The sequence below is a fragment of the Molothrus aeneus genome, chromosome 3 (genome assembly GCF_037042795.1).
Source record: "Molothrus aeneus isolate 106 chromosome 3, BPBGC_Maene_1.0, whole genome shotgun sequence".
Lineage (NCBI taxonomy): Eukaryota > Metazoa > Chordata > Aves > Passeriformes > Icteridae > Molothrus > Molothrus aeneus.
This window is the reverse complement of record NC_089648.1, coordinates 15702898-15829934: the sequence shown is the minus strand read 5'-3', so window position 1 is coordinate 15829934 and position 127037 is coordinate 15702898. Positions and strand designations below refer to the sequence as shown.

Here is a 127037-nt window from a genome sequence, read left to right as displayed (position 1 = left end):
CCTTGAGAAGTGAATGAGACTGTCCAGGATGGACAGAGTTCTCTCCATCCTGCTGCAGGGATTGAGGCAGGAAGCTTACTTTCAGGAGAGTAGTCTGCTTAGTCAAAAGTAAGCACCTCAACTTTTAAGCTACAACTCAAAATGAAGGAGGATTCATTGACCCAGGTTATCCAGGAGGGCAGCAGGTGCTGGCCTTCCGAGAAGTATGGGTCACCTTTTATGTTTGCTTGTGCAGAATTTTAAAGATAAAATACCCAGAGCACTTGGTCCCTTGGTGTGGATATTGTGTTCTAGGGGCAGGCCTTGGTTTTATCCCATACTGAAGCATGCTTCTTCCGCCTAGGAAAAGTAGCTGCCTGCCAAAAAACGTGGTGGCATTTTCCTGTGATTCAAGACCCTGCAGCTTTTGCTCCAGCAGTAGTAAATCTCAGTAAAAACCCTTATCCTGCCAAATGCAGCAATGATTAGCACCTTAGGCCCTAATTTAACTTTTCCAAAAAGTACCAGACAGCCCCTACTTCATCTTGAGCCGCATGCCCTTCTTTGGAGCCCTCCTTCCTGCCTCTTGGCATTCATATGCTACTGCTGCCCTGGCAAAACACCACTGCTTAAACCAGGGTCCCCCAGAGAGAAGGGACATGCCAGCCTTTCCAGGGCCCACAGTGCTGGCCTGTTGTTCTTGAGGTGCTGGAGTGAGAAGAAGGCAGACAGCAGGCACGGCTCAGCAGGACCACACGCTTCAGCTTCTATGGCAGCAGTGCTCCAGCAAGCAACAGGTGCTGAGCTTCTGTGGGATTTGGAAATGCAGTGTTCCCCTGCCTGTCGTGCCTGTGTAACCCAATACTGCAGGCATTCTCAAAGCACAGTCTATAGGCTGTAAAACACACCTGCGTGGTTATGCTGCTCTCTGGTAGCTCACAGCTCACACCTGGGACACAGTGGCAGACACTGGTTTAGAGCTTTGCAGGGAGCTACAAAGCCCCACCAGAAAAGCTCCCTCTAGCGTAACCAGCAAACACAAGAAGCAGAACTTCTGCCCTTTCCAGAGCCTCGGACTAACGATTTTAATCAGAAACGCATAATGAAGGAATGAAGGTTCAGTGAGTGCAGTGACACCCAGGCAGTTTCTGGGGAGCAGCTGATGCACTCTTGTCCACATTCTTGCAGTTGCAGGGGTGGGTATAGGTTGCCATAGATTGTAGATCTGTTAGCTGGATGTCTTACATATTCCTACTGTCTTTTTGCCTGCTTTCCCAAAAAGCATAGTGCAAGGTTCTCCTGTTAAATGTGGGGGGTACTAACTTGGGAGGTAGGTTGGTCCCTTGTAAATCAGAATGCTTACTATTTCTGGAGGTTTTCTTAAGGAGTAGAGTAGGTCAGAAGGAAGTGACTCCTTATTTTTTTAATTACCCATCCCCCCAATATTGTAACGCAGTTGCTGCTTTCAAGAATATGCATGGTCTGTTTTCTTCAGACTATTGGCTCATCTGGTAAAATAATTAGCTGTTAGGCAGACAGAGGGAAAGGATCACATCTGCACAAGACAGGAAGACTGGGACAGTAGAAAGGGGGAAAAAATTCCCTGCTTGAATCACAGCTGCCCACCATGCATAGTAACAGAGCTTGCCAAGAATATTCAAATTGATTTAGGAAGAAAAGCTGAGGAAACCGTTTAACCCCAGCCTGCTTGGATCTGTGACAGTATCTCCATGGGCTGCTCTGCTCCCACTTTGGGCTGAAAGAAAGGTTTTCAAGCTGCCTGTTTCCCCAACAAGCCTTCCTGTGTCCCCCTTCCTCTTCTGCAACAGAAACACAAAACACAGACTTGTTGCTGGGCGTGAAGCTGTGAGCAGATTTCCACACTAAGAAAATAACCAAAGGTGGGAACATTTATTTCATATTGATAGGCTTAAGTTGTAATTGGATCATATGATTAAAACCTAGAGTAAGGCAAGTTGTTTGTGACTAATTTGGGGCAACGGGAGCCTTTTTGCTGCCTGTTGTATACTCTGAATTAGGCTTCTTCTCAACAGAAGTGGTCAGCATGTGCATCATCTGCAAACAACCTCTTCAAGTGTTCCAAGCCAAAATCACTTGCTCAAGAGTTTCCGAGCACAGGAATCCTTTGCAGCTCATTTGCAAGCAGTTGAGAGGATTTTACATCAAAAAATGAGTAGCAATACTTCAGACATGTGAGTCATACAGCAAATCCCTTTTCCTACTTAAATCAATCTACGTCTGTAAGGATATACTCATTTAATGATTAAGAAATGGGGCATTTGGAGTATTTCTTCTCAGAACTTGTTATCTCTGGGATCATCTTTTTCTGCAGGAATCCCAGGTTCACTCCCAGCACTATCTTTGGGATAAATCCACAAAAAAAACCCAGTAAGTGTAGAACTGCAACAGGATCATATCCAAATAAAATAAAAGGACTTAATGCAGGTGTTTCAATACTTGATTTCAGGTGCTGGTCCCACCTAAGCTGTGGGTGGGCTTTCCTTGCCAGCTGGAGCAGCCAACTCCAGCATTAAGCCCCTCCAAACCTCTGCTCAGCTGCAACCTCCCCTATAACAGGAGGCCTTTGGCACATAAGCTTTTTTCCAGTTAAAACACAAGTTCCCTTGGTACCTAAATGTCTGCTGTGAGGTGAATGCAGATCTGTAGAGACCCTGACAGCACTGAGCAGCTATGTGCTGCGTCCATGCCTAAACCACAACCAGAAAAGCATTCTCCATCAAGCTCGCCTGTGGAGGAGCCAGGCTTGAAGATGTGTGCACAGGATGTTTTTGCATCAGGTCTCTCACAAAAACAGCTGCGGGAGGAAATGGGCCCAGTAGTCAGACCACATTCACTATTAATATTCATTTATGCACAAATACTAACACAATCATAGATGACTTCTAAAGGAATGAGCCTAAATATTTCCAGGAAGAGACAGCTCTCTGTTCTGGACAAATGATTTAGAGGCCACTGAAAGGAAACCCAAACCCTCTTCCTCTATTTCGTGAGAAGGGCCTCTCTTGCAGAGTTCCTGCCTGTGCATCCTGAGGAGGAGGAGACATCTTGTAACAGAGGATGAAGCACCTGGCTGGTTTCAAGGGCCCAGAGCTCTGTCTTCACAGCTCTGATTTGCCAGGGCTTGGCAGCTCCTTGCCCACAGCTGACCAGCTCCTAGGGATCCATCACACACTCTCCCAAATGCACCAGCATGGAAGTGGTACCTGAGAGCCCCTAGAATGGGCAGCTCCCCCAGGCTGCAGGAGAGCCACATCCTTGCATAGATTCCCATCTCCAGATGCTCTGTAACTCCTGCAGGAGAGAGATGATCCTCCCCTCCTGCAGCACCAAAGCGCTAAGCAGGGGTTGGATATAAATATGTGTTGCAGGAAGGCTCAGATACAGAAGAGAATCGGGCTGCACCTGTAATTATGTGGGTATGTTTGAGGGACATCTTTAGCTATAAAAGGAGCAAAGAGGAGTAAAACAGAAGAGGGATAAGAGATGACCAGGAACAGAGGGAAGGAAGGTGATGAGATAAATACCACTACCTTAGTAACCCTACTAACACAGTCAAGACCACTGTGACAGAGACACTTGCTGCCCCTTGCTGGTGACCACGCAATCAAGCATAGCCCAAGGATGCACTACAGAGGATGTAGTTTGTCACCCCTTGTTTTGTGTGATGTGACAACAGACATAATGCAAATGCATGGCACTTCTCCCAAGGTTTAGAGTGCAGTAGATGCTCCTCACTGGTCAGACTCCTCCTGAAGTCGATGAAATAAACCCTGAATGGGATCAGAGGCATTGAACAGAGCTCAAGGAAAATTTTCACTTGTTCTTGATGCTTCAATTACTCCCTGTTGGAACCAGCTGTGTCCCAAGGAACACAGTGAATGCAGAAGTTTGGGGTTTCCTCAAGGATGCTGCTCCATTTTGAAGGACAAAACCTAGAAAACGCACAAGAGGGAGGAGACATAGAAATGTTCCTCTTCAAGATTTGCTTAAGTTCCCTGCACATACAGAGAAGTTATCAAAGAGTAGGAAGCGCAAGCACAGTAACACCAGAAATACAATTTCTTGCAAACCAAATTCCACTGTAAATCAATGTGAAGGAGAAAACACACAAGACCAAATCCAAACCCATGTCATTGCCTCATATAGACAGTTAAGCATCACCTTACATTGATGGTCCATCTGATTTTCAAGATTTGCAAGCACAGGACGATGCCTACCAACTTCAAGAGAGATGTTCATGTGCACAACAGGCAGGATGAAGCTTTAAAACCACTGGTAGTTACATTTTTACTGCCAGAAGCAACATTTTAATCTAAGTATTGGCTCCTGACAAAGGCTGTATTCTGAAGCACTCCAACATCTTTGCTCCATCTGAGTAATTGCAAATGCCTGTGTTTAATCTATTTTCAAGAATTGTTGGGTTTGTTTTTTTTTTTAAGTACAAAAGAAAATGTTTCTGTGTGTACATTCATGGCAACAGAGCTACACAGAGACATAAACTAGTGGAAGGTCCATATGTTTAGAGAATATCATATGTAATGAGAAATGCTGCAATTTGGAAAATGTAATGGGACAGATACGCAGCAGCTGTGGGTTACTCAAGAAGCAGCTAATTTAGCAAGCTGAATTCAAGGATATTTCCCAGATCTCTCAAACAATGAATAGCAGTGTTGTTTAAGATTACCATTAGGCCTTACATCCTCCTTTAAATGGAAGCAGGGGGAGGAAGCCCCTATCTGTGCTTCTGGGGCAGAAGTACATGATTAGTGCCCAGCTATCATACGAAGTCCCAGGGGAGCAAGGGGGTCTGGACTTGAAGGAAGGAAGGAAATTGTGTAGGATAAACAAAAAAGAGCCTCAGGAAAGCAGTTGAGATGGGCAAGACTTGGTGAAAAATAGAAAAGATAAATTAAAAGGGAAATATTGAAGGGATTGAGTTCTAACTAATATTGACCTTTAAACACACTGACTTCAGAAACAGCATTAGAAATCTAGCAGGTTTGTGTTTTTATATATTTAGGTTTGCTCTAAGGCAAGGTATTGCTTATTTCAAATATACAAATGGAAGTTTTAAGTCTTGATTGCCCTTAGATTTCACTTTCCCAGGGATTTTACCTACCCTTCCCCCTATAAAAAAGGAAGATACAGACAACCTGGATGGAGTCACAGCTCCATTTCTCTGTTCACTGGGGAGATGGGGCTGGTATGCTCTGTCCTTCTAAGGTGCCCAGTTTGCCAGCAGCCCAGGTACCCTGCAGCCACCCCAGAGAGTCACACAGAGGCTCACAGCACAGCCCACCAGACCCAGCTGCCCTCAATTCCCACCACAGCTGGAGCCAAGTGCCTCATACTGAAGAGGGGATGCACCAGTGGACCCACTCCAGGTTCTGCTTATTCATATTTTAAAACACGTTACACACACTGCTTAAAAAAAAAAAAAAAAAAAAAAAAAGTAAAAATTATAAATGGCTCCCTATGGAGCCAAATGGAAATTCTGGCTCCCTACAAGATCTTCATTTTTGTGAGGAAGGTCTCTGCAGTGACAGTGTCAATGGTAGTCTGCAGCCACCCTTCTTCAGCTGGGAGACAGAGAGGGAGGATAGGGATTTGTTAATCTGGAATAATTTGTGGGAGGATTTACACATATAAATAGAAGTGACCAGGTCTTCCCCAAAGTGAGAGATTACCTTAAGTGAATAGACTTTCTAAAGGATTTTCAGATATAGTAACTTGGTACTAGTAAACTGCAAAGGACATTGTTGCATTAAGATATATTGCATTTATCTCTTTCCTGGATCTGATATTAGAATTTCCTCTTGGTGTACTATTGAGATAACCAAAACCTCTGCCTCTCTATAAAAGAAAAATACTTGATTTCCAAACAAATGGGATGAGCTTACACAACAGAAGTACAAGGAAAATCCACTTCTCCTGGCCAAGCTCATCTCTCTGCTCCACTGGTGGAAAACAGGAGTAAATGCCTAAAGCTCCAAAACTTGATATGAACTCCTGGGGGTAGAGCAGAGGCAGAGGCTCATGCTTAACTAATGGAGTCACTCCCACAAGCCCAGCTCTAGAAATTCATTATAGCAACAGGCTCAAACCAAACCTTTTGCTTAGTTACACAGAGAAAGGATTGCTCCCGCTGAAATGAATGTTAAAACCACTGAGTGGCTTGTGTAATGTAGCATTGGGCCTCCAAAGTATTTTACAGTAGAGGAGCACATCTGGAGTCAGCAAATCTTGGTCCTTATCTTGGGCTAAGGACTTTGCTCTTTGCCATATAAGAGCTACATGTGCAAGCCTAGGTGTAATTCTACTTCTAGAACCACAGCTGAAGTGAGATAACACAGCTAAAAGTTTGGGAACTACCTGAAATAAATACATTATTAAGTAGACATCTTTTTCTTCTTAGAAGTTTTTGAGCAGACCCTTTATACTTGGTGATACACAAACACCACTGCTCCCATATCAGAATGCGATTCCCAGAGCAGTTCATTCCTTTGCACAATGACAAAAGCCCAGCCCATCAGCAAGAGGAGCTGGAGTTTATTCAGCAGTCCATAGGAAACAGCTGTTGCTTTCAACCCAGCCTCTCCTTTATCTCCTTTATTGTTTATTCATGTCTCAGCTCATACTAGCCACTGTGAGCAGGTCAGGACTCTGCACTCCAAAAAGCTCCTCAGAAGCTGATGCAACTCAGCCCAGTACCAGTAGGACAGAGGAGCTAGGTTTTATATTATTCAATTACCAGGTGGTAACAGAGGTAAATTCCTGACTTCATTAGTTAATAGTGCAGACAACAGCCAGTCCTTTGCCCTGGATTTTGCAGAGGGAGCAAACGTTCAGTGAGTAGCATGAAAGAAACCAAATGCAACAAGCCAAAAATGGACAGTGCCTTTGGATATTTCTCCCCTTCTCTCCGAGTTTGTTGACAATTCCTTTGTACTGCAAAGGATGTTTACTCCCCCTCTCTTCTGTAATGATGTAGTGAGTAGGACTGTGCTTACAAACCTGCAAATGTTTATCTGTAAAGACTCTGCTGTGGTGTAATGGCATGCAGAAATGGTCTAGAGCCCAAATAGACCACAGTTATTATCTATAGAGAAGCTGGGAGTGGTGACCCCAATTCATTTGCTGGAAATTTGCTACCAGGCAGGGGAAGAGATGGCAGTAATGAGCCCAGTGTGAAGAACAGGAAAATAGAAGGCAAGGCTCCCACGTCCTCCTTCTAACTGCCTTCATCTGTCTCTGTTTCCCAGTCAAAACGTGGGTGTAATTGTTCAGGCTTAGCATGAAGCTTTAAAGACTCACAGTGGATACGGCATAGCGGGAGGACAGCATGATGTCAGCAAGAAGTGAGTTATTCTCCTCAGCAGTGAAAGAATTAGTGAGTTAGAAATCCAGGGATGTCAGGACTTTAGTCCAAACTGGAAAGAACATTTCAGCTCACCAGACTGGCAGGAGACAGAGGGACGATCCTATGTTTCCCCTTGCAAAAAGCTTTCCTGAGTCACAAACCATCCAGAGCTGTATGTATCATTCACACCCTTGAAAGCTCTGCAAAACCCAAACAGTGTCCCCACGGCAAGAGAAATGAGAGTTTGCCATTTGGAAGAGGAGAAGAGAGGTGAATGCCTGTTCATGAGCAGACCTCTTTCCATTAAAACAGCAGATGACTGTGTCACTTATTTTCACAGCTATTTAACATAAGGAAGCATCATGAATAGAGAGCAGCAGATAAGGCATAAATTATACAGCTAACTCAAGAATATGGCCCCTACTCGACTTTAAAAGGCAGGCCAGATGTTTTCAGATACTGTCGGCTGTGAGTCGGTGTCGCAAAGCCCTTTCAAGCTCAGCTAACTCAAGGCACAATGTGCACTTGATTTGCTTGGCTGAACGGGGAACTTCCCGAGCTGTGAGCAGGATCTACGCGCAGCTGAAAATACGGTGGGAATGAGTCAGTTCCTTGGAGCTTGCGTGGGAGGCAAAGACAGAACTGTGGGTGGCTTCAAAGTGTTAAACAGCCTTTTAAATTCAGGCCCAGTTTCTCAGAGGAATAAGGAAACAGAGATATTCACCCAGTCTGGGTATAGTTCCATGTCTTGGGTCAGCCTTGAGAAAATTGCTCTCTGATAGTAACAGCCACTTCCCAGGCATGCAGATCCTCTCGCTCCCAAGCCGATTCAGCTTCAGATGTAATTCTGTGGAGCTTAAGAGCAACCCACTTCGTCCCTCACCCATAGCAAGGCAGCAGCAGCTGACCATTCTCTCTTAACATCTGCAAACTGCCTCCAAGGCAAGGCAGAGCCCCACCAGCTCCAGGTCAGGCATTTCTCTGTCCACATCTGCTCCCTGCACTTCACCCCCTTTGCTTGAGCTGCCTGGGATAACTCTTCCAACACAGGCATTTCAGGTACCCAGTCCCTGTAATAACAGAGAGCTACTTCAATCTTTCCAGTTCTGTACTGGCAGGGAGTTTCCCTGTCCTGCAGTCTTTATTCCATCTCTGGTGCCATGAACTTTGGGATATGGTCCTACCCACAGCTGGTTTGCACATATAAGGGAAAGGGGATGCTGTGGGTTAAATTATCTGGTGCATTGGAAATTCAGGCCCCATCCAGTTACCCCCTGCCAACTGTTTGCCATTCAGACTGGTTCTCCTATAGTGCAACTGGAGTCTGGTCAGCTCTAAAGAGGATTTATTGCTTTTACTGGATCAGGCTCACCCTTCCATTTAAGTGGATTAATGTGGGTTAGCTCCACACAGCATTAGCCAAGTCAACAGAAAGTTCCCTACTCCTGGCAATGTTGTTGTTTTTTCTCTGTCACGATGAATTTTTAATGGTCTTTTTGTGCAAGAGCAGCTTTGCAAAATCTTAGACTCCTGCTTTCCAATTTAGATGATTTGGCATGTGAAGAATGCAATGAATATTTAAACCTGTAGTTTGGCATAGCCTCCACAGAGCAGCTAGAAACCTAGTCCTGGTCTTTTGGGGACTAGCCAGCAACGATGTAAAACCCTAAGCCCGGGGAGCTTGTGAGGTTACATCAATCTTCGGCGCTCAACCAAAATCACTCTAACCCTACTATTCTTTAGATTCTTTTAATTAACCTTTAGGATTCACATGGAGGAGCTGTATGTGGGTGGAGCTGGGGATTATTTGATAGATTACTCAGACCACTCTGCTGGTCATATTTTATTCACGTGAGAGTAGCTGCTGAGGGCGGTTACATACCACTGGAACCAGGGTCCCCAGCACAGCAGACAATGTGCAACCACGCAGTAACAATCTCTGCCTGGAAGATCTTACAATCAAACCAGATTAGACAAAAGGGTCAAAAAGGAAGGCACTCCTATTTTGCCCTCCTTGTACACATGGGTGAACCAGGGGCTTGCACACACATTCAAGCAGCCAGCAATTAAGAGTTTACAGTAACCTCTTTGTACCCAACTTAGCCCATGGCAAAATCAAGGCAAATCAACTCAGCTTTATTGGCTGTAAAAGGGTCCCCGGTTCAGGAGCCACCACCAGAAATCCTCCATCATCCGCTCGAACACACAAGGATAGATGCTGGAATTCAGCCAAGACAATGTGGCTTTCATCTTCTACATGAAAGGGGGCTCCCTCTGACATTTTGAGGCCCACTTTCTTAAGAGCTGTTATGCAAACTTCTGCTCACATGAGCTCAAACAATACGGCAGCACATATGACTGAAACTTTCTAGGCAAGCAAAGTTTCTGTGTGCTCTGCAATGATGTACATGGGAACAACCCCATTGGCTGAACAACTCCAGCAGGTATCAGCTTGCAACCACCAGCCATAAAGGATGGCAGTGGAAATAAATTTCTGATCTCAGTGTCCCCTGAGCTGTGCTTTCAGTAGAGATATTAGCATGGAAAGATGCACATTTCTTCAGAAGTTGCTGTTGCTCTCTGTCTCTGTGTGGTCTTTTGGAAATCCCAGATCTAAATATTGGCAGTCCTGTACTATTTAACTTGTGAAGCCATCCTGTAGCCAGTGGCCTTCTCCACACACAATTATATTTAGAAGGCTCCATAGGCTGGTATGTCATTATCTCACTGTGTTAATTGATTAAGTCTGGCCTACATACAGTCAGCTAGACTATTCCCTTTTGGGTTGTTATAATTAGCAAGACCCAGACATTTTAGGCCTTTTGGAGCACAGGAATCTCTCTCATCATACAAGCAGAGGCCCAAAGAAATCTCTTGGAGTCACTGGCTTTGCAACTACAATAATTTAGCTTCATAGATGGAAAAATACTGATACTGATGCACAAGAAAATGGTAAAAAAAGGTGAAAGCAGACTTCAACCTGACAACAACAACAAAAAAATCAGCCACATACAGTCCTTCAAAGATGCAGCCAACACTCACAGCTGAATTAACAAATTGTGAAGCAGACCCTCTAGCTGCTAGAGTCAAACTGAAAAAACCCAGGGCATTACTTGACACATGTCTTTGCTCTCATGGTCACTTCCCTCCTAGATATCACTGGTATATGTTAAAACAAGTATTCCACAAGTGATGAAATAAACAGGGCTTGGTTTCTAAAGGATGTGTCTGAGCACGACTGGCTGTTTAAGTGAGAGGTATGGTGTGAAAGCAAAGCTGCTCTTGTGGGGTGGCTGTTTAGTGTCCAGCACGGCATGACTGCCAGCTGAGTTTATCCACAGGTAAGGCACTCGTAACAAGGGTTTTCCCACACTGTTTGCCCAGTGTCTAATCAGGGATGAGCTCAGCAAGGGTACTAAGAGCTCTCTGTTTTACCCAGATGCCTATTTTTATGACGCCTGTTGGAGATTAATGTCTTCAAGACCTTGGTTTGGTTTTTCCTGGACATGTGGCTCAAGAAGCATTACTGGAGCAATGGATAGGAAAAGCAGAAGATTAATGGTGCAAATACAAAACTGTAAGAAACCAAGCCAAAGACGAATTTGTGTGTGTCTTTTTACTCCAAGCTGTAATTAAATTCAATGAGGCGCAGAGCCTTAGGACCCACATCTTAGAGAGCCCTGTACCTACTATTTTCGGTGATCTGTGGCCTGGTTTCCAGAGATGCTGCTCATCCGTACTTTGTGTTGAAGCAATTAAAATTCACTAAACGACCAGATTAGAAGTCTCACATTAGGATCCAAACATCAACCAGTGAGTTTCTGCACCAGAAACACCAAGCTGTTACTATTTGGCTGAACTGCTCAAGTGGCCAGGCCTTGTATTATGCAAAGGAAATCTTTGTGTTGTTTGTGACTAAGACCAAATAAATGACCCTTAAATGGATTGTGATGGCAACTTAGGCTGCAGAATTTTTCTGTATTTCATTATAGGTTTTGGGAAAATGCATAGACCTTTGCAAAAAGAAATAAAACCCACAGAGGCATTCTTGTTTGTTCTGTGCATTAGCCAGGGTCTTAGAAAAATAGCTGCCAATAATTAGTGTCATAACCCTGTATTTTGGGGGTGATTATACTTTACTAAAGTCAGTGGGAAGTTTGCCATTGACCTCAGCAGGGTCAATGTTTTACACCTATCAAGCTCATGGGTTTCAGAAAAAATTAAGACATTCAACACCTCTCAGTGCAAAGGCCATTGAGCCTAAATACAGACTTTTCACCTTCCTGTCAGACACCCCGTTCATCCTAGTTTATATTCACAGCTACAGCAGAGCTGTACTTTGGAAAGTATCTGAGTTCTAGAAAACAAATCTTATAAATCCAGCTCAATGTCAGCAATCTGACAAACAAACAAACCAATAAATTGCTGTGTTTTCACTACCTGCCTCGTACCCTCAATCTGTTTTGGGTCTTTGACATACAGGAGGCTCCAGAGAAACTGTACAACAGTAAGAACATAGTATCATCCCAACAATCAGGAAATGATGGTTACAGGAACCATAAAAGAGGATTAAATCTCTTGCCAGGAGAAGGATTTGGAGGAAGAGACACTGTCATTTGCAAAATAGCTGCCATAGGGCTGCAGCTCCTGAACATCGTCACATTTCAAGGGCAAGCTGTATAAAAAGGTGGCTGGAAAAAACCCTCAAACTGTCATTTCAGCTCTAGGAAAACCACCAGAGAAAATGTAGAAGAGTTGTTATTTTAAAGAAATCAAATATATTTTAAATAAAAATTTGTTAGGGTTAATGAATAAACTCACATCACTGTTAACATTCAAATGGATTTTTTTAAGAGGCACATAAACTCTCCTGTTTGAGGGGATAAATCAATGACAAGTTATCTGATGTTGGGAAGAAATTTCCTCTGCTAGCAGATGATTCCAATACAGAGTTTCTTGTATTCTTTCCCTTTGAAGTATATGGTTCAGGCTGTGGTTAGAGACAGGATATCAGCCTGATGAACCCCAAAGACATTTTCTTGTAGCTCAAAGTTCAGATGGTCACAAACAGCAGTTGTTCTGGTTAGAAAAAATATCACACATTTGCTCTAAGTTCAAAAGCTCTCTGCTCAGCACCTGGATTTGCTGCTCTTGATGCCACATCTTTACAACCACTTCCTTCAGGAACTGGCCACAAAAAGTGCTCTGATGGTGACAGCTCTTAAAATGTTATGTATGTGAGTGGGTTTGAAAACACAGTCCTTTCAGAGGTGCTTCTTTGTTTCAGGACCTTTTGGTCATGAATGTTACTACACAGGTATCCTTTCAGCCTTTTAAAAAAATCTTTGATTGGAATTTCAACTTAATATCAGAAATCATTGCTGCCAGCTGGAAACCCTGCAAGCTGCCAAAAATGAGTGAAAGGTGGCTGAGGGAACCTCCCTGCCAATTTGTCACTTTTAAAGTCAAAACTGTTTACTCTTCCTACCTATATTTCTTTTGTGAAGGTCCAACTAAATTAAATATCCTGGTAATTTGGCACAGGAAAAAAAACGGGTGACAAGCTAAGTTTAAAATCAGTGATCCTAGGGTTCCACAAAACCCTCAGCTGTCACTAGGACACTTGTTCCTTTGCAGCAGCAGAAAGTGGCTCCCATTTCAAACAGCCCTTTTAAGACAGAACTGGGGAACTGGTGCACGATGTAGTAGAAGAAATCCCCTTTTATGGATGTAGACTGTCATTGTATCCAGTGTCTCTGAGGAGGATGGGGGAAGCAGAATGATGGAATATCCTCAGCTGGAAGGGATCCACAGAGATCACCGAAGTCCAACTCCTGGCCCAACTCCTGCAGAGGACACCCCAACAATCACACCATGTGCCTGAATGTGTCCAAATGCTTCTTGAACTGTCAGTCTTTGTACTGGGAACACTTTCCTGAGCAGCCTGTTCCAGTGCCAAACCACCCTCTGGATGAAGAAACTTTTCTTAATATCCAACCTAAACCTTCCCTGACTCAGATTCAGGCCATTCCCTTGGGTCCTGTCACTGGTCACCAGAGAGATCAGCGCCTGCCCTTCTTCCCATCCTGAGGAAGTTGTAACTGCAGTGAGGTCTCCCCTCAGTCTTCTCCAGGCTGATCAAGAAGATCATGGGAAGTTCACCTCAGAGAGCTATCAGTGGAGGAGTAGTTTTGAGTGCCAAATCTTAAGATACTGGCATCCAAACCCTTCAAATCCCAGGTGAGAAATCCTGGCTTCACTTTAGTATCTGGGTCTTTGGCCATTGAGTTAAGTGGAATTAGGATTTTACCTCAGGGAAATGGAGAAGAGTCTCCAGTTGTCAGGAGACGCCTACCTATTGCTGGAAGGAACCCATTTATTCAAAGTCTAGAGAAGCACAAATGCAGCAAATAGCATTGTATTGGGGATGGATGTTGGAGTTTTGAAATTAAATGTATGTGGTATTTTTGCTACCTCCCGGGCACATTGCAGCCCTTCAAATCTCTCTGCAGAGATCTCTCTGCAAAGACAGGGGTAAGTGTGAGGACCCTGCTCAACCTGCAGCCTTCTCTAGGCCTGTGGCATTTCTGGCCACATGTGGAAGTACAACTATGTCTCAGCCTTGTGGCAGAAACTGTATTTAAACTGTGGAACTGGCACTGTTGCAAAGGCTGCCTTGCTCTGGCCACATGGCTTACCACAAACTCCTCCATTTCAGACAGATGAATGAATGCACAGGCTTTCCTGCTTGCCAAAATGCCCATGGTTTCCCCAGAGCCCAGTCAATGTCCCCTGAGAAACAGCATCACTGACCATCCAGCACGTGACCCTCGAGCCACAGCAAAGCAGAAAACTCCTCTGAGCAGAATATATCTCTCTGCTTCATCCTATTGCTATTTTGCTTGCTATTTGGAAGCCTTCTCATTTCTGCGGCTGGCTCAACCACTTAATAAGGTTTTGGGGTTTTGCTCTAGATGAAGATGTTCACTGAGATCTATTCATTAAGTGAACAGAGAAATCCTACAGCCATCCCCAAGATTTGGGGTCACTGCACTGAAAACACCATTCATTGTTGCCAAGCTACCAGGGTCAGCCATACAGCTGGAGTTTTACCTGTTTATTTAGTTATTTAAAGGGTGGCTCTCACTTAGGACTTCAGATCATGTTGGTAATTTTGGATTTCTCTTCCAAAAGGATATGTATATACATATACATAGATACACTTCCAGTTTGACAGCCTGAGCCATGGTACTGCTCTGAACGCTCCTCTTGGAGCACAGACCATCTGCCCGTCCTCACAGGAATAGAAGGGAAACATGGAAACTTCTGGGGGCATTCCAGCTTAAACATCAGGCCCCATACCCATACATTACTGTGACAATGGGAGCTTCCTTTCAGGTGTCCCTCAAAAGAAAAGAAATAAAAAAAGAAGATTGTATTTCTTATGTTTCATATCTAGGATGAACCATATTCCCCGCATCTGCATTAAGTCCTAACTTCTATTTCCTTTTTTGTTTTAGCTGTTCAGAGTTTTCTGATACAAATTTATTGGGATTTGAATTTTGCAATGTTCAGACTCCTGAACAAAACCAGCAGAGTATTGTTTCTTTTGGTTGCCCACACCAAAATACTCTCTGCTGTAAGCTGTGGCCTGGACTTTTGAAAAATGTAGTTGAAAGTTATACTTTGTAACCTGGCTTTTATCATTGTTTTCAGGAAGTTGTAAAGAGTATGCACTTTTAAAGTGAAATCACTTGCGTTCAGTTGTTCTGGAATTGGGCTTTTAAAGTTGGAAATTACTCTCTGGGGCACAAGGATGATGATGCTTTAAACTTTAGAAGTGTCTGAGCTTTTAGTTTCTGAATGAGGTCAGAGCCAAATGTAATCTGCATACTGGAAATCTCTGATTTGAAGATAGGGTACATTTGGAAGCATATCAGACTTGATACTTCAAGGGTCTCACTGTATTGACAAGTTCCCTATCCCTGTTCTTCTTTTTTACCACTGAAATGTCACATCAAGAGCTCTATTAGCTAATAAGATAACACTGGCACAACACTGAAGTGGGGAAATTAAGAGTGTGAAAATCAGCAAAGTGCTTGCTCAAAGCAGTAAGCCTGATAGCAGTTCTGTCAGTTGCCTTAAAACAGATGTTGGCCAATTTAGTAACTCATTGTGAAATAAGCTCAGAAAATGCAATAAAGGGAATTCTAGTTCATGTGACATTTTCTATATAATTAATAATAATTAAGTAATCTAGATAAGAATTAAGTTTAAGGCTGTGTATGACTTGGCAATGTCTTATCCATCCCGAAGTATGCATTAATTCTCGCTCCCCGAGGCAATGATACTTACTCCTAATATCTGTGACTCCTTGGGCAATTACATGAATTACATTAAGTCTGAAAATCACTTCTTACTTTCCTTGCCACCTCGGAGTATGAAGTTGTGATGGCTCAGGCAGAGAGACTGGATGTGTTACAGTCCTCACAAACCATTCTCCTTACAACCACCCAGAGCACTGCTGTGAGACCCCGTCTCACATGATGTTAGGCAGCAGGCTTGGAATCTAACAGAAGCCAAACCAAAGTCTGTCAACTCTTCCTAAATGAATTTACAAGTAGGGAATGAGATGAATGGCATGGGATGGTTGTGCATTACTGCAGGAAAGCAACTAAAAATATTTGTGGGGATCTAAGTATAAGACCCCAAAAATACACACATACTTTCCACCATTTAAATATCTTGTCTCTGGGTGGAAGCCAAACATTTTTCTATTTATTTCCACAGATGTCATCAAGATTCTAAGGAATTCAATTGCTAAATACATCCTGGAAAAGGACAAGGTGTTAGGAGGATGTTAACTCACCTAACATTGTGTGCTAAAGAAAGAAAAGTATCTCTTTGTTGCTCTCACAGAAAAAGGCTGCATTTCTTTTATTACAAGAAGACAAGTTCTGTCAGTGATAAGTACTGAGAACACATGCAATGATACCTCTTGTTTCCAGGCATCCTGACAGCTACTTCAAATCTGCATTTTTAGGTGGAATTAGCAGAGAAAGAAGATTTACACACCCCTTGCTGGCAGCTTGGTTTATGCTCCATGCAGCAAGGCTCCTGACAAAGCCCAAACTTCCTCATTAATCTCCAGGATGATAGGAGAAACGACCTTTGGATGAAGATGGTGGTGAACTTGTGCTCAGGATACTCCAAGACAGACTGTGTCACAAACCCCGCATATGACTTTATGGAAGTCATTCAAACTCTTGGACTTGTTTTCACAACAGGGGTAAGTCTGTTTTGCACATTTAAATTACAAACTCTCCAAGCAGAGTGAGAGAAACCTCCAACCCAGTGATTAAAGGAGGCCAGGTGAATTCTCCTCATGCCCCTGAAAGCAATGCCAAGCAGCTGCACTGCTGAGAAATGCTCTTTATCTTTGTCCCTTAGAGAAGAACAGAGCTGGAGGGAACCACACTGGTTACCCCTTGCAGTTGCCCTCCACTCACTCTGCCATTCCTGACCTGATGCTGCTTCTATAAGGAGAGACTTCTTAGAAGCATTTGCAGGTTTCCTGAGGGGGCAGTCAAGAAAATCCTCTCCTTACCCTCTGACTCCTTCATTTCACAGGCTATGAGGAGAACAATTCACACAGGTGGAACTGTGTTGGTCTGAAACCAAGGATGCCATCCCATGGGAAAAGCCTGGGTGTGAGCTGGGTCAGCACAGCTGCTGCTTAAATAGGGAAAAGAGAGACCTGGAGAGCCACTCTGACCCAGGCAATGGTAGCTGCACACTTGGTGTCCAGTCCTTGCTAGAAAATGCCAAGCTGCAATTGTCAGACCTTAAAACTCAGCCTGGATGAAGACATTATTCTAAAATGTATTTTGTGTTACATTTACTAGTGAACTAGATTTTTTTTTTAAACATAAAATATTCAACATGTCGTTTCATATGGCTGCAAGCTTACAGTATCTGTGTTCTCTCCAATCTCAGTCTCTGATTGCATCCTACCATGAGGACAGAACCTGTCCCAGACAGACAACAGTAGTAAATTATGCTGCAGAAAGTTGGCTGATGCTCATGGTGCCTCGTATCTTGATGACACTTGTGTTTTCCACAGATTCAGTGCCCAAATGTAACGTTTTCTGGTTCAGTTTAGAAATCTCCAGGCATAAGCAACACCTTTGGATTTGTGGATGAAAGCAAGAGGACATTGCAGGCTGCAAGAAACATGGTTTTAGCCAGGCATTTTGTAGGATGAGCTAAATCCAAATGGCGAAGGAATAGGGTCGAAGTTCTTCTCCATTAGTTAAGAGTGATGGACTGTGAGCAATACTTTGCAGCTTTGCTGCTGATGGAGCCAAACACAAACACAAACTGAATAATCTTGTGTGCAGAGTCCTGAACACAGCACCTGACCCACACTGAGCATTTCTCATGAGGGCTGCACGTCTGTTTAAAAAACATACACACATCATCAGTTGTATAATAAATGTACACAGAAATCTTTGTTTATATGAACACATCATGTTTCTAGGAATATGTAAACAAATATAAATGAATAAAAAGTGTGCTTTTTGCCTCCTCTCCTACATACTGCTTGAGGCAGCTTTGTTCTTCAGCAGCAAAACAACCAGCAGCACATAAAAGAGGAGCAACAGCTTTATCATCACTTACCTATGGAAAGAGAAACCTGGGCTCGGCAGATGTGGTTGGTGTTGGCCTGACCAAGCCGTTGGAAATAATTATAAATGTTTAGATATACTCACTGGTTTCTCCCTGATTTCCCCCATTGATTGGTAGCAGCCTGGTATCCATTTAAAGTGGGTTATTCCCTTTCCATGCTAAGCCTCTCTGAGCAGGGATGGCCGTGCCAGGCACCTCAGGCATCTCTCCTTCCCAGTGGCTGCAAACCTGCCCCGTGTGTGCTCAGCAGCCGGGATGGCCCTCGCTTGCTCGGCAGCCACATCTGTGGCCTTGCCCTGCTCCCCCCTTCTCAGAGCCCTGCTGAGATTTTGAAACAAAGCCAAGTAACAACAGCCCTGCACCATCTTCAGCTCAGCCCAGAGCTGTGCGGGCGCTGAGGCCTCAGGGGAGAAAAGCAGGGAGAGCAAGAGGGAGCCTTGGCCGCTGCCATGGCTGCCAGGGCCTACTGGGGCCTGGTGCCGCCAGGCCACGTCCTCCCGCCAAATGCACCAAACATCCGGAAAACACCTAAAAACCACCAGGAAAAACCAACCCATCCTCGTCCTCCCTTGTTGTGTCTGGATGAGAATGGCCTGTGCCCAAGGCTTAGCAGCCTTTGCCACCCAAAATTGTAAAATTGAGCCATTTTTTTCCTTAGAAACCCTGAGCTCTGGAGATGCTCCCACATACTGTCTCCCCCTCAGTCCCCAGCCACCTCAACAACAATAAACAGCATAATTCTGACAATAAACGTCATCATTTTGATATGATGTATTTGTATTTACACGGTACATTTTAAAGCAATAGCTACACTGATCATACATATTAGAAACAATAAAAAAAGAAGTTAAGAACTAAAATGTACATCATACACTTGTATATATATTTTTTTTTACACAGAGGTAAAAAGGCTTATAAAAATCAATACAACAGGGTTTTAACTTTTAGTATATAGATACATAATGATGAGGCTTCAGGCACTTTAATTTGTTAACGTGAGCAATAGCTTGGAAAAAAAAAAAACAAACAAAAACCCAAAACCTTTCCACAACAGGAAAAAAAATTGGTTAATGTTTTTGTTACCACAGATACAAAAATAAAATCTGAATAATTTCTCTCAAATGATTGATGTCAGTATTGCAAAGCTGACTGGGAGAATGCTACACACTGTTCAGCAGCAGTGTGGAAATTAAGGAGAAATATTTACAAAAAACCACCCATTTCTATCCTTGTGCCCTTACACCACTGCCATCACAAACCAAATAACGTACGCAGCAAAATCTACAAGTATTACAAAAACCCAAGAGAAGAGGGAAGAAGGAGGGGGAAAGAAAAAAAATTAAAAAGAGGGACTTTTTTTTTAATAACTTTTATTTTCAGACATACAGAAAGGCTTGGAGTATGTCTACTTTACTTAAATAAATAGGGGCACTTCAAGACCGGACAAAAAACTGTAAGATCTTTTTGTAGTGTTGTGCTTTATAGAGAGAAGATCTTACAGATGTTTGTTTACATGAAACAACTTTTGAGAACAGAAATAAAAGGAAAAGGTTGTTTCAATAATTATTTTTTTACGAGGCTGGCTTGATGTTTACTAGACACCATTGAGAGATTTGTCAACTGCTATTAGGCACAAAATATTTATATTTCATTCAGCAAACCCAGACGTATCACCCAGAGTGTAACACTCCATCCCTTTTCCACTATCATTCAATTTTTTTTTCTCCAACTGAAAAAATCCCCTGTAACTGCTATGAATTAAACCTACCCAACTCTATAGTGTATAATAAGCACATTGCATACTTAATTCACGGTTGACTAAAAAGCTGTGATTAATTCTCAGAGGAACCGTTGGGACATTCCACCAAGAAAGAATGGCAAGCGTTCCTTTTACATTTATTTGGCAAATTAATTCTTAAAAAAAAAATCCTCTCTTTTAAGACTGATGTCAATGTGCAATAGAGGGAGGGAAAGGACATGCGCCCACTGGCAATTTACTGCAGAAAGAAATTATGGCAGGAACAGCAGTGCCAGCTTTGACAAGCCAATCCCTAGCTGCCTCAAAGTATTCGGATTGTACTATGCTAGTTAGAGCTCACTGCGCTAAATCTTTTTTTTTATTTTTTAATAAAAATTATTTGGCTATTCCTTGTAATATATTAGAAAAATACTCTTTTTCCAAGCTAATTACAAGCCTTGTACACAAGACAACATGACATTAAAAAAAATAATAATAAAAAAAATTAAAGTAATATTATCCTGCTGTATGCACCTTATGCATCCACTTGATAAACCTGGGTGGTGAACTGGGGAGGGGAAAAGCCAGGCAGATGCCTCAGTCTGGCTCCTGCAAGGACTCACATGCTCCATCCCACACACAGGCTCACAGCAACGTGCTGAGACGTGTGGAAGTATCTGGCAGATTGGGACCGCAGGTCACAGACTGGAAGTAGTAGTTAACATCCTGGCTTTGGATTTTTCAATACCTGCTTGGATTGCTAAATGTTGTTACTACAGTGGACGCGAATGTTCTCATGCTCATGGATACAGAAAACAAACACACACGATTTTCCATATAATCCACCACTTAATGCAGCATTTCCCCAGAATTGCCGTAATAGTGCTTTTGACATTGCATTGTTAGTAATTCTTTGCATATCAACAATTTTCCTCATCTGGAACCTTAGTGTTTTATTCACAGATCTCTACGAAGAAGTTCCCTTTCTTTTTGGGCAGAGCTCTGAAAACACATTTTTCCAATTTTTCCATTTTATTTAGGGAAAAGAGAAAAGCCTAAAATTTAAGTTTCCCCTTCAAGTAGTGGTCTGAAATGATTACAGGTAAGGAGGACTATCAGATTCTCAATGGCTATGTGACTATGGTAACTGAGCCTTACTTTCTGTTCACAGAGCTTTAGGAACAGAGAAATAATTTAAGATGTTTGCTGAAGGAAATGACGATGGACCCTAGAAGAGAAACTGCAGCTTAGATGGCTATTTTTGCTTTGGAAAACAGAACAAAAAACCCAAAGAAAACCAGTGACAGAAATACTGTGTTGTGGTACAAGTTTGTTACTAGCACACCTTCTATACATACACAATAGCTTGACGGTAAGTTAAAATATCTTCCAAGTGAGATCTCATTCACTACACCGTCCCATTTCTAGAAATGCCAAAGCTTGCTAACACGCTGTTGGTACCACACAAGCGGAGGCAAGACAGACATAACCTGGAGATGTTCTACAATCCACCACCATTTAAAGCAGTTCTTCTCTCAAACTCATTTTAAATGAAAAAAAAAAAAATTTAAACATGTACAAGACAGTCTGTTTTGATTACAGATTAATAATACAAAAGTCTATGCTGTAGGTTAGTTAGTTAGAACAGTTGATGAGCAAATCAATGCAGTGTGAGCCCCAGATGACCCAATGTAAAGTGATCCAAACTGGTGGTTTCCAGATGCTGTCGGGCACAGTGGCTGCATTAAAGTGAGTGACCGCAGTGCTCCAAAACCAACGTGTTCCTTGAACTACAGGAAAAACCTAACACTTTGAATGCATCTGTAGTCATCCAGCAGCTTTGTGTTTTCCACCACAGCACCTGCACATGACCCCACAGTGGTAACAAGCCCGAAGCGGCAAGTAACAGCACATACATGGAGCAATGAAAGACAAGGCGATAAGGGCCATCCACCGGAGGCAAAACATTTCATCACTGGTGTCACACGAGCAAGGATCTGTATAGTCTCCTTCTGGGTCGGACATACAGTGATAGAGCATAGTGTCTGCGCACCACATACAGCTCACTCGATGGATGCAAGTCTTGACGCGGTCTGGAGCATCCTGGCATTGACCCCGCTTGTTCTCCTCGTGGTTGAACATGTCCCTGCAGTACACGCACCGCGACCTCTCACCATCTTCCTTCCGCCTGGGCTTGAATTTGACAGGTTGAGTCTTTATCACAGCACCCTTGGTATCTTCACCCAGGTCAAAGTCCGAGTTGTCTACATAAGGATAAGTGTATTCGTGTTTCGAGGCCTCACTTTTGGCAAAACGTACGTAGGAGTCCATGTCATCAGGATCAAAGTTCTTTCCTCGTGCTGGGGCATGGCGATAATCCTCATACCCAGTCATCCAAATCTTCTCCCGAGGATTGATGCGCACTATCTCCTCATCATCATCTGGAAAGTTGACGTGCCGGTAGGATCGTGGTACTGACTGTGGAAGTAGGAAGGAGATGAGGAGAGAGAAAAGATAAATAAGCTCATTTTGCTACTGGTAATCACTGTCTCCTTGCTTCCTGAAGAGCCAATACTTAGAAACTTTGTCTTTCCTTCTTTATATGCCCTTCACCATGATCCATCACGGACTTTTCCAGCCTTTGGCTCATGAGGGAGTAAAACTGTCACAGTCCTACACTGGCCTGCATGCATGTGGTACAACAGAACATGCTAAACCAGTGTTACCTCCCCCTTCTCCTCTTTTTTTAATAACAGGAAGCCATTTAAAGCTAATTGAGAAGGAAATGGGGAGAACAGAAGGAGGGAGCTGTCTCAGGCATGTGGAGGAAAACCAAACACTGGCAGACTCTGGCAGACACAGAGGTAGCAACACTGGGAAGAAACCTTACTTGTTCTAGATGGTAGTGGTCAGAGCTGTAATGGTCGTGAAGGTGTCCACGAGTGCAAATTCTTCGATGTTCACAGGATGCAGGAGAAGCCAGAGTTCGCACAGGCTGTTCCCTTTTCTGAGAGGAGTTGGAGGAGCTATCTGTAGCATTCTGTTTTAAATGGAAAGGGGAAAAAAATTGTCATGCATTCAGCTGTTACAGCACAGGGCATTAAGGGATGTTTTGCCACTCACTGACTTTGCACACACCTGCAGTATTGGCAACACCTGACCGCTGGAGGCTTAATGAAATTTCACATAAAATACTTGAAAGAGGCAGATCTGTTGCCAGGCCATAAAAGCTGTCACCACACACATGGAAAAATAATATGCCATAGCCTGCCCGTGACATATTCACCAACACCACTTGTATTCGCTTGGCATGTTATTTGTTATCCTGGGCATGGTGGGATGATGAGTGCTCACCAGGAGCTACCTCCGAAGAGCAAAGTTAAACCCCGGCAAATGATGCAATCCTGTAGGTCCTGAGGGCTCAGGGAGAGCATCTGTGTGCCCAGGCCGTACCCCACCAGTCACCCAGGCTACAAAAATACTGGCAATTTTGTTAACCTTTACACATTCTCCAAACACTCACGGAATTCCAGTTCATCATCAGCTACTTGAATATCAGCTTTCCTTTAAAAACTTCAGGCTTTTTTTTCTTGTTTTGTCACTTTTTTGAAACTCACTATTACTGTGCAATGAATGTTACTTGTATTTTTATACATTCCTGCCTCCCTTTGAGCACTTTCTTTAGGTTAATTAGTTACATCATTATGCAACAATGATTGTGAAAGGGTGAAACATCACACAGTAACATGCTGTTGCCAATACCTACTGCATCTTAACAATCCTATTTCTCTTCCTGCAGAAACACACAAAGAAGTAATAATGTCAGCCACCATCTCTCCATAGCCCTTCCTTGGTTAAAACAGTTGCCATACAATATTCAGGATTTTGCCCATTAATTCTATTTATAAGTTTTGGGCTTTTTCATAGTACCATGAATATCTATGGACAAATGTTAAATGCACCAGCAAACCAAGAGCAGGGAAAAGAGAGCCTCCATGCACAACAAGCAGAACAGCTGTAGCACTGCATGTGCCTGAAACCTTGGTGCCTGAAATAAAAGAAATCTCCACCCCACCCTCCTCTCAACTAACAAGATGTGCTGCAGCTACAAGTCCATGGTCCTGATTGCCACTGCAGTCAGCTGAGACTGCACAACTAGAGCAGAGAAGAATTGTATCAGTAGTAGCAGAAGACTGGTTTTACCTGAAAAACCTTCTCTCCTTGTCAAGAATGCACTCTCTAAATACTATTTTCCAATGAATTGCACCAGATGCATTTCTTGCTCCAAGAATACAAGAACCCTCTTTGTGATTTGTTTATTCTGAAAACAACATTCTGAAAGACTCTGTCCAAAGGTGAGAACACCTTGAAGCATTACAACACAAAAACAGATGTTGGTTCTCTTTAACTCTTGCAGCACTTTAAAAGCACCGAACTCCCAACTTATTTTGTTGAAAGCAAATACACAGTTGTTTGCAGTGTGATGTAAAGCCAGGCTGGGTTATATGAGAGGTACAACAAGCAGAATGAGTTTTGAATGGCTGACTCCCATTAAGAACAGACTTTTAATACGTGTGTTTGTTTTAGGTTTTTTTTTTTTAAACAAGTACACAGAAGCAAATCAACTCTTAACATAGTTAACAACACCTCTAAAGTGGAACCAATATTCAGGCTGCACCAATATTCAGGCTCTTTTAAAAAAGAGGCTTCATCAGTCTTCATAACTTATTAGACAAAGGCAGTTCAAATCTGGGGTTTAAACCCTTCAAAGCTAATTCTTGTGGACTTAACTTCAGGCCCTGCAATATCTCACACATTTTGGGGACATTAAAAAAAAAAAAAAAAGTTTCTACAAATGTTTTGTAGTAACATAAAGCTTAAAACTTGTTTGAAAACTCTGAAAAGAGTCAGGAGTTAGTTACAACAGCCATATTGGTACTCACAAAAGTACCTTTCCTGCAGAGCTGTATATGGTGCAGACCAAGATGCTGAGCTGTGATTTAAGCTTCTCAGAAAGCCACACAACACACCCCATGGCCCAGGCAGCCCCAGCCTGCTCTCAAAGCGAAACTTCAACTGACATGAAGCAAAAAAGAGGCAGGGCCTTAAAATGGCACCATGGCAGGCAGCAGGATCCTTCAGCTTCAGTGGATCCACAGCTGAACCCTGCTGGGACAAGCCTTTTGTGGATACACTCCGAAAACATCATGGGTGTTCATGGTCCAAACAATGCAGCCTGGGGGAAACAACCCAGTAGGAGGTCATTGTACATACCGTCCTGCAACTGCCTCCCTGTCCTGGATGAAAATAAAAATCCCACCCAAACTAGATATAACTCCTTGATAATCTCAGCAGGGCAGCTGGGAGCTATAACCAGCCCTCCAAGCACTGCGCTATTTGCTGCCTCTCTGGGAAGACAGCATTTCTGCAATACGCAACTGGAAAAGAGCTTGTAGTGATTTTTATCTTGCCTGATTTGTATCTACCTTTGCTATCCTCCACACCTTCTTCTCCCTTTAGACCCGGTGGGGCAACTGAGCCTCTCCTCCACATGTGTTGACACGGCTACAAAACCTGTTTGCAGCATACCAGAGGCTGCGGCGCTGCTCTCCACTTTCACCTTATTAAAAATTGCTGCATTTCCACATTCAATGTCCTCAGATTAGATGGGCAGTTTGCCGACACAAATACTCACTCTAAGCACCCAGAAAGGGGAAATCAACCTATCTAAGACTGGGTCTCTGCTCACTTGTCCATAAAGAAGTTTATGCTGACTCCTGGTTGGTGACACTAAAGGCAGTAACTGGGTGACAAATGCAGTGTCTGCAGAGTTACCTTGCTGACCATCAGCTGGGATAAGCACTGGTACTTTCCAAAAACCAATATTCCACCAAGGTCCCTCGCTATTTCAAACTGACATAGGGGAAGAGTGCTCTTAACACACATGAATGCATGGTCTGAGGACTGAAGAAAACAAAAGAGGTAGAAAATTCCTACCTCCCAAGCAGAAGGTCACCAGTGAAACCCACAGGCCCCTCACCTGTGCTGGTGGGCACACTCATCAGTGACATGAGGAAAGAGATGAACAAGATGATGACACAGTTTCCAGATGAAACTTGTTATTCACAAGAGTCAAAATGAAAGTTGACCCTGAAAACTTTGCTTAAGAATATCATAATGCAGAGAGACTTTTAACATGCTGGATGCTAAAAAACCCCCAAACATAACTAAACCTAAAGAGCAGTGTGACATAAACACCTTGATCTGACACACAGAATGATGCCCTCTGAGCCAGTTATTGCTGGCCAGGAAAGAGGTGTTGGGATTAAAATAGGCAGCTCTGTGACAGTGTCCACTTGGTGGCTCAGCAACAGGGTAAAAAAAAGACAACCACCAAAGCACCGCATGTACCTCCTGTGCTGCTCCAAGCTGTCTGTGGTGCTGGCCCTCTCCACCCTGTCCCAGTAAGGGTATTTCCTATTTCCATCATTGCAACCTCACAGAGCCATGGCCAGCACCACAGAGGACATGGGATGGCTTCTCAACAACAGCTAACTAAATAGCCTGGGTCTCTCCAGCCCGGGAAAGAGATCATGGAAGGGACCAAGAAGATGAGAAGTCTACTGAATTGTGAATCCCATAGGAATGTGAGCAGGGAGGGTTTATTCTTCTAGTATCCTTCAGAAAGTAAGATCACAAAGCATTCACTGGAACAGGCTCAAATAAGGTTCAGGCAGAAGGAGGTACTTCTGATGGTGGCTATAGCTAAACTGAGGTTCAAGAAGCCAGAGGGAAACCCTCAGAAGAAATGAAGTGACCAAGGATTAGAGGCATGATGATGCTTCAGGCCTCTGTAAGTCTTCTGTCTTCTCAATGCCCCTCCCCTGTGACTGAACCTGGACTTGGTGACCAGTGAAAATCAGGCATATTCTCAAAGAAAAGGCACACTCATCCTCAACCAAGTGCCACTAAGAACAAATGACGGTAGGACTTTGTCCGTGAGGGAAGCAGGGAACAGCTTCTGTCCCCCACAAGAAGACTGGGACTTGGCTGGGATTATCTACCATCAGCATAGCAGGCAAAATTTTGGGGAGGGTGGTGAAAGGTGGAAACATGAGATGCTTGCTGTAAATCTTCCAAATACAAACACTCACCTACAGAAATACATCTAGAAAGGATGTGGCCTCCAGACACAGGCTATTTCACTGATGGAAAATCAGGTCCTAAACTACTGAGCCACTGGTCTCTCAGAGAAACACCATATTCTTCTCAAACCTGTTAAAACCAATCCAGCTCCAGCATTTTGTTTTGAGGGGAAACTATTGAAAACATGCCCAGTAGTCACAAAAGAGAAAAGAACCCAAGACTAAAAGTTGTTGGAACAGGGATTCTGATAACAAACTCTGTTTCAACATGCCCTCAAATGCTCAATTATGAGAGATTTGTGCTGCTCATACCAGAACCTTCTGAGTGCTATAGCAGTCACAAACTCTTGTGCTTTCACTGCCTGGATAACAAAATCATTAATCACGACTGTAAGAGTAATTTTATAAAACCTGTGCAACACATTTCCTGCTGCAAGTGAGCTGGACGTATCTGAGCAAGCACACGTACTGCATGTGTTGAAGAAACAACACCAGGCTTCTACAGGCAAATGATGGCACTGTGGTAATTTAAACAAAGAAAAGCATGTCCTTGTTTCCCCCTCAGACTTTCAGAAGTGACTCATTAAATTAAAAACCCCAGTCATTAGTAAAGAGGATTATGTTAATCATTTACTGCAGTTTATTTCTCATTGAAATGGATTTGTTACACAAGAAGGCTAATCAGATACCTAAGCAATAAGCACAGATGATCATCTTTGAAAAAAAAAACATGAGAAAAGGCAGACTTCTCTTGCTTCTGAACTGGACTGATCACCTTGCCTCTAATGGCTTCACAGAATAGGTTCACTCTGTGTGATGCAACATGCAAGGCTGACTACAAGAAAGATTCCTCTCAGAATTATGAAGCAATACAATCTGTGGCAGCTTGTCAGAAATTGGTTGCCAGAGGGAAATTATGGAGTTCTGTCACTTAAAACTTCCAGAAGTGCTCTCTGCCAGCTAAAGGATTTGCAAGTTTGCTGTAAAAAATAACTGTGGGTCAAGCAAGACAAGATTTTTTTTTTCCTCTCTAGAATGGTTAATGGTTGCATGAAGCAGGGGGGAACAGATGTATCATGATGTTGAACAATTAGCTTTGCAAATAATGGTCCTGAAGGAATCAAACCCCCATGCCAGCCTGGCCTTTACAAAGCACAAGCCAACCTGCTCTCTACTGCCCCTCTCCACTTTTCCCATCTCCCACTGCCATGCAAGCCCACACAGCACAACATCCAAGGGAGCCTCTTGACATGCAGCAGAGAAAAGCAAAACTTCACCTTTACCGAAGGCATCCTTCTGCAACAGCCAAAGCTCCCTGCAGCAGCTCCTGGGTCCACCTGCTGAAGCCTGACCATGCTGAAGAAGAGCCCAGTGCCACCTCATCTTTTGAGAAGGCATCCCCACCATTCCCAGGACAAGAAACCCAGCTCTGCTTGGGTTGAGGATGAGCCTGGAAAAGCAACAGCCAAAGAGCTGCATCCTCCCATGCCACAGCCCAACCAGCTCCGGCCAAGACCTCTGCAATGAATGGGCTCCCCACCAGCAGCCGGAGCCTTGGTGTGCTCTGCCCAGGTGCAATCCCTCAGGAGCCCTGGCACAATCTCACTTGACCCTTTGCTTTCACTGGGATATGGGGAGGCACAGCTGTGCTATCAGTCCGGAAAGGAAGAATGATAAAACCAGCAAAACAGCTCAGCAAGCAAGTGATACCGAGCTCTGTGCCGGCCTGGGCCTTATCTACGGAGCTGCTGTTTAGGAACGTCACAAAGAGGAAGTCTGAGAGTTATTTCGGATGCGTGGCAGAGAAACTTCCACCTCTCCAAAGAAATTAAGATAAAATATAGTCTCCCAGAACTCCCTCAGCCTAATCTTGCCAGACCAGAACAAGTCTTTCCGTTCTCCTCCAGCTTTTTAAAATTTTATTTTTAAAGCCTAAAAAGAAACAGCACTTCTGACTTTCACAGACAGTGGAAAGACAGCACAAATCCTAAATTTTTGTCTCGAAACACCTTTTTCTCTCTCTTCAAGACATTTAGAAAAGGGAACAGCTGACATTTTCCATCAACCTCTAACTGTGCCCTGTATACTTAAGACAGCCCATTTCAAAGAGACCTTAGATGATCCAAGTATTAAGAAAAAGATTCAGTGTGAAAAATCTTTTAAGATTTGAGACTCCTGTCTCCTAAGCACAAGCTTTTAATTTGTCACAGCAATACAAAACCATAGAAGAAAATGCTTTTGTCAAATTTCTATTTGTTTCCCATCACTGAAGACAAGACAGAAATTGTATTGCAGAAAATTGCTTCCACACATTTTTGAAACATTTTGCCACTCTCATCCACTGGGGATGGCTGGAGCTGAATGTAGTTCTACTCTGCTGAAAGTCTGAAGGAAAAGCTTCATGTTAGATCACATCTCAGTTCAGTTCAAAGACAAATTGGCTGTACACAACCATTACAATAAGCATGGATTCAGACTTGTCCAATACCAGAACAGGAGTAGAATTTCTCAAATGTTTTCTAGTCATCCCTGAAACAAATACCAATATAAAGTGCAGACAGCTAGCTATTTTTTACTGCTACCTTTTCTTATTTTAAGTTTTTGTGGTTATAGCTTTTAGTGCCATAAAGATACTGGTGGCTGTGCTGGCTGAAGTCAGCAAAACTTAAGGAACATTTATTAGAAATCAGCACACAAGATCATCTCCATTAAACTCCTGCTAAACCCAACTCTGGCATCATTGGGCAGCTCTGCATGGGCCACAGATGTGGCTTAACAGCTCACTTCAAGAAGCGAAAAGAATATATGAGACTCAGACACGATGAAATGACATGACAAACACTCAGATGTGGTAAGGGGGGGAAACCTCAGGGAGATTTTCCTGTTTCACTACTTGCCTCATGCAAGGCATCAGACATGTCTGCAAAAGCAGGCATTTGAAGAGATACAAAGAGAAACTTTGTTTGCAGAAGTCAGAGGAGGACTGAAGTAAGTCAGTATCCCATTTTGCTGGAACTGAGACCTGGACCAGAGGCCCTGAGCAGGTCTATTCAGCATTTCCTTCCCAGGATACCCTTCCCCCTTACTGCAACACTGGGCTAGAGCACTGCTTCAATGGAAAGTCTTTGCATCAGGTACTTACAAGGGAAAACCAGAATGTTTTAAGGGGGGGGGGAAAACCCAAACCATAAGCGCAGCTTCTAGGGACAATCCCCCAGGCAGCACAGCAATCCCACAGTACAGTGGTGAGAGCAGGGTGGCTCTGTCTACCCACAAGGTGCTTGTGTCCTCATCCATGTGGAAAGCCTCTCCTTACCAGAACTCCTACTCTTTCTTCATTCCTGCAACTCCTCTGTGCTGTGGCCTGACTGGATTTCTCCGTGCTGAGACATGCTACACTGCTTCAACAGGATCTTTTTACTTAAACCTGGGAATTGTTTTAACTAACCAATTGCTTAAAACCATCTAGGGATAGAGGCTGGCCTTTCCCTTTTGCAGAGGATCTGTTAATCTGTTTATACCTTGAAAATGACATCGTGGTATGGATTACAGCATTGTTGGATGCTCCAGCATCCAACATTTGTGCTTGTACAGCTCTGCAAAGATCAGCAGAGCCACTTTCTCTAACAATATTATCCACATTACCACAGCTGTCCTCTGCTAAGGCCAAGAGAATGGCCACCATGGTCTGAACTGCTGAGGGGAGGTGATGGCCACTGCTTCTCTCCCCCACCAGTGCCACCACCTGCTCTGTGGGCATGCGTGGGAGCAGGACCACAGGAATGCAGCCCAAAATCACTTTTGCATCAGCTCCCTGACCTCAGCTGACCATCCCTGTGGTGGCACAGAGAGCAGAGGTGGGGGAAGCTGGAAGGGGAGCTCCTAATTTTCAGGTGCTGACAGGGAACTTAGCACATCTAACACTGCCAAAAAACGTTCCTTTGGCAAGATGGGTAAAGAAATAAAGGAACAAAGTTCATAAGGGGGTGTTAAACACTGGACAGCTGAGCGCAGCTGGGAACAGATGGCTCCACAAAACTCACCATGAATCCCAGCTCTTCTATACAGAAACTTTCAAGGAGGGGGCAGGGAATAATATAAGGGGGGAAGAAAAACACTACAGAAAATTAAATTAGCCAAGCTAAAAGAATTGATGCACCTAAACCATCATTAATGTCTTTGATGCACTTAATCCATCATTAATGTCTTTGCTATGTACGCTGCAGCCTCTAAATCCAGCAGTGCTCCTCCTATATAATACAACAGGCTGCAAACAGAGGGAGAAAAAACGAAGTTAAATGCAAACTTCCCACAGAAGACTGATACGATATTTTAGGAAGTCAGTTAGGGGTCATTTATTCACACAGTTATGAACATCGATGATATTTTAGCTGGAATTTATCACCAAAATAGAATCCAACAGCTGATGCAAACTTTTAAAATATCCTCTTCATATGCACTGCAAATATGTCAGGCTCTGCTTAAAAATGTAATGGCACTTATTTACTTCTGTCTTTCCTTCTCCTCTTGCAGAAAGTGCCAGAGACATATGAACTGCTTCCTACAATCACTTCATAAAGTATTTACAAGATACAGGGCAAGAAGACCCTTAACAAAATACAGGTGAGGGAAGGAAACAGGCCTATTTAGATGCAGTTCATTATAATGCATTTCAATACTGGGCAGAGGTCCACTCTGAGCTCCCCAGACTCTGGTATTCTGTTTTTCATCTTCAGTTACTACCAAACACATCCTGGGGGGCAGAGGGGACACCACCTTACAATATTTTTTCAGTCAGAAAATTGTGAGGTTTCTTTATGGCTTTTCTTTCGTTCTTTCTTGCTTTCTTTTTTCTTTCTAGGGGTGAGAGGGGGAATCTGTCAACTTAAAGAAAAATATTGAAGCCTCATATAAAAAGCATGTCTCATTGCGAAGCTTTACCAAACTACTCATTTTCTTTCCCAAATTCTCCAAAAAAAGAAAGCCCAAGGAAACAAACAAACAAAAACCCTCCAACTCCAATCATCTGAGAGGATCCAAAAGTCAAGGACACACTCCAGGCAGCCTCAACTCTCTGTCTGTTTTGGGTTTTTCTTTTCTACCTGTTACACAAGACAACAGATTCAAATCAGATTTGCCAGTGTTTACACAGCAGGTGGGAATTACAGGCTCCTTCACGAAGAGGAGAGCAACTCCTTGGCCCCACAGTTCCCACTCAGCTCCCCTCCTATCACTGCCCAGACATGCTCCAGCTCAGCACCAGGAGCCAAATGCTTTTCCCTGTGCCAATGGTGCAGAGAGCTTTTCCTGCTCGCTGCCGACCTGCATCCCTGGCTCCCACCGGGGTATGTGCCAGGCAGCCATTCCCTAATCCCTCCTGCTGCAGTACAGGAAGCTGTCAGTCATCGCTCTGCCCTGGCCAAGGCGGCCTCCTTCCAACAGTGTTTACACCCCGTGCTGCATCTACTCTGTCTGTCACCTTCAAAGGCAGTGCCTGGGGCCAGCCAGGACACCCCACATCCAGCTGTCCCTGCTGCCTCCTCCTGCCCTGGGACAAGGCATTTTGTTCCAACACAGCAGCCAGTGAGACTGCAGCTTACAAATATAGCTGTCTGCTGAAAGCCACTTCCTCAGGTTGGATATGCAAGTAATGGAAAAGGCCATTTTCTGCCTCTGTCAAATCTTCAAGCACCCTGAAGCCGAAAGAAAGGCCTATACACTTCAAAGGCTGACTGCATAGCCCAGATTAAAGAGGGAACCTAATGGAAAGCTGCAGTCGTATCAACCATGTATTTTCAAGGTAAAAGCATACATCTGGCCATAACACATCCCCATCAACACAGCCTCAGCTATCCTGGCATCTCCTTCCAGTCTCAACTGAAGGACGAATTTCACAGTAGAAACATGAAGGAGAAAAATGCCACAAATCCTAAACCACACACAAGTGCAAGAACCACCTTACTTGTATCACCAGCACAACAGAGGTCTTGCAGAAGGCAATGGATGCAGGGCTAGGGGTATGCAATAAATTTCAGGTGGCACCATGAATGTTAGTGGGGTGGCAGAGGGTTTTTGCCTCCTGCTCAGCCCATCAGCTCCAGTTTCCCTTGAGCCAGCACTTCTGCTTTTCCAGCCCTACAGCAAGCTGGCTCCAGGAGCTAAACCACCGGAAAAGTATTCGCTTTCTTTTATAGGGCTAGTTTTTGGTTCACTTCCCTAGGTTGGCTCAGCACAGAGTCAGCTGTGTTAGGAAAAGGGGGATGGAGTAGCTGGTCTCTGATCTGCTGAGGCTAAAGATGCATCAGTCAAGTTGCATCCCTCAGCAGTGGTTTCATATAGGTGCTAAAAAAACTCCTGCAGCCCCAAAATCCTGCTCCCTCACATCAACTCCACTCTTGGCATGACTGTGCTGCAAAAGCAAGGTGGGGGAACTGGGCTGGCTGAAAAATAACTGGTTTTTCACAGGCATCTTGACTCAAATCAGGTTCCCCTTACATAATACCAAAGAAATGCCCTGGGAAACACAGCTGAACAAAAGCAAAAGTAAAAAAAAACCAACCCCCCCCAAAACAAACAAACAAACAAACAAACCCCTTTCCCACTCTGTTTTACTGTATGTTATGAAAGGGCAATTTACCCTTGGTTGTATTTGTTTCTGACACATTTGTGCCTTAAATACACAAATGCACTACAGCATGCAGTTTCAGATTAATTAAAAGGGAACATTCTCATAAACAGCTTGACACTTTAACTCATCATATAGTTTAAGTACATTACTAGACAGCCAAATTATTTTTTCAGAAGACAAACATGCAGCTAGCTGACTGCAAGAGTGAAACGGTGCTACAACACACTCTGATCACAAATTCACCAGCTTGAAACTACAGCTGGAGAGGCACCAGCCAAGTCACCTTTGTACAAGGAATCCTACAGGCAGGTCTCCTGATGACCCTTTTTATCTTAAAGGTCATCCTGCAAGAAAACAACACCTTCAGCAATCTGAAGATTACTTAAATTCATACAAGTTCAGGTTATACATAACAAAAATAATAGAGTACAAAATGTAAAGAGCTGGTACACTGAAATACACCATATCATCATCCAAGCACAGGGAAAGAACAAAATGGGTGTTGAGAAGGAGAAAAGGAGAGGAGGAAAGAATTAGGAGAGGAGGAGAGAAGGAAATCGCTTTTCAACTGCTGGGGCAAACTGAACAAAACTGAATACTTAACTGGTGCACAAATTACAACACAAGTTCTGGCAAGATGCAGCTATAAGGAAACTTCCACCACAGCAAAAGATCAAATTTCCGTTTCCTGCAGGATATATCCCAATCCTGCTGCACGACCAACTGTGTTTGTATGTGGGAATGGTACAGAGCCAAAAAATACACTACAAAAAATGGTCTTGAGAGGAAGAATTGTGACAAGAGAAATTGCTTACCCTCAGCAAAGTAGCTCAACACATCCCAGTCATTGCTATAATTAGCTACATAAAAACTACAGGGCAGTGAGCCTTAGAGTATCTGATAGCAATGCAGAAACTTTTTGTTTAATAACTTGTTCTTCTTATTTGTAATTCACTAAGAGTGAAACAACACCAAAGCAACGGAAATTCAGTCATTTGGGAATTGTGTTAAAATGCCAATTTCTGATCTGCAGTAAGAAAAGCATGTTTTACCTATCAGAGAGTGACACAAAAGCAAAAAACCCCTCATGATAAATACAATAAAGCAATACATAAATCGTGCAAGACCTTTACTCCCCCTCCTTTCTTTTAAAGAAAGCAAACAAACCTTCAAACTTTCTCCTATCTGCTCCCTTGAGCTCTTCACTTACATCTTATGAATCTGTTATATACAAAAGAATAAATAGATTTTATGTTCTGTGTACCTCCACACCACAGTAATTTTTATATATCCTTCTGTCCAAATGACAGGTTATGACTAAGAGTAAGCAAGGACAATCTATAGGCTGAAGTACACAGTAATTGCCTCTGCATTTCTGAAGGACTTAAGGAAAAGAACAGCTGCCTTTCCAGATGATACCACTGTTTCAGTGACAATAGTATTGAATTATCAGTGAGTACAGCCTGCTTGTATTAGCAGAAACAGCAAGAAAATAAATGGGTTAATTTCCAGCACCACTTGAAAGAAACAAGAGATCCTGAAAGAAAGGGAGAAATACAACACTAGAAAATAAACCTGACAGCCAGAGAAAAAACTTTCCACTTGACCTTCCCCACTGAAAAATCTCTTTCAGAATTGGTATCCATTCCCATTGAGTGATGTAAATTTGTGTGGGCAAAGTTAACCTGAAGGCAGGAAAAAACCCCAAACAGATAAAAAAGCAGCTAGCCTTAAAACTGGTGGATAGTCAGGATCTTTTCAGGTTTTTGAGGGAAGGATTTGAGCCTGTTGGTTTTTCTGTGTGTGAATTTCTCTCTTCTTGGCAAGTACTTTTTTTTTCCTTTAAAATCTGAATTAGAATAGCTGTGGTTTACAATGCAAGCCCAAAATCCAGACATCAGAGGATGTGGCTAGCAGCAATGAACCCTTTGGCTGTTCACACAGAGCACAGCTGGCTGCTGGGCAGGAAGAAGAACAGAAGGCAGGCCATCATGTCCTGTCACTGCAACAATCTCCTAGTCGGTCTGCTCAGCCTCACAGAGCAAACATGGTGGATTTGCTCGAGGTGACAACCCCATCATTCCCACAGAGAGCTCTGTGCCTCCAAAATGCATTTACCCCTTCGGCTATTCGAGGATGGCATTAAGAAAAAAAGGAAACTGCAAGCTCTTGTAGCTCCTCAATCTCTGAGCTCAACTTTTGACTGAAACACATCTCACAACTCAGGGCTGATCTACCCTCAACAACATCATTTTCCACAGAGGGCTGGGATGACAGATGCTCCAGCATCCCACAGAACTTATGAATATATTCCAAAGTATTTGGACTGGGTTTACTGTCCACTTTAAAGAAAAAAAGCCACAGTTGTTCTTTAAAAGAACCATCTGAATATGAAATGACTAAGCCAGCAAGAAAAATTAGATTTAGTGTTTATCTAGCTAATATAAATCTTCTAAATTTTAATAGTGAGGCTGTAACATGCTTGAGGCCCAGATGGGAAATGAAAGTAGACAAAAGGTTTCAAGGAAAGGAAGCAGGGATAAATCTGTTTTTTTAATTAGGAAAGCAGAAGAGATGGAAGGGGGACTGTAATGCAAACATCTGCCCCAATATGCACCCATCTGGTGGAGAAGAGGTAATTGTGTCTGTCTCTGAAATGACTGTCAGCAGTGTCCAAGCCACATAACAAACTTCCTAAGTCAAACATCCCCAAGGACAGGAATCCATGTTCTGACAAGAAAAAGGCACAAGGGGCAAAGGATTGTTCCAAACACACAACTTTGTAGTGAAAACATGAGCCTGAAGACTTCTGCTGGAAGTCCAGGAAGAAAAGCAGTGGCAGCAAGATCTGTCTGTATCACCTCAGTGAAGCATGAGAGTATTTCCCCCTTCTTGCAGTTGGGGAACCAAGATAACCTTGAAACACAATTCTGCTGCTCAACCATGCACCTCTAGATCATGCCTGCTCGATCTGCCATCCAGGTCTCATATTGAACAAAAAATAGGGTTTTTTAAAAAAATTTGTTGATTATATAAAATACATGGGATTTTAACATGAATATCACACTTGAGTTTTGCTGTGTTCTCCCTTATATTTCCCTTAAAGCTAAAGGAGACTGCAGTCATTTTTAGAGTCACAAACCAGAATAACCATGGGAGCTGCTGCTCCTCCTGCCAGTGGGTGTCTTTTCTTTAGCACCAAAGCAGGCACAAGGCTGCAGATTTATCTGGAAAACACATGAGTGGTGTTTCAGCTGAACTGGTCATAAGGTTTCAGAACAAACACCTCTGCTTTTTCAGATGGGATGCTAAAAGAGGCCATTTCAGGCACTCTGCAGACTCTGGAAGACATTGACCTTTTTTCCTTGGAATCAATTCACAATTTTAACTTTGTGGTCATGTGGGATTATTATCTGTAATTGAAAGTAAAAGTGTAGATTAGGAAAAAAAATTTACACAAGAACTCAATTATATGGCAAATTCTGTGGCTGAGGAATTACAGAATACATTCAGTCCGTATTAAACCCTATTTCTGAAATGAATGTTAATTAAAGAAGGCTGAAGATGCAGGCTGGATGGATGAAGACAAACAGAACAATCTCAGCCTGTTGCAAGGACAGTGTTTCCCCAATGGAGACAGAACGGATGGCCAGTCTTACTCAGATTCCATCTCTTGAGAGGACGATTTATAATGTACAAGACAGAAGAAATTTATTTGCTAACATATGGAAAACATTTATGGGCTCTTTGGAGGATCTGAAACTCAAGAAACACAACTATGTATTGTTAAAACTCTTAAATGGAGATTTCGTTTTAGAAATAAGCATTTTTCAACTCAAGGCTGTGACATTTAGCTCTATACACTGTTGTTTCCTGCCCTGTCAGGTATGAATTTCAGAACAGGTAGTTTGCTGTAGGTCTAAGCCACAGGAGAAGTATTAGCTGGCAAAGTCCTGTTTTTAAGGATATAACCCATGCTTCAGAAAGATGGATGGGGAGTGTTTGCCATAGGGATGGGGCAGGATATTGCTGCCCAAGTTATCATCTCGGCTCTGCAAGTTACAGTCATGGGAGGAGACAAGACTACTGACGTCCAGTGAATGCTCCCACAGCCACAGCTCCACATTATTCAAAACCCCAAAAAAAGTCCACCTTCTGATACAAGAAAATGATCCTCCACTAAGCCACGCAAGGTGACAGCCCACAGGAGAGCTCCACCTCTGAGGCAGGTGTTCTCTTTGCCATGGAAGAAGTAACCTGCTGGATGCCCAGAAGGGCTGCAGGCTGGCTGAGGAATAAACAGAATGGATGATGCACACATGGAACCACACACATCCATACTGGAGCTAACAGGAGCAGGGGCTTTATAGAAGCCCAGTGTCAATCAACAGCCAAGAGCCGTGTCGGGGTCAGGGCTTGTATGGAATGAGGGGGGTGTTCTACAGCTGGGAGCAGTATGTTGGTGCAAACATCTGCGCATGATGAAGTCGGGGTGGCCGGCCACAAAGCAGCCTCAGAAATGTGAAGTTTTAGACCCGCTGTGCTTAAACAGACTGAAACACCTTCAAGAAGAGCAGGACCTCGGGCCAAATATTTGAGGCAGCAGTGCAGCAGCAATGGCTGAGATTTTCAGAGATCGGTAAATGACTGATTAAATGACTCAATCATGCAGATACTTTTGAAAATTCTGCCGCACGCAGTTAAGTTTATTCATGCATGTGTGGGAGAGGGGGAGGATTGTGAAGATTTTAATAACTACCTTAGGAAATAAAAAAGAACAAATGTATTTTCTCTTTAAAACAGAGAAAAAAACCAAACACAAAAAATTCACTGCTGTGGCTGAAAAGAGTTTACAGAAAGCTGCAGAGAAGTTTTGTGTGAAAGGATGACCAAATGGACTACGATACACAAGTCAAAAATACATGCAAAGAAAGAATGGAACAGAAGGGTAAAAATAAAACATTTCACAGCCCTACCAATTTCTTACAGTTTTAAACTGCTCTGTGCTTCAGTATGTTATTTCTGGCTTATGCAGTCTTCATACTTCACCATAACCTACCAGATAAATAGGAAGTTGAGATCTTTGAAGAACTTAAGGACTGCAGGAAAAGGAAAGACTTCATCCCAGAAAAACAAAGACATATTGGGGAAGGAGATGTCCCCAGAGCCTTATTTTTGGAGTATGACAACACATCTACCCTGGTGTGCCATCTTGACAAATAGCACCATGCAAGGTCCCACCACCAGTGAGGTCAGGACCCTCTTGCACCCTGGAGATCACAAACCCCTGCAGAGAGCACTGCCAGGCAGGACACAACTCATTCCCCAGGTGCCAACAAGATGCCAACACTGCTGAAGTTTCCCTCCTTACTAATGCTATTGAGCAGCTTTTTCCTCCTTCTCCATCAGGCCTCCTACCCATAAATGTCTGCATGGCAGGGAGGCACCTGTCACTTCCCCATGGTCAAGTAGGTGGGAAAAATCTCCTCCAGTTCTGGCTCTTCATTCTGAATACAGGAATTTGAATGATTTTGATGCAGCTGGAGAAGGATTCATCCAACTTTTTCTATGTAAAGCACCTCCTACTTAAAGGCAACAAACTGGTGGACAGTCAGTCTTCCTCCTTGTAAAAATCATTCTTTGAGTTTAAAAATCAACACTCAGCCACAAGATTGAGATTGTGGAGAAATTCAGGAGCACTCCCAGGTGCCTGAACACCAGCCAGTAGGATTTTAGCAAAAATATACTCTCCTGTTTCCACAAGCCACTTGTCACTGCTTAAACATTGAGTATTCCAATGCGTAACCTAGTGAGAGCTGGCACACACAAATCCAAGGCACATTTGGACAGTCATCCCCTTTCTGATGAGCACAGAAGAGCCACACATCAAGAGTGACTGTCCACCCCCAGCAGAGCACAGCTAGTCCAGCGGATTTGGGAAGAAAGCACGACATACTGGTAAAAGGCTCTGGCTCCACTGGCGCCTCCCCAGTCTGTCCCACCCCAGTGTCTATAAATCACTTCTGGAAGGTAGTTGGGAAGCAGCTGCTAATGATAGTTTTGCTGCAGAGTGCAGGAAGTCACCTTTTAACCCTGCCTGCTGTTGTTTGTCTCCCTGAGCGTGACAAAAGGACAGATGTGGACAACATGCTGGCCCTTGGGAAGATCCGGTCAAATCTCAGCAGGAATCTGACGTGGTCCCATGCTGGCAAAGCATCACCCTCAAAAAACACCTTTTGGCTTTGGATACTTCCTGGGACTCATTTTCAAGCAGCTTGATGCTTGTACTGATTTTTCCCTCCCTCACCCTAAAAATCCAGGGAAGTATCCCAAACACAATTTTGAGTTTGCTGTTGCTGCACTGAGGATTACCCACATTCCCCTTTCCTGCCATCCGGGCCCAACAGGACAAGAAGGGCATTTGTAAAATAACCAATATGTGCCCATCGGGGTTGAATTAAGGTGAGCAAGTAACTTTATTAACAAAGAAGTATACAATGTGAGCAACTTGTTTCCAGCCCATGGCAGAGCACTAATCAGAGTCACATTTTCACCTGACAAGTTTTTTTTTTTTTCTTTTTAACTTTCCTTTCCTTGAAGTTAGTAGCTTTAGTTTCAGCAAAACTCCATAATACATTTTAGACAACACCACAAATCAATCTCCAACAGCTCACTCCTGTTTAAGTCACTGCTGCTTAGACAGATGCCACACTACTGTGCCTTCTTCCACCTGAGGAACACCAGTCTGAACTTTCTACATTCCATGTACAGGTGAAACACCTTTGAAGTTTGCTTGTTTACAGCTGTGAGCCAAAACCTTATTTCCCTGAATATGTATCTGAGTAGCAGTACCCTTGCTAACCATCTGAGTCTGCAGGAAGCTTCTCAGGGACAGACAGCAGTATTAGCAGGTGTGTACACCATCTCTGTCTAAGCCAAAAGAAATTCAAGGGCGATTATTTCTTCACTTCTAGCTGCTGACATCACCTGCTCTGACATGCTTTTCACGTGGCAACAGGAGGCCAACAAGAGGCCTCACATTCTGTAGAGGATATACTTCCATCAAATAAAACACACCCAGTGTCCAAACACGATGGTGGCTGAATGCCAGCCCTGAGGCATAAAAAGAAAAACCCTTTCTAACCTGACCGTGTAAACCTGAGCATAAAGAGAAGGAGCTTGGCTGACATGTACTCACAGTGAAGACATCATCGTCGCCGACCTCGGCCTCGTTGTGAAGGGTGGACGAGGAAGTTGTAGATCCTAGAAAAACCAAACCAACAGCTTTTTAAACACATGACATTTCCATGAAACTTTTTTTTTTGAGGCTGTTAAACATTTGGATTCTCACAGGTTTGTGTGTTGTAGATGTGCAAAAGAGTGGCTGAAATTAAGGAAGAACAACCCATCTGCTGGTAGCTGGGTTGGAGAGGTAAAATCTGAAAAAGTGTTTCTTGAAACGTGTGGCTGCCAGTGCTAATTAACAATGATAAAAATAGCAGTTACCATTTCCAATTACAGAAGACTAATTTCTGAAGAATGGTAAAGCTATGCACTAATCAGTGCTCCAGGCTGATTCTCAGCTGTCAAGAAATCACATATGAGTTTTTCTTCACTTACTCCCTAAATGTGGGGCGGGGGGGAGAAATAACCTATAATTTGAAATAAAATTAATCTCACTTTGACAATGAAGAGTTAGATTGTATTTTTTTTCCTTTTAATTGTGTAAGTTTTTATATACTTGAAAGGTCTTCTCTATTATCACCTGCTTCTCAAAGAATCACCTTGCCCCATGTAAACAAAGTATCTAAAAGGAGCTGATATGTGTAAAACCATAGACAAGAGAAAAATAAATGGGTGCAATTTTCATTAGGTACATTAGGCAATCTTCTGGAAGAGTAGGGAAGCATATCAAAAAAGCTCCTCACCCCACAGGTGTTCCTGCAGAACTGCTAGAGGGCCTGGTGAGCACCCAGATCACAGAACAGCCTCAAGGTAGGGGGTGCTCACCACTGCTGCACTTGACACCAAATTTATGCTGTACCTAAAAAGGAGTGACTCCTCTGCCTACACCCAATCAAGACCCCAGACCCCCTTCCTGGCTGGCTTCATCTACTCTAAGGCTGCCAAGGAGGGTGGGTACAGCCAGAGGATCTGCTGGGGAGAGAACCCTCAAGTCAAATGTCTATTTTTTTGATGGAAGCCCACTGCTAAAGTGGATTATGCCCAAATCACATCCCTGACCAACACAGTACAACGACTTGTACCATCTTCATTCTGGGAATTTGTTAAAATAATGTGTTTTATATAATGCTATTGGCACCAGCCTTGGCTGCTCTCAGTTGCATCATCACGAATATGTGCAGAGCTAAGTGTGAAAGCCCACTTAAAACACTGAGTAATGTGGAAACATTTGTGCCATTTGCTACATTAGCTTTAAAATTAAAAAAATCTGAAACTCTATGGTGCTGCATAGAGTTCTTGTCCCTGTGCCCCAAACTTCTGATGCTACAGGGAATGAACTACTAGTTAAATATTCACAATAAAGCAGTGATTACATGATGTTAAGTTCTGAATGCACACTTAGTTGTGCTTAATATTACCTGCTGAATTTGATCAAGTATGTGAACAAAAAATGAGTGATAAATTAAATCTACTGCCCAACACTGTGTGTGCATGAACAAATGATTGTTTTTCATTCAGAAAGCCTTATTTGGAAGTTAATGAGGAACACATTCATGAGGATCAGCCTGTACTGTTAATGGGATAAATATAGATTTTCTGATTTTGAAGTATCTGAGATACAGTAGAACTTGATTTCAAATACCTCCACTGTAAAATGGATCAAGAAGAGCAAAACAGGAGTTGCCAACCACTGCCATCTTCAAAACACTACTCAATACATTTGAGTTATTATCTCCTTGAAACTTTGCACAACCCCATGCCACTTTCATAAAACATCCCTTTTATGACTCAAAATGCTTCACAGTTTTAACAAGAAGAAGAAAGAAGCAAGTCTACCTGGAACTTCTTCATGTTAATGGCATAGAAAAAAGCAAATTTCTGAGAACATTCTTCCTCTCACTGATGAGGTATTTACCAGCAAAGAGCCCTGGGGGATTAATTCTCTTCCAATATCTACCATGTTCATGTTAAAGCAAGGACAGGACATCCAAGAACATGAAGCTGTCTTATGGAGCTAATGTCCTCAAAATGAATACACATCTGGACATACATCTGAGTCAGTATCCTCAGAAAATGTCCCATCTGTATATAAAAATATCCTGGTCACACTGGAAGAGAAGGCAAAAGGCTTTGGACTACTAAGTCCCTACATAAAGTAGTATGGCTAAAAAAAAAAAATCAAGAAAAAATGCATGAAGAATTGAATTTCATTAAAATAAAGTACAATTGAATTGTTGCTGTATTGTGATTGCCTGATTGCAATGAAATGTGAAAAGGAAAAATTTAAGACAACTTCAAAGCACAGACAATTCAAACGCATTTTTTACAGAATTAAAAAAACAACACCCAGAAACACAACAAAGTCTTCAAGAACTACCATTCAACTAAGAGGATGCAGACAAAACTAATTACTGCAAAATAAAACCAAAACCAAACTAAGTTTTATTCAACTCCAGGCAGGAATTTAACAAATACTCAGTAAGATGAGATTTGACTGAAAATAAAGAGCCTGGGCTGTCTGAGTTGCCATCACTAGTGTGAAACCCAAGTTTATCAAAAAAAGCAGTAACAACAAACTTGATGATAAATAACAGGGAGAAGTCTGGACAGACAGGATTGAAAAATACTTGAGTGAAACACCTTATCTCTTCTAAGGAATGAGAAAACTCAATTCCTAAAGCTGGGGCTTGCTAACTGTAGGATAAGGGCCCCAGCTGCACTTGGACATGTGCACAAGAGACCTCCAAGCCCAAGGGCTGATTTTGAAGACTTCCCTCTTCCCAGCTCCCTGACTCAAACCCCCTGCCCACTCTTCCAAGGATGCAGTGTCCACCCCCACGCTACCTTCAATGAGGTCCTCGATGGCTTTCCTCACTCCTCTGTCGAAGGCTCGAGCGTCAGCGGGGCTTTGAAAGGTGAGCCCAAACTTTCTGTTGTCAACTTTCCAGTGGTGGAAGGTGGGGTTTGCCTTTGTGTACACCAGGTCCTTCTTCACAAAGCACTCCAGCACCACCTGGGAGGGCGTGAGCCCCAAAAGAGGAGCAAAGTCACTTTTCCCACCCCAAGGATACAGGCCAGCATCGTCTCAGGCTGGACCCAAAAAGCAAGCCAAGTCATGCCTCATATAGTGGAACATCTTTCCCTACCAAATCATGACTAATAAACACCAGACATGGTAATTGTTTTCAAAACTATTGCACATTCATCTTTTGCTTGTGCTTTGAGTAGGCGCTCACTCCCTATCCCAGGAGCATGTTTTGGACCCAGAGTGGCACAGGTTAAGCTAGCAGGGGGCTCAGGAGGAAGGAGAACCTCTTCCCTCAATAGTTTTACTCAAAAGAAATTTTATCCACCAGCAACAGATTTAGGAGATGCTGCAACACTCCCCTCACTGTTTTTAAATTGCTCACCCCCAGCCAGACACTCATGTCAAGTTCTGCTGTGCCAAAAACCATCTCTAGAGTGATGCTCAGGGACAACAGGAATGGCTTGTCATGTCTTACTCCACCCCTCAAAACCATAACCATGGCTCCCAAATATAATGTCAAAAAAAGCATCCTAAGCAAAACAACATTGCAAAAGACAAGCCATAATTGAAACAGCTTTAAAACACCAGTCTTTTTGAAAGCAAGATCATTTCTGACTCAAATAATGCATTTTTTGAGCCAGTGCAGGAAGTGCTGCTTTTAAGCTAGCCCCTATCTTCACAGGAGTGCATTTCAGAAGAATCAAATACATAAAAACAAGATAACAAACAATAACATTTCAAGTGGCCCCTGGAAATCAGGAAAGGGCTTTATTAATTTGATTTGTGCAGGGATACAAGAGAGCTCCTTTTTAGATAAACAGCTACCAGGAGAAACTGAGTGTGTCAATTCATAAGAGACAACTTGTCTTCATATTCTCACTCAGCTTGTTCAAACCTTGAACAGCACACAGCATAAATAATTCATAGCCCTTTTAAAAGGCTTGCACTGCATTACTCAGTGCAATGTGACTGGCTTCATAGGCTCTTTACACTTCAATTCACTTCTCACTTACCCCCGCACTAGGTCTAAGAAAAAAAAGAAAAAACCACAGGCCCTCTTTCATTCAAAGGGGATCTTTGCACGTGTATGTCAAAAATTTACCTGCTCCTTCCAGGTGGCATCACACCAGCCTAGGTAGCAAAGGATGGCAATTCTAGATGAGGATTGGGTTTGTTTTGTCCAATCCAGTATTATTTCCACATGCCTGTTTTTTTATATATTTAAAAAAGAAAAAACCAAAACTTGCACAAGAATACAATAGCAATAGATTTGGGATAATTCTCATTATAAGAACAGACAAAAGTTGAATTAGGGTCTATTACCAGTTTGTCTTTCTGCCTTTCACCATGGATTAGAAATCCACTTCTTCCATTGCCCTCCGGGTACGTGACCTTGCAGACGCCAACTCTACTGAGACCGCCTCCTTCTTGCGGCAACCATCCCCCACTGGAGTCATCTCGGGTCATAACCACAGCTTTGACTCGCACAATATAGCTGTCACTGCAATGGCAACAAAACAAAAACAGAACCTTTGTGAGCATCACAGTCACATCCCAGCAGTTTTTCTTGAGGGTGGTATTTGGATGGCACTGCGCTGACCCCAACAGAGAGTTTCTGCCTGGTATGGAAGACCACCTCTGTCATGGATGGCCTGGAACACCCAGCCATCGTAGGAGAGAGACCCACCAACCTCAAGGAATGAGCCTGCCAGGTTTCCAGATGTCAACACACAGATCAAACAACCTGTGGTCCCTGACACTCTCTGCCTCCTGCAGATAGGGACAGGGACCATGACAGTGGGGTGATCCAGACCCAAAGCCAATTCCCACACTGGGGCATCACGTCTCCAAAGTACTGGAAGAACACATGGAGCTCAAATAACCCACGAAAAAAGTGTTTCAAGGTTTCTGTGATCCAATTAATGAAGTGGGCTTTGGAAGATGACTCTCAAATTCCTCCACATCTGTGACAGTTTTATGGGGAAAACCCTATAAATGTGGCTCCAGCTGGTACCTCAGATGAAAGGAGATGGGAATCAGCTCAGCTCAGGTCATCAGGACTATACCATGCCCTAAAACAGTCTCACCAGCATTTCACAGGGCTTTGAAAGGCAGAGCCTCCTAACCTCACAAGAAAATATTCTGGAAGCACCTAAGATCTGGGGATAATCCAGATGCCCACCACAAAGGTTTAGAAGAGCCTCCACAGGGGGAGACTCCAGGCCTCCCCTGTACCCTTTTCCATGAAGCAGTTGCTCCATCATCCACTGGGGACATCACCAAAGTCATTTAGAAGCAGAGAAGCCCCTAGAGAAAGTAAGCAAAAGCCACACGCTGCATGGAACACGCAACAGACTGTAAGCTAAGATGGGCTGTCCCCAGCACAGAGCTGCTGGGAAAACACCCAAAGGAGCTTTTCTGTCCTGGTGCCGCCCATCGCGCGCTGGACATTGATTGACACGGGGATGCTGATGGCTGTGACACCTTCACAGGAAGGTCACCACGCTGGGCTTGGATGGCAGCCACGCGTGACCACGGCGCTGTTGGCTGCAGAGCTGCTGAGGCACCCAAAGGTGCCCACAAAGCTGCTGCAGGGCAAACCTGGGAACATCACCAGGGATGAGAAAAAGGGACATGCCCATGGACTGTCCATCTCCAGGCCACCTGGTGACCTCACCAGGAGAAGGAAGATCAACACACAGAGGGCTCCAAGAGGTAGCCTTTCAAAATGACAGGTATTATCCTTTATGGAGAGAAATTCCTCTCTGTATCCAGATATTTTCCCAGCATCCTGTACAGCATGACAAGCAGTAGTAGCTTTCTTCATCCTGCACCAGGTAAAACTGCCTCATTTTCAGACTATTTTTGCAGCAGTTCAGGTGCTAACACTTAAACTCCACGCCTCCCTTTCTTTAACACAACCAGATCTAAGCATCTAAGCAGCCTCATGGATCCTACCTGAAAGCAGTTTGAGGACAAACCAAGGGAAGCAGTGAGCATCTTCTGGGACCAGCTTATCTCTTCTGATCTCACAAAACACACACTGCAATTTTCTTTTCACAGCCTTTATTTTATGGAGATGCCAACTTTCTCACTGGACCTCGCAAAGACAGCAGTGCAGAGATGCCAGAAGTTCATCCCCTGCTGCCCCGAGTACTTTGCAATGGCTGACAAAAAGCTTTCCAATCTGATACACAAACACAGATGACACACACAAGGTATTCACAGAACTGAGAAACGATGTTTTTAAGAGTACTTTTGCTCGAGTCCTTATAGCAGCTTCCTGGTACAGTAAATAGGGCAAGTGTGTCTATAAATTGAACCAGTTACCTTTTTATTTTTTAATGAAAACCTGTTTCTAGATTTTACAGTGGCAATTTTAATCTCTTGACTTCCTGATACTCAGAAATAAGCAAAATACTTCAGCTAATTTCCTACTGTGCAAAAATTGAGCTGTTTCCATTCAATACAGTTTTTGTTTTCTTCTTTGTACCTTTCCCATATGGTCTATAAGGATTAACAATTAGCAGATTAAGTACAAAGAAAACCAACTATACATTTCTACATCTTTCTACTATTCCCCAAGGATCCTTTCTGGACTTATTTTTAGCTCTCTTCTGAAGTCAGAGCCGCTCAGTATGACCTTCCCTCCTATCCTCCCACAAAAGTCATCCACAGAAACTGCTGCTTCTCCTTCCACACTTGAAAATTGCCACTAGCATTATAATTTCCTGCAGGATTTACCATTCACTTTTATGGCAGCAGTTGGAGCCTTTGGCTGTCCCAAAAGTAATGTTGCCTTCAGTTACTTCACTGCAGAAATTGTCCACTTAAAGGAAAATTAAGCAAGAAGCAGCTACTCAGTACTTTGTGATTTCTGTCAGTTATTCCCACATTTCTATCACCTCTCAGTGAATTCTATAGGCTTGTAATTACATCTGAGTATTACTGGATACCTACACATTAAATTTAGGTGCCATGACTATCCCTGCCCATTATAATGACAATCTGGTGGGGCACAGAGCCACATGGTTTTCCTCTTCATATCCACATCTATCCATGACCTATGGCCCTCACAAAGTCTGCCACCACATGCCGAGATAACACCATTTAAACTGTGTTCTTCTCATCCTGAAGACCAACCTCCTTAAATATAATAAGCCAGAAATTAAAGTTTCCATCCCCCTACCCCTGCAAGGTGACCTCTGTTCCCCTATGAGACAAGAGTCTTGTCCAGCAGAAGGGTTCACCTTTGGCAGGGCAGGCAGAGCTCTGGCTCCATTAAATAATCCCTTGGCACACTTTCCTGCACAATCAAAAGTCACCAGTGACGCTGGGCTCCCTGCAGAGCCCCATCCCCACTCCTGTTCTGCTCCAGCCACAACCACATTTCCCAAAGTGCAACCTGTGCTAAGGAAAAAAAGAAAGAAAAGATACAAGGAAAGTAGGTGGATAAGGGTTCTGAGCGCTTGACATCTTGGTTTAATCACTGGATTAGGACTCAGAAGCTGCACGTTGAATTTTCAAGGCTACATGCAGCTTCCTCCAGTCTTCTATGTCTAAATCCTGCCTGCTGTTTCCATCCACAAGCCTAGAATAGGCAATGCTTCTTTCCCTCATGCCAGTGTTGATAAATACTTGGGAGGTACTCAAATATTTCAGTTCCATATAAGGATCTTGCTTCCTTAGTGTAAAAGCTGTTTATTTTCTTTGCTATTTCATTTTACGCGACTGCATCAAGGCTCTGGCTAGTTCCAAGTATTCCAAATCCTGAGGAGCAAAGGAGCGATCTGCAAATCCCATGTGTGTGCTGCTGATGAAACCTTGGTGCACTGGAGCAGCAGAACAACCACATTCAAGCCATCCATCTGCACTTTTATCATGGTAACTGCAATTTGACTCTTTCATAAGAAATGGTTAATGAGGTTCATGAAAATATTTGGTCCATTACAATTAATGAGGTACTGATAGCTAAAAATGAAACAATTAGAGAAAACCCCACAGTAGCCTTAGTTCCTCCTGTTTTATTGGATCCTTGAAGCTTTTAAGACTGCTGTAATTGTTGGCTTTATGGCCTATGCGCTATGCTTTTCATGCAAACTATTCTTAATTATGCTCTTAAATGCTATCTTAACCCTACAGATTTGTCCTCACCAGTCTTAAAAGCTTGGGAAGAAAGTATCAGAAGGGATTACCCAGCTGCATGGCAGCCAGCCAGCATGTTCCAGGGCTGCTCCAGGTTGTCTGCCTGCCCCACCCTGAGTGAAAAAAAAAGAAACAGAATGAACTTGGGGAGTAAAGGTAGTGCTGAAAAGCACATGCTGTTTTTATTGGAAGGAAAAGAGAACTCCTTAAAAATTATAGCTCGTGGGTATGCATATATATCTATAAAAGTAAAATAGAGTGTGCATGTATAATAGCTCTTCTGGAGGACACAGAATTTTCCTAAACAAGAAGTGAGTGAATATGACCTCTGTCATCACTGAACCCTGGTTTCCCTATCTACAGTCCAACTCACAAAGCATTTGTGTGTCTAAGAGACAGGTGACACTTGAGGTTGACAGAAGTGCTGTCCCCCACCATGTACACATGGGGCTGCCATCATCCTGTGCTCTCAGACATAAACCACATCACTCCAGCAACACTAATGAGGGACAAAGCCATGAGCCCCTTGTGTGGCCAGTGAGGGCTAATGGCTACAGTCGTGCATCCAGGAGTAAACACCAAACAATTCACTCCTTAGTTAAGGTTTAATTTCACCACTGTCTTTGTAAAAGGAGTGTCAAAGTAGACAACTTCCTTCCACCAGCTGCTCTTCTTTTCCACCAGCTGCTCTTCTTTTCCACTTTGCTTCCAAAGCAGCAACTGCAGATACCATCGGAGATGTCTAAAAATCCCAAGGAGGAAGGAAAACGTAGTCCAACCTACCACATTTACTACTTTTTTTTTTGAGTCACACTTAGTATCTAAAACACTTCCCAGACACCTTCTATAATTCAGTAATATTCTTCCCTCTAGCCAAGTTACTTGACCAAAATATAAGATTATAAACTTCCACAATATTGCTGCCATAAGGCACTTTGATATTTTCCTCCTTTTCCAACTCTATGGCTTACAAGGCCAGGAGAGATCCAGGTCTCAGAAAAAAAGGTATTTGTCCATAATGGTTTCAACATTATGGATTACTGTCTTTTAATCCATGCATTCATGCAGGATTCAGGTTTCAGGGAAGAGCCCTAAAGGACAGCAGGAGTCTGCTAATGCAACAGCAGCAGAGGTCAGGCACACAAACACAATTTAAACTATTTGGATCCAAGCAAATGTAACTTTATGATTACTAGGGCATAACCTGTCTCTGACTGACCTGGATATATTTCACAGTGCCAGGTGTTTTCCCTGCCTCAGCAGCTCCAACAGCTGGAGTTAAAGCCATCACATTCTGCCCAGGTGATTGCTGCAAGTTGTATTGTGAGGCTCCTCTCTGCAGTTCATCCCACAGCCAGAAAGAAGAGACATTAAAAGCTGCTATTTTTGGAGTCCCACTTCCTTGATCTGTTGGTCGGTTCGTGAAGCTTCTTGCAAATGTGACATATCTGCAGATTATAACCAGCATTTTCTTCTTCAAATCCTAACTTAGCAATTTGTTTGAAAGCAAACTTCTGAGAGTATGCAGCTATAGCAAATTAAGTTGATATTTCCATACCATTTAGATTTCCAGCAGGTTTGAAACTTTTTCATTAAGTATCAAAACCACTACATATCACGAAGAAAAAAAGACATCTGTGTCTCTCTGGCCAAATCAAATGTTAGAATGGAATCTGAAGAAAACCATGGAAAATCTCCCAAAAGTTTTTCTTGCCCCAACCTCTGCATCACACCAGGAACAAAGAATCTCTGTACCTGTAACCCAACTCCTGCATAACCAATTTCCAACCTGTATTTTTCTGTTTTTCAAATGAAACACCACCAGAATAAAAGGGCACCTAGGAAATTTTAGTTTCCCCACAGTCAGAGTAAATACAAACAATTCAGTCTCCACATTCCTTGCTCTAGAGATGCTGGTTGAGCCTAGAGCAGCCCCAAAGGCAAAATGAAGAGGGGCCAGATCTCCACAGCCAGTGCTCGGCAAGCCTGGGTTTGCTTCCAGCACTGCGGCGCATCCAAAAATCCTCCATAGGAAAAACTAATAGCAGTTTTGTTTGGTCTGTTGTTGTTTTGGGGGTTTTTTTCCCCAGAAGAAAAAGGACTTCTCAAAAAACCAAGACACCTGCAACAACCCAGCCGCCCGCCTCCACATCTCCCTTAAATGCCGAGGCAGTGAGGAACAAAGGAACTCTTTCACCAAAACGTTTGTTCAACATTTAAGGCTGATTTTATTGAGTTTACGAGAAACAGCTCTATCCTAACTAGCTCAAATGGGATTTCATAATCCTGTAATTAGTTCAGATCCTTCCAGGAAGTATAGGAAAATTCATTCCTGAAATACATACACACATTTTATACATATATATAATTTTTTTTTCCAAAAGTATACATATTATGTGGTCCTGCATGGACTAAATCCATTTTTTTTGGCCAGCATAACATCCTTTCCTGTGCCAGACTTGCCCAGTGATCCTCACCAAGTGCTATACACATGGGCAAAACCTCAAATGAACTGCAAGCAGCTTTTTAGGGAAAAAAGCTGGCTTACAAGCATGCTGATAGGCAAGCAAAGATACTGATGCAGCTCTACGTCTCTCCCCAGAAATCAGCTTATTACACACACAATTTTGAATTAAAATGACATTTTAATGGCATTGGGGCAGATTAACTTATGACTTGTGTCAGTATTGAAGCATTTATGTAACATTGCTGAAACTGTGTTAGAGCTATCAAAAGTCACAGCAAATGTTTTTACAAAAACACCGAAAACAATATTTGATTTTTTTTTTCCCTAAACAGCAGCCATGACATCACTGGGACATGCATACTAATGTCAGAACTTTTAATGACCAACCATTCAATGAAATCTCTTAAAAAAAACTTCCTTCAAATTTGTTGAATGGGTCAATTTTGCAATAAATGGTTATAGGTGCACATAGTAGTATGTCCTGAAAAGTTAAAAAGGGCAGCATTAATACATTTGAATAATTTGCCCTGCATCTCATCTGTAGTACAGGCAAGAGTTGCAGCCTCAAGTCCTCCTATTTTTGTGCAAGAGTACAAAATATTAACAAATTACAAGGAAGCTAATTAGCACTATCATTTACAGTAATGAGTAATAAATTGTTGTTGCATGACAGATGGTATTTGATTTATACCACGTTTAAGATAAGCAAAAATCACATAAAAGTTTAGCCAGCCAAATAGGTAGATTCACAAGATCTGTATCCTGAATTGATTCCCCTACCTAAAAAAAAAAAAAAAATCACAACCATGTTCTACCCTAATTTTTTTCCTAACATAAACTGACCACAAGTCCTTTATTGCTATCCTATGTGAGCTAATGAACAGCAATACTTAGCAAAAAAACCCCAAAAAACTGACAACCACAGAAACTGCATTCCATAAAAAATTGTCTGCCAACATATAGAGAGTATTCCTGTAAACTCAAAGTTTACAAAAAAAAGAAAAAAAATCACTCACCCAAAGGAAGTTGAATTTTCCCCCCCTCTCCTCCATTTTGATCAGTAGAGACTACAACTATATTTATTCCTCTGTAAACATCCTCAATGACATGTATGTTATAACTATGAAGAGCAGATAATATTTTGCAAATATTAAAAAAATAAAATAATTCTGTGACTCAGTTCCAGCTGGGTCTGTAGCAGAGGAGGGGTGAGGGAGTAAGCAGGATAACTGCAGTCTAAATCTAAAGGGTTTTCATCTTTTGCCAGATAAATGAACATAAAAAAGAAAAGAAGACATTCTTGGCTATATCAAAACCAGCACGCACATTGGTTTTGCCTTCAACCTTTTTTTATAAATCCCCTACTGCATCAAATATCCATGAAGAGGGATATCAAGGGAAGCAGCTTCCCAGGCAGCATCTATTTTTCCTACTGGTATTTAAAGAAAGGGTGAATATTAAACCATTATTTCTGAAAAAAAAAATTGATACGTAACCATAAACGAAAGGCTGTGTTTCACAGAAGAATTCATACACATTCACTGATAAATTATATGCTGATTTAGACAACATTCAGAAGGGCTGTGGGGGCAGATGGGGGGAGGCAGAGGAAAAAGAACCCCAGGAGTAAAAAATATGGAATTATACGCAGTCAGAGCACACTTACCTGCTGGGGGATGCCATTTCCTCTGCATTTTAAACCTTTACTGCTCCGTTTTAGCACCATTGCCACCACCAGCCTCCCTTGTCTGCCCCGGTTACCCCGTGTCCCAGCTGGCTGCTGCCGGGCGGGCAGGCGGCTTCCCCCCATTCGTGATTCAGTCTCCTAGAGGGATGTGCTGCATTGTGCCGGGTGAGTCATCCCAGAGGTATTCTGCACATTACAGCCCCAGCCGGGCCATTACTCATTCGCAATATCCTCCCGCCTCGGAAGAGAACATCGACCAAAGATCCTTGTTTCCCCACCCCGGTTATAGGCTGGGAAAAAATAAAATAATTACAATACAACTACCATAAAGTCATCATGGGGGTGTTTAGCAGCAGCTGACGGGGCAAATGTGCTGCTGAGAGGCTGCTCAGCACAGTACCCATGCACGCAGGGCTGCAAACAGGTCCAAAGTTGAATGCAGGTGTCATTTCCTCTGGTAGCCTGTCAGCACTTTATTCCCAAAAGCTGCCAACACAGCGCTGGGACCAAGGGTCCAAACAACTCAGAAGGCTTGAAGGAAGCACTCAGCCTTCCAATATGTCTGCCTCCATCACAACTTTTAATGGGGTTTTAAATACTTCCAGTGGGCAACGAGTTGGTATCTCTAATTATCACCTACAGATCCTCATACACCCCATCTCTCCTGGCAGCCCACATAACTTTAGTGCCAACAGCAGCATCCCTGCACTCGAGCTTTGTTTTGGACACTGTGCCTCAAACACTCCCTTGCTGCTCGGGAACCTTCACAACTGCTGGAGCCTCTCGCTTAGCCAGGGTGTCATGTATGCCTTCACAAGTTCTATGATGATCCCTAACGCCCTCTCATTAAAGCAGAAATGTTGCTCAAGAAATGCCTCAGCACCGATAACAAGAATAAAAATTGTGACACTACAGCTCTGAAAGCAGCTTCTAAAAATACCTGCCCAGTTTCTGAACTAATCTGTGCTGATGATTAGGCAGGAGGGGAGAAGAAAGCTAACTGTTTCCAGGATCAGCTGCTTCTGTCTGCCTTAAATCCAAATGGTTTTAACCCTAATTTAGGACAAAAAATCCCCTTTTCCCCAAGGTGGAGAATGGTGACCGAGGTAATGCTGCCTGAATCATCCTTCAGAGGAAAGCTGCATCTCCATTTTACAGAAACTGACAACCTAAAATCTCAGGTACTCCTGAAAACTTCATGTGTGGACCACGGAAATGTCGAGCTAAGGACCAAAGAGGTTTGAACCCATCTTCAGTGAGCAGACACCAGGCCACATGAAGGATGCTGGGACATCAGAGGGGGTTGGACTGGATGGCCTTTAAAGGTCTCTTCTCATCCAAACCATTTTGATTCTATGACATTATGACATTTGTTCACTGCCTCTCTCCAGCACCCAGTGAGCGCATGTGCAGGTGCAGCTGCAGCCACCTATTTGCAGCTTGGCTGGATTTTGTCATGACAATGGAATCAAGCTACAGTCCAAAGTCGTGATGAAGACAACAAGCAGCATGCGAAGTTTGTTACAGTGGTATCAACAGACAGCTGCATTTACTGAATTTCAATATACAACTTAAAAAGATCTTTTAGTTTAATGGCCAGAGAATAGTTTGTCTTAGTAGAAGTGCATTTGCAACCAATGGGTTAACTCATTAGTCAGAGTATCATGCTATGCAAGTAATTAAAAATAATAGATGGGGCTTTTTTTTAGATCTTAATTGCACATCCCCAGTCCACATCTCATCCTATCCAGATGTGCCAGAATCTGCCATCTCACTTTCCTCTTCAAGCTCTGCAGCAACACTGCTTTTACCTTCAAATGCTTAATGCAGCACCCATCAGCTCAATCCTCATCTGTCTCCAGCAAGAACTCAGCACACTAGTCCAAAGCAACATCAGCCAGAAAAATTCAAGAAAGCTGCCTGGCACTTTTTGCTGCCAGTCCAGTTTCTAAAGCTTTTCTCCCAAGGGATGGGGGAAGATGAAATTAGCCTCCCTGTGTAAGACAAAACTATCCTTGAATAAGCTGTGTTGTAATCATGTTTTTTAAACAACATCCTGAACAGTTACATCTCCCCAAGCTTTCCTGTTTTCTTGCCTTCCTACTGGTCTGCAGGCCATCTTGCCCCTGGTCCTCCTAAAAACGGAAGGGTCAGCACACAGAGCAACTTGGGACCATCAGAAGGTTCTTACAGATGAGCAACATCAACAAACAGTTCCAGTATGACAAATTACATAGAAAAACCACCACGCTGTAGAGGTACCACAATCTCACAGCTGCTGTGGGGTAGGTCTCAGCTGATGGGGCTGGGTTGAACCACCACCTGGGTAATCTCTGCAAAGCTGCTGCTCTGTCCAGGGTCAGGAGCAGGTGGGGACAAACACTGCATGTGAAAATGCAAGAGAGAAAAAAGCTCTCTTTTACAAAAGTTACAGCATGCTGAATTGATAGGGATGGAAATAATGCCCTCGCCTCTTGTGTACATCCAGAAGCTGCTGCATCAGTTAAGAAGAGCCACCAACTCATTCAGCTGGCTTCAAGCCCTGCTCCCAAGGGTCTTCTCCAAACGGAAGTAGATATCAAGTCACTGGATCAGCATCAACTGAATCACTCACTGGTTGGGTTCTCACCTTTGCACATGTTCATTAACCTTTAGGTTAAGCTAACAAACCTCAGCTCCAAGACTGGCAATGCTGCTGCCCTTTTAAAAAAATTATAATTCAAATAATTATTATTTTTTCCCTTAAATATTGTCCAGTCCAGTAGATTGCACACCCAACCCTACTAGCTCAGTGCTACAGTGAAACATCCTCCAAAGCTTTCTTGCAATTCCTAGCGTGGACCAGTGAGTGGCTGTGCCAACACATGAACATCCTTCCCCATTTCCCAGCAAAATTCATGCTGCTACAGGGTTCTGCTGTTAGAAATTTAAAGTAAACACTGCACCTGGAGAGCCAGCAAGGTGGTGGATGTGTCTTTTGCTGCCTGCCATCCAACCGCAAGCACAGTTCAAAGAGCACAGACAGTGGCTGGAGCAAGAGGAGCCCATTTTCACTGTAGCTACTTGTGGTGAAGAGAATGAAATTCAGTCACCTTGTTAACAGCAGTCATGTCAATGGGCTCAACTTCTGCAGCAAAACGTTAACAGAGCACCTGGGACCAGGCCCTAGCAGTTGTGAACTGGGCACAAAGATGCCTCAGCACACAATTCCAGTGCAGGGTGAGGTGTCTGAGTATCTGCAGGGCCAGGTCCATTTTGGGAATACTGAAACTTGTCATGCCTTACCCTCTGGGAACACCAGGCAACCTACCTTAAGTGTAGTATTCAAGATTAACCACAGCAATATTGCCTGAACACTGCTTGCTGTGCCTTGTAAGAGGTAAAGAAGGTGACTTTTCACCAACTTTGTTTAAATTAAAGAAACTAACAAAACCCAAAATAGAACAAACAAAAAAACCCCAAATAATCAAATGCCCTCCAAACAAACAACAAGCCCTAACAAAAGACTTCACACATGGTCAGTGTAGTTTTATGCCCAGCACTTGAGAGACACCCATTGCACTTATGCTGTCCCTGTTGTCCACAAAGCTGTCCTAAATATCGGGATCATTAAACTGTGTTGTAGAGAAAAGCAGGAAGTATGGCAAAAATAGGAAAAAGAGCACAAAAGTAGATCCTTAGGAAGGACTTCTGACATTTTATGATACGTTTTAGGCTGCTGAACATTACAGGAGCACTGAAATGCTCCTCCCTACATATCATTACCATGTTTTCCCTATTTTGAATGTCATTCTCATAGATGAATGGACCTTTGTACATATGTATGACAACAAAAAAATGACCCCAGCATAGATGGGTATTTCCAGCCAGGATCTGGGTGGAGGCCATATGGACTTCATTTTCCTGCAGACAGATCAAAGGAAAGTGCCAAGAGCATCTTACACGACTCCACATAAACATCCATGACCAGAAAAGAGGTTACACAAATGACATGCACCGAGCTCCTCCATGCTGGAAAAGCCTCATGTGCTTTTCTTCTAATTAAACCTTTCCTCCACAGCTCCTAATTGATAGCTGGACAAACAGCTGTAATGTACTCCAGGAAATCTAACCCTGTACTTTGCCTTACTTGTGTGACATGGCCTCAGTCATCACAGGGCACACTGAAAACTTTCATTTTCTCGATAGGAAACTGGTTTAAAAAACAAGCTATTGAAAAACCAAGGCCTCGCTCCTCCCTTTTTATTTTGCACTTTAATACTTAGCTCAAAGTAGAGGTACTTAGGTGTGAGTCTTTTAACCACTGCATCTGTGCTTTCCTTTTCTTTAGGATAAACTTTTTTTACCATGCGAGTACTTTCAGGCTAATTACGCACATCCTAAACCAGATATGTAATTTCGTGTCTTCTCCAATTTCTTCCCTCTAGATTTCAAATGATCTTTACTGCTCTCAGAGGGCTGGCACTATCTCCTGGAATTCCCCACACCACAACTCAATATTCAATGGTAAAACCACCTGCAGACCAAGAGGCAGACACCAGGATATGATAATCTTTATCCACCTACATTCCCAAATCACTGAAAACTCTGGTAAAACTGTGCTGACCAGCTCCAGCTTCACACTCTCCAATCTGATGTTGACTGTGCTTCCTGTCAGCCTGCTCCCTGTTTTGCCAGGGACTGACTGGATAACTAGCCTAAGTTTTCAAGATCACTCTGCTTGTCTCTCAGTGTTAGTAAAACATTATCTTGCCCTTAAAATGTACCTTGTCCACCTCTTCTTTTCAGTGCTCCTGGGAACAAGCTGCTGTTTTATAGACTTAGAGGAAGATGGTTAATGCTTACGATTCCACTTTCATTTTTAGTAGTGTGGGAATTATTTTATTGCTCATTTATGAGTTATCCTCATATTCTGCCTCCAGAACACAGTAAAAATAAAAGGCAGGCTTTCCCTCCTGTAAAGGGTACTGCAAGTATCACCAGGTCTGCCTTGGATCAGGACGTCCAGCATTAACTATTTTCATAAGGGCATGCAGTGGTAGGACAAGGGGGAATGGCTTTAAGATGAAAGAAGGCAGGTTTAGGTTAAATATTAAAAATAAATTCTTTATTCAGAGGGTGGTGAGGCACTGGCACAGGCTGCCCAGAGAAGCTGTGAATGCCCCATTCCTGAAGTGTTCAAGGTCAGGTTGGATGGGGCTTTGAGCAACCTGGTGTGGTGGGAGATGCCCCTGCAGGCTCTTTGAAGCAAGACGAGTTTTAAGGTCTCTTTCAACCCTAACCATTTTATGGTTCTATGATTCTATTTCTTAGCTTACAGATTTTATTATTTAAGTCCTATAGCAGGCAGAGATTTCTCACCAGTAGTTTTGGTTTCCTCTGGCCAACTGCATGCATCTCCTAACCCCTACTTTGTTCTCCCTGCAGCCAGCTTTCCTGTTTACATCTCTGCTGTCACTTCCCTTGCACAGCCGAAGGGCTTTGGAAAAAGGACAAACAAACAGGCATTTCCTCGAGATGCTGGCAGTTGCGTGCCTGTGCCCCTCTCCCTACCGCTGTCCTTCACCTGGTCACAACACTGTCACATGCGCTTAATGGTTTGCATTTCCTGTGCTCTGCTTTAACAGGCAGAATCTTTTAAATGCTGAAAGATACGGTGGTGCCAAGTGCCCACTGAATTGTCCCTGGCAAGAGGGATTTTGCTTGCACACAGCAGAGAAATCAATCAGGGGAATCATCTTGGGGTCATTCCTATTTTCTCATTCTGGCAGGTAAGGATGAGTTGTTCAACACACTGCATGTTCATTTTCTCACACCAATTCCTTCTGAAAAGGTTCAGTATAGGGACAGCTGGAGTCCCCTGATATATATGGAAGAGATCAAAGACTCCCATGGTCCTTCCTTTTAGTAGCTTCTCATCCTGTACCCATCAGGGTTTTTGGTACACTCACTACTAGCTGGGAGCTGCCATCTCAAATCTTCTGGATTCATTGGGGAATACCACAACATCAGACCAAAAACCCTGCTAACAGCTTATGCAAGTCTATTAATTGAAATGACCACAACACTGTTTAAAGGCATCAAAAAATGAAATCTAAAGAGAAGCAACATTATCTCCTTGCAGAAGATCTGTGGGAAGAAAGCATCTATCTTTTATGTTTGGGAAAGCCCCATCTATACCATATACTGTACCTTTTCAATAAATGACTGAAGTATCTACAAGGGAGGAAGAAGATATACCCTGATTTTTTTTCTTAACTTCACAATGGTTTTTCTCTGTCTCAAGCCATTTAACAACCACTCTACCCATGTTCAGCAAATGATAATGAAACCACAAGTGTTTATCTCAATCCAAAATGGCTTAATTTCTTTCCCCCTCCCCTTACACTCAGATTTAACCAGGGTTTTAATTCCAAGGACAAAAGGTGCACGCTTACCCTTTTATGCCCCACCTACAAACTTGGGGTTTTTCCTTAAGGCAGTTTCATCCAGTTATAAGTCTGACTTTAGGACTTATCTGTCTCTGCCACGATGTCCAGTAATATCTTGGAGCAAAAGAAATTATAGCAAGGAATAGCCTTGGTCTGAAGATGGGTCTCCTCTGTATTTGTGCAAAAGGAGGCAGCTCTATGCCTAGCACTCCACTGTGATGTTTTGGCTCCCAGAGAAGTTGGCAGAAGAGTGATGTGTCAAGACTGCCCTGCATGGCCTTCTTTTCCACTAGAAATTATTATTCTGAGAAAACAGCAATGACTTTCTGGCCTCCTAAGGGAGAAGACCACTGCCCAAAAGCAAGATGAGTACAAACTTTGCTAAACAGTTTGCACCATGATGGGAAATCACAAGTTGACAAGACGTTTGAAAAAAAACCCCAAACCCAAATCAAAGAAAACTCCCCCATGCCTCTCCGAGTGTGATAAAGAGATATTTTCAGCTTTAATCTGCAAGGTGGGGCAAAGGCCCACAAGTTGCTCCTTTGTCCAGGGATGCCTTTTTATTAACGTTAGCACCATGAGAAGGCTGCTGCCCAACCTGTGCTTCCTCCAGCATGGGTTGCAGGGACAATAAGGGTTGCAGGTAGTGCAGGGACAGCCCTGGGAGCCACCAGGCCAATGCTGAGAAGATGCTGTGCATATGAACACAGCCCAGTGCATTCTGCCATGGAAACCCCAGGCTGTGCCAGAATGAGCTCTGACCTACAGGCCCAGCTCCAGCAGATTCGGTGACGGAGTCAGATGATGACAACTCCTTTCAAAATAGAAAGCTGAGGGGGAAAGTCAGTTACTCATCCAAATCCAGTGCTCTCCTTTGGAAATGCATGGATGACGCATACCATCAATTTTGAGAGGGGAGAAATTACATTTCTCCTGTCTTCACCCTGTCCAGATGTGCTTGGGCTGCAATGAGTCCAGCGAGGACTTGGGAGTTAAGTCCCCATCCAACACACGCACACATGCACGAGGAATATAGGAGGAATATATTTACACATTTAATGCATGTACTTAGTGTTGAAATTAGCTAGAAGTAAGAAAAGTTATTAGTGTAGCAGCTGAAAAGATTGTTTCCATGCCATTATAACAAGGCAATGCAACATCTGAATGTGGAAAACAGTTGACTAGTGGCCAACGCTCACCTTGCTAAAGGATTAAGTGGAAATCTGTGGCTGTCTCAAGAGAAAGCCTAGGATGCAGCAGCATTCCTCTTCTGGAATTCCAGCTAACATTCAGATAGGAGTCCTCCAGATGCATTCACAACCAAGTAAATGAAGTTTCGCTGAAACAATGCTTTGCCAAAACTAACACAATGACAGTGACCTCTGGAATTTGGTGCTACTTGCAGATGTCCCAAAAGTTGCCATCAATGAAGTCATAAAAGAGGTACTTTAACTCTTGGCAGTGATTCAACCAGGTATTTTTTTCTAGCAAAAAGCCTTATTACTGAGGGGAGAGTTTCCCATTATTTGCAGGAAAATTCAGAGGAGAACAAACAGATACTAATTTGTTAAAAAGACAGATAAACATGTACAGGAAACACTTCTATGAAGGTTGTGATCCTCTGAAGATTAGCAATCTACAGTACTGGAGACAAAACCATGACACTGAGGAAACAAGTGAACTATAAAAACAGGAAGAAGTGGAAGGTTATTTTTTTATGTTATTTTGAGGGAATATTTGTTTTTCTGAAGCTTAAGATACCAGCAAAAGCCTCCATCTGCAGGTCATACTATTCTCTATACAAAAGCAGCTGCAGCGAGTTTCCTCACCCAGGTCCCCAGAGCTGTCAGATGGGGAGGCCATCCTGCACATTACAGATCTGCTGTTTCCCTAACCAACACTGTTGTTCAGTTTTCACCTCATCTAAAGCCATTATGAATTGATGCACAGACAATACTCTATAGCTGACACCAATAAATCAAATTATTTTGATGCTGCATTTCCCCCACAGCCACAGGGCTAGGCCTTCCCTCCAGATATGTATTTTGGTATATTTACTGTAACAATATTAAGGTAGTACTTGTTGGAAATGAAGGGCTTTGCCACAAACAGAAAAGTTGTTCTGGACTCTCCTGCCTTAAGTTTGTGTTCAAACGAAAATAAACCATCACTGCTGTGAAGACAAGGACGCAGCTGGGATGTACTGGGGCCAGCCACCACTTCTGCAGCAACCTGGTGGCACAACTATTTTCAGACTGTCGCAAGTCACCAAAACTGAACAGACCCATCACTTTGTCTGGAGGCACCAAACTTTGCTTCTGTCTCAGAAACATCTTGTGTTCACTCATGGTGGCATCACAAGGAGCCCTCAGACTTCTGTTCTATGATATATAACTTATCCTCCTTAAGTGAGTCAGGCTGAGGCACAGCACTGCCATGGGGTCTTCTGCTGTTAAAGGAGGTGGGAAGAGTAGGAGACAGGACCCCCACATCAATTTGTCTTCACTCAGGATCTTTTTGAAACAACTTCTCCACCTTTTTCTTGCAAAAGCCTGCAAGAAATCTAGATAATTCCCACTGCAACCAATGCCACGCACATGTACTCAATGCCAACCTAAGAGCAGAATTCAAATCTTTCTGCAGAATTCCCAGAGCACAGAAAGCTATCAATGCAGAAAATAAGTCCAACTTAACCTGAAAAAAAGGTTTAAATATTTATACTCCTAATATATCCTCATCACTTCACTCTTCAGTACCATTTATAGCTGAGTTATTTTTGTCCACTGAAAGTCATCCCTTTGAACTAGGGCATTCACTGTTTAGGAAAAACAATTAAATTTCCATGTTAGTTAGTGGATGTTAGTTAACTAGCAGGGGGAAAATTATCTATGTTAGGAAAATGCAAGTGCAACACCATCAGTCCTGCTTTCCACTTGGCTTTGACCTCTACCACAACTGCAATAATGATGCAGATGTTATTTGTACGGTTATTGCACACAAATTTCTAAGTACCTCTATACTGGATCAAATGTGAAGCAGTTGCTCTTTGTCTGACACACACTACACCAAGCCACATACCTTCTGCTTTGGTATTAAGAAGAACAGTGACTGCCTGTAACAGTATGGTCATCAGTGAGTACCCACCTTTTGCCAATTCACATTTCCTTTCCACATGACTACTTACATTCAAATGCTGCTGAACTGCTGCAAATTCAATAGACCAGTTTTTACCTTTGCTACCTTCTGGGTTTGTCTGCCCCATGTGTGCTCATCTACCAGGGTTTTATGGGACCAAATGTTGTACACCACCTTGTATTTCCTCCTGTTAAGTACTGGTACTGGTAATTAAACAACTCAGATCACTTACAAGCAGAAATTGGAATAATAATAATAACAAAAATAAAAGACAGAGCCCATAAGCACCAGCTTCTAGGAAATCACTATCAGAAACACTGCTAAAGTTTATGCTCTCTGGCTAATTAAGTACTTGAGGTGGAGGTAAGAAGCTGCGCCCATATACAGTGCTTACCAAGACTTCCTGTGCTTTCCACCCTGATATATTACCCAGAAAAGTAATTTCAACTCTGAAATTACACCCAGATATCCTGACTTCACCCCTTCTTTGCTCCAGATGAAGGAATGAGCTACCATAAAACCCTGTGCAATGCTTCCACAAAAGTACCAAACTTTGACTCCTGCCATTGAGATAGATCATCAGTAGAGAACCAACTAACAAAATACAACAGTGTTTTGCTCCATTGTCTGCCAATACCCAAGAGATACTTTCAGAAGTCACGGACTGGCTCTTCAAGTCCTTTTCTTCAAAGCACATAAAAATAGTATGAAGTAACAGCAAAGCACAATAAAATGGTGGGTGCCTCATCTGGCTTCTGAGCTCTAGCAGCTCTGGTGACAGGACACAGTGTCCAGGACAGCTGTAAGCCAGATGATGCTGAAAGCGCTGGACTTTTGTTCTGGGACATCTCATGGCTTCTTCACTTTGCACAGTCCTGGCTGCATGGGGCATTTTTGCCTTACCCATTAATCAATCAGTGTTTGAGGCCCATCAGTACTTGGCATGCCAATGACATGAGAAATAAAATCACAACAACAATAACAAAAACAATAATAAAATTAAAGCAGTTTCAAAACTCTTCATGGCAATTACAGACTCTGGACTCTCCTGCCAAGCTAGGTAGCGATGGGGAAGGCTGAGTTCTGGTGCCAGGGACCCCAGATACCCATCATGCCTATAATGACCAGCTGTTACCAGCATGGAGGATGGTACAGGCACTATTTCAAAAATCCCTCTCCTGGATAGTGCCTGGAACTTCCTCTGCCAAGCATGTGGCATTGTAAGCTCCAGGGGGCTCCTCATTTGCTTTCCCGAAATGCTGCTGTGGAATGGGCACGGAGGGCTTTGAGGAGTCCAGAGGTGCTCACACTGTCTCCAAATAGCTGGTTTTATTAACTTTAACCTGCACCCGCCGGCTGCTGAAGGTGCTACATCCCATTTAGATTTGCAGGGATAAAATTAAGCTTTTCCTTTGATAGGGAGTGATTTCTGTGCAGTGCCACAATGCTTGTTCAGGCAAGCTTTCTACTCACCTGGGGCAAGCATACTCTTCAAGCTTAATTAGATCATATCCCTAGCTAAAAAACTTAATAGTTAATTGAAACTACATGCCAACCTATAGTCTGCTCTGCATGTCTCTCATGCCTTATGTAGTAGAAGTCCAAGGGTGGGAGAGCAGTGTGGGGTGGGGAGAAGGTTTAATTTTAGCCAAAAGGAAGAACAGAGTCAGCACACTGCCTAGCTAAAGAAACAAACAAAAAATAAAAATCCACTCTGCCACAACCCTGCTCCATGATGTGAACTGACTAGTGCATGCATATGTACCATAAAGCAGAGGAGTGCTAAATGTCAAAAAGTGTTCACAAAACTGGAGGTACAACCATGGACAGCACAAGCCAAGAGTGCTGTGCTATGCAACATGGGGGTACAGTCTGCAGACAGTGTGCACAAGCCGTGGAGATGCTAACAATGCACTCTGGACAAAACTAAGGCTTATCCTACAGAGGGGAAATTATCACATACAGAAAAAAGTATCTTTTTTAAGCACAGAAGAGGTTAGTATATTTAACATTTTAATTAGCTCATGAATGACAAAACCACAGTGCTGCAAAAGAAGTTCCTGTATTTAAAATGTTCCAAAATAAAATTAATACACAGGGACTGGATTTCAGCCTTTTAGGTATTTCTTTCCCCCATATTTAAGGTCTACTTTTCAGAGTAAGTTACATATAAGATAGCGAGAACATATACAAGCTGTAAACAAGCACAAACCTTTCAACTTTTCTTTATTCAATTAACTGAAGAAACTCATTCATCTTCTCTGTAATGCAGCACCTTCCTACAAGCCACACTTCACTCTCCCTCCAGTCATATGTTTCTTCCTGGGATTCAAAGATTTCCCTTTGGCGTCAAGGGAGTTTTTAAATTCCCTTTATGAATTATACAGCAAGAGATACCTGAAACAGGTGCTCAGCCAAGGACAATCCCATTGAAGCAATCGAAGGAAAACCCTCCTTGGTTTTCTGCCATCTCACTAACCTAGGGAGCTCTAAGGACAGCTCTAGCAATTTACAGGTAGGACTGCCCTGGACCTTATATAATACATTTTTGAGAAAAATATTATAAGCCTCCTAAATTCCCTGCCATCCAGAATTTGAAGCAAAACATCAAATCAGCAAAACACCCCAAAGGAGTTACTTCCTTCATTGATCAACACTTATCATTTTCAAGTGTCTTGAAATGCATGACATAACAGGAAAATTTACCTATGGATTAAAAAAAAAAAACAAATTCAACAAGCTGTTCTGCATTTTTCATCCTTGCTACATGAGATCTTGAGGAGAAGTTCAGGCGCCAGACAGTTCTGGCCTAAGCCAACACCAGTTCTGTAAAACACAGCACAGTTTCCCTTCCCTGTTTGCTTTGCACTGTGGACTTCCACGCCTCACATCCCTGCAACCACCGCCATCCGTCATGCTCCAGCTGCCTCTCCCTGGCTATTTACTTAGGGCTGGGTACGGCCAGGAATTCCTCCGTGTAACAAAATGTACAAACGTGCTTTTATGTAGGGCATTTCGATGCTGGAGAGTGCTCTCAAGGAGTTTCCCCTTTCTGTCCTGGAGAGCTGGCTTTACTCCGAAGTTCAGGGAGCTGCAGAAGTTTCTTGCTGACAAAAGTCACATGTGGAAGCAGAGGAAAGGGGTTCAACATTTATTCTATCCACCTAAGGAAATGAGAGCTTAAAGGAGTGCAGAATCCAGAATGTAAGATATGATAAGGCTTAACAGGTAAGGAAATAGCTGGTGCTCTGTATCTGGTAAGGAATGCACCCCTCAAGGATAAGCCAAAGAAGACTCACTGTCTAACACTGGAAGACACCATCTGCAGACACAAAGTAGATTCAGTTCTGGTCTAAGAAAAATAGTCACCACCTCCTTGTTCCCTCTCTAGCAAAGGATGACCCAACTGCCCCAAATTCACATCATTGCAGTTAATAAAACCACAAGCAGAAATTACTCAGTACAAAAAAAAATGTATTTTTTCTGCTGAGCCACCACCAATTAAGATAAATTTCTCTGTCATTCCATTCCTGCCTCCTCTCCCCACTGCTTTCATTACATACAGGGATGTTTACTTCAATATCCACTGCAAAATAAATCTAGTGCTAACCACACTCAGAAGTAACATCAGTAGCTACCTACCAAGTACTTTTTAATGCATGCTAAGATTTGGAGAGTCACTTTCATATAAAGATGAGAGAGGATGTGAAGGATGTTCAGTTCTCAATTGAAGGAGAGTTAATGTTGACAACAATGTTGAAGGAGAGTTAATGTTGAACATCAAACACCTTTGATGTTCAGTTCTCAACTGAAGGAGAGTTAATGTTGACCATTTCAAGAGACAACCTCTTCCAAATGCAGGCATGTTCTCTGCAACCAGCAGCAGCAGCTTTCACCTAGCTCACTGGAGCCAATTATTGAGCTCTTTACAGCATAACTCACAACAAATAGCTTATGTTATATATTGTGTCTAATTGTTCCACAGACAAGTGGTTGGAGACAACAGACCCGGATGCCTCTTGCAAAGCAGTTGGGTTTTCCAACCCTGGATTACAGGGCAAGGGCTTCTTTATACTGGACAAAGGCAGCACCTTGCTGTTTTAAACACCCACACTGTGAGCAAGTATAGCCAGGGCTCACTACTTGTGACCCAAGGTAAATGATGATCTGAAGAATATCTAACCAGGGATGCCCATTTTCAGTCCCACCTCTACCATTTGTACCCCAAGCACCAAAATTAGAGCAATTTTTTTTCTTCTTAAAATATGTAGAAGCAAGCACTACTTGCAACTGACTACATATAGGAGGGTACCAGACTCATGTATAACCACAAAACCTGGTAAATGGTCTTGTGAGAAATTATTTCTCCCATTCCTGCAGCAGAGTGCAAGCAAAAGACGGAAACAGTCTAATAATATTTAATTGCTTTTTTTCCTGTATATGAAATTTGTACAAAAGGCATGCCTTTTAAAATCTCAACACTTAAGTGCTGGAAAAAGGATGTATTTTCTTCTCTGTATCACCTTACCCCAAATCAACATAGAAAACTCAGTTACATTCACAATCCAAATAGAATGGATTAGCAGAATCACTCTGATTTTATTGCTTCAATCACTGCAGAATGTGGAGTGCATTTGGCCAGCAGAGACAAACCCAAAAGCAGCAAAGCACTCTCCTGCTCACTGCTGTTCCCCTTTGGTTTTCTTCAAGTCAGCGCTGAGAAAGCAAATTAAGCTTCCAACTCTCAGCTCCTATAATGGCAGGAGATACGCAGCACTGACTCCAGAAGTTTATATATCTTCTCTTTAAAACATGAATGGGAAGGTGTACACAAACACCCTTCTTTCCCCATCCCTTCCTTCCCACCATAAGATGGGCTGTTTATTTTTTTATTTGACCTTATGAAAGGTTGGGGAAGCTATTCCACCAATACTCTGATAAAGGTTGCCCACGCTTCATTAGGAAAACAGCCAAGGGAAGGAGGAAAAAAAAACCAAAAAAACACCACCCAAACACCCCCACCAGCAATAAAGCAGCTAGATGTATTATTTAATGACTTTTGGATAGAACACCAAATTTTATCGACTAATTAATCCAGTCTACAGCTCATCCAGAGCTTTCCTGAACTAGAAAATACAGAGTACACGGATGTACAAGCACTAAGTACTGCAGAACTTCAGTGCTCCATAGCCAACCAAGATAAAACTGCCTCAGATAGGGGTTTTTGAGTTTCAATTTATGGATCTTCAGGACCACCATTTCTAAAATAGTCCATGTAGCTACTAACTCTAGGGAACAATCGTTTATGCTCATGGAGATTTGGAATGAAGAGGGGCTTTTCTGCATGCACTGGAAATTTATTTCAGGACTCTTGCTAAAAGGCACACATGCAGAACCAAACCAAATGAATGGCTAGTGGCAGACTTCGTTAAGCTGTAATTTTTTTCATTCATGGGCTGTGATTTTAAAGGGCTCCTCAACTGCTCACTGGGGGAGGATCAGCACAGCTGAGGTCACAGGCGCACCAACCATGATATCCACATCCAAAAACTGGGAGACCCTGGCTAGATCCTGGCCTCTGGGCACACAGTTATTCCTAGGACACAGTAAAAAGCCTGGGAAAGAGGCAAGATTTTTAATGTGCAAGCACAGAAGAGAAGTTGGGTAAAAACATCACAGTAAGGGAGGCACACATATTTTAACATCATCCAGCCCAGCATCATGCAAGCTGGCCATGGCAATCCCAGGATAAATAAACTCTTTTGGAGTTCAATCCAAGGCATCAAAATAAGCCCATTTCTGTCTCTCCTTTATGTGGTGTCGCTAAGCATTTCTACACATACCACATTTCTATAATCATAACTTTGAGGTGGGGGAAGATCATCCTCCCCCATGTAAAACAGATAAAATCCCTTACCTTCCTCCTGACTCTGTGTTTGTAAGGTCACTTATCCAGAGAGACTGACCTGGGAAGGTTTAGGACTTCTGGGTAAGGGTGAGGGAGACACAGACTTTAGTAACTGATAAAAACACAAACAAACCTGATAAACAGCTAAGAAAAGAAGAACGGTTGACATTTATAATATAACTTGTTTTAGGAACTACTGTAAAAAGGCACAACACTGACTGATAAGATCTTCCAAATCAGTGGAGTTTATGTATACATAGGCACAAGGGGAAAACGTTTATTTGGACTTTAAGGTTCTTCCTGTAGGATGCAGTGTTTATAAAGGGTATTTCTAGAACTTCCTGACTGCATTTGTGAGATTGTGCTCCCTGTGTGCCTCCAGTTCCCTCTGCACACCAGCTTGTCCCTCTCCTCTCAATACCCCTTTAATTTTTAAATTTTATTTATTATTTTTAACCAATCTGGTCAACTCTATGTTTCACTTCCTTCAAATAACAAGCAGAGGCTCATCTCCAGCACTGTTTAGTAATTTTCCAGCCATTCAATACACTCATGAAATATTACTATAACAAAATGCCAAATACTTGCACAGAAAAGAAAAAAAGGAAATTTTTCCCTTAAGCAGCTCTAATGGCTTAACTGTACTGCAGCCTTTTATTCTTGCTTTTAAACACAAAAAACAAGCTCTGCACTCTCTTTTTCTTCTAGTTCAACTAAACACCAAGTGCCTTTTGAAAAACACAAGGTCATTCAAGCAATGCAAGTATGAAAATTACTATTTTATAAAACTCTGTACCATTTCCTAACCCTTTTTATCTTTACAGCCACCAAACTGCATACATATAGTAACATGTAAAGCAATCATGGGCTGCAACCAGCTTAACACCTCCCATGCCAAGTTTCAGTCAAGGATGAATTACATTGGCAGCATTATAAACCTCTAGTGATAAAGTTTTTGCTGCAATTTCACCAGTATTTAAAATAAAAAAGCCCACCACAGAAGTATCAGTGGCTTTTCCATAATTTATAAACACACACACTTTAAATACATGGAGCATAAAAAGCTCCTGAAATACAGAGATTCACACTGAGGTCTAACAGAGGTGTCTGTACCCTGGCCCTCTATTGCCACCAAGGCAAGCAGGGCTTTTAATACAACTTCAAAAATGAAAATAAAAACTTTAAAAAGAAATCAGCACTAAGGAACCAGACACCTTGGTTTTTAGGAAATGTGATCATGTAAGGTGGGTGCATTGTTGAAACTGTGGAGAAAATTGGAGAGGGCAGGTCTAGGTCTGGCCCCTGGTCTTCAGCAACATGCTCTCCCATGGAGCTCTTTCACAGCCAATCTGCTAGCAGAGGAGGGTGAATTTCTCAGCTCATCGATATCATCAAGACCCACTGCATGGGCCACCTAAGGCAAAATTAGGCATTCATCACCCCACTGAACCACTGGACTTCAGACCTCAAACACTCACTCGCACAGTACAGACAAATCATGGAGAGGTGCAAGGATTCAAGCATCACAGTAATCACACAAATAAATGAAACAAAAGTAAGTAATTGAACAAAAACTAAGCTACACATCTATAATCTCCAAGCATGCTTTAAATTAACCCAGGTAATACTTTCAGATCTCTACATCGTTTTAAAGAATGAGACAGTTTGTAAATAATTGCAACCCCAGAGCCAGATCCCCACAGCAGTACTGACTGTACTTGCCAGTTCTGCTGATGCCTTTCAGCAGCTCTTTTATGGCATCCCTTGGATCACTGGAAAACAACAACAACAAAAAAAATAGCTCTCCAGTATTAGAACCTGCATATGTTTCCCCTTCACAGTCCTCAAGGTCCTACAAAGATGGATGTGGTGACAAGCCGCCCAGAATCGCTACCAAGGCATGATCCCAGCTATTCAACCCCCGCCCTCTTCTGTCCCAACCCGAGGCAAAGCACACGTGCTGCAACTGCTCTGTGCTGCAACTTGAAGCATTAGTTAGCAACCTTCCCTCAGCTCCAGGGCATACCTTTCCACTTGTAAAACCAGGTGAACAGCCAGCATGCCTTCCAAGCACTTGGAAGCCCAGGTGGGAGTGTTTGGACATGTCAGCGAAGAAATGCAGTAAGTGGAGGTAAGCTGAGCTCTCTGCCTTTAGTGAGGGGGTGAACATGATGGGTATCTTTTTGGGCAGCATCCCCCTCAAAACAGGGACCTGCTCAAGGTGCTATGGATTAGGAATCATTACAGAAAAGAGAAGTGCTGCCAATATTTAAAGGGAGAAAGTCAGATAGAAAGGAGACCCTTCTTTCACCTCATGTATGTCCCCCAGAAAAATGCTTTCCATCACTAGTACGGGAATTAACAAATAAATAAAAAGCATAAATGGTCTAGAGACTCAAACAAAAAAGGTAAATTACATAGGTGTGCTTTAGCTCAGATACTAATTGCTTCTAGTGGCATCAACTAATTCTAAACATAGATTTAAGTCCTGTAAAACCACATCATTTAAGAAATGTCTTTCTGCAGGTGAGGGGAGGACCAGCAAGGAGCTGGTAGGTGAACTGTGGTGCTGCAACAGGCTCCAGTGTTTAGGGAAGAAGCTTTGTGATTTCCCACAGCATTTTGAAACTGACTGCTGTACAATCGCCTTCAGTGTATTTCAAGTATTGCAATGGAAACTAATCTTGCTCTCAACTACTCAAACAGGCAAACGATGTCCTACATTTTAATGTACAGGAGGGAAGCAGCCACTTCTAGCTAGCAAGAAAAGAAGTAATGGGACTATCCAAACAGGATGTACGTATAATGCAGTTAAAAAAACCAACAACCTAAGTGTTTCCAGACCTCCTTGGGACTTGAGTGCATGTGCAGAACATGCTCCTGTCCTTGCACGGCAGCACAGGTCCCTACAAGCTGGAAGATGTGTTTTCCATACACAGGATCAAAAGACGCTATCGGGTTTTACAGCACATCTCCCAGCGCCAGTCTGGCAAAGAGCATCAGCAGAGGTGGAACAGTGACCAACTCAACCCTCCTATTAAAAAGGAGGGGAAGTGGTTACACTCAACAGGAGACAAACACTTTTGTTCCTAGGGAGAGAGGTACACAGGTAAGGAGTCCTAATGTTACTTCTGAAAGCCCGTTTATCCTTTGAATAGTTCACTGAAGACGCTAATTCTGGCTTGCATTTTTCCTCATTTCTGTAGTACCTGGGACAAAAAGCTCTAACTAGCAAGGAAAAAGCTTCATCACCACGCCAGTCTTCAGGTCACGGAATGTTTTTATCCTTGCCAGACACTGCTGTCAAAGTCCACACTTTGGACAACTCTGCAATCCCACTTTTGGAACAACCACAGATGGGGAAATCAACTTCTATCGTTAGAAAGTCCCGTACACCTTCCTCCCCATGCCTGCCAGTAAGAAGCTTCCTTCCTAGCTGGAATAGCCATCAGCAGTACTCAGCTGATAGACTCAAGATCTCTCCTCTGATTACATATAGGAGTTGGGAACAAAGGGGGGGGGGGGGGGTGACAGGGACACGACAAGTCCCCAAAACATAGTCCTTGAAGTGCAAGTTGCAAGCAAAGAAAGTCAAACAACAAAGTTATTCAAAGACTGTAAGAACAAGCAGGCTAGAGTCAAAAACAGTACTTTGGGTTAAAACTCACTTTAGACCTACTGCAACAGGTAGAACCTGCTGGCAGAAAAGTCTCCAACAGCCTTGAAAGCAGGTTTTGTAACAGTGCTTTTGATAAAACACCATACTTTAAGGTGAAGCATCTACTTATACTGCATGGGGTAGCAGTGTTTTACTGGGTGCATGTTGTAAGGATCACCTTCCCCTGATATGAGAAGAAAATACTGCCATGAGGGTTTGCCTGCAGCATGAGTCGTAGAAGTCCTGCTTCCAGACAAGTCTGACACAAGAAGGAATAGAAATAAAATCGAGAGGAAGCAAAACAATACCCTCGAGAGTGTGGAGAAAAGGAAATGGGGACAGAAAATGATATGGAGTGAAGACATCCTCCTGGACTTTGAGATGATGTCCACCTGCCCCCACAACACTTGTCCGACATCAAGCTGGAGCAGAAAAATGAGGTTTGGGAACATTTGCAGGTACCAAGACTGATGGTGATAAACCTCCCAGAACTGCTGTGCTGGTGGGCGGAAGTGCAGTAGTAGTGCATTGCTTTGCTATTCTTGCTCCTCATCCCAGCTCCATCCTGCAGCTCTATAGCCTCCACTCATCCAGCAGTGGGGGCCAGCAGATGGTTTTCCCTGCTTTGAAGGAACCAAATCCTGAGAAACTACGTGGGCAAGCCCAGCCTTAGCTCCCAAGAGCTGATGCAAAACCCAAGGTGAGGGTCAGACACAGAGAGAAGGCGGCCAGCACAGCCCAGCTGCATTTCTCTGCAGCTTGAAAGGGTCAGGTTTACAGCACTGAGCAAGCACCAGAAAAATAAATGATTAAAGGAAATTTGACAAGGAAAGGGGGTGGACGTGGGTAGAGAAACAGGAAGGAAGGAAAACTCAGAAGATTTTGGCAGAAAACCAATAGGTAAGAAAAGAAACAAAGAAAAAAAAAGAAAAAAGAAATCATTAGAAACCACCAGCTGAGTTTACGCATGGCCAAAGTGGGAAGAAATGGCCAGTGCAAGCAAGATGCTGGGAGATGCTGCCCTGCTCTGCTTGTTGCCAGGCTTGGAGCAGACCTCTCTTTCCAGTGCTGGGATTCATGTGACAACAGCTTCTTGCTTTCTTTTGGTAGTCTACAGAAACGGGGACCTGCTGCAGTTCCTATCTCCTGTCAATCAACTCCACAGTCTATCCGTGCCTTTTTTAGTCAACTGACCTTTTCTATTTTACTTCTCTTTTAAATTCTACACTGCTTTAGAAGCCTAAGTCCTACAAAAATCAAATGCTCCACTTAGCAAACAGGGCATATATCAAAAACACAGTCTCCAGAGCTGTACTTTTAGTTTCGCTGATCTCTGTGCCCTCTCCACCCCTGCACAGCCCTTGCAAGAAAGATCACCTTGTGCTGTTACAAAGTTGGGGAAAAAAAGGAAAAACAAAAAAGCCACATTTTTCAATGAATTTGTTGTAGGAGCAGTTCCTATGTCCACTCTGCTGGAGGGAAGGAAACTGAATTTATCAATTCCTCAAATATGCCTGACCATGTAAGAAAGAAAAATGAGGGATTGAAACCAATAGTTAGGTTGTGTCTCATTCCTGAGCTCCTATTTTCCAGCCTGGTCCAGAAGAAGAAGGACAACTACCATCATCTCCCTGCAATTTGATGGCCAACAGGAAACAATTTTGTGGTTTAAACCCAGCTAACAGCAAACCAAACCCATGTTAAGAGCGAGCCTTGCCACACAACGCACTTTTGTTTGCAGCCTCAGGATTTAATTAAACAGGTAGATAAAACCTACCTTTTAACCCACACTCCAGGGTGTGCCTCAGTGAGATAAAATACAGGCTGCAAAAACAGGTCAAAGATGATTCCAGTGCTGGTGCAGCATCTGCACCCCACTCAAACACCGTCCCACCACACTCCTCAAGGAGGGGAGCTGCACCAAAACCCTCACTTTCTGGCCCAAAGGCAGGTTGGTTTGGTTTTTCCTTTTTAGTGCTGCATCTGGATTACCCATGGGCTGCACGGGGCCATAGCAGGGTCTAATGTGCTGAGAAATTCAAAATCTACCTCCCTTCCTCTTGTGGCAACCCTCTTCCCTTCCAGTTGTCTGACTGAACACCCTCTCCATACATCCTCCACCTACAACTCCTTTTCAAGCATTTCCAAAACAGAAGTAGAAAGAGTAGAAAGGGCAAATCTCTTCTTTTTTTCCCCCCTCTTCTTCATCTGACAGATCTATTATTCCCTGATAAACAACTACTTCTCCCAGAGACCGAACAAAGCAGCTACTTACATGTCATATTTTAAACAGGCATGTTTTCAAGCCAAGAAATAAACAGTTATATTTTGGCAATCCTTCATTTCCTGTCCTATTTGTGAGCGATAATGTCATAACACAGTGTGTCCCATGCCTTCCTCCCTGGCTGAAACTTGCAGCAAAATAATTTAGCTGAATGAGCTGCCTTTAATACCTACAGAAAAATCATCAAAATGGGGCAAGAAGTAGTGAAAATGAAGGGGGGAAAATAATTTTTTTCAGCACAAAGGGCAAACTGCAATACTTATGGATTCAGTATTCAGAGCAAACATTGCTGGTGTCTGCTCAGATGTGGAGGGAAATGAGATTTTTGGATGGGCAAAAGAACCAGCAAGAGCAAGTTGAGTCTAATTTTCTTTCCTTAGACAGGAAAAAAATACATCAGTGTGATCTCACACCACATTTTGCTGTCCTGGACACCACCACAGCAACCCTACACATATGCCACTTAACCCAGCTCATTAAAAACCTCCGGGGGACCAGTCCCACTTGCAAACACTTGGCAGGAGCGCTCCCAGCTCACTGGAATAAATCAGGCGTGCACTGGAGTGCCGTGGACACTCCCGGGACACAGCCCGGCCAGGGCATCGCGGCTCCATCCCAAGCAGCGCAAGGCTGCGGACCAATACTTCCTCGTTCTCTGACCTTTTCCATTTAATTACTTCCTGTGACTTTCTTGGAACCATGCATCGGAACGAGCAGGCGGCAGCCTCCGGGCATAACCAAATCACTTTAAGGGTTCAACTCCATTCTCCTCCTCACAGGCGGAAAAGCCACGGGCAGCCCATCCAGGATGGCTTCAGAGAGGGTCGCCCACAGCCGCCCATCTTCTTGATGCGGCGCTGCCCGAAATCCCCCAGCGCTCAGGTCCAGCACCACAGCCTCTGATTTATGACCTGGCATCCCCATTCTGCCCCCACCCTGCAACGTGTGAGGCAGCACGGGCAGAGTGAGGGGCAAGGAGGAAAGCAGAAATAAAGGCTGAGATGTAGAGAGAGGCGCTTGCTTGGCAATGACAAACTGACCTCTAAGTATTGATCCGAAATGGTGCAGTTCTGAAGGGACCGATGAGTTTCCAGCATCCCAAGTCCTGTTTGCTTCCCTTCTCGCTCTTATAAATTGCCTCAAAACTCTAAGAGTAATTGAGCTGTTCTCAAGAAACTACTAAAAAAAAAAAAAGGCAAAAAGAAGGGGGGGAAACCCTTGTTATTTACTTGAAGAGGGTTATTCTAAAAGGCATCCTGACTGGTCCCTTTTTTTGTAATCTGGCTGTTAACATTTGCTCACAGTACACTCAGTGAAACAAGAATAGCTATGCAAATTAAAGCCAGATATCTAGGGCAAATAGCGCGCTATACTACCATTGTTCTGACAGCTTGAGAAAACTTATCAGAAGAGCCTGTCCTTATTTCTTTTAACACCATATATATTGGAGGAAAAAAAAAATCAAATCACTTCACCCACCACTGAAATGAAAAAACAACCCATGAGTCACCGACTTCAGCAACGCTATCAATCAATGCAAGACTGGAAGCGAGGAGCTTACAGAGGAAACCATGACTTACCTAAAACACCTCTTCATGCCCTACAAAGCCAAGGCCTGCACTAAACCCTGACAGCCCAACCACGGCCGCCAGGAGAGCCACCAGGGATGTGCACTGAGGTAAGGATGATGAGGCACCACTGACCCTGAAAGTCAACACATCCAGACCCCAACAAAAAAGCTTTCAGTGGCCTGGGAATGGGTTGAGTATCAGCTCCCTGTGGTCACCAGCACTCCCAACCTCCAAGGGACCAAAGCACACAGTTGCTGCTGGCTTGATAGGTGACCCCAGGAGAGGTGGCCTGACCCAAGAGCTCCCACACACATGAAAACCATTAGCTGAAGCCTCCGTCAGCATGGCAGTGCAGTAGCACATGGAAGAATTCACTCCCAAAACAAACCGCAGCCTACAGTCAAGGGAAAAAAATCCCCCACCTAACCATCAGAGCTAAGCGCTCGGTGTTTTACACCAACATTCACCTCTCCACCAAGCCCTGCAGGAGAACACATTTGGAGCAGTATCTTGCCTCAAGATGAAGGCAGGTGAGTGCCAGATTTTTGTCCACTGGATTGGGTTAGGTTTGACCCCGTGTTCTCAAACCCAGAGACAGGGACCTACTTCTCTTCCTCTTGTCCAATTTGAAAAGTTTAAAAAAACCCCAAACAAACCAAATGAAGAAGCAGGTTCTTTACTGGAAATGAGTTGGCCACGTTTTTCCAGCCTGCTAGGTCATGCAACTACTTCTTTTTGGTTTTTTTTTTTTTTCTTGTTTTGGTTTTTCTTTTACCAAATTCAAAATAACCACGATTTTAGAAGCTATATATAAACACGTATTTATAGTCTCTTCATTAAGAGCTGCCGAAATAACAATTCCTCTCAACACACACATTGGGGCCAGAAGCCATTTCCTTTGCCACTCACATTTCTCCAGTAAATCACCCTAAAATACGTTTATCATGATGAAGGTGCAAGCGTGGCACATGCCAACGATTATGATTTTTTCGGACCTCAAAACTGAGCCAAAAAGTTGCACAATTTTGACGCTGCTTTATAAACTCTGCAAGGAGTCGTTTTAAAGCACGGTACATCCTATGGCGCTTGGCACCGACCCAGTCCTGCACGCCAGTGAGTCATTCCTCTTGACTGTCAAAACCCCGAAGAGATAGCCAGGAACAGCCCTTGGGCCAGCACGGCGTGAAAGAGCCCTTCCTGCCATTCCGCTGCAGTAGCTTTAGGTTTTATTTTGGGGAAGAAAGCATTAAAAAAGGGAAAAGGGCACCGTCGGGCATTTTGAAAGCCTCGGTGCGGCCTCTCGGGGGGTTTATTAGCGGGGAGGCGGCGGGAGGGCTGCGGAGCGGGGGTGGGCGGCGGGGGGTGACGGTGAATGGAGAGGCCGCCGGTGACCGGGTTTATGAATGCGGCGTCATGTGACGGCGGCGGCGGCCGCCCTCCTATTCACAAAACGGTGGCGGCCGGGGCGGGGATCCGCGACGTCGTGTGTCCCCCCCCCCCAGCTCCGCTTCCCGACCCCCCCAGGCCTGGGGCTGCGCGGCGGGGGCGCGCACCGCTCCCCCCTCCCATCTCCACCGCTTCCGCCTCCGACCGCCCCCGCCGGGCGCCCCGAACCCTCGGCCGGGGCGGGGAGCGGCGGCGGCGCGGGGCTGCGCCCCCTCCCTGCGGTGCCCCGGGGCCCCGCACCCCGGCGGGGCCGCGCCGCCCTCCCGGGGGTTTTTATGAATGAAAAGGCCGTATGCAAATGAGCGCGGCCCGGGGGGAGCGCGAAATGGCGGATGCGCGGGCGGGCGGCGCGCACACGAACGCGCGTGTCCGCGTCCCTCTGTCCGCCCGCCGCCGGTCCGTCTGTCCCTCAGTGTACGGGGTACGGGGATGAGCGACCGGCACCGGTTCCCGCCGGGGCAACAAAGACTGCCCCCTGTTCCGTGCCCCGACCCGCCCGCCGCCCCCGGCCCCGCTCACTCGTCAGGGTAGGCTTCCTCGGTCATCTTCTCCCCGTCTAGGCTCATCCCTCGCCGCGGGCGGCCGGGCTGCGCCTCCGCATCTTCCCGAGCTTCACATGGCGAGGGAGGCCGCGCCGCGGCGGGCCGGGGCTGGCGGCCGCGCCGGGCCCGACGGCGCGGGAGCGCGGGCGGCGGCGGGGGGGGAGAAGGGGGGACTACGGCCGCGCTCGTCGCCGGGCGGCGGCGGCCGGGGGCGGAGGAGGAGGAGGAGAGGCGGCGGTCAGCGCGCCGCGGGGGCGCGGCGGGGCGCGGCGGCGGCGGCGGCGGCGCGGGGTCCGGGCCCGGGGGAGCGGCGCAGCGCCCGGGGGCAGGCGGCGGCGCCGGGCCAGCCCCATGGCCGCGATCACGCCATGGCGGGGCGCCGCGGGGGGCGGCGGAGAGGGCAGGGAGGGAGGGAGCGGGGAGCCCCGGCAGGAAGCGGCGGCGCTGCCGCGGCCGCCGGGAGCGGGCAGGGCAGCGCTGGACCCGGGCGGGAGGAGGGAAGGGAGGAGGGAGGGAGCCGCAGCGGCGGCGGCGGGGAAGGAGGAGACGCGGCCGGCAGTGGCGCCGCCCCGGCCCGGCCCCCGAGCCCCCGCGGCGCAGCGCAGCGCCCGGGGTGCGGTCCCGCCGCGTTCGCCTCCGCCCGCTGGCGCCGCCCCCCGCGCCGCAGCCCCCGCGCCCCGCCCGCTGCCCGGCGCTGCTCTCGGCCGGGCCGGAGCGACGGGGCCCGCCCGGCTGCGGTTTGTGCCGTACGGCCCAGCCCGGCCCGGCCGAGCTCGCCGGGTTCAGCCTCACCCGGCCCCGCTTAGCCCTGCGCAGCCGGACCCAGCAAGACCTGGCTCAGCCCTGCCAGGCCGCACTTCAAAATCACAGGATTAGGTTGGAAAAGTCCTCTGAGATCATCGAGTCCAACCTATGACCGAGCACCGGGTCAGTCAGACAGTGGCACTGAGTGCCACGTCCAGTCTTCCCTTAAACACCTCCGGGGGCAATGACTCCACTACCTCCCTGGGCAGACCATTCCAATGTCTAATGACCCATTCTGTGAAGAAATTCCTCCTAATGTCCAACCTGCAACTCCACTGGTGCATCATAAGAGTGTGTCTTCTTGTCCTGTCGCTGGTTGACTTGGAGAAGACCTTGCCAGATGCTCCTTTCAGGTAGTTGTAGAGAGTGATAAGGTCACTCCTGAGCCCCCTTTTCTCAGGCTAAACAACCCCATCTCCCTCAGCCACTCCTCATGAGATTTGTGCTCCAGACCCTTCACCAACTTTGTTGCCCTGCTCTGGACATCTTGGCTCACTTCAACCTGACTTCTCCCAGCCTGGCTGGGTTCAGCCCAGCCTGGCTCAGCTTGGTTCAGTTTTGCCCTGGGCAGCCTGGCTTGGTGCAGCTCCTTGTAGTGGCTGATGTGTTTCTGTACCATGATGCCGTGTGCCCTGTGAGTGGTCTGGCAGCTGATCGGTAGAAGAAGCCCAGGGAGCTAATGTTGCCCCCACAGCTGTTTTCTCAACATCCTTGTGTTCTTTCCACCCCATCTTGCCCTCTACGAGAGCTCAAATTGCCCCTTAGAGCCACGTTCAGAATTGCTGTGGGGTGCACACTGGCATGCTGGTAACATCATACAGCTTTTCTCGTAGGTCAGTTCAAATGTTTTTTGCTGCAATGAACAGTGCCATAACTGTAAACACTCTACCAACTTGTATTGTGTTCATAGCTACACCATGACATCTGCCCTCAGGACTTGCTTGGTCCACAGAGGAGGGGTAACAGGAGCTGACTATAGAAAACATAGTTTTCTATATGGCCCATGAAGTTAAGTAACTAGCTGTGAGTTTTGGTTTTGCTTCCCCCATCAACTCCTCTGTTATTGGGCAATCCTGGGAGAAGAAATGTGTCTGTACCACCTAAGCACATCACCTTGCCCTCCAGCTTTTGCAGGCCCCTGCACTGCAGCATCCCTTTCCCACTGCAGGTAGGGAGATGAGCCATCTCTGCTCTCACTGCATTGGGATATTCAGTCTTGTTGTGGCTGCGGTTCCTAACGGAGTCACATACTGATTTAACTTTCAAGTCTAGTCTATGGGATTTAGTCTTGAAGGGGCCTTCAGATTTTGGTGTGGAAATTGTGTTTCTGCTCTGCTGGGTTTCAGTTTCTAAGTGCTGCAAATTTTCTTTTCAGGAACAGAAGTGGAAACTCAGAGAGAAACCTGTGGACTGCTAGTAATGAGATGGAGGCAAGAGCTGATGAAAGCTTTGAGGTCTTCTCCTCAGGGAGAAGCAGTTTGTCCTTCAATGGTGGTACCAGAATTTGCAGCTCTGTGGCACAATATTACAGTAATATTCCTGTTACTGCTAGAGGTTTGGCCATAACACCAGATAAGGTGTGAGTGCAAGCCTGCTGCCCTCCCTTTGGAAGACTGTGGGTGCTCTTTTGGGTGGCAATGCTGTCTATTCCCCCCAGCCCCTTCCCACCCATTCCTTTGTAAAGCCTAGTTTGTCACCCCCTTAACTGTGCTAATGCATCCCCCACTGAGGAGTGACACTGCTGGATCTGCTAAATGGTCCCAGCTAATAATACCCCCCAATACCTCTTTCTTTTGGAAAGTTATTCAAGGATCCAGCTTGCAGAATGGCATGATAAACATCTTGGCAAAGCTGAGCTGGCAGCAAAAGGAAGTGTCAGGACAGGAGTAGAGCAGTTGGGGGCAAGGAAATGGCAGGAACGTCTTCAGCTGCTGTACAATAAAAGACCAGATGTAATGATTTGACACAGTTCCACCCATCCTATGTCTTTTTTTCCCCCCCAAAGGATGCTGAGATTGCACAGACCTCTAACATCCTCAAAATCTTTCATACCAAAAATTTCTGTGATTAGCAGGAACATTGATGTGCCTGAAGTGGGGAGTATGGCATTTAAGCAGTTGCTTACTACAGAATATGGGGAGAGTTATAGCCCTGTGAAAAACACAGGGCACAATCATGTAATTAAAAGGCCATTATAATGGTTGTACCTCTGAGGTGGACTGGGTATTAATCACTGTCTGATTAATACTTGAGAGCTTGTCTGTGTGATCTGGATGTATTTTTATGTGCTTATGTTGTGTGTGCACATATTTACCCCGATGGTGAGAAGCAAATGTGTCTGAGGCTTGGAAGCTGAAGTTTTTCTTGATCTAGCTTCTTGAGTCATTTCCTGTGGATTTGCAAGATCTCTTATTTGATCTCTGCTTTCACTGTCCTGCCAATTTGCAAGCTGCTAAGCGATTTATTCTCTTAATGGTTTCTCTCACTCACTGCACAACCCTCTTACTATTACTTTCACTGAAGTATTGAATTTTATTTTTCTAATATTCAGGTTACTGTGCCGGTTCTTGTAAGCCTGTTGGAGCTGACTGACTTTTCTGAATGAAAAGGCTCTCTCTCAGAGGTGTGGTTTCTGTTTGTGCATTGTGTTGTTTGTACGCAGAGCTTCTGCTCAAACACAGAGTAGCGCTTCCCTGTGATGCGATCGTTAAGGTACCCAGAATTAATTAGCCGTTGGTGGCAGAGCTTCAAGGCAGCAGCTCCTGCATACTAACGATTTGCCTGCTATGACTGTCCTGTGTTTTATATTCAAAAGAAACACTTATTTTGCGGAGTAATCCTTCAGCTGTTGCACAGAACCTTGTTTCTGCTCAGATTGGAAAAAACTCCCCTGAGTGCTGTTACACCTTTAGCTAGCACTTATTTAGGGTGAGAACCACTGGAATTTGAAGTGTTAAAGTTTAGGATGGCATTTACTGCAGGCTTGCAACGTAGCCTCCTGCCTTCACTTACTCTCACTTGTAAAGCCTTTCAGCCTTTGAGCTGAAATCTTCCGCACTGTTGATTTAGGAACCTAATTATGAATGTTGGTACCCTGTTGACTGTGCTGAATTCAATGATTTTTCCACTGACTCACTTGGTGACTTTGAATGAGTGAGGAGTGGAAGTCAGCAGTCCTGAATCATGCCATCCTCCAGACAATTACCCCCCTCCCCAATAATTCTTTTGAGCAGCAATCATATTTTAAAAGCAACGATTGCATCTGTATTTTCCCCCATCATAATTTCTCAGAATTTAAGAGCTACAAAAACAATCTGCAACATTTCAAGTGTAAAGTCTTTCAGGATTGACACTTTTTGGGAGGTCACAGTTTGGAAATACAGGTTTTTTTTTCAGCAGGAGTGGGATTTTAGCATGTGGTTTGGAGAATTGTTGGGATCCTTTTTGGACACCTGCCAGGGAAAGAGGATGTGGAGAGCTCCTTGCACTCTTCCCAGGATGTCTTTTTGGAGGCTGGTAAAACCAGAGCAGGCAAGCAGAACGGACCCTTGCTGCCAGATGAGCAGACTATTCCACTTCTCCATTTTTTGGTCTTTGTAAACCTGCATTTTACTAGGACACAAAGTTGAGGAGATCTCTGCACCGTTGCCTGTATGGCTTTTCTGGACACCATGGGATCAACTTGGGCAACAGCAGCAAATGTGCTGAGGGCTGGGAAGGCATTGACCAGTGCATGGAGTCAGGCATGAGTCATGCCTATGGGACAAATCTGGTGTCATTAGTAGCTGTGTTCCTCAAACCTTGTGCTCTCCTTCATCCTCTCCCAAAATAAAAGCAAAGTTTATTGAAATGGGGAGATGGTGAGGAAAAGCAGTATTTTCAAACCCTTGCTTTCCTACTGGACACTCTGTTGCCCTCTTAATATTCACCAGTAAGTGATTTATAGCCCCCCTGACATGGTGGTTTGGTGTTTCCTTTGTGTGCATAACTTCCTTTTGATATAAAGGGATGATAGCAAACCTAAATTGTAGTCTCACAAGCACATGACACTTTGTCTTTGTGGTGCAGATAGCAGGAAAATGCTCTAATCTTGAGTTCAACACTTCAGCCTATCCACCCCCAAATTCCACCCTGGTGAGAGGGTGGCATTAGTAGGTTTAGTGAGACAGCAGTGTTGGTGGGGGTGATTCTTTCACACACAGTAGTGCAGGATGATGGTTTTGGGAGTGCTACTAGAGTCAAGTCCCTGGCATGGACTCAACGAGAGACGGGTGCACAGCTGCTTCTTGAAGTTTTTTGCATACCTTTTTGTGCTGAATGCTTGGAAGGAAAAACTGCTACAAAACCTTCACTTTCTGCTGCCGGTTCTGCAGTGGTGCTCCTGCGTATTCCCGACTCAGCATGCCCTCTGGACCATCAAACTGAAAAATAAGTGCGCAGAAACTTTGCAAGTGTCACTGCAACCTCAGGATTAGTCCTAAAGCCAGGCTACTCTCAGCATGAGGGAAGGGCTGCTTTTCTCTTGAGATGCCTTTCCACCCTTTAGAGGTTTCTGCATTTTTGATACAGCTGTTTCCAGGGCCTCATGAGAACTGAACAAACAGATGCCAAATAAAGTTTTACTTCACGGAGCACAAAAGTGGATGGATCTCGGAAAAAACACTGGGCTTGTGCACACCTTTGTCTCCCCTCCTTGGGGGTCATTGAATCAGGTTTGAACCTTTAAGTGTATTTCAGAAAGCTGCCTTCTGATAGCCAAACTTCACTTGGGTGTTCCTCCCTTTCCCTCACAGCTATTGTGAGACCATCTCCTCTGAACACTCATGTTCCCTTTATTGCAAAGCTCTTTGATCAGCCTCAGCAGGTGACATGATGAACAGTTGACTGACTACTTTGGCAAAACCAGTTTTTGTGGCTTGACCTCCTTTTCACACACAGTGTCTTGCTGTGAGTACAGGGTCCTATTCAGTGTCTGAGTGGTTATAATTGTTGGTTTACCCAGTCTAGACCTGGTTGTGGGAGAAACCCCCGCACAGGTATCAATCAGGAAAGGCTTCTGGAGTTAAATTAAGCATATGAAATATGGAAATGCTGACATGGCTGGGTCAGATGTTTGATGATACACAGGGGAAATGAGTTGTATATACCCTGTCTGTATCCTCATTTACTCAGCCCTTGGCTTCAGGGCTGCTCAGTGACACTGACCCACTCCGTCCTTTGCAGATGCTTGGCCATATTTAATTTCAGAGGGTGCCAGTCCACCCTCTTCTCCAGGCAGATATTTTCCCTTGTGTCAACATCCTCATAACAACTACAGCTAGGTAAATATAGCACATGCCTTATGAGTGTCCTGGAAGGACTCAGAGGTGGAGAGTTAGAGCTAAAGAAGTCTCATGGTTAACCCCATGCACCACTGAATAGCTTTGGGATAAGTCGCAGCACAAGATGAGGAAGTTGGGAGGAGAGTTTAATGGTCCTGCAGAGAACACCTCCTTAGACAGCCACCCTCCAAGACGTTCCCAAGGATTCCCATGGAAAATAATCCTGTGCTCCTTTTATGTTCTGGTAATCACACACATATTATGCCTCCCTGCCAGTTCTAAGGAGAAAAGTGATTAGTCACTCCACACAAAAACCTTTGGGAACTGTACATATACTCCACTATGGATGCCAGCTCCATCTAGAAGGGAATGAAGACTCGCAGCTCTGCTCTGTGCGGTTGTCAACAGAAGCTGCTATTTGCAGGTACTGGATGCAAGGCCTTCCAGGTGCCCACTGCCAGCTGCATCCCCAGCAGTGTTTGCTGCCAGGCTTAACAAAGCCCAGAAATGCAAGCCCAGCTTATGAGAGCTTCACACCTACAAGACCAAAAGCACAAGCTTGATCCTGCTCCGAGTTCCCTTGTTTAAGACAGTAGACTCTCCAGTCTCTTAGAGAAGAAAAGAAGGGCTGGTTATTGCTGGATGCCTGTTCTGACCTTAAAAGCTGAAAGTAAAAACCGTCCAAGATATGGGGCATGCTGAAGTGGCAGCTGAAGGGCTTTTTTTGTTCCTTCTGCAGTTAATGCCATTGTGCTAAAATTGCACACGGGTGGGAGTGGGGGTTAATTTAAGGTTTAGTGTGACCAAGAAGAATTATTTAGAAAATAGCAAATGGATAGCATTCTAAAAAATGAGCTTCACTTCCCTAACCAGGAGTACTTGACTTAAGTTGAAGAGACTATGAAGGAAACCTCCATATCCATGGCAGGTAAACATTTGCCTTTGATTCTGTTTTTCTCTTCAAGTCTAGAAACCCCAGCATTTACACTTAAATGGATGTGCTGTAAGCTATGTTTAGGAAGAGAATTTCATCCCCTCCTGCACGTACTTTTACACATGATAATTATTTGACTGTAGCTTTACAAAGTATGGCTGGAGGGATGGTTTGAAAGGGAGGAGTTACATAGCACTGATGATAACTGCCTGATTCAGCCCTACTGAAGGCAGTGGCAGCAGGATCAGACAATCCAGAAGAGATTATTTTGTTTTAAATAGGCATTATGGACCTTCAGTGACTTATGATAAATTCCTGCCTTCTGATTTCATGCACTGGAGGACACACATGTGTGCTGGAACCATGCATGTCTTCAGAGTCACGTATTCAGTGTGGACATGAATCTCTGCATTTTGTCACCACTTTAAAAAAACAAAAACTAACAGAGCTAGAGAGCTTATGAAGATGACATTTTTGTGAATGATGGTATTTTTTTAATACCATCGGTTTTGTCTTCATCAAACATATCACAGAGTCTGGGCTTTTCCTTTATTTTTTACATTCTGCTTCTTCTCACCCACTTGATCTGCTCCTTCCATACAAATGCAGTTGTAGTCCAAAACTCATGGAGGGGTGAAAGAACTGCTCTATAACCACATGGTCTGGATGCAATACCTTGCACATAACTGCTTCTCTTTGTGCCAAAGACATTACCACACTACCAGTATTTAATTTATTACCACACAAAATGCTCTGGATAGCTGTGACATTGAAACACTTCCTATAAATTGGTTCCTGCTCAGCTCTAAAGACATTTGATGTTTTTGATGTTTTTTAGTCTAAAAAAGTACAAAGGTGAAAACTCTCCCACAAGGTCTGATCAAAATATTGTGAGATGGCAGTCTAAATTTTGGCCTCTCTCTGGCTTTCAGGCAAAGCAGGACAAGTCTTTGTTTTCTTGAAATAAACAGGGATGGCTGTCTTTAAAATCCTGAGAGGGTGGAAAGCAGAGAGGATTTCCACCCTCCTGTGGCAAGGTCACTTCTATCCCCTCTGCAGATGGACCTACTGTAGTAAGAAGATGGGCAAGGCACCTTTTGAGAAGGTCACCAGAGCCTGTTTTCCTGTGGAATGCAAGCAGTGGTAAGGGCTTCGTGCCACTACCATTTACCTGTCACCCATATCACAGGCAAAGCTTTCTTTGATCATAATGTCTCCTATTGCAGGAAGCTGTGGAAACTCTGCAGTAACTTTGCTGCCCACAACTACCCCAAAAGAGGCTTTGACCTTTTAACAATGGCACTTCATTATACAGTATTTTCTTGTGTTGATTTTTCAAGTGTTGGGGTGGAGATAATCACTGAGAAACACAAGATGTTGAAAAAAAATAAAAATATATTAAATTATATATTATGACTTTTGATTTACAGTATCTTTGTAATCATGTCTGATCTGATGTGCTAATTTTCATTTGTATCCTTCACAGTCATTTGTAGGTGTGGAAGAAAGTGTTGGTCTTCCATTACAGCAGAAGGAGCTACAGCCCAAGGAGATACTTGGGTGTCAGGAAGAGGACTCAAACTCAAGAACATTTGGGAGTCATTTAAGACAGGAAGACAACATCCACTCGAGTTTAATTCCCTGTGCTTGGCTGTGAATGGTGCATAAATCACCTGAGACCCTCCATTCCTCTGTAATTTACTGTTGGAAAGGACAGAAATAAATTCTAACATATTTGTGAGACACACCAGAATTACTCCAAACTTAGAAGAATTTTGGAGCAAAGTTAAACGCTTCAAGCCTAAATTGCACACTGCTAATTATCTCCTTATAGTTTATGTCATCATGGATTAAAATGAAATGCTGCTATGAAGGTGCCCCATCAAACAGAACATGGTTCTAGTTGTTTGCCTTGTGTGGCCTGAGTAAAAGTGCATTTCCGCCCCAGGAAAATCCTTTATGTCCTGATTTCCAAGTTCAAAAATAACTCTCTACAGATGAAACATATTTTTCACCCTTTAAAGTAGTGTTTTCACCTACAAATACTTGCTGCCTAAACAAGAGCTCTTTCCTTTGCACTTGTGCCAACATGCAACTTGGATAAAGAACTAAACTTAGATTCATAGTTGTAATGCTTCCACTGACTTTTTTGGTTTTGTTTTTTAATAATGACTCTAAGACATGTGCCATCTCTCTTCTGAATTTTAATCTTTCTAATGAAGGTGTGTTTGAAGAAGGCACACCCTTCAGCAGATGTTTTGTGGTATCGTCTTTGAGCCTTTAGTGTTGAGGACCAGCTGCATTTTCAATTTTAAATGCACTTTTCAGGGTCTTACATCATAGAGGCCTAAATTAAAACACACTTGCCATAAAGAGGTGCAGCACATGCATTCATCCTGGAAATTGCACTGCGACATGAAAGATATCCAAACCCTACATGTAATTTTGAAGATGAGCAAGCCTTGGACTTTCAGATGTCCCACGTGAGGGAAGTGCACCCAGGTCCGGCAAAATTGTAAGCTTCTGAATCATGGAAGCTGGATCTTAAAGCCTCTAATTCCCACTGAATTAGAGATGTTTGACAATATGTGTGGCTGTGAAAATTAAGCCCAGTGCTGGATTGGGGGTGGCTGACTGCCTGGTGGATGTGAGCCTATGCAGGAACCCCTGTGGTCCAACACCCAGGGTGATCCAGGGACATGCAGAACTCAGCAATGGGCAGCTCTCACTTTATGCCTCCCAGCTCATCCTCCACATGTTATTCAGGATCAGGGATCAGGATCTGGTAGCTCCCCATGACATGAAAATTTTGAACATTTTCTTTAATGGTTTGCAGGCTGAAAAGGGCTGGTCATGCCTTCTATAAAGAATTATCTGATTAGCTCTAGATATCTTTCTCCTAATGAAGGTTATTGGAGAAAATTTTTCTTCTCTAGTATGGTGGTATACACCAGGAGTAAGACCTCTGCACCTTCATTTTGGACGTATATACCATGGTGAGAGCAGCAGCTGGTCTTTAACTTAGCTCCCTGCAGCTATGGAAACCTTGCCACAGGTTGTGCACCCCTGCAGAAACAGAGACCTACTTTCAGGGTTCATGGGTTTAATGCCAAATTCTCTCTCCATATACATGGCTCCCAGCAACTGAACAGTAGCTTCAGAGAGCCATCAGCTTCATTAGCCTGCAGGTATACAGAGGGAACCCCCAAACTTCAGCCTGAGACTTCCCTTCCTGCCTCTATTTAATGTCAGTTTCACTTGCAACTGTTTAGGGGAAAGATTTTTCTGCAATCTCTTTCAAGTATCAGATACTGGCAATCCCTCTCCTGGAGTGCCGTGGTTGGAGAGTATCCTGGGCTAACTTGGGAGGGCAAGGCTCTTCCATATCTAAACATTGCAGTAAATGTTATTCAGCCTCCTGTAGGGTTACTGAGCTTGACACAAATGTCCTAGCTAAGCTCACAAGGAAGAGGAAATATGGGAATATACGCCACCAGAAGACACTGTCTCCCTTGACGTTTTTGTCTGTAAAACAATAGCTTACAGAGCGTTTTTAACTGAAAGGTGTTGTTGGCCTCTTTCCTTTTCATTTTTTGACTTTTTTTTCCTGTAGGAGGGTCTCTGGAATTCCTTAATGTTGTCATCAAGTCCTAGGGATTTTTTTTTCCCCTCTTTTAGCTGTGCTACATCTCCCAGGTTGCCAGCAATGCAAAATTGCTGAGGGAAGACATTTTTGTTTAAACTGGAAGCCATGAATACAAGAGCTTCTCCTCCCAAAGGAAATGTTGTTTTTACTTCCATGTCCCCAATCTTACATCTTTGCTTTGTACTCAGGTATTTTCACTTGAGACTTCCCAGTTTCCTAGAAATTCTGATTTACTCTCTTCCTGAGTCTGTGGAACAAGATACTAAATCCATCTTGCTTGGAAAAAAATTAAAGAAAGAACAATAAAACCCTAATTGAAACATTTTGCTGAAAAATGTCACAGCATAGTGATTTTTGAAACAAAAGCCAAATAAATACTTTTTGCTTTTCTAAATTAGGAAAAGAAATGCTCGTGTATACCCATTCAGTTGGAGTGGAATTGGAAAATCTTTGTTTCATATGCAGCGCCAACTTCAGGAAAAGGACAGTCTGGCTTTGTCTTCTTATTTGTGTGTCTTTGTTATCAATATGTGGCAGTCAGTCTTGGGAAGTTTTACTGTGATGTTGAGGAGAAGTCTGCAATTCCAGGCACTAAGGCAGCTCCTTTGGAAAGGCTGAAATGTGGCTGCCTGCTCTTAGGAACTTCTCTAAAACCACAGCGACTCTGCACCCCACTTCTTTCTAACTCAGGACAACCATATGTCCAAGGCCCAGGTCCATTCTGAAATCCCAACAAGTATCTTTGGCATATTGTTTTGTCCCAAATTTTATTTCCTGGATATGGTTTTTTTTTTTTTTTTCCAGCAAGCCCTTCTTCATCTGCAGTGATCTGATCTTCTTCCACATCGAAAAGACAGGAGTCTCCCATGCAGGAGACTTGTGCCTCACTCACCTCACCACCCTCCCCAACTTGTCCTCCCTTCACTGCTTCTTTCTCTCTTTACAGTCATCACCCAACTGTGAGCTTTGTAACCTCAGTGCATTTATATCCCCACTCTCCCAGATCTCAAGGGATAAGTTCTTGTCAGTCCCACCCAGAGGGATCATTCCTGTGTGTGCAATGACTTTAGGGTACATCATGCAGAATCTCAGTCCAGGATTCCCTGGCCAAAACTGAGACACCACGTTCCCTTCCACCATGTGAAAATGAAAGTAAGCTTGGCCACAGCAAAACCACAGAGCAGTGGTGAAGCCTTCAGTGTTGGTGGAGGTGGAATAAAGCACACAAATCTTTACTTCAGATTTTCAAGGGGTGCAAAATACATGGATGTGCCTGTCAGCAAGACTTCCAGAAGGACAAAATGTCACGGGGATCCCCACTACGAAAAGCTGCCCTAAGGTTGGTGACACAGGATTTCCGCAAGCTGGTGCTTATCTTGTAGGCAGATCTCCTGGGGGGTGAAAAGTCAGACACACACACACACAGGTACAGTGAGCACAGCTGTCTGTTGTGGGGCTGTAAGGAACTGCCGGAAACCCATGGAGGAAGATGCAAAAAACCCCAAAAATGTAAAGGGGAAAGGCGGGAGGGAAGAAGCTGTTTTTCTCAAAGCTTGGCTGCCCTTGCAAGCAGAGTAACATCACAAAAGAGACACATGGTTAGGCAGGTTTAGACCATGAAATCCTTTTGGAGTTTTGTAGATGGTGAAGTAGAGAGAAAGAAACTTTGCTGAACACCTGTGCAGTGTGATGTTTTCAGGAGAGTTCACCCATGAGTAGGCACAGCAGCTTGCTGTGCTGATAAAGCTCATTTCTGCTCTGGAGTAAGGCAAACTGAGCCATGGGGGCAAATCAACTCACCAAAGCCACACAGTAAATGTGACAGAGGTAGAAAGATTAAATATGAACAGATTGCCTTTACCCTACCTGCTTCACACACTCATGTGAAGACAGAATCTGCACTGAGCATTTTAGAATCTCTTGAAATTCTGAAGTCAGGTGTCCTGGATAGTACTGACTCACTTATGTAGAAGTTAAGAATGGAGTAAAATGGGTTACTTGAGGTCTCAGTTTGGCCCAAAGGAGCAAAGGTTGTTGCTCGCTCCATGTCTGCGTGTCAGGAAGGCATAGAGCAGAGAACAAAACCTCTGAAAGACCTGGGGAAGTAATAACTGCTTCAGTTCAGGGTCTGAGCTGGAAAATGGAGAGTAAAAGAATTAGATTGCATCAAAGCAAAAGAAATGGTAATTTTAACCTTTTTTTTTTCCCCACTTGTTTTGGGGGAAATGGGAAAAAAACCCCAATGTGTTATTTTGGGTCAGCCCAAATTGCATTTTGAATGTAATATTTTGTTTTGAGGTTAGTTGCCCCTCTTGTTTCTCACACTTTCTTTTATTTCATGTCTCTTTTGAGTGGAAAATGCCGCTTTAAAATAACAAATCAGAGGGTTGTGTTTAAGAGGCAGTGAAATAGAATGCTCTGGGATTTTCAAAACAATTTCTTTCAAGAAATGTAGTTATGTATGTATTTCCTCTATAAATTTTTGGGTGCAGTTGAAAATGTTTGCCATGTTTCATTCATATTGGCATATTGGAACCTCCAGAATTGCATGGTTTGAGTTTATCTTTTTTTTCCTAGGTATTTTAGGGGCTTTTTGTTTGGTTTTTTGTTTTTGTTTTTGTTTTTTTTTGTTTTGTTTTGTTTTGTTTTGTTTTTGAGCTTTTTGGGTTTTTTTGGTTTTTTGGCCTTATTAAATTTCTGCTGAAGGAATTGCCTCTGCAGAAACAACAAAAGGGAGATGTGTAACCTGAGGAATGGGAGATTTCAGGCAACAGGACAAGGCTTACAACAGCACCTGGGGCAGAGGCCAGTGTATGGCTGAAGGCAAAAGCATGAGCTTATTTCCCAGCAAAGCTACTGAAGAAACAGCAGTGAGGAAAGAGTTGAGGCAACAGGGGATGGATGTGTACAGTTTTACAGTGTTCAGTTTTAAGTGGCTGTGCCACTGGAGGGATGATTTTCCATCAGCCAGATCACTGTCACAAGCCTTGCATCCCAGGTTTTCTCAGTTTGCTGGCAGGCCCTAGAGAGGCAGATGTGTCGGATCATGGAAGGGATGTTGAGGGCTGGTTTTATTCTTGTGCACCCCATCCCCTGTGGGGGGATCTGCAGGGCTCTCTCCTTTGGTTGGGTTTGCCCTGTTAGGGCTATGGAGAGAGGGAGGTGCTCTCAGAGCTGCTACCCCTCTACTCTAGATCTGGGCTTGCTTGCTCTCCAGGCAGGCTTGGGGTGTATGGAGGAGCAAAATTCCTTGTGCTCGCTCCAGATAAGAGAGGTGCTGCTGATAGGGGTGAGGGAAACGACGCAAGCAACTGACTGAAGCAGAATGTGGTTTGCAGCACAAGTGTTTGCCTGACTTGTGAGAACTGTGAGGCAGGGGCAGGTGGGAGCTAGTCCGGGGGTGCCACACTGCACTATGATGTCCAGTGGACAGTCAGGTCCTAGAGCTTCTCTTTCCATAACATCCACTGTGGAGGCAGTAGCCCTTTAAAACCAGATGTAGGGTAACTGGCAGCTTAGGTGACAGGCATTTCCTTCCCAACCAAGAAATAATGCTGTGTGCTTTGACTAGCAGGGGAATTCAGACATTCTGAATTCAAGCCATTTAAAGTTAGAAACTCCTTTTTCTGATTTTCCCAGAGCTGGCCAGCTGTGGCCTTCTGTGTTTGCTGCATCATGAGATGCTTTGTAATGAAGTGGTGGGGTCTCAGCAGGCCTTATGCTGTCACTGGAACAATGGAGCGCAGACTTTCTTTATATCCTGGAGGGCATCAAATAATAAGAACAAGAAAAGTTGTCCAGCTGTGCTTCAGCTGGACTACTTTTCTCTTTTCATTTTTTCAATCTGTCTTAGTAGACAGCGTGGCTGTCTGACTCACTTGTCTTCTGAGGAGGATACTTAAAATGTAAATAGAAAACTTGTTTTAAGAAATGGCATGTGCCTAGCATGAAGAAGTTAAGAATTACCCTTGCTGGAATAACCTTCCTTTCATTGGGATTATATTAGGGAGGAATTTGGTCCGCTCCTTGGCAGCTCCGTGCACAAGCTGGCCGTTGTTATTAAAATCTAGAAATTCATTCCTAACCGTAGTCACCTCAGGTGATTTGCACTTGAAAAGATCACACAGACTGGTAAATTTGGGAAGGATACATAAAGGACTAGCAACACGAACTGCCTTCTGGCTGGTGAGGGCTGGGGTTACTCATATTTCTTGGCAGTGCAGGGCTATTCATTAATTCAGTTTAACCCCCTACAAAGTCCATGTAGAGGTGAAGAATTGCAGGCAAAATCCACTGGCTGGACCCCCAGCTCAGAAGACTGCCTGGAGGTGTCTGTCATGGCTCAAGGTGTCCTGGAGAAGGAAGCCTAAGTATCTGGCTCTCCTGGCCAGTAGGAGATGTGCCTGTGACAGTGCAGGATGTTTGCTGCTCACAGCTTCTCTCCAGTTCCTTGTCACAGTAAGGTGAAAATGTACACAACAAGTGGCTTAAAGAATAGATTTTGAAGAGAGCAGGTCAAGGGATCTGTGGGGCCTGGTGGTGGGAGTGACTTGAGCAGCACAGCTGCACCTGGAGGAGGATGTACAGCTGCACCCCTATGCTCCTGCTGGGAAAGGCCTGCTTGGGAGGCAAAGCCCAGCTCAGCAGGGACCTGGCAAAAAGGGGGCTATGAAACAATTTGCCTGCATCTATTGAAGCAAAGCAAGCAGATGGCATGGAGAACGACTCATATGCTAAGCCCATCATACTTGCTGTCATATTTTTTGTTGGTTTTTTTTGTTGTTGAAACCACTACAGAGAGCAGCACATTTCCAGGAGCCTGGCTCCGGCAAGCAAACTTCCTTGTGGCTTCCTGTCGGCTTGGGGAGGATTCGTGGCTGGGATGCTTTACCTCTTCCGTGCCAACTCAACTGGAGCCATGTCTCAAGGTGGTTCTTTGATACCCTGTACAAAGGATTGTTCCTTATGGTGTTTTTGTCATGAAATAATATGTTTCTGCAAAGTTTAATCTGATTAAAATACAAAGAATTAGGATGGGGGACTGGATATGTGCAAAGTAGTATTTATGTATCTGTTTCTTTTGTTAATAGATAGGCCTGCCAGTTCCACAAAAACTTAAGCATGCACTTAGTGTTCCCAGTGGCTAATCCCATGAAAGTCTACTCCCAGTGTGTATTCAAGCACACACGTACATCCGCATATGGCACAGACTGCATGGCCCTAACCCTGATGTGCTGACTTAGAGCTGTCAGTTGTGAATGTTCCCATGTCTGGAGCATATCCTCAGACTCAGGGATGCCTAAACCCTCACTGTCTGGATCTACAAGGTGTTAAGTAGGACTTGGAAAATGGAGGGCTGGAACGGATAGGCAAGAAGTTACATTTAATGATGTGAAATAAAGGTAGAAGCCAGGCACAGGATCATTAAATAATGGATTTGGTTGTTCATTATTTACTTCAGCCTTCCTTCTGCCCCTGTGAAATGCTGACTCCTGTGCGCTCCATCTGAAAATGGCACAGTTGCCATAACTTTTTCCAAAATGGGCATTTTTGTTTAATATTTTGAAAGCAGGTCTGACAAATCCACAAGTATCAGTGTTAGGCAGAAGAAGAGAAAGCTCAGAGATAATGCAGTATGTTCACGTAGTAAGGCATGCACCTTATCACTCAGTAAAATTGGTGAATTGCTATCAGTGCCACAACAGCGTTCTCAATTGCTCCAAGAACTTGCCATCTTTGATACAAGACCACCAGAATTTTGGTATGCAATCTGATAAAAAGCCAACTGTACCAAAGCAGCAAAGAGATTAAAAGAAAAACAAAGGAAATGGAGGGGGGAAAACTCCAAATTAAAACTTGCAAACTAGAATTTTAACTGTATAACACATTTTATACTAAAAACCCTCACCATATATTCCAGTATTGTTTTGATAGCAGATCCATTGCTCATGTGAGACTGGAGTGACACCAGTCTGTAGGTACTGCTGTGCAATTCTGGGATCTCTAGAGCACTGGTGATTGTGAGTTGTTCTTTCTTATAAGGACCCTATGGACTTGGATACTTGGGAAGATGTGATGGGTTTGATTTTCAGAGTAACCTGAAGCAAAAGTCAGCTTGAGGCTGCCAGATTGTGCCTGGTTTCAGATCAAACCTCTGTGAAAGTAGTGAATTGAATAGGGTTTCCACTCAAACCATAAATTGGTCTTGATATGCTTGAAACTTTGCCCAGATTTTTTTTTCTTTTTCTTTTTCCCAAACTTGGCCTGTGTTCTAGCTTTGTAACAAAACCTAAAACAAACATCTCTGGGTTTCGGGTTTAGTTGTGAAAGTTTAACACAGAAACCATTTTCCTCCAGGGGGAAGGGGGTTGCTGGCCTGTGTGCTAAGGCTAAGCTTTGTTTTTTATTCTTTTGAGAGTGACAGTGACAGTTTGTATTTTCTCCCTTGAAAGAAGTTGGAGAAAAGGCTTTGGCTCAACCGCTGATCTGAAGGACAGAACAGAGAAGGGTGACCATCATGTCCCTGCTTGGATCTCCAGCCTGGTTTTCCCATTCTTGGTAGCAACAGGGAGTACATTATTGCAGAAAAGCCCTGCTGTCTAGCTGTGATGCTACTTAACTCAGACCAGAGCAGCTCTGAATCAAGGTCAGCATTTGATAGCATGGAGGCCAAAGATAGTAGGAGGACAGAGTTTTGCCTGGCACATGGTAAGATCAACAACTGGGAACCATGCCACACAAGAGAAGGAGCTGTCAAAAATTGCAGCTTCCAGCTTGCGCTGAATTCCCATCTCACTGGGAGTGAGGCTTGTTGTGTAAGAAAGCAAGATACCATCCATTAATTGCTGGCAGCATTTTGTCTTTTTGAGAGATAGAAACTTCTGATTCCTCTTGTGTTTCTCCCAGCAAGCTGTGCCTCACTTTTTGTCAAGGAAGACCAAGCTGGCATTGCTCCCCTTGCCCTGGTTGGCATGAGGGAATCCAGGACTCCAGCATTTTCCCATTAGTCTAGGGCATCATGTGGTGTGAAACAGGGATTTTTAAAGTTGTTTTTTAGTCCAGATTACTAATGTCTACAAGATGAAACACTTCAGGAGTTACCATTCACTACACTAAGAAGTTGCTGCTGTCTCTGATGTGGTCCTCACACTTTTGATCCAGTGGCGTGAATGCCAACACCAGAATCCTCTCGGTGTGCCTGGCTATAATCACAGGAAGCTCGTTCATTACGCATGTCCTGAAGATATGGAAGTCTTGCTAATCAGCTTGGTTGGGAGGGGTAAATTAATCATTTCCTTTTACACTTGTTGATAGAGCAATTCATTCTGTCATGTGAAAATTTGGAAGTGGGGGAAAGTTTCAGTAAACTGTGAGTAAAACCTGATATTTCAGTCATGTTGTGGTCCAGCTTTGCTGCTGCTTTTGTCTTTAATCTTACTTTCCCTGCCTCCTCACAGCAGGGCCTTTTCCAGGATTAAGCCACACTTCCTAGAGCTGTCCTTTTGAGTTAACTGGTACAGGGAATAGACCGAAGACCTAGGGAAGTGCACCTACTGTCCCCACTCAAGGGAGCAGATGAGATCCTGGAGAAAAATGCTTGAGGCAGTACAGCCACTGTTATCTCCAGCCATTAGCAGCAAGAAGAGATTAGAGACCTCACATGCTTTCCTCAGAAAGTAGGAAAGAAGTGGCCAGAGCAGTCAGGACAAATTCTTTCTGCCTCTGCCTGTCCCATTGGGCACTGCTGAGCTTTCTTTACTTGCTGCTACAGAAGAATCTAAAATAACACTCCTTTGGCTGCTGCCCTGGATCTCTTCATGAAATGAGGGAAGTAATGCGCATCTTCAGTACTCTGTGTCCTTCTCCTGGCAGCGCCTGACTTCTGCAGCGATATTTTAGCCTCTCCAGAGGCAGCTGCTGAAATATTGTTGAGCATAGCATTGGAAAATAAGGAGAACTGAAGCTGGGTTTTTTTTGTTTGTTTGGTTTGTTATGTTTTGGGTTTTTTGCTACATCAGGCTTTAAGCTGTAGTTCTAACAATAACATTTCAAGTCATAGTTCAATAATACAACTATGTGCTTTAGGGATATTGATGTCATGGTGGTTTTAGATGCTTGTCTAGGTCCTACGAATATTGGTGGGTATGTACACAAAGGGTCTTCATATTACTCCACAGCACCTGAGGTCTGCAACCAGGGATCATTAACAAAATGTTACATGTCAAATCCATTTAAACATCCCACACCATCTAGATACAGCAATTGTCATATAAAGTGAACACTACCTTTGCATGGCTGTGGTATTGGAAGAACTTGCTGCTTATTTGGCCTGATTGCTCACCTGTTTGCTGCAATATCCTTGTGCTAAGTGCAGACCTCTGTAAAGCTCCTTACACTGGCTCTTTGGTAGGGTGGGACTGGATGTTATCTAAATCGGGGGGTAAAAAGAGCAATTAATGTTTCATGCGATCACAGAATCACCTTTCAATTACACCAACAGGAGATAAAACTTGTTAGTTAACTGAAGGGCTGAAACCTCAAGGTAACCAGATGCCATTGGATTAAGAGGATGCAAGAGAAGATGGAACTGTGTGCTACAGGAGCTTTTGGTTTGCCAGGCTTGCATGAGTGTGGCTGCACTTTCCATTTACAAAACACAGCTATTTTTGGTATAATTAAGTTAGTACAGATGTGAAATGGTCTCTTTTAGACCTTTTCTCCTCAAAGAAGGAATGCTGCTTTATCTATGTTGAGGCAGTGAAAATGTTATATGCTACCAACCCAGCTGTGCACCATGTTAGTTTAAGGAGCTGACAAAAGGGTTTTAAGTTAATCCAACTGATTTCAGAGTGCTCTGATACAGAGCTGACCCCTAGCTTCATGTTGATGACAGGCAGCAGACACTGGCACCCTCAAAGGACCCTAGTACTTAGGTGTCTTTAAGCTGATCTAAGTGCTCCTTCTCTCTCAGGTTGTTCTGGTATGGTGCTTTGGGTATTTACAGTTAAAGCTGTCATTGGGCAAAACATCACCCTGGGCTTGCAAAGACCTTGCCAAATCAGGTAGTACCAGCTGGACCGAGCTTGCAGTGAAATGATGAAATGCTGGCTACATGCAAAAAATACCTGTGGATTGGGTGTCAGTAGCTCTGCTGATGGAACCTATTGCTGGAAGGTAGTAGCCACAGCTGCTCCTTCAACATTCAGTGGCCCAAACCTGTATTGATTGTGACAAATTTGTTGGTTTCTGCTCTTGCTCTGGTTCCTCAATGCAGCTTCTGCTCTTCAGCTCCTTTCTGAGAAGATCATGTCATGAAGACAGACCCTGCTCTGGCTTTCAGCTATGCAATTTTGGCCCCAAAATGAAATGATTCTCTGCTGCTGCAATTGTACCTATGCAACATTATTATGCAGTGACAAAATGTTGTAGCTCAGCCTTCCCTATGTCCTCATGGCACTGCCACACAAATCACCGTGTTAGTAAAACAAATGGCAAAGTTATGGAAGAGAGCTTGAGCTGAACTAATGGCAGATTGCTGCTAGAAGAGGGGAGCATATCCCCTCTTGCTCTGTGCGCCCCCATTCTGCCCTAAACTGTGACTATTCTCCTCCACCCTTTGTGCCAGTCTTCAGCCTGTTTGGGATCCTTCAGTTGAAAGCACTGAACCAAGGTCTTGATAAAAACGAAAACTAAAGTGAAAAAGAAAAAACTAAATCCACACACTCACAAAAAGGAGATTTTTGGACTGGACAGAAGAAAGTGGAGTCTAGTACAGAGGAGGGGACAGAATGCAGAGTTAAAATGGGATGTTCAGTGAGAATGGAAATGGGATAAGGAAAAAAAAACAAGAGGAAGGAGAAAGAGGAGGGCATTGAACTGTTATTTAAGCCCATCCACTGCATGTAATCTCACTTTCTTCCTGTACCCAAGTCTCAAGGCAGGAGACCTGTCCTCTGCCTTGTATCTTTGGCAGAAATCTTTTGGCAGAAATCTTTAACTTTTTTTTGCAAATGGGTTTGGTAGCCACAGCACCCACCAATGTGCAGAATGTGGGATGCACGTGGCAATTCAGGATCCCGTGCTCTGGATAGTGGGATGAAGCTGTTTGCCTCAGCTTACTAAGCACTGCTGCTGGACACACACATGTACAATGACCAGGGAAGAAGCAAGCAGTAAGCTCTGAGGGAAGGAAGAAGTGAGTTGAAATGAATGTAAGAAGCACTGTTTTCAGGCTGCAAGATGTGTAATGACTAATCTGAACAAAAGCTCTCTATCCCAGCAAGGTGTTAATTATATGTCTTGTCTTTCTGGATATGTGTGAACAGGGTCTCTTTGCCCACTGGGAACAATGGGTATAATTATTATTTAGTGGGAAGGAGAGGAAGCCCAGCTACCCTTAATGCACAGGATCAAATGAAGGCCAATAAAGTGTATGTACACATGGCCTGCACTCTGTGGTTTAGTGTAACCTACAAAGTTTGCCAGTGTAATTCTAGGGTGTGGAAAGAAATGAACTCCCCCACTGCTGGCAAGGTGCTGGTGTAGACAGAGCTGTGCTGACAGATGAGTGTTTCTGACAGTTTAGCATGTCTGGGTATGTTGGTGGCGTTGCCGTAGGCTGAAACTCCCTTTGGTGGCACAGGCCCTGTCTCTGTTAGGGGATTCAGCCCACACTCCTCCACAGCAGCAGTACAGGCAAGGACAGTTTCACTTATTTTGTTGTTGTTGTTAGTGCAAGATGAATGCCTCCTAGCCCAGGACAATGTTTTTCATGCGTTGGTTTGCTGATGTTCTAGATATATTATGGGGTACAGTACATGTTTTGAACAGTAGAGCTCTGTGTTTCAGGCTCTGGCTAGGGAAGTCTCTGAGGCTGAAGCGGGAAAGTATTTATGCCAGAAAGTGATGCAGAACTGCACAGGAGGGGGGCAGGGGGCTGCACCGTGACGCTCTTGTAGAGAGAGAGGACAGCTCACTCGAGCATGTGTATAAGACACTCTCTGTCCTATCACTCCAGAGCCAAGTTAGAACATAAGTCTCAAAAGTCACCATAAGACTGTCCAGGTAGGGCCTGATACTGCTCTGTTTCAAGCAGTATCTGTTCAGTTCTTCAGTATAGGACATGCCCTCTGCAGAAGAATTCTGTGCACAAAGCTGCCCAGCTCTGCTCCCTGCCACAAACCCTGGATGGTGCTCATCACCTCTTCAGCAGGCTCTTGCTGTAGTGAATTCCTCTGGCTTGCTCATTTGCTCCTTCACTTTGGGAAACAGAGGATTTTCCCCCTCCTGGCTGAGCACACAAAGTATGGACCATTTTGTCAAGATCCGTGCTGGCTCTGATTTTAAGAGTTGACTGTCATCAAGCATCAGTGTCACCAGGGAGTTTTCTGCTAGGTATGGTCCAGAAAACTGCTTGGACTGATCTTGCTAATGACTTATGTGCAGCTGTAGAAGAACATGGAAACCTTCTTTGCCAGAATGCTAGAGGAATTTCTAGGTTTAACCCTCCATGGAGTATCCTGAGCTTTGAATGTGAAAAAAAAAGTGAGTTCTGGTACATGTGATTAATTTTATTAGGAGGAAAAAGGTAAGAAAATTAGCATTAAATTTATTCAAAAGTACATTAAGTGTTGGTTGGAAAAAAGCATAGAGACCTCATTATGGATAACTTAAATAACCATGGATAACCAAAATGTGAGAGTGCAAACATAAAGCATAAATCTTTCTGCTACCTCCTCAAAGCACAAGGACTGTGGAAAAAGGTGCTTTAACCAAAGTTTCTGTCCCTCTACTAAAAGCATGCTTTTCCTGAAGAGATGCCATGCATAAAGAAGAAATCATGCTAAAGGCATAATTTTGTTTTCCAAGTCAATGTTTTATTTGCCTCCTCTTAGAATATACTTTTCTTTGCTTATAATCTTGGCATGGCTGTACATATTTTCTATTCTCTTCAGGGGTGGTTTGCTTTGTTGTCATAGCAATGCCTTCTAACTCCTGCACTCACCAGTTTCTTTTCAGGTTCCTGCAGGCTGCAACCAGTCCCTCATTGTGATGATCACATCTCCTAACAGCTTTAACGCCTCTTTTTTCATCTCCTAACTATAGGCACATTCAGAAACACGATTCCAAAGAATTCTGGCCCAAACAGGTTTTCAGCTTGAAGTTGGGGAAAAAAAAAAAAAGCGCAATAATATTGTTTGTATCTGTTTGGGGTTTTCATTGTTCTGCTGATGATCTAATATTTCAACATTTTTATTCATTCATCTTCTTTCTTGGATGTGAGCTATAATTACCCTGGTGATCTGGCTATTGGAGATGAGATGCACCAGGCTGGAGAGGTCCTGGTTGACTGGAAGCTGGCTAATGTTGTCCCAGTTTTCAAAAAAGTGAAATTAGGATGACCCTGGAAATTGTAAGCCTGTCAGACTCACTTCAGCGACGGGTAAATTATGGAGAAGATTATTGAGGGAGGTATTGAAAAGCACCTGAAGGACAAGACAGTCGCTGGTGACAGCCAGCACAGCTTCAAGTCCTGCTTATCAAACCTGATTTCCACCCAGCTGATCAAGAGAAGCCAGTTGTTGTTATGCTTTTGGATTCCAGTAAAGCTTTTGATACTGTCTCTCATGGGATTCTTCTGGACAAAATGTTGATCCCCCAGCTGGATAAACACATCCTGGGATGGGTGAGCTCACAGCTGGGGCACAAAGGGTTACAGTGAATGGGGTGACATCAGACGGGGGACCTGTCACTACTGGGGTTCTGCAGGGCTCCATCCTTGGCCCTGTGCTCCTCAACATCTCCATAAATGACCTGGACACAGGACCGGAGGGACACTGAGCCAGTTCACAGACAATACACAAGGGAGAGGAGCTGTTGGCTCCCTCCAAGTCAGGGAGATGCTGCAGAGAGACCTCAGCAAATGAGAGGACTGGGCAGTCACCAACCATATGAAGTTTAACAAGGGCAAGTGGCAAATTCTGCACCTGGGATGGGGCAGCCCTGGATGTACAGACTGGGGAATGGGAGGGTGGAGAGCAGTGCCATGGAAAGGGACCTGGGGATCCTGGTCCATGGCAAGTTGAACATGAGCCAGCAGTGCCCTGGCAGCCAGGAGGGCAACCTGTGTCCTGCGGTATATCAGGGACAGCATCCCCAGCCAGGCAAGGGAGGCGATTGTCCTGCTCTGCTCTGCACTGGGGCAGCCTCACCTCAAGTGCTTGGGGCAGCTTTGGGTGCTATGATATAAAAAAGAGGGTCCAAAGGAGGGCTACTAAAAGAGGGTCTGGAGGGGAAGCCATATGAGGAGTGGCTGAGGTCACTTGGTCTGTTCAGCCTGGAGGAGACTGAAAGGAGATCTCATTGCAATGTTCAAATTCCTTGTGGGGGGAAGCAGAGGGACAGTGCCAATGATAGGACCCCAGGGAACAGCATGAAACTGAGTTGGGCAAAGTTTAGGTTGGATATTAGAAAAAGGTTCTTCACCCAAAGGGTTGGGCATTGGAACAGGCTCTCTGGGGAAGTGGTCAAAGCACTGACCCTGTCTGAGTTCAAGAAGCATTTGGATGATTCTCTCAGGCATGTTGTATGATTCTTGAGACTGTCCTGTGCAGGACAAGGAGTTGAAATTTGATGATCCTTGTGGGTCCCTTCCAACTCAGGATATTCTGTGATTCTGTGATTTTGTGATCAGTATGGCTTTAGGACTGTTTTTCCCTAGCTTGTGATCACAGTGGCAATGTGAAGCTGTGACCAGGCCAGGTCAAACAAAATTGTCCCCTTTTCTTGTGCAGTCTTGCTCAACATCTTTCCTTAAGCAGAGCTCCACTTTTAAAGACTCATGTCTTGCCCTTGTGTCCGGCTGGACCCTGAGCAGCTACTGAGGCAAAGCTCTGCAGTCAGTCACTGCTGAGCCAGGCAAGAAAGAGTTAAATCTACAGCAGTGAGGGAGGCTGGATGAATTCCCTAAACTCCCTCCCTTCATCCAGAACATTCATTTACTATGAAGCAGATATTAGATATCCAGCAGATATTACTGGACATGGGCAAAGTGGGATGGGGTAAGAATACAAGTCTGCACTCAATCTTTGTGCCCAGCTTTGCTGTGGGGTCCTCTGTCCTTGAACAAGTCAGTCCTTCCATCCTGCACATCAGCACACCCCAGGCAAAAGAGAAAACATGTTCAAGTGGGAGGGAAAAATCTTTCCAAGCCCATCCAGGCTTAGGTGCCACATGGGAAGGATGATAACAGGTACTATGTAGAGAGAGCTCAGACTTTCCTTGTAATTTCTGCCCTTCATGGGAGACCAGAGCAGGGAGGTCTGTGGGTTTGAAGGTCCTGCTCAGCAGCTGCTCTGAACTAAGGCAGGCTACTGAACTAAGGCAGGTGTGCTACTGTGAGCAGCACACCTCAATTTAGGCTGAAGTCTGACATCCTTGTTATACCTCCAGTGTGTTGTGCAGCTGCTGGTTTTATATGTATATGGGAAACACTTTCAACAGGATGGGGTGATTCCACCGTCTTCCACTGCACAGCTCTCCCTCACTTTCTTGATGTGTATCTGCAAGGGTACACGAGGGTTCCAAAGTAGCTGTCCAAAGGAGCCATAGCATATAGGCTCACCCCCACATATTTTCTTGAGACAGATTATTACAGGCTTGCATTTCCACCCTCACCACACAAAATACAAATCACAGAACAGAGAAGGCTCCTGCTCCAAAGAGCTTTGTTCATTGCACAGTGGCTGTGTGAGGTTGCTGGCTAATACTTTGTTGCTGTTGGAATTAGTTTCAATATGAATCAATACCATTTTTTTAGTGCAGCAGGCACATATGTTATACAATTGAAAGCAATTTTAAAGGAACTTGTGCTTTAATGAAACTCCTCTCCCATTTTGGTTCCAGAGACTGCCAATGATCAGGAAGGATCATTGGTTTTTTGCTGTCTTTGTAAACATTACATTCAGTTTGGATTGTTGTTGTTGTTGTTGTTTTTAAATCAGAGATGTTAAGTTTTTTATTTTTTTTTTTCCCCAAAGTAGGAATATTTATCTTTGAACCCTCCAACAGCTTTGGAATGCAGCCTCCACACAGACTTTAATAGCAAAACCCACTTCTTCTGACTCAGGGACCATTTGATGAAATGTCTAGAGAAGCAAAAAGCAGCAACTAAAAAAGCTTTACACAGATGCTTCCCTGTGACTAACAGAACGTCCACCCAAAGCAGAGAGAGTATAAGTACGTTTGTCATACGTGGGTGTATTTTTCCCATACATTCATTTTTAAAGTTATGCAGTAGAGCACTATAAAATTATAGTTTTACAAATAAGCATTATTTGACCTTCACTGGGCTGAGCCGATGACTCACTCTGTGACCTCCCTGCAAGTCATTTGATTTTCTTGTTCCTCAGTAAAACTATGTGGGAAACAGGCTGAAAAAAGAAAAAAAAGACAAACCCAGAAGGCATGCCTGACAATATGTTCCCTACCTAAGCTTTGTGTGTTGACTGGAAACACAACACTTGAAATAAGAACTTTACAGCTGCTGGCTTGGTGTCTGTGTCCAGCCCTGCAGGAATTGTGGGTGGCCAATGTCTCTGAAAAGCATGCTCTAAATATGGGTTATGGTGTCTGACCTATCCTAAAACATCAGCAGTAGAAGACTTGCAGGCAGCTGCTAATATCATTATTGTGTCCCACCAATCTCATTATAGTGTCCCATTGTCATTGTGGTGTGAGCTGGGTCTTTTACCAACTGTTTCCAGAAGTACTGGGAAACATTGGGCTTACAATACAGAGCTTACAGGCTTTAGTGTGTCTATCCACATCTCAGTCTTCGTGGTTTACCTTCCAGTATTAGATTTCAATTTGACCTGAAAGCTACATGTTTGCACATAAACACCTTCTATAAACACTTAAAAAAAATAAAATAGTCTCATTATGTCTAGAAAGCAGCATAATTGTTTAGTGTTTCCAAGACGCAAACTATTAATTAATCCTACCTGTGCAGTATTACCAGCATTTTAACACTTCCTTGTTGTTTAAAAGTGTTGGGGTGAATCTCAAAGAATTATGAGATTGATCTGGTTTCAAAGACCTCATGCTTGCTGGCTAAATCTGGGTGTCTTGTCTGGATTTTCCTTTAAAGCATATCTATGCCAGGTTTTTGAAGTCTTCTTTGGAGAGGATGGCAAGAAGGAGAAAATAACTTTCTTTAATGACACTGGGGACCACATGCAATCTCCTGGTTCCAGGACCTGGGGCTTAAAGGGTGAGGCTTGGAAAGGCCTGTTGATTTTGCCTCTGTCTTTGTTTTACATATGTTTCTAGTTTATTTTCCTGTTGCTATTCATTGCTTTTTTGGTTTGCTTTAATTTTGCTTTTCCCTCTTTCCACCTGAGGGGCCTTGATCTATTTTAAAGAGGACACAGCAGTTATCTTAAAAAGAAATCTCATTAACTTTATTTTGACTCCTTCTTTCTGGTTGCCAGTTATGTGAACCCCTCCTCTCAACCTGCTGTCTAGTGTAATTGCTACCTTGGAACAGCAATGTTAAGCTCTCCACATATATAAAGAGACTTACAAGGTGTTAACTCTGAAGCATCTATACCATACCTTGAAGGCACAAGCTTACTTCAGAGCTGACTCATGACTGACAAACCAAATCTTCTGGATTAAAGTGCCACAGCCAAAGAAATAATTGCCCTTGTTAATTTGGATTGCCTGTCCATCAGGTGCTGGCAGGGTTGGAGAGTTGGTCCTGCTCCTCTCTCTTTAGGCCAAATTCAAGCTCTGCCATTTGGATGATGTATCTGCCAAGGGTAGGACTACGATACCAAGTGAGCAAAGCCAGCATTTCCCTTTGTAGCTGTCTTGCTAGCAGGATTATCTTTCTGGCCCCTGATGCTGTAGCTGTCCTGGTCCTTGCTCATTGTGGTCAGCTGCCTGGGACAAGACAGGGATGTGGGCTGTGGGATGTGTTAGATCTACAAAAGGATCTGCATGATGGACAAACCTGCCAAGCAATGGAGCCATGAAGGAACAGTGAAATCAGCCCCAGGAGGGTGACTCCTCTCTCTTCTGAGGATGTACGTCGCTGAAGCTGAGTCACAGTCCCAGCCATTTGAAAGGATGTGGGGCTGGAATGAAATATAGCAACAATTAACAAAAGCAAAATCTACTAAATAAGAGCTTCCTTCATTTCATTTTCCTTATGGATGCTACTGATTCATCACTCTAGCAATCCTGGCTCCCACCCATGATGCAAAGGGCATAATATAGGTTGTCTGGAGGCAGTGGCTATGAATGATAAAGAAGGCTTCTTGCATGTATCCTACCCAAACTGCTTATGTAGAACAGCAAAATGTATCACGGGGAAAGAATCATGCCTGTTTGGATTGCTGTGCTATTTGAAGGTGGCTATTATCAAGTGGGTAGTACCAGTCACTGTGAGTAGCTGCTCTGGGAGCAGATGATGCAGTGAAAGCTGCTTCCTATGCATCTTTATCCCATGCCTCTGTACACACAACCCTTTAAATACAGCTTCCTGCTGTGACTTGCATAGCCCCACAGCACCTTCTGTTCCCTCATCATATGAGTCCCACCTGCTTTCCTGTGCCACAGTGCCAGCTGGCCAGGCAACAGAGCCTGGCAGTGGGAAAGCTCCAGTAACCAGTATGGAGGCAGGCTGGTGTGTGCTTGCTACTGGGTTACCCCATCAGCCAAATGGGTGACTCTGGAATTACAGAGCCTTTCCTGAAACAAGGGCAATAATTTGGGTGTCTCTTCTCAGCTCAGTTCTGATTTTCATTAGGCTTGGTGAGGCTGCAAAGATATTATTTTCCTCCCTCTCTGCCAAATTTAGCTGGAATTGGCCAACAGGTTTAAAAGCACTTGAATGGAGGAGGAGGGTGGGAAAGGAGAAGAAAACAGACAGAAGGATCACATAAGCCTCATTTCAGCAGGCTAAGAAAAGATAGAGTTTAGCTCCTAGTTATTACATGTCTTTGATTTTTCTTCAATACTTGAACGCAAAGAGAGATGATTTTTATCCAAACCAGTAAATAAACAGGTGTCATCACTACTTGAGGGATGGTTTTTCTGGTTACCTGTGAGTGAAAGGAAGAAGGAAAAAATCTTGATGCTTATATATTTGGAAGTGGAAAGTGGAGGAGTAGAAAAGATTATGAGCAAACAGAGGGGGCAATGGTGATCACATACAGTGAAAATAATTTTCACCATGGTAACATAAAATAAGCTCCCCTAAGGATGCACTTGGACCAACAGAACCAGTGTAAGCAAAGACAGCATTGAAGCATGTCTTGTTTAGAACATAATTCATGGCAGCTTCAATGAAATTCTTAATGAAGTATGATATTTTCCCCTTAAAAATCACCTCTTGAAGATGGAAGCTGTTAAACTCTTTTAATCTTCACTTCCAATGTTTGCCAGCAAAATCTGATCCAGGAAGTCAATTAGAAAGAATTCTCCTGTGTGCCAGGTTTAATTATCTCGTTGTTGTGCATTGAATAACTATGTAAGTCTACTCTTTAACTTCCTGCACAGAGTTTAGGATTGTTAAACCTTATTTTACAGAGGTATCAAACAAATACTGGAACATATGAAGCCAGTATCATTGTGTCTCTCTTGTAAAGGATGGGGGATTCATGGATTTAAATAAATCCTTAGAGAAAACTTCCCCCCTCAGCAGTTATGATTTGCTGGTGAATACAATAATGTGTAAGCAGAATCTTTGCTTGTATCTTGTGTGGAAGAAGCTATTCATGAAAAAAAAAAGAGTGAATCTAAACCCTAGAGTCTGTGTCTTCCTACTCTAGCCAGTTGTCTAAAAGGAAATGGTCAAAGTCTTGTCAACCATTAAGAAAGAATTTGTTTACCAGATGTTCATAATAATCCTGTGAGTATAAAAAAAATAGAGAAATCTGACTCCTTACTAAGGACCAGGGCTTGCCACTCCTGTTTCATTGACATCAGCAAGACTCCTCATGTCACGGAGGGCAAATATTTTTGTGAGAGCAGATTCCTGCTCTGAACCCTCCTATGTCATTTGCATACATGCCATCATTTCAGGATTGCTCAGAGGCTGCTGTGGGTGACCTCCTCCTTCCCATCTCCTGCACACTAATGGTCACGTGTGTGTAAGCTCTCAGTCTCAGAACCTGAATACCAGCGTGTGTGGTCTGGGCTGTATCTAGATGTTATGTGTGGCTGGGACAGGAGATGTCCTCCAGGATCACCAAAACATCCTTAGAGAAAGGTTAGTGGTACATTTGAAAAGGGTCATTCATTTTGAGAAGCTACCCAACTAGGAAGTAACTTGGAAGTAACTTGGAAGTTTGGGAGAGTGACAGCCTAGAAGAACACTCATTCTTTTATCCACTCAGTTGGATCTATGAAAAGATAACACTGCTGTTACTTTAATGAAGTTGTCAATTAAAGGGCTTCAAGGAACATTCACTGACTGAGCTCAGCCCACTAATTCAGACTGCTTGGGCTCGGCTGTCTGATTGTGCCTGAAGTGGTATAGGCAGTACTTAGATAAGGTGATCCCACCTAGAGAGTTGGGAAGCTGATAAACGTCCAGCAAATGGGAGCTGACAAGTAAGCGGGAGTGGACACATCTCCCAGCAGAGCAGTTGTTGCCTTCCCAGCCAGGTCTTTTAGTCCTGACTTGCAACTGTCATCCAAGGGTCAATTGAAAAGGAGCAGGGGCTGCTGAGCCTTGCAAGAGACCTGTTTTAGGATGAAATGTTTGCATTCTCAGTTGGTTAGAGCATGGTGCTAACAATGCCAAGGTCACGAGTTTGATGTCCTTACGGACCATTCACTTAAGAGCTGGACTTGGTGATTCTTCTGGATCCTTTCCAACTCCAATACTTTGTGATTTCTGTGATATAGTCACATTTGGAGGGTTGCTTGGCCCATATGGGGGATTCAGTAGAGATAGTATAACTTTACCTAGAGTCCCCATAAGATGCTGCTGCACTCTGCTAGCAATAGGAAACATCAGGAATCCTCTTAGGCTGCTGGATTTTGGAGTTTTTCACTGCACAGAAGATGCGGTGCAAAATAAGTTGGGCTAAAAGATACTGGTGTCACAGGAATAGAGCAGAAAGACTGAGGTGTTCATGTTCCCCACAGCTCAGTCCTGGGGCCAGTCCTGTTTAGCTAGTATCTTTAGAGACAACCTGAAAGGAGGCTCTAGCAAGGTGGGGTTGGCCTCTTCCCCCACCTAACAAGTAACAGGATGAGAGGAGATGACCTCAAGTTGCACCACTGGAGGTTTAGGCTGGATATTAGAAAAAATTTCTTCACCAAAACGGTTGTCAAAGACTTGTACACGCTGCCCAAGGACGTAGCAGAGTCACCATCCCTGGGAGTACTGTAGATGTGACACTTGGGGACATGCTTTAGTGGTGGACTTGACACTATTAATGGTTCGACTTGATGATCTTAGAGGTCTTTTCCAACCTAAACGACTCTATGATTCCATGAGGTCATGGATCTACGGCGCGCAGAAGCGGCTTCCACCTCCGCCTCAGCCATGGTCGGCCGCAGCCCTCGAGCTGCTCCGCGACATGGCGGTCGCGGCCCTGCGGCGCGTTCCCGCGTCAGCCGCCGGCAGGCGGGACCCAGCAGCTCCCGAGCCTCGGAGAGCCGTTCCGCGCCGCTCTCGGCGCTGCCCGCTCTCGACTCTCTGCTCTCGGACCTCTCGGCTCTCGCCTCGGGCTCGGTGACGGCCCCGGCCCCGCGTGGCCTCCGGCGGCCCCGGCCCGGCCCTGCCTGAGGGGAGGGCGACATCTTGTGGCGTGTGGCGCGGCCGTCGGGGCGGCCCCGGGGCCGGCCGAGGGCCGAGGGCGGAGGGCGGAGGGCTCAAGGCGGAGGACCGAGAGCCCGGCCGCCATCGTGGCTCCCCCCCCGTCAATCACTGGGGGCTTCCTGCGGTGACTCCCCACAGGTATCTCCGAGCCACTGGTGGAAATCACAGAGTTGCAAGGTTGGAAGAGACCTTCAAGATCATCAAGTCCTACCATCAACGCAGCACCACCATAATCACCTCTAAACTGCATCGCGTGAGTGCCAGTCTGGGTGCCTCTTGAACATTCCCAGAGACGGTGACTCCAGCACCTCCCCAGGGAACTTATTCCAATGCCAAATCACTCTTCCAGTGATTTCTTTCCCCCCTAATACCTAATCTGACCCTCCCCTCGCATAATTTAAGGCCATTTCCTCTCATTCTGAGACATGACAGAAAAGAAGAACCCCCACCTCACTAGAGTCTCCCTTCAGGGAGTTAGAGGGGGTTAAGGTCACCCCTGAACCTCCTTTTTTCCAGGTTAAGCAAAAACTGTTCCTTCAGCTGATCCTCTTAGAACTATACTTTTTTTTTTCAGATCCTTCACCAGGTCCTTTGCCCTTTTCTGATTTCTTTCCAGCACCTCAGTGTCCTTCCTGAATTGAGGGGCCCAGAACTGGACAGAGGGCTTGACATGTGGCCTCACCAGTGCCAAGTACAGCAGGGCGGTCACTGCCCTGGTCCTGCTGGTCCCACTATTCCCAATACAGCTCAGGATGCTATTGGCCTTCTTGGCCACCTGAGCATATTTCTGGCTCGTATTCAGCCACCTGTCGAACAGCACCCCCAAGTCCCTTTCTCCTGAGCAGCTCTCAAGCTGCTCTTTCGCCAGCCTGTCTCACTGGGTGGGGTTGTTGCAACCCAAATGCAGGGCCCGGCACATGGCCTTGTTGAAGCTCCTCCAGCCATTTTCAGTCTGTCTATCCAGCCTCTGCAGAGCCTTCCTGCCCTCCAGCAGATCAACACTCTCAACCAACATATGTCCTCTGCAAACTTACTCAGGATGCATTCAACCCAAATCATTGACAAAGATGCTAAACAGGACCATCCACAATACTGGGCACTGAGGAACAGCAATACTGAATCCTGGGAGTCATTTCACCCAAGTCTAGTATGAAATCGCCCTAGCTTTTCAGGAGTGGGCCCCTGTTGCATCTTACTGCCTTTAATTGGATAAAGGAGAGTGATTTGTGGCTGAGCAATGTTAGGTGTTGGTGCATCCAACGAGGTTTCCACATGGATTCTCACAAAGCCACAATGGGAGGGCCCATGAGCAAACAGATTAGTTATTGACTGCTGTTCCAGTTGTGTATGTGATAGATGTAAGGCTAAGGGAAACTGGCCATGGTCTGAGGATTAAGAAATTTTGTTTATATTCCTCTTTCCACTACTTGGTTGTAAAATGGCCTTGGATAAATCCTACAACCATATAAGGTCTTGGCTTTCTCATCTATAACTTTATAGCACTCCCTTGAAAAGCACTTTAAGACCTTTCAAAGAGAGTAATAGGATTTCTCTTTACTAAATTGTTCCATGGCCTAAGAAGCCTTATTTGAAAACAGCTGTTTCCTACTGGCTTTTAAAGAATTCAAATGATTAATTAATTATTTTGCAAAAATGGTTGCTTTTCTTTTAGTTACAATGCTGAGATAGTAGCATCTATTTTCTTTCAAAGGAGGAGTTTGCTATTTTATATTTTTTCCATTTACTAAGATGGATAAATAGGAAGATGGCTTATTCTGATATAGGATTGCAGGCAGAGTTTTACTGGCTATGAATTAATCCTGAACAGAAATATTTAAACATTTCTGGGTTTTGTTTTTGTGTATGTAGAAATAGTTGCTTTATGACGTCTTTTGTATCAGAGTTCAGCCCTATTCCAAACAGCACTGCTTCCTGTGAAATATTATCACTTGCTTTTCCCATCTGTTTATTTTTATATAATAAAATGAATGCCTAAGGTAAGAGATCTGTCCTGCAAGGTACTCTAGACGTCAGTACTTCCCACCAAAACCAGTGAAAGCAAGGCTGATGGTCATGGGCAGCCTGCTCTACGTGACCCTACTTGAACAGAGGGGTTGGACAAGTTGACCTCCATAGGTCCCTTGCCACCTCAACCATTGTGTGATTCTTTGACAACTCTGACAGTTAGGCCATGGATTTGCTTGCCTTTTCCACTCTGGGCTGAGAGTGTTAGTTTGGGAGAACATGGCTATCTTTGTGCTTTCCCCAGGCATGTGACCCTCAGGGGAGTTTGAGAATATCTGTGACTGACAGGATGCAAGTCACAAGCTTTGCTCCTGTCTCCTCCTCAAAGAGCCACAGAGGCACACGAGGACTTGACAAAAGTGCTGAGGTCATGTAAAGCATTCATCTTGTCCAGGCCCCGTGGACCACGAGGGAGTCACTGCCATAGAATGGATTAATTTGCCTTATGAAGATCAAGGAGATGGCATGTGATAAAGCTCCCCAAAGAAGGAATAGTGTAGGAGTGGTTAAAGCAATTTTCTCTTTCCATCTTCTGTGGAATACAACCTGCTGGCACATCCTTTGCACGAGCAGTGGGACTCATACCTTTGAGTCCGTGCCCTCCTTTCACATGTCTCTGCCTCACACTCCCATGACTCAGCCCCCCATTCACCCCTGTTTTGTGTGAGAGAGTGCTGATCAGATGGATCTGTAAACCTGCCATCATTCCAGCTGGAAATATGGGTCCAGCTGGGTCTCTGATCTTTAAGGAGACTTGTTCCTTCTGGGCAATTTATGATCTTTAATCCATAGATTTGCAAGGGGGCTATTTTTGTATTGCGATTGTCACCCTGTGACAATCCAGGAACATGTTCCATCCAGGAACATGCCCATGCCCTCTGAGGTCACACAGGAGAAAGAAAGAAGCAGGGAGGACCACAGAGGTGATGTTCACTGTAACCAAAAAATTCAAAGCTGCTCATTCATAGAAAGGATCACAGCTGCCCCATGGGAATCCATCTCCACATACTGTGGAATTAGTCTATGAAACTCATTGCTGCTAGACTACATTGGGACCAAAACTTTGCAAGAGAAAGAGAGAAGAAATCCTCTTTTCCTGCTTATTTAGGATAACCAGTTTCATAATAAATTATACACAACATGTTTTTTTTGAATAAGATACAAAACCTGATGGAATGAAGGTCAAGTCCAAACACAGGGATGGGGAACAGAGTATTGTTTATTTCTAGCATCCTGTATCCTTCTTCAAGATGCTACTACGGTCTGCTTCTGTAGTTGGAATTAGGTAAGATTTGGTAATAAAGTTCTTAGGTGGGACTGGTGTTTGGTTGTTCCAGTGTCTGCAAAAAGGAGATGGTATTGTCAGTCAATCTGCCAGTTCAATCCTAAACGTCTCAAGAGTTACTGCTAATCATTAACACTGTCAGTAATCAAAGGATTAATAGGGACGGACCCCTTTGCCTTTTGAATGGCTTTTTCTAGCAGCATGGTGCAGCTTCTGGTCAGGTAAGGGTTTGAGTGGAGAAAGTGGGCATTGGAGCATTCAGCTTTGCCCTGTGAAACGTTGCATAGCCAGGTGATAATGTGTGAGTGACCCCCAAAACAAGCAGCCAGCAGCTGAGTGGTTTGCACTGGAATGAAAACTGCTCTAAAAGCAGTGCTGCCATCATTAGTATGTTTGATAGGGAGATAATGCCTTTTCCTTTTGATGGGGAGGAAGACTTTCCACTCTCCTCGTGAGAAGTTTTACTGGTATCCTCCAAGAGGTCACGAGTGGTGCAGTCTGTTGGTCTTTTACTCCCTTCTGCATCCTATGTTAATAGGAATTTCCAGGGACTCCACTTTTCAGCTTCAGAAAGTTGCTCTGTTCTCTCCTTTATAGAGAATGAAATGATTTTCCTTAATTGCTCCCAGTCAGTCTGTCTCATTCTTCTTGGGGGTTCTGGATCTATTCCCTTGACAGCTTCTTGCCAGACTGCTGTTTCTGAGAATGCTCTGCCTTCCTTGGGCTGTAGTCTTTTATTCCAACCACTGCTAATCAGTGCATACATATCTGCAGAACATGAAGTAGCTGCTCAACACATTAACTCCTTAGGGACTGGGTAAGTGTGGGGCTGGAACTTAACATTCTGCTCCTTAAAGAATATGAAACCATGGGACTTCCTGTTTTCTTCTGGGTGGTCTCTCTGGAAAGGAAGCACTTTGCTAAAGACTAAAAGGAAACCTGATTTTAAGGAATTGCCTGAGGAATATAAATTCCCATAGGAAAAAACAGAACAAAATTTCAGTCTCTAGTCTCAGCTAGTTTGTTATTTTGGGGAAAATTAATTGACTACATGAATAGTCATAAAAATAGGAATCTTGCACATGGCTATTCTTTCTACCTTACGGGGTTTTTTCCTTTGTGCTTAACAGGAAACCTTGAGCCAATTTAACAGGAGTGGCAGAGCTTAGCTTCATCACTGAGTGCATTTTACAAATGTGATTCCCTTATTCCCAGGGAGGGATGTATGGGGCAGCATTCTGTCCTCCATTTTCTATAAAAACTATCCCATCCAAAATCATAGGGCATTGTCATAGTACAAGAAGACCTTCAGCTATTTCACACTGGCATTGGTACATCAAGATTCTTTTATGGCAATTGACGATTAGGGCCAATGTGCTTGGTAATCAGCCTCTGACTTGGTTTATTAATTTAGTTATTATGATAGCTTTTGGAAGCTGTCCTTAGATCCCTTAGGTATTTCGTGTTTTTCTCCCCAGTGCAATTATATATCCTCATGTTTTTTCTTTTCCTCTTGCCTTTTGGTTTTCTAAGTGATACAAAAGTTCCACTGCCAAGAAGAACAAGAAAGATGAGGCTTATTTTCCCTGTTCTTTGATCTCTAATGAATTTGAGTCAGTAAATAATATCTGCTTGTGATTCTTGAGTGTATCACATCTCTCAGGAAAACACACTGAAACTTCTATAACAATTTAAGGAGAAAAGTATGCTGAAATTAGCCTTTCATTGTCTGTATTTGACCAGGAAATACAACCTAAAAAAAAATTATTTATATTTTAGCAAAGCCAAATCGGTGGCTTTTCAGATCAAAGAAAAAGAGATAATTCAGAAAATAACAGGAAGAAGACACTTGAGCTATTTTTGTAGCTGTCTGTATGTTTATAGACAGAACCATCCAGATGATACTGATCCATATTGATGTGTGACTGTTAAGGTGGAAACAGAAGGTCTTCTTTCATCAGCAGGAAAAACAAGGATAAATTCCACAAACCCCGATACTGTGGGGAGAAGAAATTTTCAGGATCCAGAGACTTTGGGGTGGTAATGTTTAGTGATTAGGCAGGGTGAAAAACTTTCAAAAGATACTGCAGGAAGTCCCACATAAGGGCATCTCAACATCTTTGTTCAACTGCCAAAAAAGAAGTTTGCCACCATAATTGATGGAAATGGAGTGTTTTGGGACAGGATCGGTAAAAAGTGCCTAAAGAGCACGTGAGAGTTGGATTTCAAAAGTGCCTGTGTGTAATACCAAGATTATATTTGCCTACATATTTTGGTAATTTAAAAGAATGCTGGGTACCTACATCCTTTGGGCTGTAGAAAATAACTTAATTTTCTCCTGTCCCAGAAAATCTGCCATTGAATCCAGGTGCAAGAGCAGTAGAGGAGGCCTTGCACTCTTAATACCTAGGCTGGGATGTTTTGTTCTTCTTTGCCCTTAACTGGGAAAGTTGAGCAAATCTCATAGGAATGGCAGAGACCAGCTGGCCACGACTGATTTTTTGGCTGGTCTTGCCAATTCTTGGTGTGAATTCAGGAAAGGGAACTGCCCTGTTGGCTCTGGAGCTCAAGGGTGGTACAAAAATGATCCAATAATCTTTATGAGCTCTTAGTTCCTTATCACGCTACTCAAGGAACTTGCTGTTTCTGCCTAAGTGAGACTTGCAGCTTTAGGAAGAATAATCCTGTATATCTTGGCAACAGCTCTGACTTCCCCCGAGGTCTCACTTATACAAGACCCTGTTGCTTCACTCACAGCATTGTCTGTGCCTGTGGAACAGTGTCAGGGCTTGAGCGGTCTCTGGGCTGCGGTCACTAGATGGCAACATGATCACACACAGAGGCACGTTTCCTGTTCCCTTCCTTGGAAGACACACTGTCTTGTGGAAGGACCGAGGACCAGAAGATTGCATTCAACTTCCTTGACTCCTCAGAGCTTTCTAAGATGGCAGTCAGTGAGTACAGCCTTACAGGAGAGGTGCTGTGTCAGACACAGCATCTGCAAGTTACTTCATATTGCTAAATTCTCAGTGTCTTCAAAGGGTCTCATCATCTGCCTTTAGAGAGTTGTAGTGAAAAAAAATCAATTTTATTTTTCTTGGTGATTCTTAACACAATATCATTAAAGCATAATTTTCAACTTTCTGTTTAAGTCTGTTAAGTCTACATGTCTGTTTGCACAGGAGTGCATTTATAAAATAATTTTTATCTTGTGCCTAGATATTTAGAAGATCAGCCCATTTGGGTATGAAGGATTCAAGTTTTCTTGTAGGCTGTTGATAGTGCATTGCTGAATTCTAGCTTAGCTCAGTGGAAAGGGGGACAGCAACCCTGGCACATCTCATTTTCACTTGCAACTCTGCTTTTCTTCCAGAGTTGGAGCATACTGTTTGCTGGAAGAGCTGCAGTCTCAAGTCCTGCTAAGGGAACATTATGAGTTAGCAATGGCCATGGCTGGTGGAAGAAGTATGAATAGACTGACACAAAATGCCATCACAGTTCTGCAGAGGTTTCTACAACAGCAAAAAATTTTCATCTGCATTAATCTTGTTCCTGTCCTTTCCCAAGCTGTGGGGTCAGCATATTTAACAACTGCAATGTTCGGAGGTAATGAAATTAATACATTGAGGCTACTGGGATAACTCATGTCTTTTTACATGATTAGCATTATTTCTTTGGCTGAAGGCATTGGTGCCTCTGTTTTAAGACGTGTCAGAATATTTATCAATTTTTTGGAGGACCACATACCTTGTAAATACTCTTAGACATGTCTCCACTTTCCAAAATAATCATCAAGGGAATGAACATTCATTAGCTCTGTGTTTACAGTAAGTGGATCACAAAATATTGGCAGGGCCTAGACATTTGTGTGCCAGCTGACTTGGAAACTTTTGGTGGCTGAACCTTTCAGAGTGATTGAAATTAATGGGAAATGATTTCAGGGGCAGGACTCCTGTCTGGGTCTGTTGTCAGCTGTAGAAGCAGTATCTTGCAAAGGTGAATTAGTCACCGAGTACGGATAACTTCTCTGTGCCAATACACTGCCATCAATCTGAAGTATTTTGTAAAGAAAATTGTCATCTTTATTGTGCAATGAACACAGTGTTTTCTCTCTGCTAAGCTGTTTACCCGAGACCTTTCTGCACCTTCCATGTCCACAAAAGACAAACTTGTCTGCCTGGCCTTCAGTGGGTACTGTAGGTACAAAACAGTTACTGCTTTCAAACTTAAGCAGGTGCATTATTCCAGGTTTGTGAGAAATCTTGCAAGCCAACATTTCCTGGTGCACTGGCCTCAACCAAAGGCATCATCTTCACGTGCAGCCTTACAGAAAGGCTCTTTGATGGGGACAGACCCCCACAGATCCCCAGCCATCTCACTCGCTGTCTTCCAGCGATGCATTCATCCTCAACTGAGACTTCTGCCACAGCTACTGAGAAACACAAGGGAACAGCAGGAAACATAAGGGCATGTGAAATGCCAAGTCTACCTTCCTCCTTCCAGAAGGATTTCTTACTTCAGTGTTGCTGCAGTGGTGGATTCATTCATTCAAAGACTGTAGTTCTCTTGCTCTTCTGACCAGTGTCCTCTGTTTCACCTTAGAAATGGTTTCCTATACCAGCCATTCTTTGGGAGGAAAAACTACCACCTGTAATCCAGCTGCTGTAGCTAGTCAATATACTATTATTGCCTGTTCAAGTTATTTGATCTTTTTTTCTTCTGACATCTTCACTCTGATCCACCTTATTTTTCACTCCAGTTAACAATAATAGGAATTAGTAATGGAGAAATGAGCTCTTTACCCCTTATACTTTCTTGTGCCTCCCAGGCACAATACAAACTTGGTAATTCAGTTGGAACCTTGTGCAGAAGGGCAGAGTTAAAACCTGATTCAGAAGTCCCCAATTTTATTTTACTTTATTTTTTAACATTTCATTATAGCCCCATATGAGTATATGCCTGATAGAAAGCATAAATACACAGAGCCAGATTTTCCTTGGAGGGCTCTATTCTGCACGAGGTGTTAAACAGCTGCACAACCACAATATCTGCCTGGAGAAATCCCACTGCAATAAATGGAATTACCTGGATGGTGTAAATAAGAGCAGATTCTAGCCTCAAGGCTACTTGCAGTTATTTTGATTTTTATTGCTGGCCAATAGATGAATACTCTTTCCCACAACAGCCTGCCAATAAAATAGCACTGTTGTTATGATTCTGGTGTTTTCCTGTCTTAATTAATTGAAATTGTTATTAAAATTCAGTGGTCATCCAGACAATGCCAAACTATTTGGGAAGCTTTTTTACCTCATGTTAATTGTTGTCAGTGCTGTCCCAAGTATATGCTGTAAATGGAAAAACGTGTGATACCTTTTGTTCAAATCTCAAACTGACAAAGCTTGCCTGATGCTCTAAATAATAAGATTTTAAAATAATGGCTATTTATTCATATAATATATGGGTCTCAGAATTCATCATATGTGCTGGTGAGGCCTTCTCTTACAGGAAATGCTAACATGTCATCTCTATTTGCTAATTCATCTCTTTTTAGCTGGATTCAAAGCCTGATGATTCTCAGCTGTAAGGAAGTGTCTCTGTGACACAAACTCAATATTTCTGGGTGTTGCATTTATTAGAGGAAATGCTCACTAGACAGAAAAAATGACTGCAGGAGCTTTCCCAAAGTATCTTAGGGGAAAATCTTCAGTATTTTGTGTATTTATGCAGAAGAACACAAGTGAGCACAAAACCCCATTGATTTGTGTTATTCTCTTTTGTATCAGGTACATGCAGTGTACAGTGTGAAGGAGAGATACATGTATTTTAAAGCTGAATGTCCAGGGATAGTTTAGATTGTGCTGATTTTGGTGATATGAGGAATATCCTGGCCCCAAGTGAGCTTGTTTCAGAAATGTGAACAGGAAGAAAATTGGGCCAGAGGTTTCAGCTGGCTTTTCTTAACCTGTACTTCAGTGTTTGCATGCTTAGGTGTCTTTCCATTAAAATAACAGGGATTCTCCAAGGTAAACTAATTTCAAAATGCTGGAGGCTTTGTATTTTTTGGCAATTCTGCATTTCATGGATAATAAGCTTTCCTCAGGCTTTCATTTTTTGGCTGTGAAGGTGATTCACCCAAAAGGGAACCCTGCTAGTACTGTGTGGAAATCGGCTTCAGAGCTCATTGGCGCTGGGCGCTTCAGACAAGCTTTTTGTGTGTGAGGAGCTGATCTGCTTATGACCTGCACAGCTGCTCCCGACTCCCTGTGCTCATGTAAGAAGGGCACAGGTTTGGTGCTGACAGGCAGCAGGGGATGACGCTGAAGCTGCTGCTTTGCTTTCCCTGACTGGGGACACGACAGTTTCTCTGTCTTTGCAGAGACTATGTGAAGTTGTTCAGTATTTGTAAAGCCATGTGGGGAGGCACATTCCCACCCTCTACCACGCAGAGGAGCATTAAGAGGCTCTCAGCCAGCCTAGTAGTCCTGTGCAGTGTGAGGAGGCTGGGCTATAAAAAGATGTTCAGTTGGAGTGGGAGAGCAGTGGGGGTTCTGGAGATTGGGCCCTGTATTTGAGGTGCAGTCCTGAGATTACGAGGCAGAAGAAGCTGTTCTCTGAAGGGTGAGCAAACTGTTGTTAATTCCACTGGTTGTGTGGGAGCTGATGGAGATGGGCTTGGTGGTGGGCAGTGGTGGGGCTGAGGAGGACATGGTGGATTTTATACTCTCAGGTACTCCAAATGAAGCTGTGTTGCTTCTTGGGTAGATGAAACTATTTGCAGGACGTTGTCAGAGTTCTGTGAGTGGCTGTCTGGACATGGGGCAAACTGAGCACAGACATGGAGTATGTTGGCTCAGATGTAGGGGTAAGAATAGTTACATATCTTTTCAAGAGCAGCTCAATGCCAGAAGTGGTGTCATTGCTGTTAAACAGCTCTTGAGCAGTTAGCTGGAAGAGCTGGTGTTTCTTGAAGTGGGACAACAGGCAGAGACAGCCTGGTCCTGTGTCACTGGGGCTGAAAATTCTGATTCTGACTGTACTGGACCTGATCTATGTCTATGTAATGTTACCTGAGCTATGAGTGATTCCAGTATATGGTTTGGGATGGGTGTTATTACAAGGATTAGGAGGCTTGATGGATCTGCGCCAAATCTGAGTGGTCGGTTTGGTTGCTGTGTGCTCCCTGGTGTAGCCCTTACTTTTCATGTTATCTTGAGTATGCTGTTGCAGGGTTTTTGTTAGGGGAGATATCCCTGTCCTTTGTTACTCTTGTTATAAATTATACTCTTTATTGCAGTATGTAACTATAAAGATATACTATTACACAATCTGTCTTCCTACTTTAAAATAGTAACCCTCCACCAAGAAGCTGCTTACAGAAAAATCAACTTTGCATGGCAGATCTTTTCCTAAAAAAAGCTCAATTATTTCTAAGATGTGTGTTCTTTTAAAGCTGTCAAGAGCTAAAGTAATATAAAATACATACAAACAAATGTGTACTCAATTTGATACTTGGGTGTCTGGTTGTGTACCAAAGTAATGCTGTGAAATAAATGCGTGGAAAGGCTAATTGACTTTGACAAGTTAAACATGTTGGATAAAAGCTGATTGGGGCTGTAGAGAGTTCTGGTAATAGCAGAGGGTAGCATTATGAATAATCAGTCTTGTTTCTAGATAGCAGATTCATTGTTAGGCAGAATAAATGATGTTTCTCTCAAATATACTGTTGCTGCACTTTTCTTCATCTCTTTCTCTCTCGCACTGATTGAAAGCTCTGGTGAATTTTACTTGATTCCCCCACACGGTAAACATTTGCAATGGTATGAAAGTTATGAGAGAACAATTCTACTTAAAGGAAAGGTTGAAATGATAAATGAATTAATTGATAGGCAGATGAAAATAAGTCTTCTGGTCATCTAAAAAAATTATCTGCTACAAATACAGCTGTAGTGGCTTTTAGCAAATGCCAGACTAATGTGAAAAAATGCGTTTGGACTAACTTGCAGCTCTACAAACACACAATGCTCCAGCATCTTGGCTTCCTCTTAGCTGAAGCGTAGAGTGTATTATATTCAGAAAGTAGTTGCCAAAGTTTGAAGTCCTTCTAGTTTTCATTGCAAGTTTGGACTCTTGTCCTTCAATCCCATAGGATCTTCCTTGTTCTTGTGAGCACCTTCAAAGTCATACATACTTGTAGGAGACCTTAAAACCCTAGACTGCTTTTGTGTCATCCATTTCTTCCACTGCCTGTTGGTGGCAGTCACATCCTGGGGTCCCGGGCTCTGATTGCTTGAGCAAGGAAGGAATTTCCCAGATGTCATGACCAAGCCAAGAAAGTAAGTTAATCTTGCCTCTGTAACAAGTCCCAACCTGTAACAGGAGCTGGGATGACTGAAGTCTGTAGTCCATAGAATTGGAGATGGCAAACATGGAACAGCCTCAGGGAAGAATGTTGGCAGATGGAGGGGAGGCAGGAAGGGAGTTTATACTGGTGCGATTGCTGCTGCTGGAGTTAGTTTAGAAGACATGGTAGTTTTACAGAACCTTTCTACTTCTGCCTTTCTCCCTGGAGAGAGTAAAGTTTTTACTGATCTGTATGATATTGGGATACTGTTTCTACTACAGTGCTGTACATACTTTGGATAATCCTTGGAGTTTACTTTAACTCTTTGGACAGAAGGTGTTAAGAATATTGACTCTCTTCCAGCTGAGAAGAAGAAGATAGACATTTTTTTCTTCCTTTACTACTCTTTCTTTCTTTCTCTCTCTTTCTTTCTTTCCTTCTTTCTTTCTTTCTTTCTTTCTTTCTTTCTTTCTTTCTTTCTTTCTTTCTTTCTTTCTTTCTTTCTTTCTTTCTTTCTTTCTTTCTTTCTTTCTTTCTTTCTTTCTTTCTTTCTTTCTTTCTTTCTTTCTTTCTTTCTTTCTTTCTTTCTTTCTTTCTTTCTTTCTTTCTTTCTTTCTTTCTTTCTTTCTTTCTTTCTTTCTTTCTTTCTTTCTTCTGTTTTTCTGGCTTTTCTCATGTCTGTTTTCTACTGTCTGTGAAGTCTGGCTTGTTTATAATTCTATTTTCCTTATTGTTTGAGAACAAGACTGGACACAACCAAAATTCCCCATGGCATCCCTGGAGACACATCCTCCCTGCTCTGTGCTTGTAATCCTTTGTTTATGGTATTTCAGCCAATTCTCGATTAAGGATCATGTGACAGTGTTTATATTCAAACTGAATGCAATTAATAAGTGTCAAGACATCATGAAATGCTGTGTGAGTTGTGTGCTAAAAGACAAATGTTCTATATCTAGGCCTTTCCCTTCAGGCACTAATTAGATAATATATGTTTGAAAGGGTTGAGTCTGTCAGTCAAGCCATAGATCTGTAAATCCATGTTGAAATTCATATGGCAACACTCATCAAAACACTTAAATGTGTGCTTAAGTTTTTTCTGTGTTCAATCAAGTATGTAAGCATGTGCTTAAGATTTGGGTCTCCAGGCAGACCCATGGAGATTAATGAGGGAAATGTTTCTCATCTCTATCCACCAGATCTCCATCTTGCTACCAGGAAAACGGAAGCCTTCATTTACCAAGAGCGGAGTCATTCTGAATTTGAAACTTCAATAGATATTTAGTGTTCTTACTTAAAACATTAGAGTTTTTAAAAAGAGTGCTTAGGAATGCAGTTGCTTTCCTGTCTTCTAGATGAAGTTAAAGTCCTTTATGGCAAGTAATCGAACTCATCAACAAAAACCTTATCAGTGTCTCCATTTCACATCCAGGACTATTTGTGGCAGTCTTTTCCATTGCCCCCTTAATAGTTCATTTTGAAGTCAGTGTGGTCTTTACTAAATTATAGTACATAGCCTTTTCATTCCTCTAAGCTGGAAAATAAGAAGCCCTAAGACATAGCATGGCCTGTGTCACTCAGACTTCTGACACTGCAAATTTGCAGAGGACTTCTCAGTTGCCAGAAGAATTTGGGCATTTACCTGGGAGCAAAGTATCAAAGGACCTTTGAGTATTGCCTGTATGGCAAGGAAAGGACAGCCTTGAGGCATTTAAGAGCAAACCTGTCTCTTCTAGGGGTAGTTAGGCCTGCTGGTGCTCCTGGCTGGCTTGGATAGGCAGTCTCTGACACGGCTGTGTAGATGGTAGGCAGTTTGGTAGGGGTGCCCAGAACATCCTGCTCTTTTGTAGAGGCTGCCCTTTCATTGCTCACAGAACAATGTCTTCCTGGCTATAACTGCCACCATTTCACTTATATGCTTTTTTTTTTTTCCTGAAACCTCTTCCTCCAAAAAACTGCAGACTATAAACAACCAACATTTTTCAGGAAGGAAAGAGTAACAAGTAAGAAGTAAAATAGGTTCAAACAGGGTGAGATAAATTTAGCTGTTCTAGAGGACCAAAATGGAAATGAGGGCTTGACTGGGACAAAAACTAAGGTTTCCACTTGAGTCAACCAACCACAATGCTTGAAGAAAAGTAAGCTCCAAGTCCTGAGTGGTTCTGGGAACTGGTATTAAAAATACCAGTTTGAACATGGTGACCCACATCTGGAACAGCTGTAATGCTATAAGCTAAGCTTATAGAATTGTAACACAACCACTCTGAAATGTTACCACCTGTTCTGTCAGGACTCACATCTTTCTCTACAAAGCAGAATTAATTCATTTAAAGGCAGTGGCCACTACTTGGCCTGCCAACACAGTCTAGGCTGCTGTTAGAATGAAGGTATAGGAATTTGCTTCTGCTTTCCACTCCCAAAGAGCATTGGGGACCAAACATTTGTAACGGGTAGAACTGAAAGCATGTTTCAGATCTTCTTGCTAGTCCTTTCCAGGGACTGTCTGTACTGCCCCAGGATGCTAGCATTACAGTCCTGAAAGAATGGATGGTTTAAAGCCTAAGGGAGAGCAGGCTTGCATCTTCCAGAAGTCTTTTACTAAAAACTCTAAGAGGAAAATGTATTCATGTGATACAGTACTATGCTGTGATGAAGTCAGAGTCAAAGTGCTGCATGAGAGTTCAAGAAGCCATCCAGTGAGTCCAAAATGTAGTTATGAAACAAGAAGACCAAGTCCATAACCATCATTTCAGAATGAGATGACAGGGAGGTCTGAGTTAGATTTCAGTGACCTCCAACACAAACTGAGGGTAAGTCAGTGGTGACTGGTGGTGTAAAATTAGTGGGTGATTTCACTTCTTGCTTCCTCAGCTAGCTGTTGTATCCTGATATGAGGCAGCCAAATTTCATCCAAGGCATATTTTAGTCAAGGTAAGCCTTTCTGAGAGCTCTGAGCAAGTCCTCAGGGACATACTTGGCTTTGTGGTGTCTGCTAGTGCCCCAGCATGCTCAAAAGAGATGTTGCTTTGTTCAGTTGAGTGCTGTTAGCAACAAGGCTGGAGGCCAAACTACCAAAACCCTTATGGCTGGGAAATAGGCAGTCAACTGGCAAAGGCCTATGAGTACGTGCAATTTTTAGCATTGGTTGAATCTGTTCAGTTTGGAGGCAGGCCCGTCTCATGTGATGGTGAGTAACCCAATATGATTTTCTGGCAAGTGGCAACTCGATGCCAGCATTGTGAATAATCCAGGGCAAAGCAAGGTCAAATGTTCAGGTAACACAGGTGTTCTTAAATAATCCATGGACCAAAAGTAGCTTTTGTGATTTCTCACCTTCTTCCCCTCCCTCTGTTTTTCTGTTGTGTTCATTCAAGATCTCCCAGCTCCCAGGCCTAAGTCCTGGAAACTGAAAGCAGCCTTCTTGATCATGCACAGGTGGACTGTCAAAATAGATTCGAGGCCATCATTCTGTCAAAAACACACTGGGAAAGATTATGGGGTCAGGGCTTAACACTTGATCTGAAAAGGTAGACTGACTCTTGAGGTGGTGCATGCAAGGAAGAAAACCCTTATTCTGTATCCTCAACACTGAATTTCAAGATCAGTTTTTAGAGGGATTTATGTTTTCCTACTGCAAAACCCCTGGTCTGTGGTGGTCTGCCTTGGTCTCCTGAGCCTTCCCATGTCTTCACATACTTCTCTCAACACGTGTTTGGGCTAATTCCATCATTAAGCAAAAATCAGGATTTGGGCAAAGTGAGAGGCTGTAAAGTTGTCTGTGGAAACAAGGGCTAAAATGACAGCCAGAGAAACGTTTCTACTTCTTTCTTGCTTGTTTTTAATGGGTTTAGCCTTTATAGAGCCCATCAGACCCAAAAGAAGTTACTGAGCTCTGAGAAGTAAGTGTTGATTTGGGCTGAATTGCATTGGGAAATGGAGCTGCTGTACAGCAGAGGAGCTGAGACAGAAAAAGAGAGATTGGTTCTTGATTTGAACAAATTCTTGGAATCCAAAATTTGCAGAACTTTTCTATTCCACAGGGAAAAGTGGAAAGTGTGAAACTTCCATTTGTTCCTTAGGTGAGTTAAGGGCTTACTGTACTGATTCTTCCTTTTTCTCTTCATCTTCTTCCCCTTCCTCTGTCCCTTACTTCAGTGCTATCTCATGAGTCAGAGTGGGTGTATCACATGTAATTAGTCTACATTGCTGTTCATGTTGGGGCAGCTACCTTACACAACAGTCTTTCATCAAGAAAAATCTGCCAACTGAATGACCTGCAGCACATTGCCAGGTGACCTATTCCACTTCAGAGGCTGCTGTGCAGTTTGATGCTTGTTGGATTAGGAAGTGTGACCACAGTAATTAGCAGGAAGTCTCTGGATCTGGATGCAGCACATTAAATGCAGTCTGGCCCTTGGAAAAATCTGACCTTGCTAAATGAGAGTGGGCAGGCTGGGTTGGGGTGCAGAGATGAGGTGGGCAGGAGAGGATGTGAGAGATGAATCTAATGTCACAGATCTTGTCACAGGCTAAGGCTGGGCATGCTTTCTTCAGAGGCTGCAAAAAGAAATGCTTGCAGCTATGTGACAGAGAAAGGTATGAGTTAAAACAGATTGACTTTCCTCCTCCAGCACACACGTGCTCCTTAAATACCAGGGGAGTACAAAGGGAGCAGGTCTTTAAAAAAAGATTTGTTCTATAGACTGCAAAGATGTGTGATTACTAGCAGTTGTACAATTTATGGCAGGCAAATGTGCATGTGGGGCTTTTATGATGTGCAAGTAAAGCAAGAAGATAGAGGGAAGGAAAAGGCATACTCTCCAAATGCCCATCTTTTCAATCAACAAATGTTGCCTTAGAGGCAAAAGCTTGGGTGTTTCTTTTTCCCTTGGTGTTCTGTGTGCTTGTATTAGTCACACCCATTTGTTTTTGGCATAATTCATGCACTATTTGAAACTTGGCAAGAGTAGGGATGTTATGGCCAACAGTCAGTCTTGCTTCAGGAGTTTCTATGAATATGAATGCCTGAAGTTCACATAAGCTTCCTCTGTTACCATAGCAACAGATTTGTTGTGAAATCCTTGTATTTTAAAGGCTAGATCCTGTAAATTAACTTCATCTTCACTAGGATGTGTGATGCTAGTGGTTTGTACATGTATAGTTTTCAGTGAAGTTGCAAATATTAGGGGAATGGGCAAATTCGAGGATTTAATGAAATTAGATTTAATCAGAAATAATTCCAGCACTTAAGATCAAAGTAAACTAGTTTTGTGTGCCATCCAGAGAGGGGCTGAGTGCCCCCCAGCTCAAGCAGAGTTCGGAAAGAGTTGAAGGTGTTGAATAACACAGCTCAAGGTGCTGCAGAATGGTGCCTTACATATAAACAGTGCAGTCCCTGCTGAGCATCCGACACCTACAGGGATGTGTTCAGTTGTAAAACAGCACGATAGGAAGTGGAGGAAGTGTCTCGTAGAAGCAGAAGAGTAAAAACCTGCTGGCCTTTTTTTTTTTTAAATATTAAAATATGCTTTAGCTTTTCTGCTCGCTCAGGGATGTTTGAGTCTCAGCTGACAATGAGCCCTGTCCAGGCAAAGCCCTGCATTGCAGTCCATATGTTCTGTGTGGAAACAGGGGTCATTGCAGGTTCAGGGTCTTACTGTGTCTTCATGAAGGGCCATCAAATACTCAAATACACAAAACAAACTAACTTGGGAGTGGAGAGGAAGTAGGAGCTTTTGGTTTTGTGGTTTTTTAATTCCTGCTGTGTTCTTTCA

The 127037-nt window shown here is 43.7% G+C and overlaps 1 protein-coding gene across 1 annotated transcript; it reads right to left on the bottom strand.

The window, feature by feature from the left end:
* Positions 1-18826: 18826 nt before the first annotated feature.
* Positions 18827-78190, bottom strand: SPRED2 (sprouty related EVH1 domain containing 2). The gene is made up of 6 exons (XM_066546340.1): positions 78049-78190; positions 45118-45295; positions 43611-43779; positions 40780-40844; positions 22699-22848; positions 18827-22286 (listed from the first exon to the last, which is right to left on the bottom strand). The coding sequence occupies exons 1-6, from the start codon at positions 78093-78095 to the stop codon at positions 21636-21638; spliced, it is 1260 nt and encodes a 419-aa protein (XP_066402437.1). The 5' UTR covers positions 78096-78190; the 3' UTR covers positions 18827-21635.
* Between the last annotated feature and the right edge of the window lie 48847 nt (positions 78191-127037).

Bases quoted from the DNA above. Each gene is read 5' to 3' on its own strand.
- SPRED2 (XM_066546340.1), bottom strand. From the start codon at position 78,095: ATGAGCCTAGACGGGGAGAAGATGACCGAGGAAGCCTACCCTGACGA. The intron at 43,780-45,117 runs GTAATAGACCCT...ACGCCCTCCCAG, and splicing joins AAAGGCAGAAAGACAAACTG to GTGGTGCTGGAGTGCTTTGT. The intron at 40,845-43,610 runs GTAGCGTGGGGG...TGGTTTTTCTAG, and splicing joins CATCGAGGACCTCATTGAAG to GATCTACAACTTCCTCGTCC.